This window comes from Crassostrea angulata, chromosome 1, assembly GCF_025612915.1.
Source record: "Crassostrea angulata isolate pt1a10 chromosome 1, ASM2561291v2, whole genome shotgun sequence".
In the NCBI taxonomy this organism is placed as follows: domain Eukaryota; kingdom Metazoa; phylum Mollusca; class Bivalvia; order Ostreida; family Ostreidae; genus Magallana; species Magallana angulata.
In genome coordinates, this window is record NC_069111.1 from 41,471,546 (window position 1) to 41,615,724 (window position 144,179).

Sequence of the window (144,179 nt, forward strand, 5' to 3'; positions counted from 1 at the left end):
TCATCTTAACAAGTATATTTACATGTATCTAATTATTACGAGCGACAACACATTAAAATTGTTTCGAGATACAAGACACTATACAACAAAATTCTGTTTATTGGCGATGAAAGAGTAGACTCGATATTGTCCTTGAACTTTACTTGCATTGACGATTTTCCCCTACTAAAAACTATTGTGTATGCAAGTGCATCAGCTTTAATGATGAAACCAAAATTATAATAAGTTTACTCCATTGTTACGCATTATAACCATGCTGAAGTTAGCAGCCTCTAACAGCAGCTATTAAGCAAATAGAAGCTAACGCCCAATAAGGAAAATCATCAAAGTACTGAGAGTACTCGAACAGAAAATATATTTTACTTTAGCATCGGTATGATTTAATTACTAATAAGATGATTAATGCATCGAGAACTTGAAGGAGCATTGACAACTTCGAAGGTAGTAATGATTGCCTGGACAAGAAATATAAATGCTTCTTGTGATCAATATCAAGGGAGATATATACCCCTCAGAACAACCGAGTGGTACCCGTACAGCCCAAATTGGAGACCTGAAAATAATAGCCCTATAGGTCTCCTGCACTGCCCTGTAATTCGTTTGATGTACACTTTAAAGGAAAGGGAGATAACTGCCCACCGTTCACCACAATATCGTTCTGAAAAGTTACAAAAAATTAGCTTTTTAAACAGAAAAAAAAGGAAGAATGATGATTGTAGATGTAGAAGAATTATTACTAGGCGTGCGAACACTTTCATCGTCCACCGTACATTCAACTGAACTCTTTTCCGTATTAACAGCTGCATACTTTGCAGATTTACCTGATGCCGGGATGACAAGGGAGGGGACGGATTTCGAACTCTAACTGACCCACTCCCATTTTTTCTAATCTATAAAAACCTTCCTCCTGCATTTTTGACATAAAATGTTACCAATGCACACATTCTTTGCAAAGAACGAACTGCATCTACTTTGCAGTACTTCTCTCACAGTTCTACCATTTCCTATAGATATTCTGGAAATGCAAACGCAACAGTTTTTGCTCGGCATGATTTTTTTACGTAGCTATTGTTTTGAGTAACAAAGAGTGAATGATTCTTGTCCTCGAACAAAGCATGCTTACATTAAGGTATAGTTCCTGCTGATTGCTTCTACTTGTAGTGAAATAATATACTTTTACCATCGATATCTTTAATTCAAAGAGCTAATGTGCACTTAGGGAAGAAGATCGAAATGAAATATACAAAATGCACAATTCTGCATAAAAAAATGTGTTTATAAATACCGTTAATTTAAAAAAAAAGAAGAAAAACTATAGATGGAAACGAACCATGGCACAAGTAAAATCATCTGTGATATAGCTAGGGGTTTACCCTACTGAGCTATCCAGAACTTACACTCTTCATTGTAAATATAAATCAATATGATAGAAATCAGCTCCCAAAATTTTTGTCGGTTTTTTGCAAAATTCGACCCACTGGCCAGGGTGTCCTTAAAATTATTTCTCAATTTATTCTTTTGAACAAAATAATCTAGATTTTTTAAGGGCAGGCCGGTCCTGAGTGATTTCTAGGTCATAAACCATACAAAAACATACCATTTTATTGAGAAAATGCTGTTTTCGCCAACTCTGAGGATTAATAATAAAATTGCAAGAGCAATATAATAGGTTCAAAATGCAAATTCGAAAAATTTAGAAATATGTAGGATAGAATAGCAAAAAACTTTGATTTTCGAAAGTGATTTTTTCTGGAAAATCCATCTCCCCTATAGGTCAATTCAATTGTTATTCGCCATAGATCTTTTGCATAGAAAGAACAGCTTACTCTGCATTTTTAGGTGGTTTTTTCAGAACACAACTCGGCCGATTCATATTTCATCTAACCATGCAAGCGACGGAATCAAATTTGAGTTTACTATTTGGTAGTCCTTGTAATTCTTGCAGTCCAAGCTCTATATGTAGCTAAAATATCTAGCCATACCGTAGTAAACATCTAATACATGACACTTTTTAAAATGTTGACATGACTATTCATTGATATTTTAATGAATATCGTCAAAGAAGTCTGATTTTCCGATTATAAAGCTCCGTAAGAAACCCGTTTCGTTCCAAAAAAATTTTCTGAGTAAAAATTAATAATGTATCAATAAGGAAATCTTGAATTTTTTCCCCCTTTCATCGACATCAATTTTATTTCTTTCACATGTACAGTGTGTGTAATTTTTAAAAATAAAGATTGCCTTAATGTGACTAAAACAATAACCTTGGACTCACATAGAAAATGTTGAATCATTGTATCATTTACATTTGTACACAATTAAACAAAAACATGAAGAAGAAAATCAAAAAATATTTTGATTTTTAACATTTTATTTCAACTCAATTTCCATCTTGAATCTTTCTATGGTCAAAATCCTGAACTTAAAAGTATAGAAATTACAATTTAATATGATTATCGAAACAGATAATTTAAATCAATATAAGTAAATACTCTATTAAATTTGAGAAAGAGAAACGAAACTTTAAAATTACCTGATGCCTCATACATGACTTGATATTTCAAGTCACATTCTACATCGTTCCAAAGTGTTTTTTGGTGCAGGCCAGCTGCACAGTGCTCTTTTCCTTGGTAATTATCGGGTTGTCCACTGATCCAACTCGTGTACTCACTTTTACCAGTTGAGAATGCTACCCATTTTCCCTCCGTGCCAATGTCAGTAAAATCAATCCAGTAATATACTGTTTGATAATATGCATTTATATGACTAATTTTAAAACTTGAATCTGCAAAATATTGTATTGTATCCTTTAATTAATGAAACACTATTTCTGTTTTATTACAAGTATAACGATATGCTTACGCATGTCTATTCAATAGTTAAAAATGTTTTGAATATTTCGTAGGGAAGTGAATAAACACTGAGCGATTATTGCAGGAAAAAATTACATAACCCGCTATTGCGGGTTATGTATTTTTTCTGCAATATTGATCCCTTCATACTGTATCCCGCATGAATCACCAAAGAAAGCATTTTATTGTTTAAATGATTAATTTAATAAACTTATTGTTACATAATCATCTATTGTCATTTTCATGATTACTTCAAACCAAATTTTGTTAAATAATAAAGTCACAAAAGTGGCAGAGTGCAACATATCTATTTGTTTTGTGATGTTTTACTTAATAAAGATGAAGGGCTCATGTGGTTCAATTTCGAGCAGGTGGAGGATATTATTTCATAGGAATATGTGTGGAATAATGCTATATGCAGGAATCGTCTTTTTTGAGCATTATCAATTATGGATAAACAGTATTATTAATTTTAAAAGGAGAAACCTTCGAACTTGTTTGAGAAAAATGTATTTACTGTTTGGAAAAGTCTTCGAAAGCCATTTATTTTCGTTTGCATTATTAATTTGAAGCAAATTGTCCCTTGGTTTCTGCAGAAAATCTAGTAAGAAATGCGTATGTATAGTTCAATCTGTGTTAAAACTTCGATTACGGATGCAAGTACACAATATTGTATTTCATACATCTCTTTAAATTTAATAACAAACCTCTTCTTTAGTTAATTTTCAGTAATTTAAAACCTTCCAAGTTTACATTTTCATTTTTAAGTGCACTTGTAAAACATTAAACATGCAAAAAGGAAAAAGTTGATAAAAACACTTGTGTATACTAATGACAATGCAAAAATGATATCAGTATAAGTTAAAATAACTCATAACGGAGATGGAATCCTGATTCTTGGTTTTTTTCGTGCATTATAAAACTAAGCCACAATTCAAAACTGAAAGCAATGGAAAGCTTACCTGTGCTTGAAACCAGTTAATTTTTGCACTGAATAAATGGTAACAGTGACCATTGTAACGTTTCCATCCTTCTTTACAACCTGTTTGATTATAAATGAATATATTATTATTATATTTTCATAATTTTATGAATTATTTGTGATCAAATAAAATTAGATTGGTTTAACACACAACACAGTGACAATGTATTACAGCGGTACAATACACACACAAAAAAATTTACTAATCGCTTTTGGCTTCCTTTTCCAAATGTTGTTGATATTTGATTGGATCGTATTCAACTTTGTGTACATCTGTCCATCACAGGTTTCGGATCCACTAGACTCGCAACCATTGAACGTACAGCCTGATCCACTGCACTGAGTCTCAAAGACAGCTGTCTGTCGAATCAAGGAATGAGATGTCATGAAAATAAATAATTTCATGTTTTAACTAATTAAAATACATCAAGTAGGTTTTGTCACAATCTGTTAACCTTTATCATTTTCGTTTTCTTTTGAATGGAATAAAATAGTTGGAAATGTAGATTCGTTATATTTTTCATCAGAATATCGTCTACGTTGGGTTGTGCTGCCTCAGATTCCATTAAACAGAAGACCAGCGCAAATATTGCACAAAAATTACAAAACTCCAAAAAAGCATGGTTAGATGCTATCGGGTAGAATATGTCTATATGTAAAGATGAGTTTGTATTTATACATTATGTAACGCATGAATCAGTAACAGATTGTTTTTGGGTTACGAATTTAAAACTCATTTATACGTATATAGAGATAGAGTTGCATTATAATAGCATTTCGATAGTATATTCTGTATTCCGGAATAGCCAAAGTTTATAAAAGGGTTGTTGTTATGATATGCAATTATATGCAGTTCTACGGCTGATTAGGAAATAATTTTTTTTCTTTTATTTTTTTAAAAAAAACCTATGAAATGGGAAACTTTAATTAGTCTACAGCCCCTAACTCGTTACTTGAAATCCTAATACGTTGAAAAAAATATTAAGTACATGTTAAAAAAAGTTCTATCAATCATGAAATCACCTTTCATCACGTTTGAACTTTAATATGAAAACGCATAACGAACAATATTACTTCTGATATGGTAAAAAGATTTTTTGTATAGAAATGGATAGATAGATAGTTAAAACATGTAATTAAAAGAACATCTCATGAATTGAGTATGATTTTATCCAATGGCTGCTCGGGGGAGGAAGAAAACTCAAGCTTGTTGGATAAAAATAACATTTGTATGTGGTTAATTTTTATAACATGTGACCCGTATAGTATACATAGTCATTTAATAGTCTTGAATATTTTTATTTGACGCTTTTAATAATTTTTTGGACAACAAAGATGATATAATGTTTTTCATTTTATGCCATAACAGTGAAGATAATTATGTGTGTGTGTTTTTCACTTAAATTCTCTCCCAATATATAAACCTATATCGTATACATGTATATATATATGTGTATTGAATACCATGTTCAAACCAAATTTTTGTACATTTGGTTAAGGTTGTTTTTTAATCTACACTCTTGACTTCATGACATTAAACCATTAGGGATCATTTACTTTTCATGAGTACAGATAAACTTGGTTTTATGTCAGCAAGGCGCAAGTTTTTCAAGATATGAATCTAAAATATCCACCACTTCGTGTACCAACTATCAAATAGGTGCAAAGGAGTGTCTTAGGCCTGGTTGTAATTCTAGCATTCTTTTGTTAAACGTAGAGTATAGTGATTAGGTGTCTATTTGAAATGCCAACTTGTTTAATTGGTCTCTTTTATATTGTATTACATGTAATCATTTTAAATTTGAACTATTTATCAAAAGTTGTATTATCGAGTCTGAAGGTAAAATGAAGGACCACCAATTTAACCACTTTATTCGGGTAATTCAACCGTTTTCGATGGTTTTCTTTTCCTGTGATTAAAATTCAGCACCTAATCGTAAAGAGGAAAATAAGGTTAAAACTAGACACGATCTCGTTGCGAGCAACGAATGGGTCTTCCGTCCGATTTTTGAATAGATTAGATTAAACTTATCACTTCAAAGATAAAATCGTAGATCTAAGCGAAAAAAAAGTAAAAAAAATAAATAAAATTGCGGCAATCGTGGTTTGAACCCGGGTCACCTGGGCCATGTCCACGACTCTATCGACTGACCTACTCAGACTCTCGGTTCAGAATTTTGACGCTTAATTTCTCGAGAATGACTGAATTACCTGAAAGCACCTTGTTGCGAGCAACAAGTGGGTCTTTCGTTTGATTTTGAATTGATAGGGTTCAATTAAACTGTTGACATTTGGTACGATTTACTATCATATTAAAGGGTACCTGCAGCCCAGCCGATGTGAAACATATGTTAAAGAGTTTATTTACCAAAATTTAATGCAAAAAACCGCATCGAAATCGGTGCAAAAATAACGGAGTTACGCTTCTTCAAAGTGGCTATTTTTACCTGCTTTGGGAAATTTAATCAAGAGAAAACAGAATTAGGCGATAACGAGGCTTCAGCGGAAGTGACGTCACGAGGTCAACGGGAGGGAAATTTCCTTACAAAGCTATACAAATTAAATTCGATTTTTCAGCCAAAATGATCGATAAAGGTCTAATGTTTTGACGTATCTTGTTATTTTAAGTATTGTAGATTTAGAAATTTGTATCCGTTATTATTTTATTACAATCAGATTTCTTTTTAAAGGATTTTAAAATTTGTTATTCTCGTTGCATTTTTACCAATGAATACGATATCTTGAAACGCTTACATGGGCTGATTTATGTTCATTATTCATTTTTTGATTACATAATATCTTTCACACACGAGTGATCCGAGACAATGACACAGGTAAACAGGTAAACTAACGAAGCCACACGTGTATCTGGGGTATGTATACACAAGGTACACGAGTCTGGTGAACAAAGAGAGTTTCACACCTCTAGACTGGTAAATAGATTTGTGTATAATTAGCTACTCAATTGTTAAAAGATAAAACAGAAAATAAATTAGACTGTGTAAAATCAAGCATTCGTCAGCTAAAACATGTGTATAGTCCGTCAATCAGTGATTAAAGAATCATGCATGATACTATTAAATAGTAGAATTAATGTTCGAAGTAAATGCCTTTATTGTTACTTATCTAATCACTTAAATAATGACCAAAGTTACAATTCAGCAATTGAAACCTTTTTATGTGATCAAGTAATTATTTCGGAAGTAATTACGGTGGTCTTTATAATTTCTTATTTTATAAAGTGCAACTTTCTTTCGAGCGCTATGGTCAGCAATTAAACGCTTTAAATACATGTAACTCCGTATAGCTTAAATTGTAACACTGACAACGAATCATTATGAAATTATCTGAATAAACTGTAACATTTTGACAAAGGATGAAATAAATGTAAAATTAAATTCCATTATCGTATTTTTAAAAGAATACGAGACAGACTTAATCATGCAGCAATCTTGGACTTTCGCCTTGATCCGTTAATAATCCCGTGTATGTTTGTTAAAGAATGCATACTATTTTGATTTTTATTGGTCCGATATTAATATTATTGAATAATCGGGCGACATCATTTGTAATTTTATGCCTTATACGAGGAATAGACCCCGAGTTACCTTTTACGAAATATCATTTTGTATTATCAATTAAAGTAGATCCAGTGTTCTGTGACGTCACACTTTTTTGTAAAACTTTGAATTCCTTAAAAATTGTGTAAGATAGTTTTATTTATTTTATGTGAATATAATCACATGGATGTAATTAGAATTATTGGTAGGTTAAAGATATTTTCGCACTTAATTTTATACTAAATTTCCAAATTTTTATATATTTTATCTATGCAAAGGGGAAATAACTCTTTTTCTGACTTTTCTCTCAGTTGTATGTCTAAATGCTATAGTTTTTCTTATTCCAACGATTAATTTTAAAATATTTTAGTAATTTTAGTTTTCTGATAAAGTTGACATTAAAATTAAACAAGAAAAACAAATTTCTGCCTACAAGATTTTACTTTTAACAGAAAAAAAAATACATTTTTCTATTGCTAAAATATGCTTTAGTTTATGTTTATCTGGCATTTCAAAAAGTGTGATGACATGTATATTTTTTCTAACAATTGATGACATTTAAGTCTCTTAAGTCGAAATCAGTTCGTTTTTTCAACTTTCCTCAGAGTATTTTACGAGTATGGAGCTACCTTAATCAGTTAATCATGTCACTGAGAAATCATTCGAAAGAATGGCAATATTAACAAAATATGTTTCTTATAACAATAATGCTTTGATTAATTGTCATTTTGCTTCATATGGTGTGCATTTATATGTAAAATGTGTTACACATTTGACGAAATTCATGAAGCAAACAATTATCCGAATTAGGCATTTTTGTTCGATAAAATACAAGTTAAACTCAAACAACAGTATAATTAGTTATCCAGGGTTGATAAGGAAATAAAACAACAGAAAAAAATGTTCATATATCGATAAAACAATGCAAGAAAACGAACAGTTTTCACACGATATTCCTGTTTCTCATACAGCGGCGTTGACCCCGTGACGTCACAGTTCATCTCGCGCCAAATCGGCTTGATTCAAAACTCGTTCAGGTGTGAAATCGGGTTTTCCCCAAATATCTCGAAAACTACTTACGCAATCGCTGTAGAATTTTCAGGATGATGTTTTTACACATAGATCTCCATTATATCAAAAATTGACCGGCACTGCAGGTACCCTTTAACTTCCTTTTAAACTAATTTTTCAACCTACACTGCGAAATGCAGATTTCCGGAAAACGTCATTTTTAAACGTCAATATCTCTGCAATGCGTTGTCCGATTTTAAAACGGTTTTTAGTTTTGTATTCAGTACAAAAATGTCAACAAAACGCATATGCTTTAAAATTCCAAAAATCGAAATATTATAATCACTTCCGGTGACGACCGGAAGTGACGGACGACCTGCTCATATTAAAATTTGATAAGTTTAAAACATATTCTGATGGAAAAAAATTGTAGATTATTTGATTTAAAAAAATTTTAAAACACAATTTTCCAAAAATTCTGTTTGAGCGGACCGGAAGTGACGGACGATCGTAGTTTTACCTGATCGGCCCAAGAAATTCAAAAATCTATCATTCCTGAAACTTTTAATTTTCTATCTTTAATCGTTTTTGCGAAAAAGGGAGGACAAGATCACTTTTTACAAAAAGAAAAACGAATATAACGGACGATCGGAAGTGATGTCATCAACAAAAATGTACATGATAAAAGACCTTGATATTTTGTATTATTAGTGAAATTTTCATAAAAATCCATTGTAGCATATTTGAGATATTAGAGTTTTAAGAAAAATGTTAAGAAAAAAAAGAATAATAATAGTGAAAAATAGAGAAAAAGAAACCTAACAAAAACAATAGGGCCTTCCGTTGGAAACGGAAGACCCTAATTAAACTTCTGAATACCATGCACTCATATTAATAATAGAAAACAGAACTTACTCTTACACTTCAATGCATTAAGTTATCGTGTTGCAGATGAGAGCAATCAAATATAGTGCTTACAGTGCTTGTTTAAGTTTATTTCAAATCATTATAATACCATGTTAATACAAAACATGAGTTATCGCAACAGCTATGATAAGAGATCAATAGCGAAGAATACTAAGGTTTAAACAAGTAATGTTATTCTTGTTTACGAACTTCTTTGACGCAAATCTTAAAACTCTCGACTGAAAAATATCACTCACATTACAACGTAGCTGATGCTTCACACAAGATTTGATATGCTTTCTTGCAGATATCGTCGTTCCAGAATCCTTTTACATAATTATTAATGGCACAGTTTTCTTTCCCACCGTAATTATCGGGATGTCCACTCACAGTCCCAACTTGTGTACTCACTTTTCCAAGTTGATAATGTCACACATTTTCCCTCCGTACCAATGTCAGTAAAATCAATCCAGTATACAACTGTTTGTAAATACTCATTAATGAAATTTGAGATTGTACATTTTTTTAGCTTCATTCACTCAATATGGGTAATTTGAGGTATGGAAACCGAAGGAAGCAGACTGATTGACAAACTTTAACAGTGGTGAAAGAGTATAGCCACCCCCTCCGGTTTCGTCGTTTTTTTAAGGTATCTCACTCCTCACGGAGCAGATGTTCATTATATTTTAATGTAATATGATTTTATTCATTTAAACCTCACAGAAAGATCATCATTTCATAATTACACAACATTCATAAAGAAAATTCATTTGATTTCAAAAAACAAACAAGTTTTGGGGGAACTATTTTCTTGCGCGGAAGGTTTTTTTTTTAGTGGAAAATGACAGAAACAAGCAATTTTCAATATACTTTTCTTTTTATCATTGTTTACTCAATATTCACATTTTTAACATTTGATATATTTATGACATGTTCTATAGGTCTTGTGTGACTTGTACAAAACTAAATGTTGAGATAGTGAAAGACGTTTAGCATTAAATCATGCAAATATATAGCAAATGTCTGAATTTTTAAAGCCAAATTTTGCGAGAAATTTACCTTTGAAGCTACATATATCTAAAATTTGACATCACTGCCCCCTATGTTGTTGGGTTTATTTTTCTAATGTCAAAATAATACTGAATACATATCTAGGCAAACTGGATTAATCTTATAAGATTCTTGATTTTTAAAATATTTTTATTTTTATTCAAATTGTAACTATTATAGAAATTATCTATATTAAGTGCAAAAACGTCACACAAAAATTTATGCAGCTTCATACAATTTTTTCCGTTATCCCTCTATTCAGTGTGACCATTGTGTATAATTCATAACAATATTTCAAGAAAAAAGTTTGCTCAATCAAAAATACTGACAACAAATCCTAATCAGGTTGAAATTACATTTCAAGTGCAAAAAGGTCAAAATAAATTGGCCATAACTCAGAGGGATGAACACTGACCTCCCATTATCTTTGTATTTTTAAAGTCTTTTTGTCTGCAAATTTCAATGATATACTTCTCAGGAAATTCTTGTTAAGAGTACATTGAGGAGTGGGTTAACTTAACATGTATTCCTTTTAAAGGAATGATCGGCAATAGTGATATATTGATAGCTAAAAGCAATCAACATGATCAGTTTCATGTAAAATAATTAAAAAAGTAAATACGTACTGTATTTTTACAAAAGATATAATATTTTGAATCTGTACACCTTTACATCATCATTATAAACCGTCAACAAATTTAATTTTGAAATAAATTTGGGGAAAGCCGTTTGTAAACTCCTTGTCTAGTTTTATCTTTTTAACGTAATTATTAAATGTTAATGTATCTTCTTTTTCTTCAGAATGCCGAGTAGGGCTCTTCAAAGAGCATTAACACGTATACAAAGAAAGAGTTGTATTAAAATAATTTAATGCGACTGAAAAACATTGAATGCCATCATAACTTGCTACTGAGGTCGCATTATAACGTAACCTTGTTTATAACTCAAGCCGTCTTCCTAGCTACTATTATGCAACATCAATAGATCGAGGTCAGTTCATGGAGCATCTTCTTATGATTGAGGTCTGTTCATCGAGGTCAACTGCATTACTGAATGAATCTTTCGATCGAAATTCATACGCGTGAGACAAAATGTGCATTCTTGAAATAACAGGTCGAACTGTATTTTATGTATGTTTGCCTCTCTTAAGGTAAATGAATTGAAATTAAACTGAGTAAAATATTATATAAATACTAAACCAAACTTCAAGTTTTTATAAGAACTACTCATGCAAGCGGAATGTGTGCGCAGATGGAAGCATTTGCCGGATGCCTCATATGTACACAACAGTGATCGGCCGAAGCCGATCACAAAAATTTTAAATATTTTAAGAGACCTTCTGAAACTGCTTCGTTCTAGTTACATAATACAATCTAATCAATAAATTAGATTCACAATTGTCGTTTCTTACAGTTTTGAGAGCAATGTAAAATTCAAAGGGAAATTGGAAGTATTTACGCAAGTTTTTGTGAGGAATAAACATACCAATTGGAAAATTCTTTGTGAGCCAGTTATGTTCATTGGCATCATTGATTTGAAGCAGTGTTGTCTTTTGGTTTCTGCAAAAAACCTTAAAAGAAAAAAAAAAAACTACGTGGTTGTTGAAATAATACAGATTTATAGAAATATATAGAAATATTTTTGAACCCGATATATTTGAAATGCAAGGAAATCTTAAAAGAATTTAACCCCCCCCCCCCTCCCCAGTATAATTCAATTCTTTAAGACCCAAAGTATTTCAAAATGTATTAATAATTTCAGAATTAATTTCGGGATTTTGTTATAAAAACATTACGCTGTGGAGATTACTAGTATTAAGCATCCAATACGAGAAGTTTATCAAATACTTTTACCGGTGCTTGAAACCAGTTCATTTTTTTGCTAATAAATGGTAGCAATGACCGTTGTAACTTTTCCATCCTTCTTTACAAACTGTGACAATGTTAAATAATCTAAGTGACCTGTTTTTTGTTATTTAGAGATAGTGACGACCATAGATAGCTTGTGTCAATATGATTCAGTTTATAGCAGCAAAACAAATATTCATAAAAAGTGACAAGTACCCTACCAATCGCTTCTGGTTTTCTTTTCCAAATATCGTTGATACTTAACTGGTTTTTGTTCAACTTTGTGACAATCTGTCCATCACAGGTTTCGGATCCAATAGACTCGCAACCATTGAACGTACAGCCTGTCCCACTGCACTGTATCTCAAAGACAGCAGTCTGTTAAAATTATTAGATATTGATGCACACCAAATTTTTACAACATTGCTTCTTTATATAGAGGATAAAATCTTGTAATATGTAGCAGGTGCTAGCTCACTTATATTTTAGGACATCTCGAGAGATACAATTTCATTTTAATTATGTTTAAAGTTGGACAGGTGTTTTATATCATTGTAAAGGCTATGTTCAATGAAACAATATCTCGATTCATTTCCCATGGGGGTGAGGGAGTGGGAGTGGCTGTAATTAAACTTGTGGGGAACTTAATTACCAACAGGAATTGTAATATTTCTTTAATGTGAGGGGTTTTCCATCCCAGGGTACCACACAGACTCGATTGATAAAGGTTCACAAGTTTTATTATATAGATGATTGATGTGAAAATGAAACGCTTGTACTAATTCACTCACGGTACAATATTAATGATATAATTTCAATTATCAAATCGATATGGAATTAACACTTATATTACAGTAGTATACAAAGATTCCGCAAGGTATTTCTTAGGAAAACTCGTCCGCTAGCCAAGGGTTTTCGGTCCACTTTGCTTTCCATAAACCCTTGGCGGATTTCATTACGAAAACTCGGTGACAAGCTCTGTTGCAGCTGATAGTAGCTGATCCAATCGCAGTGCTTGTGCATGTAAATATAAACTTTAAAAAGAAAACACGTGTGATCTTTGGTAAAACATTCGGTGCTTTTAACAAGTTGAGACACAAGCTCTCGAGTACAGTGTCTCCCCAACAATGGTCTAACCAGATCGCTTTAAACACATGTATATTTTTTTCTACAAACTTGTCAAGGCTCGCGTAATAGCATTGGAAATAAACATGGCGAATGTAGAAGTTGCATATCCCGTTAGTATATACGTTCCTGCTTATGGTTTTTGCTTTTAAAGGTTAAATGAGCTCTGTTTTATTTGATTTGTTTGGTCTGCAATATTCACGACAACGATACCTGGTTTTATAGCATGAAGGCTTTTTCACTCCGGTACAGGGGCCTGTTTCACTAAAAGGCGTAAGATACGACCAAACTTAAGTTAGGCCTTGGGGCGTACGCCAAAATTTAGTCCGGCGTAAGTTGCGTTTCACTAAGAGGCGTACGCTTGGTCGTAAATACTAGTATCGGACTAAGTTAAGGCCAGACTTGCGTCCTTGACAACGAGCTTATGCACATGCGCATACATATCATAAACGGAGAGAGAGAGAGAGAGAGAGGGGAGAGAGAGAGAGAAATTTGTTTGATATCCATTGAAAGGATATATCATAATGAAAATTATCACATATTCTTCTTTACTATTTATTGCAATATTTGTTTTGAGGTCTATAATTAAAACTTAAAAACGCTGAAACATATTTAGATTGAAAATAAATCGTAGATTGGATTATGTTGAAAGGAATACATTCGCAACTCTGTTTTGTAGTAAAATATAGGATTTTTAAAGATCTCTCTCTCTCTCTCTCTCTCACTCTCTGATCTGTCATCTCTCTCTCTCTCTCTCTCTCTCTGTCTCTCTCTGATCTGTCATGTTGATTTCCATAGCGTTTTTTTAAATAATGTGAATTTCGTAACAAACAAACATGTAAATATCAATATTGTCGTCTGCAATATTCGATATTGACTCTGCACAATCAAAATGTCTTCGGAGAGTAAAAAACGTAAGCCAAACTGGACTGATGATGAAATGAAAATTCTAACATCTTGTGTAATTGAAAACAAAGATGTATTATTTGCAAAACTGTCGGCATCAGTGACAAACGAGAAAAAGAAAGCTGTATGGGAAGACATCACAAAGCAGTAAGCATTTAGATTTTTAAAATAACGATCAACAAAAATATAATAACATCTCCTATTTGATAACATACAATTTGTTCATGTATACATGTTACATATAATCAATATTTATGGTCAAAAGCCTAATAATGATTTTTATGTTCTGTGTTTTTTTTATTTTTCTTTTTTAATTTTTAACAAAAAATATACAAATGAAGGTAGACTGGGGATTCAAAAATATATATAGTGTCAAAATTTTACTGCAGAATAAATTCTTCTTCTGCCTTGTGCAAGAGGGAAACAGAAGAAATTAAAAAGAAATGGAAAGATGCAAGATCCATAGTAAAGAAAGAAGCCAGTAGAAAATACCAGACGAAGAAAACGGGCGGAGGGCCTCCCCCGGAATCTGTATTCAAGGCCTGGGAACTTGACGTATGTGTTTGCAATATTTACCTAGAATTTATATAATTATATGTATTATGTATCTGAAAAAAAAGTTTCCTTGCTAAGATGAGTTTCCGATACTGACATAATTATTTTTTCATTAATGTTTCGCATCGTTTAGATTATTAAATTGAAAATGGCAACTACATTTTCGTTTTTATTGCTAGATATTGTCAACTATACCGGATGAACTTATCTCTGGGATTGACGGAGGGGTTGATACTGCCTTTGCCAGTAATTCTGAAACAAGTATGTATAAATACATGGTACATGCTTGTACATTGTAAACTATACGTTCACTGCATGTATTTTTATAACCTCATAATGTTGCCTTCTCGACTTTTGTTTCATATACTATTTGATTGTCCATGCTTTGCATATTTAGTATTATTGTAGTATACAGTAGTTATAGTATAATTGTTTTTGAAATATATGATATCTAATTACTAGTATTGCTTTGTAACAGATAACTTAGCCTCATCATGCACTGCGGTCCAATCAGAAACTTCCGTTGGAATTCCATCCTTCATTGGTTTGTATGATTATACATATTATATAATATAATTATTAAATTTTAAATCATAAAAATTATTATAATATATTGTCAAATTTGATATGCATGTTCTTCAAACACGGAACACATCAGTGTGTAGATTTGAAATATTGATTTTAAAAATGTATGTTTGTATATAGTAGAAGAAGTTGACGTTCCGGAAGAAGCTCCAAGTGTACATGTGTCCGGGCCTTCCACCGACACATTCTTAGCTTCAACTCTGTATGGATCTAAACGTAAAGGTAAATAAGAAACAATGCCAACACTATAAAAATGAATTAAAAATGTATTAAACATTCCTTCATTTTTAATTTTTATATTTTTCGAGTAATTTTACGTTTGTTACGAAAAAAAACCCCTAGTGAACTGTTTCAAATTCATTCATGTAATTTTAACTATCCATATTACACATATGATTTTCTTCTGTTTCAATTGACATTGTTCTGATCATTTAACTTTTCATTAAAAATCAAGACACGGCCAGCGACCCCGACGCTGAGTTTATTGCGAAACTGATAAAAGTAAAGGAGAGAAGAGCCATCGCGGAGGAGAGAAAGGCAGATGCCCTAGAGAGGATAGCGGCGGCATTTGAAAAAAAATTTGGAATTTAATAAATTTGAACACAAAATTATAAAGTTGTCATGTTCTTTATTACAATGTTAGTGTGTGATTTAATGAATAGATGAATTGTTAAAATAAGTTGGCAACTTGAATGCGCACATCCTGTGCTCTCCTTGGTGCGTTTGCGTTAAACACGGCATTGTCATTGATGTTCTGTACAACCACAACCTCAAGTAAGGGGACTTTCTCTGAAACAGCTGAATTATGAAGCCGAATACAGCATTGACTAATTTGAAAACATCTATTTGGTGAAAATGGGAGCACTCCTCCAGTTCGATGTAAACACCTGCAAAGAATTACTTGAATGTAAATCTACTGTGAAATCATTAGAATTCGTGGTAGCTCAATTTTCGTGGTATTCGTTGGTAGTGCCCCCCCCCCCCCCCCCCGAATTTACATCTTCAACGAAGCAAATTTAGAAAGAGATATCTTTGTTACTGAAACTGAAACCGACCCATCCACGAAACTACATCTCCGCGAATAATCAAAAAACCCACAATCCAAGAAAATTGCCCAACAGAATTCTAAACGAATTTACAATAAAATTGTAACAAGGTTTATTTATGGTTGCAATAGATATACATGTACATATTTTTCTCAAATAAAATAAAAACTTTAAGGTCGCGTTTATCGTAATGAACGTTTGAAATAAAACATTTACTTGCAAGTATGACGTACATGTATAAAGATATACAACGAAAAATTGCGTTTAATTTACCTAAATCTGGATTTTAATACCCCAAACGATTTTTCTATGACAACAGGAGTCTTTGCATGGGCCTCGTTGTATTTCACTTCGTGTTCATTGGCTGGGGATAAGAATGGCGTTAAGAGCCATTCCTTTAGAGGGTAGCCAGAATCCCCAAGTAACCACCCACCCCCTTCGAGATGTTCCATAAAACCTGACAATCCCGAGTTGCTCAAAACGAAGGAGTCGTGAGTTGCCCCGGGAAAACAGGTATTGATGTGAAGAAATCTGAAATAATATCAACCAATTTTTCATCCTTTATACATGAGTAAGCAAACAATAAGCATTCTTATATCTGTTATATTTGTTTGGTTGTATTTGGTGCAATAAAGTTACTTAAAAATTGACAACATTTACATTTTCAAAGGTTGTTGTTTCATAAAACCCTTTTGACGATATATTAAATATCTTAATTTTTTCCTGTTGAAGTTTGGGCGTATATAAGGGTATTTCTATTACAAAAAAATGATGTACTAGTATTTATGTTTTGATCAATACCGTTTATACCTCATACTGGAATCAGTTACGGCCTGAATATTTAAGGCATGAAAGTTTTTTCTGCATACAAAGGCAGGCTCCTGTGGTCCACTCATGCCCTTAATTGGTATTAGAGTACCATCGATTGCACCAACGCAATTTGGAAATTTGGCAATGTCATAGAACTCAGATTTTATATGGCGTAATTCATTGGCAGTAACTGGAAACTTTATGTTGTCTACTGTTGTATTTATTGCACTGCACACTGTATAACAATATAATGAATCTGTGTTAAAATCCTTAATGATATATAAAGAATATTAGAAAAGGAAATGTACAACTGATTAAATGTATTACAGGCATGTAAAAACATGAAGGATAGTGTATACAAACATGTACATATTATTATTATCAGTATACCCCAAGGTACTTGCAATTATCACTTTTCTGAAACTGCTAAAACTTTGCAGTTATTGAGAACAATGTGTAGGCGCATATTACAAAGAAATTCCGCTTCCTTTTTTCTGGGAATTTCAGTACTTTTTATTATATTCATTTTATCTGTACAAAATAGAGACTGAATAATTGTAGGGAGTTTTAATACATGTAATGATTACTTTGGAATTATGACTCATTTTGAATTATTATTGTGTATATATTGTGTAACATGTCATTTATATTGCATGACATTGTCAAATATTAAGGGGGAGGGGCGTGGGATGTGTTAACTTGCTCACTTTTTCTTTTAATATCATTTGTGAGTGCAGGGAACAAAATGTTAAAACATTCAAGGGGTCAAAACTCCCCATCAACGATGCTACGTGCCTGCAATAATTTTAAATAAAAATATAGTTTACATCATTTTAAAGTTAAAATAATGAAGTGTAACAACCTGTATGTACTACTCGGGATACGGATGATCTGGAAACGCCATGAAGGTCGCCTACTTCCGAAAAGAAGTCCGCCTTTGACAGATATCTTAAGGTGATGAGTACCTGTAAGATGTTTATGTGTATCTTTATATATACATGTATAAATGCAGTTAAATTGTAATAGGTACATTGTAAAACCCATTATAATTGTCATATCATGTGATTCCATGCGTCAGTATTTGTTTATTTATGTGTGGATATTTAAGAAGCATACAATGACTCTTCCCGGGAACCTATACCTACTTACGAGATCTATATCATCAAGATACTCGAGAGGGTTGGTTCGGTCCCGAAAAACGCGTTCTCTCCGATGTGTTTCCCTTCTTCTTCTGCGAAGCAGCCAGAAATTCGCCATTATTCAATGTTTACTTCTATAGTTACGCCTGCCTTAGACCAGCCTTAGAATTTGGTCTTAACTTAAGGCCGGCGCAAAGTTACGCCTTTTAGTGAAACGGACCTTAGTCCAAATATTTGACTTAAGTCCGGACTAACGACAGGCGTAGGGTTACGCCGGGCGTACGCCTTTTAGTGAAACGGGCCCTGGTCCTTACATGTACAAAACACTATGAATAAAACATCCCGTGCTTTCCCTAGGTTATAACTTAATTCGTATTTAATAACAACGTTAAATATGTTCCGATATTCAGTAGTCAACATGTTTTCACGTTGTATTAATGCCGTAGTGTTTATATAACCCGTTGTTTAATTCGATGAAAATGTAAATATGCAAGGGGCGCAACTCAAGTTACTCGCTAGATAGCGCCACCACATCACCGAGTTTTGGTAATGAAATCCGCCAAGGGTTTATGGGGAGCAAAGTGGACCGAAAACCCTTGGCTAGCGATGATGAGGAAAACTGCACTGTAGAATATATCTCGCAGGAGACCATGGGAAGTATCGTATTTGCTACTGTCATAAAATTATTAGAAAAACTAGCGCAGATGTATCTTTATCATATGTCACACGTGCGTACTCAGTAACCACACCCCACTACTCTCACAAGCAACATCTACAAGACAATCACGTGACACGAAAAAACTTAAACCACAATCACGTGACATCTGAAACAGTACTCAACCATTACAAATCAATACCTGTTTGAATGAAAAAGATGAATGAATTGAATTTTACTACAACAATACTACTAATATTACTACTGACTAAGTGTAATACATAATGGATGAAATAAAAACATGCGATTGTTACCCTGTGACATTACTATTGTGGTATCGCATAGCCCCCTAACTCCGTCACTTTCGGGTAACTCCTCGCCGTTTGAAATCAAGTGCGATTATGACGTCATTTCTTGCATGTCAAAAATCTTCAATCAAATGTCAACAATTTACAACGGTTTAATTTAAGAATGTGTTTAAACGTAACAAAATTAGACCATGTTCATTTTATGCAACAATAATTGCATGAAATCAGCTAACACTTTTTCACGAGTGCTCTAAAATAACGATATTTCTGACATGCAGGTCCATTCGATGATTTACGGTGGTTAGTCATTTTGAAAGAGGTCAAGATGAAGCATTTCACATGTAGTTTATATTATATTAAGGTTATTAATACATTTTTTTCAGTCCGCAATAGCGTTTATGCACTACGCTTGATGATAACGTCAAATCACTCATGCCATAATTTTTGCCTTATACAGGGTTATAGATATATACGGTATGTCGGTATTTAGAATATGGTACATTTATTAAAAATATGATAAATAAATAACATAATCATTTATATATTCAATATTGATATGATATATTCAAAATATGTAAGGACAGTAATCAAACGGCATCCATGCATTATAAAAAAGGTCATTGTGATTGTTATTACAAGGACACATTTTTTATTCTGGCGATCATTTCATTTCCATGAAATCAAATGCCATTGAAATTGTATATACCAATTTTCCTTATTATTACTTGGCCTAGATACAAGTTGAGTTAAACTAAATTGTTAATGTGTCTCTATTCCCTGGCCTATCACAGATCTTGTGGATGACGGACTTAATTTCATAAGTTTTGGTAGCACGTGTGATAAACGTCATATTCAGAGGGCTTATTTGAATAATAATAAAAATATTTTTGTTCATAATTTTATAAATTATAATGTTTCAGATTATATTTTGTGATTTCAAATGATAAAAACCGCAAAAAATAATTTACAGAGAAACGCGGAATGTTTTCTGCTTAAGGTGACGGGATATATCTATATGTATTTGTATATGTTTTATTCCGGAAATTTATACTCCGTTTATATTTTGTTTAAGACTATTGATGTCCTGTCTATTGTTATTTAAATTTTATTGTCTGTAAGTGTATAAATACGACCGTCATCAGGCATTCGGGAGACTCTCTTGTTGGTCTACGGAGCAAGCTCTCCCCCTCTCCTCTTTCTCGGCATTCATTAAGGTAAATTTTCATTTCTCCTTCTTAAGTTATAAACGGAATCAAACAATGTTATTTATGTTCAATATTTGATTTTGCTTAATAAATTTGTAAATCTTCGTTATCTTTGTTATTTTGTAATTCAGAGTCAAACTGAAAAGAATGAACCTGGGTTGATGTTGAAAGACGTTTCCGTCTTGTTTATTTATACTACACTATAATGAATACTAGACGTTTAAAAAACTTAATTACTTTCCTTTACATCTGCCCATAGAAGGAACCATAACACTTGAGTTCAGTTGATATCAAAATATTTTAAATTGATATGCTTATTATTAAGGTCTTCCGTTGAAATCAAAAGACTTTCTTGTTATTGCTTTGTTTCTTTTTCCCTATTTCTATTATTTTTTTTGGTGTCACATTTTCTCAAAAACGCTTCAACCGATTTTTATGAAACTTTCAAATCTTATTTATGACAAAATGTGTAAGAAAATTACACGAGAATTTTTTGGTCGTCACTTCCGGTACCGAGATATTAGATATTTTACGTTTTTGCTTGTTTACAATTTTTCTCCAAAAGTGTTTAAGATAGAACTTTCAAATTTTCAGAGATGGCAGAGAGTGAACAGCCGCAGTGTCCTTTGCATATTCAGACGTCCGCCGTTACTTCCGGTCGTCACTGGAAGGAAATGAAACACCTTAATTTTTTATTTTTTTAAACTTGAATTATTTTAATGTTTATATTCGACAGACACGCCCTCAAACCTTCTTAATATGAAATTTGTTTTAAAATCGACCAACGCATTCTCGAGATTTTTGGCTCTAAAGTCCTGAAGCGAGAGTCTGCGTAGCTCAGTCGTTAGAGTGTTGGACTTGTGCCCAGGCGACCCGGGTTCAGTTCCAAAGTGTCGATTATCTTTTCTTCCTTAATTTTGTTTTGTTTAACGATTTTATCTTTAAAATGATGGATTTTAATGTTTACCGTTTTATTTTCATTACAAATAAAAATAATATAAGAGCGGCCTTTTTAGTACAAATATAGAGCTTGTTTCTGTCAGCAGTTCGCTAAATTCAGACGCTCGTCGCATCGCCAGCATCAAAGAGTACGACCGCAGTAGAGTTCACTGGGTCGCTTTGCCGGCATCAAAGAAATTCCGCCATCTCAATGACTATACACACAACATTTAGCAATGCATCCATGTTTTAAGCATTCTACATGGCTTTAAAAGGAGGAGTGATTAGTATTTAATCCCATATATAGATACACGCATGCATGTATACATTTCCTGAACACTATAAGACACTATAAAAATATCTCTCTCTCTCTCTCTCTCTCTCTCTCTCTCTCATGGACTCTCTAGTGCTAAAATTTGAGGCCCCGAGTCAGAGAGGTAAAGCACGATAAACCCCCTTACAGCATCACAACCGCCAGTTCCTACGGTGGCAGGGGATAGTTTCGTACTAAAGACCTGGTCAAATTTCTTACAATTAGTGATAGGTGCTGTTTGATGAGATATTTTATGAATAAAAATGAATGAAGTAATTATCAGATACATTTCCTGTATAGCAGAGTGCTTGCTGAGAAAAATGATGTGCAATATGTAGGTGTCACTATGATGCTTAGGATAGACATAGATGCAAATGCGAAACTAATACATGCTGTGAGATGCTGAGGAAATTCCGCTGGTAAGCAGTAGGGTTTAGGAGAAGGTCTGTATCTCTGAACGAAGGTGATGTACCCCAGATCGATTGGTGTAATTTCATCAGGGCATACATTTATCTACCAAATGCTTTGTAATTTATCTCCCTCGCTCGGGACTGGGAGGGGCTGTAGGGGTGCGGATGAGGCCTAAACTTTGAAAAATCAAGCCAAAATCTTGCAGGGCCCCCAGTGTGTTTTAGTGCATCTGCACTGCAATATGTAGATTACATGCTCTTGGTGGGTCTATTATTTAAGCTAGGGGTATATGAAGTGTAATTAACCTCGTGAAACTTTAACCCTTTATTTATTTACATTGACCTCAAATATATGTCTACCCCCTCGGTACATGTTAGGCACTCAAAAAAAACTGTACCCTGCCACCTACACAGTTTTGATTGTAAAATTTCCTACGATATTTACGTACCTCAGAAATCTTCAACATGTCAATATAAGTGATATATTTTTTTGGAGTGTAAAGCTAGATAAACAATGAACGCGCATATCCGTATAAATTAACCTAGCGAAAATTTTCATCTGGGTATAATATTAGTTTATTAAAACGGAATAAATTCTTGTCCTCTGGGAATAAACCCCGTTTCAATATTGCCCCCACTTGATTTCAAACTTATGACGAGTCATCGGACAATGCTTTGCCATGCGTATAACATGTATAATCTCTCTCGAATTGGGATCTTCCCAGATTCTTGATGAAATATAATGTTTTTCTAATAAATTACATAGCAAGTTAGAAATGCTGAGGTGGATTGAAAAAACGCTTTTTATAAAAACGGTTTCAATCCAATGTTTTCTCAGACGTCTGCATCAATTTGTTCCCGCCCATTTCAATTGTTTTGACTGTAAAATGTGAAACTGACGTAAGCTTGTCAGTTAATGTTCCGCGTGCCTGACTTTTTGAGATTTTATATTTAAACATATTATTTTATATCTAAAAATAATTACAATAATAGCGACTTTTTACAGTATAATTTATGCATATGTCTATTGAAATTCTAATAGAGGGTTCAATGGAATTTGATGACGTGTTAAGAAATAATAGAATAGAACAACTATCCCTATTATCTACTTTATGGTGCACTCAAACGGAAGACATTTCGTTGCTTGCAACGAGCGTCTAATTTATTTTTCATATTCTAAACAATGTACATTATTAACATTATGTTAACTCTTCAAGAAGTAAAACTGGCATTACTTGTACTTAACAGAATTGACATCAAAATGCATCAAATAAAAATTATATTCTTTATATGTTTTGATGTATTTTTTAAATCTTTTGCATGGATATATTAGGGTTATTGTAGTGGAATATCATAATATTGAATTTGTCGTTTTGGGGAAAACTTATCGTATGAACTTTATCGGTGACTTGTCAATAAAATGCTGTCTTTGGTGATTCAAGCGGGATATTTATGAAAGTGGTGAAATTGCAGAAAAATACATAACCCAAGTTAGCGGGTTATATTTTTTCTGCAATGATTGTTAACTTCATAACACGCATAAAAGATCAACAAAAGCATATTATCATGATTATATTTACATCTTTTTTTAAACAAATTTATAAATTAATTGCAAAAAGTAAGTTAAATTAACTAAATTACTTTTAATGTACATCAGAACGTTAGTAAAAGACACAGTCAAATCGTCTCCTATAGGAATTTGAGTCTGACGTCATCATGACTATTTTTGTGCAGTCCTTGATTTTTCTTAAGTTGAGTCAAGAGGATTCGAAACCTGTTTCGACCAATCAATAGTTGTGACATGTAGATTTCAGTCCTGTCAGTTTCAACAGATCTATGAACTTCAATCACTTTCCGTAAAAATAGTGGGAATCATACTCGCTTGTTGTGAAAACTTGCATATACCTACGTACACGGGATATTTAAAATAGATAAGTATAAATTTCTTTGTTATTTAGTTTCATCCACATGTAGTGGATGTCGGGGTTTTGAATCGTTGTAATTTCAATAAAACATAATTAAGAATGGTAACTTGAACAGAGATGAAACTAATTTCGTAATTTACCTTTTCTCGGTTATTGGATACATATAATGTTTAGGCCAAAGAATCATAGGCCTTATTAATTATTTAACCTACCGTTTAATATCGGCGCAAAAAAGTCACAAGTTTCAGCTATACCATTATCTACTGAAGTGTTAGTAAATACATTGAGAAGATGAAGAAAAGAAATGCGTTATTCTGAATCATGTATATATGTTTTACTCAACATATCATGTAAATGATATATCAGAGAATTGCATTAGCCAAAATGTTTTTACATGATTAGATCCATAAACGGCACCTTCCATTTTAAGAACACTTCAATGGGAAAGCTACGTTTTACTGGTATTACACTTACTTTATTTTGTAGATCAAAGAAAGCGCAAGTTACTCGATCTAATGCATTTCAAAGTCATTTTTTATAACAAATATTATTTGTTAATAATACCCAGAGAACCATTTATTTTCACTGCATCGTTGAGTTGAACCAGACTTGTCCTTTGGTTTTTGCAGAAAGTCTGATAAGAAATTCATCATATTTGTACAAATCTTATATTAAATTAACTACTTGTTTTACTTTAAGCAGGTAAAATCCCGCGTCATTCATAATATATGTGGTTGTTTCTTTTATTATATGGAGATAGCTCATGAAAACAATTTTTTCCTCGTTTATACTACACATTTTAAATGACCTATTAAAATATAAGTCGTACTTTCTTCTACTTTTCTATCGAATAATAACAATGCTCTATAAAAACGCTAAATGAAAAAATGCAACTGCAGTGAATTGACACTTATTTACCTGTGGGGAAACAGTTCAAATTTACAAGTGCAGAATAAATTGTAGCAATAGGCGTTGTAACGTTTCCATCCGTGTTTACAAGCTTTTGGGTTAAGAAGAAATTTAAGTATATCAAGTCTCATAAACCAAGTGCTTTAGAAATTTGCAAACGCTTCTCAGCCGAGTTACTATGTACCCATCTTTGACACTGTTGCTCTTCCATCTACCGTGTCTCTTAAGACACCTTTTATCCACAATTACATTAGCAGCCACAGTCGCTCCACCCAACCTAAGAGAATACAACCCTATATTTAATTCACTGCTACAAACAAACTTTAACAGAGAAATAATATTTGACTTAGCAGCAGAGTAACTGAGCTTTTTGTTTTTGTATATAAGCTTGCATATGTGTTTTTTTTAATCTAAAAACGGGTCTAAATAAGAAAAAAACTACTAACTTCTTGATATATCTACTATACATTGTCACAGGACATTGCTTTGCCTGTATTGATCTGTCTTACTTTTTTATATATATAACACTAAATAATCTTCAAACATTTTGACATCCCCAAATGTTAGTGCGCTGATCTCATCAAATCGTAAAAAACCTGCAAACCCCAAAAGAATCAAAAGCATATTTCTAACAATTAAGATGTCATTTCATTCTTCAAATTTATTACAGAGTTCAATAATCATATCTTTTGAAATCGGCTCTTTTTTATGCAGCGGCCTGGATGAGTTTCTTCCCGCAAATTTCTGTAAAATTCATAGCAATATTTTGAAGCTACTGTTCTATTTTTAACATTGTCAACTGACTGCTCTAATACTCTTTTTATAGCCTCCAGCTCTCTCCAAGTAGAACTTTGCTTTATCTCCCAACCATTCCTGAATGCATAACAATCTAAAGCTTTTTCATCCACCGAGTTATTTGTCCAATTACATCCATAACCCGTATGAGATGCATCACAATATGTGAGAATCTGAACACTGCTTTCCTCTGTCAACTGACTCAATCAAATACCTCTTTTGTTCATTGAGTCTAAATTTTTTAACCAAAATTCTAACTCTTCTACTGCCTCTGAGCTGAGACTAGTAAATGAGTTGAGTTCTAACTGGATCTGTTTATAATACAAAAATACAAATAACTAGTTCTCAATCTGACCTCTTGACCAAACACTACCTGTGTTAAGATCAACTAACCAACAACAGACGCTGTACCCTTGACCTAAAACCAAACACAACCCGACTGTTGTGCTCTAATAATGTTTTTCAAACTCATCTCTAACTTTTCAATTCTACCCTAGGATACACGGACTTTATTTTCTTGTGTATTCCAGCTTAAACCAAACTTTTGTGTTGGTTCCTATTGACACTTTTCAATAGCAACTAAAAACCCCAATTTTTCTAAATCTCTCTGAATCTTAGAATTTATCCTTTCTGCTTCGCGCAAACTAGACCTCCGATACCGTCATCTAAATGCATTACAGTTCTTATTCCTTTACACCTCCAAAATTTAACTGCTTCTCTCATGACTTTTGTAAAAATGTATCCCCTGTGCTAAATGCCACATGGCAAAACATTAAAAACATAATATATATATCCTTCCATTTAAAACCTATAAATATTCTCTCGGACCTGCACTTTCCATTCAAACGAAAACCATAATGATAAAGGTTAAAAATGTGACGAAACCCAAATTTATTTTCATGACATCTTATTCCTTATTTCGACAAACAGCTGTCTTTGAGACCCAGTGCCGTGGATCGGGTAGTACGTTCAAAGGTTGCGCGTCTTGTGGATCCGAAACCAGTGATTGACAGATGCTCACAAAGTTAAATACGATCTAAATAAGAATCAACAATATGTTGAAAAGGAAGCAAAAAGTGACTAGTTAGTGTTGTATTTCGTACTGCTTTAATGCATTTGGTTGTGTTTTAAACCTTTCTCATTTAATTTGAGGACAAACAATTCATTGAATTATTAAGATATAATTATGATATATTCATTTTTTATCAAAAACTTTGTAAAGTACGATGGATACGTTCCGAGGTCCACTTTTACCATTTATTCAGTGCAAAAATGAAATGGTTTAAGCCTACGTAAGCATTGTCATCTAGATCTTTTAGTTTCTAATAGTGGCAGTGTTTCATAATGCACGAAAGAAAACCCAGACTTAGTATGATTTTATCTTCATTATAAATTATTTTAATAATACTAAGATCATTTTGCATTGTCATTAATGTACATATATGTGATTCTATTAACGTTTTCATTTTTGATTTTTTTTTAAAAATGAATATTAAATTGTATATAACACGGACGTTTACAACTTACTTAAAATTAACTAAAGAGATGATTGTTATAAAGTCTAAAGAAATGTATGAAAAACACAATACTATGGAATCATTTTTATACGTGTGGGTCAATGTCCGTGAGAAGCAAAAAGTTTCCTGGTTCGTGGAGACGTTTTTTCATTGGTAGATTAATCGGGATAATATTAAAAGATATTAAAAATTATTGTGTATAGGTTCGCGGGGATGTAAATTCGTGGGCAGGGTTACCCATGAACATTGGTCCCCCACGAACAATGATGATTCCACAGTATTGTGAACTTGTATCTATAATTGATATTTTCTTCAAAAACCAAGGGACAACTTTGCGTTAAATTGATTATGCAAACGAAAATAAACGGTTTATGAAGACTTTTCCAAACTGTAAATTTGTTTCCTCAAACAGGATTTGAAGGTTTAGCCTTTTTAAATTAATAACACTCTTTAGCAAGAGATGTTTATTTGTAGATTATATTATTCGCTTATCAAAGTCTGTACCATTGGGCAAAAGCTGACGTATAATAACGGACTGCTCTTATTTAGTGCATTGTTTTCATGCACGTGTTATAATTTAAAGAAGACAAACATTCTCTAGTGTTTATTCACTTCAATAAAAGATATTCAAATCATTCAAACTATCAATTATACTTGCGTAAGCATATCGTAATATTTGTAATAAAATAGAAACATTAGTTCATTAATCAAAGCATAAAATACAATGTTTTGCAGATTCAATTTTTAGAAATTATTAACATAAACACATATTATCAAACAGTTGAATAATGGATTGATTTTATTTATAACATGGAGGGGAAACGGGTTGCATTAACAACTGGTAAAAGTTAGTACAATAGTTATATAGTCAAACATTAAATCATGATTAAAATCACAGGATGAATGACCATCTTTAAGTCCTCCTTAAAGATAGCTTAAAGGTGTTTAAAGGTAGCTTAAAGACTATCTTTAAGCCACCTTTAAGCTACCTTTAAGCTATAAGTATTGCTTAAAGGTGGCTTAAAGAAAGCGTAAAGATGGCTTAAAGGCAGCTTAAAGACTATCTTTAAGCCACCTTTAAGCCACCTTTAAGGACAACTTATAGGTCCTTAATGTCCAAACTTCTTTAAGCCACCTTTAAGCCACCTTTAAGCTACCTTTAAGCCACCTTTAAGCCATTAAAAAAAATTTAATTCAATATTGTGCTTAATTTCCAACAAAATGTATTAACTTTATGAAAGAAAAGATATTAAAACGGTTTTTGTTCTAGAAAGAAAAAATGAAAAAAAAACACAAAAAAAAAAAACGGCCACGGCGAGAATTGAACCCGGGACCCTTAGTTTACTAGCATCACCACACATCCTCTGCGCCACGGCAACTTACATATAGATGAGCGTTTTTATATCCTATATATCAGTGGATATTGAATCACTGTATTGAATGTGTTTACTTGAAAAGATTTTGACAAACCATTCAGTTTGTAACAATCAATTATATCTAATTTATAAATTACATGCATGCATGTATTTAGAATGAAATACGGAACTTGGTCTTCAGTGAACAAAAATATATTATACCGAAATGGAAACCGTTAGGTTCACTATAGTAGGCTTTCTTAGTTAATAAATTTAAACCGAGTAGATATACGTTCATCTAATTTATAGCTATAAAAATGTAAGAAAGAAAATGAAATCATTTCTTTTATTAAATGCATTGATACTATTAGGGTATTTGTTCAATTTCCCGGTTTTCATGATCGCGGCGCCGTTCCAATATGTTTAAATATTTACATGTAATTGTATGTACATGTACATGATTTTTAAACTATCAATTCTATAACAAACAAAATTACCAATTACCGGTGACGTATTTACTGCATGTGGCAATTGCAAATGACTTGTACATACAATTGTATGATGTGCCAGGCCGGGTATATTTGACATATTTACCCTTATACATATATTTAAATAATCAACCCCTATTTATGATCACCGGTACATTAATTAATTAGCCTCAATATTTTACTCTTACATACATGTATCGTTAATTTGTAGACGTAACATCTTTGAAACCCAGAGCTAGGAAATAATACTTTGAAAATGAATTACAAATGTAAATTAACTTTTATTCACTAGACTTATCGTATACTCGTACATACTAAGATTCAACGCCTTTAGAAACCCTGACGTGCACCTGGGCACACGACACACCTGTTGTGTATATCTTGTATATTCTGTGTTAGTTCCAGGGGTTTTCTTAAGTTGGACAAACAATAGACTTTAATTAGATATACACAAACATGCACCTGGGCACACGACACAACTGCTGTGTATATCTTGTATATTCTGTGTTAGTTCCAGGGGTTTTCTTAAGTTGGACAAACAATAGACTCTAATTAGATATACACAAACGAACAAAACTATGTCTAGACAAACAAAGCAGTAATATCCTGCCCGATATAACAAAGGCAGTTGAGAGTCTTTTCATCTTTAACATGTATCTAGCAGATCTAGAGTTAGAAATAATGAAAATTGAAAAAAAAAATACAAACCTTAAACCGATTAACAAATTAAATCATGCATTTTTGGTTCATTATCTTTATTTTGTTTAATAACCGGATGAACTGAGAGAGAGAGAGAGAGAGAGTTTTTTTCACCGATTAATTTATAATAGGAAACAAACATACTTTAATTAATTTTATGCACATATCAAGATACATAGACTGCGCTCATACCTACAATAAATTTGAAACCCCCCAAAAATTATGAAGAATTTTAAAACGGCAATCTGTGTCCATCAGAGCGGTGCTGATGATAGCGATCTGTGTTTAATGGAGCGACGATTAAAACCGCCTGGAACACAACACCCCCCCCCCCTTCCTTGGAAATTATATTATCACTCGGATGACCCCCTCCCATCTCTATAAAAGAGCTTTTGCATTTAATATATGTTTTTATTGTTCAGCTTGATCAATATTGACTTAAAGGCCACTTAAAGACAGTGTAAAGGCAGTGTAAAGAGAGCGTAAATGCCACTTAAAGATGCTTAAAGGTGGCTTAAAGGTAGCTTAAAGAAGTTTGGACATTAAGGACCTATAAGCACTTGCTTAAAGGTGACTTAAAGGCGGCTTAAAGGTTGTATAGCCTTTAAGCTCCTTTAAGTCACCTTTAAGCCACCTTTAAGGACTTGCTTAAAGATGGTTTTTCGCCCTGTGAATAATGCATTATTTTTGAACATCTGTTAAAAAGATTATATATAAATGTAATTTTCTTAACTTTTAGAGTCAGGATTTTGACCATTAAAATTTAAAGATGACAAATCAATTGAGTTGAAATAAAATGTTTAAAATCAAAACATTTATTGATTTTCTTCTATTTGTCTTCATGTAGATTGCGTACAAATGTATACAATCAATGATTCAACATTTTCTATAGTCTGTGCAAAGTTATTGTTTTAGTCACGTTTAGACGACATTTTGATAAAAATACACATACAGGTGAAAGAAACAAAATTGAAATCGATGAAAGGGGAAAAATTCAAGATTTTTCTATCGATACATTATTAATTTTTACTCTAAAAATGCTCTTGAACGAAAACGGATTTCTTACGGAGATTTATAATCGGAGAATCTGAACTCTGTTCACTTGAATTGCTTTACAAGTGAATTTTCAAAGGAAGAAATCTTTCATTTAATTAGTGTAATCACATTTTCATCTTCTGTAATAAGGCTAAAAATAATTTTCCTCGATTAATGATATTTAGAGTTTAGTTTGTTCTGGATATGGCTAATACTGGTGAATGATTTCTCAAAAGTAGACTACTCACTTCATGATTTGTTATTTGTTTGATCTGACATTTTAGGTGGAATTTATGGAAAAGTGTTGAGCATAGTTATCCATCCTTTCAATAAAACAAACTACACCTATATTTCAACTCTCATTAAAAATATACCTGCAATCTATCTTTGCTTGTATTAAAACAAAATTGACCCCAAGTTGTAGCCGATATACCGGTAACTATCTAATAATTATTCCAATCGATTGAATTAGCATTTTTTATAACATACAGCTTTTTCTTCAAGATAAGATTAATCTTAACATAATCCCAATTCAGTTAGTTTTTTTTTAATAGCTTGAGATTGATTTCCGTAGAAGCCATTGATTTCGTATAAGCCTTAAACATATGTAATATCATTTCGGACAACATAATATAAACTCAAAATTCGTACATAGCTGATTTAATATACACGAAAGCAAGATCAAAACATAATTATACTGCAATTCTACCTCTAAATACCTATATTGTGTCGTTATTTACAAACACCTGCTACGTTTTGCGTGATTCAAAAATGTATATAAGCATAGATACATGTAGGTATATATTGTAGGTATACATTACTATCTGTTATCTTATCATGCAGTTTTTTGAGGTTAGCTCTTTTTGTGCATTCCTTGCACTAGTCGTCTGTTTTGAGGGATCTGATGCAGAACCACACACTGAAGACGATGATTTGATGAAAAATATCTCGGACCTACATTTCCAACTGTTTTCTTCCATTCAAAAGAAAACCAAAATGATAAAGGTTAAAAAATTGTGACGATACCCTACTTAGTGTCTTTTTTTAACATAAAATTAATTTCTGTTCATAACATCTTACTTTGTATTACTTATTTTGACAGACAACTGTTTTTGAAACTCAGTGCAGTGGATCAGGCTGTACCTTCAATGGTTGCGAGTCTAGTGGATCCGAAACCTGTGATGGACAGATGTTCACAAAGTTAAATAAGATCCAATCAAGTATTAACAACATTTGGAAAAGGAAACCAGCACCTAATGGTTACTGCATGATTATTTTCATGTTTTATTTTCACAATTGTTTTATCCGTCTATTACACTGCATTTTTTCTTTAATTCACAGTTATGGCAAAGATTACATTTGAAATATAAGATTATATGCAGTTTGTTTACATTTAAACAGTTTGTAAACAAGGATGGAAACGTTACGATGGCCACTGTTATCATTTATTTAATACAAAAATGAACTGGTTTCAAGCACAGGTAACACATACCTTCTTTTGTTGTATTTATTTTGCAGTAAACAAGAAAAAAAATCAAAATTAAAAATGTATTCCTGAAAAACTTTTTCATAAGCGCTGCCTGGATTGGCTTCAAGAGGCACATGCTCTTGAATATTATATTAAGACAAAAAAAGATAGTGAAAGTACTATTCAATGGGGTAAAAAAAAGTAATCAGTATATAGAAAATAGCTTATTTAAGTACATGAGAAACAAATATAAGTCGTTTATTTTTAATGTTAACAATTTCTGTTTATTAACATACATAAACTTACTATAATATTATTGTTAATTGCTAAGTGATCTTAAACGTAGTTATATTTATCGGAGTATTACAATATACATGTGTAGAAAATAATGATATTTAATGATATACAATTTATTATGTAATTGATATGTAAAACAGTAAAGCGGGAACCATTTACACACACAAAATTGTGTTTAATAGAAAATATTGTTTAAAACTTTATTGCAAACATTGCAATTACAAATTGAGATGCTCGATTATATAATTTTTTCGTCAACAGCGTCCTTCAATTGAATTATTCTTATTCACATTTGTATCTTAATAATGAATAATAATTTATTTTCTTGTAAGATTTTCTGCAGAAAACAAGGAACAACGCTGCTACAAATCAATAATGCAAGTGAAAATAATTGGCTTACAAAGAATTTCCCAAATGGTAAGTGTATTCCGTAAACATATTTAATTTTCTCTTTTTTTCCAACCATGTTGATATGGACGGATGCTGATTAATGATATAATGTAGTGTCGCTTAATCGAGTGTTAGATCCATATATATCTGTAGGATAATGAAATTATTTAATTATACATGTATGATAAACTTTGCCCCCTTCGTAAATTTTCTTTTTCTAAGCCCACTTGAAGGATTCTCTTGGAAAAGTGAATATATAAAATTTCAATTGACTTTTAAATAATAAATACATTAACTTCTAAAACCCATCTGCTAAAAGCAAACGTCTAGGGATGCTGCCTTTGAAGGTACTTTCTGTTTATATTCCAATATATTACTGAGGAATACGAATTAAAGGATGTCAAAAAGCGTTCCAGAATACACATTATTTATAATGAAACATGGCTCTAATAAATATCAAAGCAAATAAATGGTTTAAACCTGATAAATGGTCACTGATACTTTGCTGATGTTATTGTATAATACATTATCTTTATAATGAGAGAGAGAGAGAGAGAGAGAGAGAGAGAGTAATATTTACTTTAACCGTTTAATAACAAAATGCCGAGACATTGATTTGATTTGGTTAAAATACTTTAATAAATTTAGTGACACTTTCTATTTTTAATATTCACGTATTTTAAAATACATGCAAAACTTCAAACAGTGTATTATTGGATTGATTTCACTGACATTGGCACGGAGGGAAAATGGGTGACATTTTCAACAGGGAAAAGTGAGTACACGAGTTGGGACCGTGCACAACCTGATAATGGCGGCGGTCATCAACACTGTGCACTAAACAATTTCTCAAATCGCGCTGGACGTTGGGACGATGAAGGATGTAAAAAATCATTTCAAGTCTTCTGTGAAGCACCAGGTATATTTACTAGTAATTTACAAAGTCCTTTCAAGACTCATTATTACGAAGTCACGTTTTCAACGGCTTTAAAATAAGACAGATCTCTTTACCTTTACACATCAAGGTAAGTTTTGCTGCCAACACTTGTTTTGATGCAGACTCTTAAGTTATGGTGTAATACAATATTAATGTATGAAACTGTACCCGGAACTATATGTTCATGTATATAAGCATGTACAGCATTATTTACGTGTATTGATTTTTCTTCCTGTTTGGAGTTTACAAATGCAAGTGCATGAAATGTTTGATTAAGTGAAGAGAAATACTTTTTAGAATATCTAAACAAATAAAACCAATTTGCGAATACTTTCTTTTTCCATTCAGGTTCTGAATTCTGATCACGGGAAGATGGAATATGTGCAGAAAGTTTATGTGATTGGAGTCATATGAATTTATTACATAAAAAAATCCTTGAGTATTTTTATTGGTTTTTTGTAGACGTGTAAAAGATGCAATGTCTTTTCTTCTTTATATTAATGCGTTAATGTAGATGCATAGTACACACAAACAAATCAAAATAATATTCTAGTACACACATTTTGTATAATTGAACTGTTTAATATAGAATTAGAATGTCAGTAATAAGTATTATCATAAAATTGCAACTTTATGATTAACATGGGTTAAAGACATAGGCTACAATGTTATAAGTAATTTTGTTTAAACAATAAAATGCTTTCTTGGTGATTTATGTGGATATGAAGATAGCGACATCGCAGAAAAAATACACAACAAATCATGTAAATTTTAGCCCTGTCAGTTTCCATAGAGCTATAAATCACTATCAATTTTCCTAAGAAATGGAGGAGAAAATACTCGATAAATGTAATTATAATCAGTTGTATAAATATAATCAGTTGTATACCAAAGTGGTAAGTGTATGGTAATTAATTTAAACGGAATTCATGAGAATTTGATGCAAGCCGTTATGACATTAATTGTATTTCTTTTGTAACGTCCGTAGCATATAGTACAGGGTGCCCATGAAGGCGGTCCGTTATTTGATATACATTTACATAGGGTAACTGCGTTTCTGCGCGATGGTTTTTTTTATATATAGAATTAGTATTATGCTTATTTTTATGAATCAAAAGTAAATTTGCATGTAGAAATATGTTTTATGTCGTTAAGAAATATTACATATTTTTTTATTTTACTCGTAAATGTAAAGTGGGTCAAGACTGTTGTGTTAGGTGCGATTTTACCGAGACTATAATCTTTTCGGAAAATTTCGGAGTTTTTCATGGTATCGGGATCGGTATACGGGACATTCTAAAGAACTGAAATACTGAAGACCTGTCTGACATGAAATTTTATATAAATTATATATTTGAATTTCTTTGTTCTGCGTTAAATGAAATGACTATGTGTGTGTATTTATAATATTTCTATGTGAAATGTAGCAGAAAAATATCATAAAATGACGTCCATATCAATAATTTACGCAAAAATATGTAAGACCTGAAAATTTAAACTGACCTGGTTAATTTTGAATACTTTTGAGAACTTCATGAAATTAAATAAGCATGATTATCTTCATAAACTGAAGTGTAGATAAGATTTATTATTCCATTTCGGAAAAAATGATCCGGCTTATTTTTTACCTTTAAAATTGTGCAGTTTCTACCGGATAAGCATATGATCTTACATGATTCAATACAATGCAACAAAAAATAAAAATGGTTTGAAACACATAATCTCCAAGAGAATAATGATGAGTTGAATTTTGTCTTAGAATAATGTTCAAATCAATGCGTTCTCCATTACTTCGTACTATGGCAATGGTAATACAATTACCGATAGAAATGCTAACAGTAACGAACTCCATTCTTAATAATAATAGTAAAATGTTACACTTCAAAACCTGTTGCTGAAAATATCTTAAAATTTACAATAAAGATTAAAAGTACAACCAACTCGTTATTTTCTTCTTTGTGGTGCGTTTTTATGTAAACAGCTAATGATGATTTATACAACAATTATATTTTTTGCGGCCCATTTGACGCTTGCGTCAATATTTTTTTCTTGTATATATATGATGTAAATTTTTACTCCACAAATTTAACAAACATTTATAAGTTTTTGACAAATTAAGCATTGTTTATAAAAACACAACAAATTTAAAGAGAGTGCTTCAAATGACGGCCTTTATAATCAATCACGACATCTTGAAAATCTGTCGATGACTAAAATTCCTCAAAACAGCCCCTGTACAAATCCCATTTTCTTAAATCTTATCACTATTTTAAGAATATGTTGCTTGTTGAGTTGTTTATCCTTATGGTATTCTTTATAACAATTCGTCCAACTCTATCATATCTGGAGTCTGTGTTTGATAATGCAGTTTTAAAACGGAAGATGCATGTTGTCTTATTCGATTAATCTTGATTAATGTTTAATTTAACAAAAGAAATATGATGCAAATTTGTGACATCATAATTAAAAGAAAAGCAAGTTTTTGATCCTAAACCTTTTCATGGAAAAAATTAAACAAATTTACTTTCCATGCGAGTCATAATTTTCAAATGTTGGCAAAATATTATCTAATTCATACGAATTTCAAATGTACACCCTGTATTACCAGAATAAACTCTTACAGAAAATCAAAAACCTATTTATAATATATATGCTTAAAAACACATATTACATGTTATACATGCTAGTGACACCTATTTACTGTATGAATAATCACCCAATGTGGTCTGATAGAATATTGTTATTACACTGTCCAATTTTGAGGATAATCTGTCGGGTGCACGAATTCAAATAGAAGTTATGATAAACAATCATAGCTTTCTCTAAAAAAGTCTAAAGAGAAATTGTTTTATATTTATCTTTAAAAATAAAATAATTTTTTTTAATTCATACATTTAACAATATTACAATGCAATAGAAAAAGGCATTCCATATTGAATTTATAAGTTAACTAATGAAGTGCAATTTTGTTTTTACTTCAGCCTTTTTTAAGGTAATATTTAACAGCAATGTTAATTGAATAGTATAATGCATTCTTTGGGGATTCATGCGGAATATAACGGTAGCGACTTTGCAGAAAATAAAATTAACTCGCGTTAGCAGGTAATATTAAATTTTCCTGCAAAATAATTATTGGATTAATCATAAAAGGTAGGTAAAAGGATCTAAATTATTGTTAATGAATATCAGAACGTTAGATTACCCCCCCCCCCCCCCCCCCAGCAAAGTCGTCTTATTTGGGAATATGAGTCTGACATTATCATAATTATTTCGTGCAGTTCGTGATTTTTTGTTTTGGTTGCTGAAGATTCGACCGATAGATAAACTGGTAAAAACTGGATTGTGTAGATTTCAGAACAGTCATTTTCTTTAAAACTATTACTCAAAATCGGGTTTCCTAACTACTACTACGTATTTACTGAAAAAATAAAATACATGATTATTCTCTCTTTATTTTTGTTTTGTGACGGTCAGACCGGTTCGAATACCGATACTAGTTGTAACAATTTTTTACAATGAAAGATAAGTTTATAAAGAATGTTTGAAGACATTCTTCTTATGAAATATTATCCTCGTATGAAATAAATTTCAAGTAATACATGCACTTTCTATGGGATATTTTGTTTGTTTTTTTTCTCAACAATATACAGTGTTAAGTCTATTTGAAAAATATATTTTTTTTAAAAAGAATATTTTATTCGTCATAGGTTTGGTTTGTTCGGGCTTGGTCAATTTTTTATAGCGCATTAAATGTGACTGAGTGATAGCCTGATTAAGGCTTATAGCTTGTTTGTTCTATTTAGTATTTTTTTTTCTGTAGAAGCACAGTGCTTGAAAAGTACAGAAGACTGCTATTTTTCATTATGTAATATAAGTTTTTAAATTTTGAAATGTGTCCCGAAAAAAGTTGTCATAAGCGCTCGATGGTCTTCAAGAGGCATGTGCACTTGAATATGTCAGTACGGCAGTAGTGAGGTAGTAAAAGTACCTTTAATGGTGGTTACAAAATCATTTACCTAGAATACAGAAAATAGCTATATAAAGTACATGTATTCTGGATGGTGTAAATCTTACAACTTTAACATATGAGACAATATACAAAGCGTTTACTTTGAATATGAACAATTTCTGCATGTTCATTATTATGCAATAACTTAATATTCTCTTTTAATTGCTTAAAGCGAAAATAAAAATATCTGTACTTACTGGAGTATGACAAAATACATGTGTAGAAAATATCTATACTACTATATTAAAATAATAGACTCGAATTTTTGGGCTTTAATACCGAGAAATCGGAAGAGTACTGTCATTTCATTTATATATTTTAAACATTATCGGCACTTGAAGATTACCAATTTGTTTTTATTTTTTTCTCAATCAAGCTTCGCTTATTAATAATCAACGAAAACTCCTTTAAAAAATCCAGAAATCATATGGATTTTTTGGATTTTACAATCTTGCGCATGCGAATTACATTCACGCTAAATAACGGGCAATCGGCAATCCTCGGCTGATTCCGCTACGCTCCATACAAACGATATTTTATTGTCGAGTGCGCTAGACATCTGAGTAGTTCCGAGTGAAATCACGGGAGGCTCTTTAGTTTTTGTTTCCACAATATCACATTTGCATGGATAAACTCAGAAACGATATTACAAATACGTGTAAATTTTTATTGAAAATTTGTCTAATATATATTCTGTTCTTCAAAGGAAATACGGGAGATAACTTTAACTCAGTGCATTTAATATGAAAATCCCGATGGTTCCGAATGTCAACTCGAAGTGAGTGAAAATCGTTGCTTGAGAAGTCATTAAATTTTTAGATGAAAGGTATTTTCAGTCTCAAAATGGTTTATTATGAATAATTTGACTGTTATTTTCAATGAAGCTTCGTTAATTTTCTCCAAAATTGTTTCGGAGCGATACTGCACTTTTTTGCTACATTACAAGTATATGAGAGCAGAGACATGTCTCCAGAGACATAAATAATATTTAGCATAGTTGAATGCAAACTTCAGCTGGTCCTTTAATCTGTCCTATCGCTCAGAATGTTCCCCTATATAAATTTTCTCTCTGCCTCTTTCTCTTTCCGACTTCCTTTTACGCTCTTTTCTTTCAGATAAGATTGAGTACCAAATGGTTTACCTCGCTTTCTTGACGCCATATTTGTTTACTAGCCTAAATTTGGCTATCAGTATAACGTGATAGATTAATATTCAAAAAGAGGCATTACATTCCTGGTAGGAAAATAAATAATCGAAAATATATTTCTTTTTTCTGCGATCGATTTCAGCGTTGTAATTTACAGCATTTGTGTACCTTTTATTACTAAACAAAAATATATTTTTTCACCATAGTTTATAATTGATCCAAATTATCGCATGTATAGCATTAATTCAAATATATAATAAAAACAACAATACATGTCAAAATCTGTATCACATCCCATATCAGCCCTCTGGCCTCCGGCCCTCAGGCTGATATTGGATTATCGATTATTATGAGTGTTATGTATCATTCTCTCTATATCATCAATGATTAATGTATGTGCAGGTAATGATAAATGTTATTTTTGTTGTTTTTTTGTTTTTGTATCGATGTCCCTGAAGACAAAGTGCCAATCGATTATCTTTTAATTTTATTTTTTTCTTTCTTTGAAGAAATATAACGAATTCTGCATAGTTGTTCGTATTTACATCCAGGCCATCGTATTTTTTAGTTTCCAAATATCTTTTTTCGTTTACTCAAAATTTCCATCTTTCCGTGGTCAAAACTCTGAATCTAAATGTAAAGAATATACACTTTTTACATCATGTTTTCAGTAGATATAAATGATTAATAAATTACTTTAATCATAAATAATGAATATTTCATATCATGTTATTAATAGATGTCAATATTTACTTTAATGATGAGCAATGAATATTTTATCTAAAATCGGTTAAAATATCCAGGAAGAGACGTTAGAACAGGTCTTACCTGATGCTTCACACATAACTTGAAAATTTCCGTTGCATGTTGCATCGTCCCAACGTCCAGGTCGTTTTGAGTGATTATTGATGGCACAGTCCTGTTTACCTCCGGCATTATCTGGCTGTCCACTATTCCAACTCGTGTACTCACTTTTACCAGTTGAAAATGTCACCCATTTCCCTTCCGTGCCAATATCAGTAAAATCAATCCAGTATTCAACTGTTCATAGATAGATTTATTTGAACAATTTTAAAGAATGATTTTGCAGAAAATCGTTTTGTATTGCATCCTTTAATTAATGAATAAATATTTCTATTTTAAAAGAACGATTACATAATGATTTCTCATGATTTTGCTATTTTTGAGTATTTTGAATTTAAGTAAATGATACCAGAGAATGTTTGTCCTTCTAAAACTCTTACACAAGCATAAACATCATGTCCTTAATAGAAGCAACTCGTCATGTGGTGTATGCATTTGTTCAAAGAAGTTGAGGACTACTTTAATAAGGTTATTTACGCAGGTGGATAAGTACGCGTTCTCTATAGTTGAACAATACGCGTGGGAGTTAAATACGCGGATACTTTTACGATTTTTAAAGACACTAAAAAATTGATTTTTTTACCATACGCGCGGGGTATTTTCCGCGATTTTAAGCTTATCGCCTAACTATTGTTTTCCCACATGCGCAAATTACCACTTTTACAGTATTTACTTAAATATTGTAAGGTTGATTATTTACGCTGGTGTTTAACCACGCGTTTTCTATGATAAAAATTACGCGTGGGTTTTTTAAAACACGAGGATAGTTGATCAACCACATTAAAGTTTTGAGGGTTTTTTAACCATGCGCGTGGGTATTTTAGGCGGTTTAAAGATCACCGTTTACCTAGTGTAAATTTCACCTCCGCGTAAATAATTACTGTAACACAGGTATATGTACATGCTTTTGAAAGATGTGGTTAGGTCCTCATCTTTTGTATGCCATAACATCCTATATGTTAAAATTTTGGTACACTATCGCATTTTCTTAAGAAAACTAAAGGCATGAACTGTGATGAAACATCTTTTAAGTGGATATTGTGATATACAAAAAACATCTGTCGTTTGAGGATAATGACTATAAAAGACACTGTCTTTTGACGTCTTTGAAAAATATATTTACCGTTTGGAAACGTCTTAGTGAGCCATTTATTCTCATTTGCATTATTTATTTGAGGAAAAGTTGACCCTTGATTTCTGCAGAAAATCTAAAAAAAAAAATGATTCATACAAAATAAATGCATATTTTAATGTATGATAAAACACCGATTATGTATACAAGTAGACGTTCTAATTTTTAAGTGCACAAAACAAAAAAATGATATTCAGTATTCTTTTAATAAATCATAAAAAGATAAAAATTCTAATGATTTTACTGATGCCTTTTCAGGGCATTATAAAACTATGCCTTTATAGAAAACCCAAATATGTCGATGGCAAGTTTACCTGTCCTTGAAACCAGTTCATTTTTGCGCTGAATAAATAGTAGCAGTGTCCATCGAAACGTTTCCATCCTCCTTTACAAACTGTTGAGGTGTGAAATAAATATAACATAATTATGAAAGTGTGACCGCGTGGTTTTACGGTGCTAGAGAATTCTTCTGGATCTGCATCGGTCGTGTGCAGTACGAACCGGGTGAGGGAAAGTTGGCGTAAAGGATATAGGGTATAAGGTTGTAGCGCGTTGTAGGCCGTTAGGTAAAAACGAAGGGTAGATTTGCCGTATTCCCGAAGGTCCACCAGTATACAGTTCCAGAGAAATAAACAGGCAATTGATGCAGGATTCCGTATTTATTGGACGAGACTCAACAATGGCAACATTATAACAATTTAACAGACAGACATGTTACAAACAAGTCGGATATGGCCAGTGGTGGCCTCCGGACTCAAGACTCTGGGTGAGTCGGACGTGGCCGAGGCTGGCCGCCGTATTCCAGACTGCCGATTGACAATTGTACATAATTATTTATAAGAAACTGAACAATGAGTATAAATTGACAGGTGATGACATAAGTAAGCTGAGTGAAAGGTTCACAGATATAAAATAATTAAATAAACTCAATGAGTCTTTGATGTCCAAGACATGAAAAACTGATAATTGCACAATGTTGTTTTAAGAGATTAACAGTCCTTGAGACATGACACTCTGTCTCTTTGAAATCACATATAGAGTCCGAAAAGTGTCAATCACAAAATAAACTTGTAACTTAGTAAGAAATAAATTGTGAGAAAATATTACGAAACAGATGTTGAATTTTAAAAGTAAAGTCCAAAATAAAGTTATAATTAAACAGTGAATTTTGCACGGTGATAGTTTCCCACCGCTTCGGGGAAAACACGTCCTCGTGTTTTGAATGAAATATCACAATCTTGTCTTTTTGTTGAGTTCTTTAGTTTATTGAGACAGTTGTAATTGGGCGTTGAAAGGGTGTTGAAACGTTGGTTGGAACTTCACGGTGTTCAGATCTGCGCTGTTCATGATGACTGTGGCTGTTGTTGCCCATCGTTGTTACGTTGAGTTGATGTTCAATGGGGGAAACTCGCTGGCTGAAGAGGTCTAGGATCTGACTACTGCAAAATATATGCAGCAGCCCCGGGCGTTGTTATTACCCTTAGGATTCATCCACCAATTGTGACCGCGTAGATTTTACGGTGCTAGAGAATTCTTCTGGATCTGCATCGGTCGTGTGCAGTACGAACCGGGTGAGGGAAAGTTGGCGTAAGGGGTATAGGGTATAAGGTTGTAGCGCGTTGTAGGCCGTTAGGTAAAAACGAAGGGTAGGTTTGCCGTATTCCCGAAGGTCCACCAGTATACAGTTCCAGAGAAATAAACAGGCAATTGATGCAGGATTCCGTATTTATTGGACGAGACTCAACGATGGCAACATTATAACAATTTAACAGACAGACATGTTACAAACAAGTCGGATATGGCCAGTGGTGGCCTCCGGACTCAAGACTCTGGACGAGTCGGACGTGGCCGAGGCTGGCCGCCGTATTCCAGACTGCCGATTGACAATTGTACATAATTATATATAAGAAACTGAACAATGAGTATAAATTGACAGGTGATGACATAAGTAAGCTGAGTGAAAGGTTCACAGATATAAAATAATTAAATAAACTCAATGAGTCTTTGATGTCCAAGACATGAAAAACTGATAATTGCACAATGTTGTTTTAAGAGATTAACAGTCCTTGAGACATGACACTCTGTCTCTTTGAAATCACATATAGAGTCCGAAAAGTGTCAATCACAAAATAAACTTGTAACTTAGTAAGAAATAAATTGTGAGAAAATATTACGAAACAGATGTTGAATTTTAAAAGTAAAGTCCAAAATAAAGTTATAATTAAACAGTGAATTTTGCACGGTGATAAAAGTATCCTTATTCATTTAATGGAAAATGTACCTTAAGAATAAATGATTGGTTTTAAAACACAGCAATATCCATAGCAGCAGTATAAAACCCAAAAGTTCAACACAAACCGATCACTTTTGGCTTCCTTTTCCAAATGTTGCTGATACTGGATTCTATTTTATTCAACTTTGTGAACATCTGTCCATCACAGGTTTCGGACCCACTAGACTCGCAACCATTGAACGTACAGCCTGTCCCACTGCACTGAGTCTCAAAGACAGCTGTCTGTCGAAATTAGAAATTACATTTAATGTATGAAAAAACTCCGTCTAATGGTTTAGTCTAATGTCTTTTTCTTTTTTCTTACCTTTATCATTTTTGTTTTCTTTTGAATGGTTGAAAACAATCGGAAATGTAGGTCCGAGATGTTTTTCATCAACATTTCGTCTTGAGTTTGTGGTGCTGCATCAAATGCCTCAAAACAGACAACAAGTGCAAGGATTGCGCAAAAGGAGCTAACTTCAAAAAACTGCATGGCAAGATGATAAATGGTAATATCATATATGTTTACATGTATTCAGAAATGCTTATATATATTATTTGGAACACGAAAAACGTAACAGGTGTTTGTTGATTACAATACAATATAGATATTTAGATAGAATTGCATTATAATTATCTTTTGACCAAAGCTTTCGTGTATTCCAAAATAGCTATCTACGAAATCTGAGATATTATTATAAAGTTCACCGAAATAAAATATTTATGCCTATGGCTTAAACTGAAATCAATAAAATATAGGGAAATCAAACTCAATCTTACAACTTGTAACAGGTAACTGAAGGAGGATATGTATTTATTGATTTTATGTCAGTTATATTTTAAAGAAAGCTTCCTATAACTTTATATCGTTCATATAAAATATGGTGAAAATGCACATTTAAGGTAAATCTACGTTTGCTTAAAAATAAGGAAATCAAATATAAGGAATATATATATATATATATATATATATATATATATATATATATATATATATATATATATAAAAGAAGCACTAGCAAACCAACAACACTCGTTATTTAAAGTGTCGGATCAAAAGATACAAGGTTATAAGATGAGATATAAAAAAGCACTAAAAACACGAACAATAAAGTAAAATATTGTCAAATTTTCGGGACAACCCGTCCCTTCTTCAAGACAACAAAATTAAAACTACATAAGAAAGAAGAAAAACATCTACAAAACTAGCACTAAACTAAACTAAATAATATATAAAAACTAGATAATGTTTAAACACCGGATCAAAACGTGGCAGCTACATCTTTATATTTAAGAATTCGAGCCCGAGAAAGATTTTTCTTTCTCGGGCTCGAATTCTTAAATATAAAGATATATAATAATATATATATTATTTAGTTTAGTTTAGTGCTAGTTTTGTAGATGTTTTTCTTCTTTCTTATGTAGTTTTTATTTTGTTGTCCTGAAGAAGGGACGGGTTGTCCCGAAAATTTGACAATATATTACTTTATTGTTCGTGTCGTTGGTTATTTTTAGTGCTTTTATATATATATATATATATATATATATATATATATATATATATATATATATATATATATATATATATATATATATATATATATATATATATATATATATATATATATATATATATATATTAGATGGTTTAGTAACGGATGTTTCTACAAAATAACAGATACTAAGCAGTATCTTATATTTGACCCATGCCACCCTAGACACACCTGGAATAATATTCCCATACAATTTAGCAAGGCGTTTATGTACAATAATCTCCTATACAGAAATATTAGAACTTCGTTTCACAGAATTACAAGATTTATCACCTCAAAGAAATATTCCCATACAATTGATTAAAAACGGAATCAACAAAGCAAAATCTTATGAAAGAAAGCGTCTACCTTTAGTAAAAAAATAAACCCGTCAAACATGCCGTACCATACGTTTCTACGCACAACGCTAGAAATCCAGGAGTGTTCAACATTATTAGAAACAAGCTTATCTTTTAAAAAGATTGGTGAGCTAGCGCTGTAGCCAACATAAAACACAGAAGCAGATTTCTAAAACATTGCTTTATATTTCTGAATCGATTAATTAAATAGGAAGGCACAGTGGTGTACTGGAATTGTGCTGGAGTGGGGTCTCAATTTAGAACTGTGAATCTACAGGCATGGCATAGCTCATTGACTGTGCCTTAACGACTGTAATTTCAATTTCGAGGTGAAAATTTTCAAGAAACATTGGTACTGTTTTGTAGCAATCGTATCTTCTCGGGCCTTTCCGACAAGCTCAGAAAACATATCCGAAGTTGTTTTCCGAGCTTAAAGAAATTTAAGATAAAGCTAGCTATTTATCATTTTATTGAAAATAACTTTGCATTATAAGACCTTCCGTTACTTTTTGACATTTCATTTCAAAACTTCATATGAAAATGATAAAACGAAATTCAAATGGTACAGTTTATCTGCAGTAGTACAGTATTCCCAGAACCCCCTACTATGGAGTCGAGCATGCGTATTCCAGTGAAAAAGACTAACGTAGTCGCTAGCGCTCAAGAGCGCTAGCAATAACCTACCTGTCCTATAGGAAGATCCAAACATAAAAAAATTTGATACTTCTCTGATCATTAAAAGTAAGCAACAAAGCCCTTCATCACACATATGACAGGATTGTAATAATCTTAAGTGATCAAATGAAATATTAGGGAAAATTAAATATTTGGACAATTAACGTTGAAATAAAAGGCTTAGAAAACAATTTAATATAATATTGAATATATTCAAAATGTTATATTACATTATGTGTAGTATTATTGAAAAAAAAAAGTTGATGAATTATTCTATCGGAAACACATGGCGCACATTTTCATTGGTCAAATGCAGCATCCAGTTTATTTAAAGCTAGAAATTGCATATAATGACGACTAACTTTGATTTTGTATCGGCGATTTTCAATGCTATATCTGAGGTTAAAACTGATATAGTTTCAAAATTTTAAACTAAAAATACAGTCATTAGAGGCAGTTTTTAGTGTTAGACTATCTGAAACCCATGACGCCAGGATATAATAAATAAGGTATCATTTGTGGATATACATGTATGGTCACGTGATCAAATCCCATAAAGCCCGAAGGGTTTTCATTACGATATTAGGTATGTTTTAGCAAAAGTCGGTTATTTTGAGCACCTTAAAAAATAGTGACCTAGATTATTCATGCGCTTCTTTGACCTCTTGACCAATGATTGTGTTATGCAGGAATAACAGCAGATTGCGCAAACAGTGTTATGTAAGGGAAAACATTAGCAAGTGCAAAAATATACATATAATGTTTGTTATTATGGTAAAATATCAAGATAATCTTAGGAAATATTTCAGAATAAATTTTATTAATGTGATATGTGAAACTAAAGCCTTGTTAAAAATATTCAATAGCCTATATTCATTTAAAGTAAAGCAGGCAAACGAATAAAACTGCCTATTAAACTGCCTGTGATTCTGCTTTGTCAGTCGCTATGGAAACATTATAATGGTGATGGAAAAATTAAGATTTATTCCCCCTAGAGAATGTATATTTTACGAGGGCATCGCCTGATGGAAAATTTGATTTTGCCTGTGGAATAAATCTACATGTTTTCCAAACTATTATACTACAGCATATTATTATAAAATAATGTTTTGATTTTTCAAAAGCAATAACGTGAGGAATGTTTGATTTTCTATCTCAGTGTTCTCTCTTTTCTTTCATAAATTCGAATCACAGTTAGATTTTTTTAAAGGGATTAAAAATTTTAGATTAAGTAATATTTGTGAACATCGTATGCTCATATCTGCCTTTTTATCCGTTGGAATAAACAATCCTGGGATTTCCGAAGATGTGGAATATAATATTTATTCCACGGTAGACAAAAAGTTTTTGTGATCGGCTTCGGCCGATCACAGTTGTGTTCATATGAAGCATCCGGCAAATTTAACTATTTGTGCACACGCATTGTGCCTTGCACTATTTTATTTACTATGCAATGACAAACTTATTTAATTCTTTTCTATTCTATCTAATCCTAATTCTAATCCTATTCTTTAATTAGACGTAGATTACTAAAACGGTAATCCTATCCGTTTACCCTGAAAATAAAACATTTATAGAGTTACATACATAATGATTCAAATCACGTTTTTTTTCACATATGCGTAGGAATATTAGTCGGAAGTATAATTCGCCTACTAAAAGTAAAGCTCATTCATGCCTTGCCATTTCGGAAATCAATAAAACGGTGCTGTATATAGTTCACTGCATGTTCCGTATATTATATAAACAGAGCTGACCAATGATATTTCATGCCGATCATTCCTTTAAAAGGAATACTTGATTCGCCCTGTCAGGTGACTTTCTCGAACAGACCACGCGTTATATAGAATAATTATACTCATACTGAGGTAAAATAAAATCCGATGTCTTACGAAATGAGGGAGAAATTACATAATACAGATAGATATGTCACAATATATTATTTAATTTTAATTCAACGCAAGGAATGCAGATTTACAGAACTAATATCAAAAATAGGTTGCGAGGCTTGATAAATGGTGGTAAGTTTTTCTTTCATGTTCTTTTAAGCTGATCAGCATCAAAATCTCAAGTAAATATTTATTCAGTTAAAAAAAACATATTGACTTTTCCACACGGCATTTTATTTTGTTTTTCATAGTAATAAATTAATAAATTAATTTTATTCCATTTACTTAAAATCCGTGCACATTTTTCATCTTCCATGGTCAGAATTCAGAACCTGAAAAGATAAGAAAGTAATCTTAAAGTAATTTTTAATGTTAAGATTTTCTAATAAGCATTCTTCCTCACTAAATCTTATAAATATTTCATATAACTAACTTTTGTATACTCCAAACAAGAATACAAATCAATACTGTAACACGCTAATTATGCTGCAAAGTACTTGCTTATATAGGTTAACTTTCTGGTGTAGACAATTATTTTTTCAAATATAAAACCCAAGATTCTAAGCTGAAGCAAATGTTGGCAAGGAAAACTCCCTTACTGAGTATATATATCTTAAAGCCCTTAAAAGAACGACTTCTTATTATGAGCAAAACAGTTTTGAAAAAACATTTAGAATTGAATATACCTGATGCTTCACACATGGCTTGAAATTTAGCTTTACATCCCCCATCGTCCCAACGTCCAGCGCGTTTTCTGAAATTGTTGTATGCACAGTTTTGATTCCCACGCCAATTATCGGGTTGTCCACGATCCCAACTTGTGTACTCACTTCTTCCGGTAGACAATGTCACCCATTTCCCCTCCGTACCATTGTCAGTGAAATCAATCCAGTATGGAACTGTTTGAAGTTATACGTGTATTTCAATTGTTTTGAAAGTTGAAAGTTGCACATAATTAACTTACCAAGGTAATTTACATAAACAAATAAATGCGTGAACATTTACAAATGAAAAGGCGATAGTAAATATAGAGTATAGAGCTCGCATTACTCGTTTTCTTTATCACTGCTCTCTCTCTCTCTCTCTCTCTCTCTCTCTCTCTCTATATATATATATATCTAATAAAGTACTTAACGTAGTCTAAAAGATTATATATAAGGTATTTACCAGTATATTTGTTTACAAGCATTAATTTGAATAATGTTGCCCGGTCCAGAAAGTGTATTCTGAAATACCCTTTTCTATAATTCGTTATTTCCTCAGTAATATTCAGCATATATATATATATATATATATATATATATATATATATATATATATATATATATATATATATATATATATATAAGAAGCACTAGCAAACCAACAACACTCGTTATCTAAAGTGTCGGATCAAAAGATACAAGGTTATAAGATGAGATATAAAAAAGCACTAAAAATAACCAACGACACGAACAATAAAGTAAAATATTGTCAAATTTTCGGGACAACCCGTCCCTTCTTCAGGACAACAAAATGAAAACTACATAAGAAAGAAGAAAAACATCTACAAAACTAGCACTAATCTAAGTTGTACTAGTAAGATAATTCGTAGTGAAAGTTTGTAGGGAAGATTGGCCCTGTAAAAGACCACATAAATAATCATGAATGTAAAAACTAATGGAAGTAAAATAAAGAAAAAGAACAAAACCGATTAAGGAAATAGCTAATAATTTGAATAAATAACATGATTAATAGTTTGTACATGGACCGAAAAAGATGAAGATGGTGATATTGCTACGAAAACAAATCAGTACTTAGTTGATGTTCATTTTGGTGAAGTCACTTAATTTTTGAATGCCGTCAGGGCGGAATGACTTCAGTCTATGCATCCAAAATTTTTCTTTATTTTTTCTCTCCGCATCTGTCCAGTTAGGGTTGTGATCAATGACCAAAACCATCATGTCTTCCCATTTGTGACCATCTAAATTAAAATGTTCCCCGACGGGTTCTTTAATTTTCTTAGTTTTGATGGTGGAACGATGATTATTGATGCGCCTGCGGAGGTCTCCTGTTTCCCCTACGTATTGTTTCTGACAAAATTTACAATTGATGAGATATACACAATTGTCCGTACGACAAGAAGTATTTGCGAAAATTTTGTAAGTACGGCCAGTAATGGGGCTAGAGAAGTCGTCTGCATCAGAGCTGTGTTTGCACAACAGACATCTGGTGTCAGAACAAGTTCTAAAGCCACCATTAGGCAGAGGGTTCTTTAGTTTGGTTCTTACCACCATGTCCTTAAGGTTTCTAGGGCGCTTCAAAGCTGCCATCGGGGGATTTTTGAAAACCTCAACCATTTTATCATTGCTGTAAAGGATTGGCAGGTTCTTCTTTAGGACTGCATTTAGACCCCTTAGGACAGGGTGGTAAGTAGTGACAAATGGGACCTTGTTGTCTTCGTTTTTGGGTTTATATTTCAGAAGGGATAAACGATCTTCTTTAGCTAAATCATCAATTGCATTCTGTACAGAGTGCGAGCTGTGGCCCCTGGCACGTAAGTGGGATTTTAGGAGTTGACTTTGCTCAGAGTATAGTTCTTGAGTCGAACAAATACGTCTGACTCTGGTGAATAGGCCTTTTGGTATGCCTCTAAACGTATGAGGTGGGTGGCAGCTAGACGTCATTAAATAGAGTTGGGAATCTGTAGGTTTAGTATGAAGATTGAAATCGAGTTTACCATCGACTAAAGTTGAAGTAGTGTCAAGAAACGTGTTGTTGAATGAGGAAATTTCAGTCGTAAATTTGATAGAATGATGGAAAGAATTGACAAAGGTAATAAAATCATCGAGGTTGTTTCTGTTGTCAACCCACTTCATTTCGATGTCGTCTATGAAGCGCAACCAACTAAGAGGTTTGAAGGGTGACTGTGTTAGTAGGTTGCGCTCTAGATTACCAATGAATATATTGGCATAAGATGGTGCCATTTCGGTGCCCATAGCAGTGCCACTGACTTGAAGGTAGTGTTCTCCATTGAACATAAAATTATTGAATTTTAGAACAAGCTCTAGGAGCTTCGTGAGAGATTCAGTTGAAGGGATCTGAACCTCTCTAGCGTCCAATAACTCTTTACAGGCTGCAATACCTTCGTCATGTGGAATGTTTGTGTAAAGGGATGTGACATCCATCGTCACGAGAATAGTATTATCTGGAAGATTTGAAGATGGCGTTTTGTTAAGATAATCCGTTGTATCTTTAAGATATGACGGTAAATTTTCAACATGTGGACGGAGATGAAGGTCGATAAATTCTGAAATTTTTTCAGTGGGATGTCCAATGGCACTTACTATGGGACGTCCTGGCATTCCAGGTTTGTGAATTTTTGGAAGAACATAAAATTGGCCGGGCTTACAGTTGATAGGAAGAAGGGTAGAATAAATATTGTAACCAATTTCATTATTTTCAAACATAGTATCTAATGTTTTGGTAATAGTATTTGAGAAGTCATCTGTAGGATCAGTGTCAAGCTTTTGGTAAAAACGTTCATCTGACAATTGTCTGTATGCTTCTGCAAGATATTTGTCTTGGTCCATCACAACAATTGTTGACCCTTTATCTGCTTTTTTAATGACGATGTCTTCCAGGTTCTTTAGGGTTTGTAACGCTGATCTTTCTTCTTTATTTAGATTATCCGGGTGTCTGTGTTGTTTGGAAAGGAGTTTCTTGATGTCTGACTCGACAGCTTCTATATATGATTCTAAGGCTCCGCATTTACCAGGGGCTGGTTCCCAGTTGCTCTTAGGTCTATATGGTTTATGGTTTTCAAGGTCTTGTAAAGAAGTTTTGGACTTGTCACCTACATCAGAACTGGAGTCTTTTCTAGGGAAATGTTCTTTCAGTCTAAGTCTACGGAAAAAAGCCCTAGTGTCCTCTCTTACAGCTCTTTCGTTTACTTCCCGGGGTGCAGGGCAAAAGTTGAGGCCTTTGGAAAGTAGTGATGTTTCGGATTCGGTAAGAGATACACTAGAAACGTTAAGTACAGGACAAACCTTAGCGTTAGAATTATCCCCGTCTGTTGTTGGAACTGTTTTCCGTACAAAGCGTCTACAACGGGGTGCTTTGGTTTTCTTTTGAGACACGTTAGTAATGTTGTTTGTCCTGCTGTTAAATTTTAAACTGATATTATCACGGACGAATTTCTTTTCCTGTGTTTTTAGTAAGTTTTTGGTGAGGGCCTCATTGTAAGTACGAATGATATTGTTGGCTTCCCTCAAGTCCGCGTCAGAGTTAGTTTTGGTACGAGATAAATTCAGAGCTGTGATGTTGTTCTCGTATTGTTGTAACTTGTGATGGTCCCAAGAAAGGCAGAGTGACATAAGTTCTTTTGAGCATCTCTTGAAAATGCTTTCCCAACGTGTCATGAAATTTTTGGAAACCGGTCCAACATTTGGTTCAGAATTGATTTTGAAACCTTTTGGTATCATGTCACATTGTAAATATGCTTGAATATTGGAGATCCTGTGTTGAGATTTTATAGATTTTTTATGCTGATTGTTAAGGAGTTTAAATGTTTGGCTACTTTGAATTGACATTATTAAAGCGTAATAAAGAGAAACGAAAAGCCGGAATGAAAAGATGGGGTCACGATCAAATTGAATAAAAGTTACGAAAATAACGTCAGGCCGAATTGTTGTAGGAACATTATGAAATGTATGGAAGAATAACGAAATTTGAATGAACACGAAGGATTCAAGTACGTTTGTAGTAAAGAAACATGGCAGGGTACAAATGAAACAAATGAAACAATAATAAATAAATAAACACTAAAATACACATAAATAACACTACCTTCAAGTCAGTGGCACTGCTATGGGCACCAAAATGGCACCATCTTATGCCAATATATTCATGGGTAATCTAGAGCGCAACCTACTAACACAGTCACCCTTCAAACCTCTTAGTTGGTTGCGCTTCATAGACGACATCGAAATGAAGTGGGTTGACAACAGAAACAACCTCGATGATTTTATTACCTTTGTCAATTCTTTCCATCATTCTATCAAATTTACGACTGAAATTTCCTCATTCAACAACACGTTTCTTGACACTACTTCAATTTCGTAACTTTTATTCAATTTGATCGTGACCCCATCTTTTCATTCCGGCTTTTCGGCTTTGAAGCGCCCTAGAAACCTTAAGGACATGGTGGTAAGAACCAAACTAAAGAACCCTCTGCGTAATGGTGGCTTTAGAACTTGTTCTGACACCAGATGTCTGTTGTGCAAACAAAGCTCTGATGCAGACGACTTCTCTAGCCCCATTACTGGCCGTACTTACAAAATTTTCGCAAATACTTCTTGTCGTACGGACAATTGTGTATATCTCATCAATTGTAAATTTTGTCAGAAACAATACGTAGGGGAAACAGGAGACCTCCGCAGGCGCATCAATAATCATCGTTCCACCATCAAAACTAAGAAAATTAAAGAACCCGTCGGGGAACATTTTAATTTAGATGGTCACAAATGGGAGGACATGATGGTTTTGGTCACTGATCACAACCCTAACTGGACAGATGCGGAGAGAAAAAATAAAGAAAAATTTTGGATGCATAGACTGAAGTCATTCCGCCCTGACGGCATTCAAAAATTAAGTGACTTCACCAAAATGAACATCAACTAAGTACTGATTTGTTTTCGTAGCAATATCACCATCTTCATCTTTTTCGGTCCATGTACAAACTATTAATCATGTTATTTATTCAAATTATTAGCTATTTCCTTAATCGGTTTTGTTCTTTTTCTTTATTTTACTTCCATTAGTTTTTACATTCATGATTATTTATGTGGTCTTTTACAGGGCCAATCTTCTCTACAAACTTTCACTACGAATTATCTTACTAGTACAACTTAATTAACAGCAACCCCCAATTAGCAAGTTAATTCGTTTGCGTTATCTTAAAGCACTTCTTCACAGACCGTTCGCTGCGTCGGACGGTATTTTCTTTCTCGGGCTCGAATTCTTAAATATAAAGATGTAGCTGCCACGTTTTGATTCGGTGTTTAAACATTATCTAGTTTTTATATATTATTTAGTTTAGATAAGTGCTAGTTTTGTAGATGTTTTTCTTCTTTCTTATGTAGTTTTTATTCTGTTGTCCTGAAGAAGGGACGGGTTGTCCCGAAAATTTGACAATATTTTACTTTATTGTTCCTGTCGTTGGTTATTTTTAGTGCTTTATATATATATATATATATATATATATATATATATATATATATATATATATATATATATATATGTATATGTATATATATATAATGAGAGAGAGAGAGAAGAAACGGTATATATAAAGGAATGGCGGAATTATCACTGCAAGTTAAGTTTAAGTACATCTCTTATGGTTTCTATACGTTTGTTTGCTTCAAAAGTTTTAAACTTTTAACTAAGCCATAAAAATCCCGATCTCACTGATGTGATCTCCCCGAAAAACACTTTAGAAAGGGGGCAAAGCTTAACATATAATAAAATATTATACTACAGATGTATATCAATCTTAAAATTGATTTATCGTTACTTTATTAAAAATATTGTTCACCATCCATCCATATCCATACGTTTGGAGAAAATTAGATTTGCTTACGGATTTCACTTACCATTTGGAAAATTCTTAGTTAGCCATCTATTTTCACCTGCATTATTTATTTGTATCAATGATGCTCCTTGTTTTCTGCAGAAAATCTTTCAACAAAATGGATCATATCTCAATATAAAGATAAAAAGTTTGAAGCAAAAAACATGTTATTCTAATAAAGGAGGCTGCTGACAAAAAAAATCTTTAACTGGGCTTCACAAAACGATATTGCAATGTTTACAAAACTTTTGACACAACTTTTATCAGTTAAACATTTTTGTAGACTGCTTTCCACTACTTTTTGTGTTATAGTTTAATTACATATTAACTAATATATCTTAAATATTATATATCAATATCAATATTTTCTTCATGGATATGATTTATATTGTTCCAGTAAGTTGGGATGCTTAAATCTTATTTTTACTCTCATCGATTCAAAATAATATGATACGACTTATATATTTTCTTATATGGTAAAGTTGTAGGATTTACATCTTCCAGATTATATGTATTTTAGAAAATACATTACCTTTCTAACATATTCAAATGCACGTGTCCCTTGGAGCCCGTCGTGCGCTTATGAAAACATTTTTCGGGAAAATATTTTTAATACATTCTAAGCTAAGTGTTTACCTGTGCTTCAAACCAATTCATTTTTGCCCTGAATAAATGGTAGCAGTGGTCGCCATACCGTTTCCAACCGTGTTTACAAGCTGTTTGAATTCAAACAAATGCATTTAAAAATGAATTTGTAACATAATTTTTCACATTATAGAAATGAAATATAAGATGCAATGTACACAACGGATATCAAAAAAGTAAAAAAAAAAACAGATGTTCATGCACCAACCAATAGGTTTCTTTTTCCAAATGTTGTTAATACTTGATTGGATCTCATTCAGTTGTGTTAACAGTTGTCCATTGCAGACTCTGGGTACACCAGCTTTGTAACTATTAAACGTACAACCTGATGCACAGCACTGGGTCTCGAAGACAGCAGCCTGTCGAAATAGGGATAACATGGTATGAAATAAATAACGTTTCAAGTTTAACAAAATGACAGTAAAATTTTATCACATTTTCAAACCTTCATCGTTTTTGTTTTCTTTTTCATGGAAGAAAACAGTTTAAAATGGAGATCCGAGATACGTTTCATCAAAACATCGTCTTCACTGTGTGCTGCATCAGATGCCATTGAATGCAAGACCAGTGCAAGTAATGCACTAAAAATACAGAACTCCAAAAAACGCATGGTTAGATGCTATCGGGTAGAATGTCAACAGATAAAGGGGGTATGTATTTATACATTGTGTAGATCATGTAAGTAGTAACAGGTTGTTTGTGGGTGAAGAATTAACAAGAGAAAAAATGTCAATGTGACAACAAACCAGGTTTTCTTTGTGTAAACAGTATCCATAATCCATTTGTCGACCCTTAATTCATTAACACTACCTATCCGCTACAAAACGGGTATCCTATATACAATCTTTTGCAAACAAAACTTAATAATTTGCATTATAATGAACAAGAGGCCCATAAGCAACATTGCTCATCTGAGCAGCAACATTTATTTAAAAAAGACCATTAGCTTTAATGAGTCATATGATACAGAATATCAGGACAATGTAGTAGAGTAGATTCTGTATAAAGAGATTTTTTGTCTCCAGATATTCTCATATTAAACATTGACCATAATGATTTTATAGCCATGTCATATATTAAGCATTGCAGTTCTCGAGATCTTAAACAATTGCTGATATATAAAAATCTGTATCAAACTTTAAAATCTTGTGGGGCGCAAGAATTTTCAAGGGGCCACAGTCTATACAACAGTTATTGAGAATCAGCAATATGAAAAGATGCATGCATATAAGTAAACTAGGGATGTCAACGAGACTTATGGGTGTCACGGGTCACAAAAATAACCGAAAACCGCGGAACAATTTGTTCGGTTCGGTTACCATTTGTGAGATAGAATTCTTATACTATGAAAAATGGCGTCGAAACTGAAAGGTTAATTATTGTGGAAATACTAAAACACCTCTTGTATGTAGTAAACATTGAGTTGTATAAACCCGGTCATATGTAAAGCGATGATTGATCCCACATTCTAAATAAAAGTATCATTTAACTTACTTGTGTATGAAGGAGAAGCACCATTTTACTAAACAAAATGGTGGCTCACGATGCGGACATCGAACATGTTCTTAATATTTGTTAATAGAAAAGTTTAGGGTCAAAATTTTCTGGATTTATTAGTAGTGAGATTAATGCGGAAAGCCAGACGTCAAATCCATGCAGAAAAATATGGGGAAGATTTGCGTGGTTACAGAAAAAAGAACACACGGTATGCATTTCCTGCAACTCAAAAATACACGAACATGCCATAAAATTTAACTTGTTTTAAACCATACTTATTTTGATAATTAATTATATAAATTATCAAATATCCTGTAACTATTTATGAAAATTATTTATTGAAAGAAGCATTAAAATAAATCTAAAATCGAAATACATGCATCAACTGAAAAATTGGCCGCAGATACACTTTATAAACTATCAAAAACGAACTTCATAATCAAAATTTTTACAATATTATTCAATAACCCTTTGTAGTAAATATGACTTTTAATATGTTTAATAAATTATTTTTGTTTAAATTATTTTATATGTCATATATTTTTAATGTTTAAGAATTATTAAATGTAATTTGTATATCTGGTAAAGAAAATCGTCATTATGTTAATGTTTGATTTTAAAAAATTAAGAAATAGAGGGGAAAACGTATGAAGTTTAGATAATTATTTCTTATCTTAAAGTAGACCCGAAGCGATCAACCCAAAATCGTACCAAAATAATTATCGACCCGATATTTTACAACCGTGACAACCCTACAACGAGTATTTGAGTACTCGATTATTGCCAGGTCAAAACGATCGTTGACTTAAACTTAATTAGTCGATTATTCTTTATAAATTTAAAAAAAATAAGCTTTTTATTTTTCTTTATGTATCAGTGTATGGGCTACAAATAAAATCAACAGCTTTCTTTTCTTTGCATTTTTATCAATATGTTATAGCCCGTGTCATGATTCTTGTTGTGTCTTATATCGCCTTGTATATTGGTCTGATCAATCAATTGTTTTAAATAAAAGTATTTAGGTAATACGTGTAAATGAGAAGACCAAATTTATGTTATTTTAATGTTAGATTGGAGATTTGTTTAAATAAAAAAATGATTATATTAATAATCATCCTAAAACGTTTGGCTTTATAATTATTAACTATTTATGCACAATTATGTGTTAGTAAAAAAAAAAAAAAGGAAAATCAGACATTTTCTACAGGAGATTAAAATAAAATCTTTTTCGATTTTGATGTACATAAGGTACGTTAATGTTTAAATACTGTGTTTGTGATAGGGGTATAACTTTTTAAAGGACACATATTGTTTTTAAAGAATAAATGAGTACTCGACTATCGCTAAACTAAAGCCAACATGGCCCAACCCTACCCCTCAAGGTTATAATTTAGCAAACTTAAATTTTCCTTTCCCGGGGATTCTTCCACACCACATGTTTCAGCCTTTCTGGTCAAACATATTCTGAGAAGATTTTTAAAAGATATTTATATATTTCAATGTAACAATTCGACCCCCCCCTCTCATTGTGGCCCCAGCATGCCTTCGGAGATCATGATTTTTACACTGTCCGAGCTAGTATGCCTCTACACCAGTTACAGCTTTTCCGGTCAATTTGTTTCCGAGAAGATTTTTTAAAGATTTCTCTCCAATTTATATTCCTAAGTAAATATAGGATCCCCCAATGTAGCCCCAACCTATCCCCAGGGATCATGATTTGTACAAACTTGAATCTACCCCAATTGGAGTTGCTTACTACCAAGTTTCCGCTTTTCGGATGATCGGATTTTGAGAGATATATTGTGAATTTTTAGTAATTCTTAAATATCTTCACTTACATGTGGGCGTGGTCCTTTCTATGTTAATAAAACAAACAATCCCTTCAAAAAATGTTGCGTTGTGCCAAGTTTAAAATTTGTAGTTATGGAGAAGAAGTCCAAAACGTAAAATGTTTACAGACAGACGGACGCCGAACAAAGAGTGATAAAAAAGGTCACGAGTTTTCATCTCGTGAGGTAAAAAATGGAAAAAGATTACAGACAGACGAACAAACAGACGGACGCCGGATAAAAAAAGATCAGAAAAGCTTATTTAAGCTAAAAGTCGAAATCCACGTTATAACTATGCATACCTCTAATATGTATACAATTGATCTGCAAAGTAAAAATTCGATCTTATCCTAATACAAATGTATGTAAAAAATTTTAAAACCTTTTCAAAAATTAGTATGCTGTAATTGGTGAGATCACTATGCAAGCATACTTAGATAGTGTAGATTCTACATTGTTAAGATCGTGACCCCTGGACTAATACTGGGGCCCAAGAAATAATCATTATAAAGTCAGTTTCAAGTTTCCATTGAAGATGATTTGGCTGTTTCTTTTAACTAATATACTGATTTATATTAACACTAATTTTGTTAATTTTACATAGTTATGAAGGTAGCTATCACTACAGAGAAAATTTACAAAACCAGCTAACGCGTGTATTTTTTCGGCAATATCGCTACATTCATCTGATCAAATCCCGCATTTGACATGAATTACCTAAGAAAATATTTTATTGTTTGAATAGACCATATATCATACAAAAATGTCACAATTATATGTAATACATTGAAACATAAAAATAAAAAAGTATGCTTGCTGGTCAATAGAAAAGCCACACAAACATGTACATGTATGTGTATATATAGAATTGACAGAGGGTGTGTGTGTTTATGAAAAAACATTGAAAACAAAACGTGTATAGAATGTGCTTTACAAATAATCAAAATATAACCAAATTGATTCAAGGCCTGCACAAATAAATGAATGAAATTGAATTACATATTTTACTCTCGTTATAATACTTAATTTCTTCCAAAAAAAAAACTCAGCTGACAGGATGTATAAAGTGACTTTGTGAAACCATACAGCTACCTTTTCCTAAAATATGATCATTTTAAATATTGACTAACGGGTATATACTGACGCAGAGCTACCACTTTGTTATTTAATACATGTGTAACACATGTCAAATAAAAAAACTTGAGAATCATATTTTACCTCTTTATACCCTGAACAAAAGTCTTTTCAACTAAATATGGATCACGTTAAACGTAACAGGTGTTTGTAGATACAATTTTGAGGTAGAATTGCATTGTAATTATGTTTCATCAGTGCTTTTTTAAATTTTAAATTAAATATCTACGAAGTTTTAGTCGATTTCAGGTTGTCCGAAATGATGTAATCCATCAGACCGATCTATAAGACCAATTCACACTTTACAAAAGTTATGTCTCCCGATCGCCATCTTTGGGGAAAAAACAATTAGATTTCTCAAAGTGGCCTTTGTAGTGTAGTTAAGAGGTTTGTAACTTTGTCATTTGATTAAAAATTCAATTTCTTTGTGTATTTTGAAAGCCACAGGTTGGGACAATCCACACATTGAAGGAAAAAAACAAAATAAAAGTGATTTCATCACAGGACGCCCAAATGTTCAGTAGCTTAGAGAAGGGGAAAATTGAATGTTCCCTTGGTGACTTATTGGTTGACCCCTCAAAGGAAACAACTTTTGCAAAGTGTGGATGGGACTGAAAAATCAATCTCAAGCTAAAATATATTAGGAACTTAACAATTTGGGAAATTGCCTTAACTGTCAGGATAATCTTACATTGAATTTGGCTAATATCAAATGCTTTGTTTTTAATTTTGGGAACACCTTTTTCTATTGCATTTCAATATTGTTAAAAGTATAAATTAAACATATATCTTATCGACCCCCTTTATCTTTTTAAATAATAATTAAACAATGCCTCTTGAAGGTTTATAAAAAAATAGTTTTGTAGATCAAAACTTTGATTTTGAACCAGTTTGATTTGCAGGAAAACACAGTTATTTCTCAGATATGGAAGGTTTTTTCACGACAACGTTCGACCAACTGGTGCCTCATCTAACTATGTAAGCGAAGGAATCAGCTTAGGTTGGGTTTACCATTTTGTGTCTGACGTCCGGTGTACAGTAGAATAATGACCCCCGTAGAATAATGACCGGGGTCATTTTTCGACGTAGAAAATTTCCAGCATGACATTTTCTTTTTCTAATTTTTAATTCTTTGTTAATTGAAAACATTTACTTCAAATTCCTCAAGGGCCAGGGACAGAGCTAAAGAGTATAAGTGTTGTTTGTTTCGCTTAAGATTAGTGTCATTCCTCCATCAAAGAGTGTGAGGGTGTTATAATTCCTTAATTGTCTGAATTGAATATAAAAGGTGGAATAACACACCTGGTAAAGGTCACTAAAATTAACAGTACATTATTTGATAATGAAAGATATAATGATAAATAAACTGTACATAATTATGTCAAATAAGCGAAAAATTTGCAGCTTGGGGATAAAAAATGAACATCTAAAATAATGATTTACGGATCACAAGACAGACACTTTATCCACTCGTCTATGGAGTAAGATACATGTTGCAGTCGATAAAACGAAATTTCGTTTCCATTAGCGGTCAGCCATTTTGTGATGTGTTTTTCCACTTGAAGTTAAAGAGTCAGTTTGAGTTCCGCCGTGGAGATTATCGGGCGTGATTTAGATGTACTGGACTTTCCGTCATCAAAAAAACAATGCAGTCTTTTAACTCAGGAGAGTTCTGAGTTACAAAACTAGTATGAACAGTACGAGTGCTTATTGTAAGAAAGAGAGGAAATATTCACTACTTCTGTATTTGATTAGGCGATTCATCGAAATACAACACTTTAACTTTATTTTTGTGTTCGTTTTAATATTACGCTAAAGTCAGGTTGTGATATATTTATTGCGTAGAAGAAAACAAAACTAACGTAAAATGATATTTGAAAAAATCACTTTCCCCTAGAAATGTAAACATAGGTAATCATAGATTACTAAGCTCACCGAGACGGAGCATCACCCTTATGAGACATCACCTTCATAAGACCACCTTTATCATTTTATACGAAAATCATACTTTATGATCTTGGATATTCATGGATTCTGTTTTGACAAAATATCGTATATCATCGGATAAATTTTTTTATGATAATCATATGTTAATCAATACAATGATATAAAATGAAATATTGCATCATGTCATATTTATAATATATATCATATAATACAATAAAATACCGTAATAAAAAATAATGAGATATGATATTGTAACGTATGATATGACATTGTATTGTGTTATACCTTATTGTATTTGATCACATAATACAATATCATGAAATATAATACAATATAGTATTATATTACAATATCATATTTACATAATACAACATAACATTGAAACATGATATTATATTGTATAATATAGTATGATATTGTATTGAATGACACTGAAACATATTTGATACATTATATGATATTATATCATATAATACAATATAATTTGATTCCAACATTGTATCTTATCAAATGATACAATATTATGTGATAAAGTAAAATATTATACAAATATTGACTGGGGTTGAGGGCAACATTGGTTATATTAGCCCCCGAGGGACGAAATATTGCCCGACGCGAAGCGGAGGGCAATATTTTCGTCCCAAGGGGGCTAATATAATCAATGTTGCCCGAAAACACAGTCAACATTTGTTTTGTTATATGAAGAAACAAACCAAAATTAAGAAAGTAATTGAAAACAGATCGCCGTAATTTCCCGGCTCAACAAAGAATTCACGAATTCAATTCTGTATAAAGTTCATTTCCAAAATATCCTCAGCATCAAACGGTCACTGGTGATATTCCGCCGATCGAAAGAATTAATATACAGATGTTCTACCTGATTTTACTTCATAGTAATTCGCAAATCCTTTAATCCGTTATGATAGCAAACCGTCGCATTGCGCGTCCGTTGTTTACTTGCCTTGACCGACTGTCTATTATGATGTCAACTTGTTTTGGAGTCGCGAAGAGTAATTTACGTCATCGTTTACGAATCAACTAATCAGAGGCGTTTATTTGAAATGGAGGGAATATTCTCTAGATATTATTCCTAGCCGGTCAATATCAAAAAAATATTGACCGGTCAATATTTTTCAGACGAGCTAATATTACAATTATTGACTATTCGTCTATATAGAGTTATATAGTGAGAATATACTACTGAATATAACAATATAAAATACATTATTATATTATACATATTGTATCATATGACACAATAATATATATTACAATACCATATAATACAATTTCATGTGATATGATAATATATCATATAAACCAATTTCATATCATACAATATCGTATGATACAATATTATTATAATATAATATTACAATATCATATTATACAATTTCATGTGATATAATTCTATATTACTGAAACCAATATCATATTATACAATATTGTATGATACAATATTATAGAATATACAATATTGTATCATAGGATACAATATAATATTTTGCAATATCTTATGTAATTGTATCATGTGATAAAATAATAAATTAAAAATACAATATAATATTATACAATATTGTATTATAATATACAATACTATACATAACAATATCATGATACAATATCATATAAAATATCAAAAAAATTGATACAATATCATATCTTATCGTATAACTTTTTATAATATAACATAAGATATCATATTGTATCATATCAAACAATATTGTTTCATATCATACAATACTATATCATAGGAATCATGTTATATCATTTTTCAACAAACACATCTATCTATCGAGCTAGTTTGAGTGAGGTAGGAGATTTCTTTAGCATCCTTGATAATGGAGATCAGGCTCTGCATCTGAAGCAACCTCTGCATTTAATTTATAATAAATTTAAATCAACTATGCAAGCTATCATCTATAAAACATGTGACCTGTTCCAAAAAACTAAACCTCATCCAGCATCCGAAACCTATGGCTCAGATTCAGCATTCAAGCCCATCAGGTGCATTGGTATCATAAGACGCATCATCCATGCAAGTTTGGTGAAGTTTGGACCAGTAATAACTAAGATATCATCATCAGAGGGCACTAGCAATTAAAACCTTAACTTCCTCCAGCATCCGCAACCTATGGCTCAGATTCAGCATCCATGCCTGTCAGGTGCATCTGTATCATAAGACACACCATCCATTAAAGTTTGGTGAAGTTAGGACCTGTAATAACTAAGATTTATTTTTTAGCATCCTTGATAATGGAGATCAAGCTCTGCATCTGAAGCTACCTCTGAGATTCATTCATATTACAGTTAAATCAACTATGCAAGTTTGGAATAGTACTATCATCTATTAAACATGTGACCTGTTCCTAAAAACTTAACTTTATCCAGCATCCGAAACCAGACTCAGCATTCAAGCCTGTCAGGTGCATCAGTATCATAAGACACACCATCCATGGAAGTCTGGTGAAGTAAGGAAAGTAATAACTAAGATATCATCATCAGAGGGCACCTGTTTCAAAAACTTTATTTAACCAGCTCTTAAAACCTTAACCTCCTCCAGCATCCGAAACCTATTGCTCAGATTCAGCATTCAAGCTTGTCAGGTGCATCAGTATCATAAGACGCACCATCCACACAAGTTTGGTGAAGTTAGGACCAGTAGTAACTAAGATATAATCATCAGAGGGCACCTGCAACAAAAACTTTAACCAGCTCTAAAAACCTTAACCTCTTCCAGCATCCGAAACCTATTGCTCAGATTCAGCATTCAAGCTTGTCAGGTGCATCAGTATCATAAGACGCATCATCCATACAAGTTTGGTGAAGTTAGGACCAGTAGTAACTTAGATATTGCTATCAATGGGCACCCGCAACAAAAACTTTAACCTGCTCCAAAAACCTTAACCTCCTCCAGCATCCGAAACCTATAGCTCAGATTCAGCACTCAAGCCTGTCTGGTGCATCAGTATCATCAGGCACACCATCCATGCAAGTTTGGTGAAGTACGGACCAGCAGTAACTAAGATATTGCTATCAAAGGGCACCTGCAACAAAAACTTTAACCTGGTCCAACAACCTTAACCTCCTCCAGCATCTGAAATTTAAGACTCAGATTCAGCATCCAAGTCTTTCAAGTCCATAAGTAGGTCCAGATGCATCATCCATGCAAGTTTGGTGAAGATAGGACAAATAATAGCTTAGATACAGGACCTGCAACAAAAACTTTAACCAGGTCCGGACGCCGACGCCGACGCCGAGGGTATAGCATAAGCTCTCCTTGACTTCGTCTCGGTGAGCTAAAAAAAGTATTCATATTCCTACGTTACCTGCCTCCTGCCTCATTAGTTCTTCACGAATATATATATATATATATATATATATATATATATATATATATATATATATATATATATATATATATATATATATATATATATATATATATAACACAGAATGCGACAGTCCAAATTAAATAAATTGTTTACTGTTAGCGCTTTCAGCCTGGTCGGCTCTTCAGACAGTTATACAAAATTAAAAACGTTGCTTGTAACGTTGTCAATGTTACGCAACCATCTCAACCATCTCAACTCTAAATTCTAAACATTATAAACACAATTATAAGGATAATTTGTTATAGCATCATTACAGAAAATGAAAATATGATTACACAATTTCTTAGTAAATGAATGGTAATTTCCATTTGAAATTAAAATTTTTAAAAAAGTGTATCAAGAATTCAAATTGATACCCTATTTCATCATGATATGAAAGACTTGCATTTATGTCACTGTCTTCTGCTATCATACATATTGTGGGGGTTATTTAACAACCACATTTGTAAATGCATTTACTAGTATTTATATCACATTATTGTTTTTGTGAACATTACCTATCAACGACGCTGTACATGTATGTATCCTTTGCATGGTTTTAATGTCGTTCGAATTACTAGTATTAATGGACTAGAAAAGCTACTTTGTAGTTTATATTGAATGTTTTCTGTTTAATTTTGACAAGACCTTTTTCTATTTGATTTAAATATTGTCAAATGTATGAATAGAACAAGAATTGTATCTATAAAAAATGCCTTATAGATCCTTTAAGAAAATGTTTTTGTGATTTTGTATAAAAATTGTCCATCAGAAAGGATATATTGCAAATAACAATTGAATTGACCTATATGACCGTTACTGGTTTCTGCCTTTACGAAAAGAATATCGATTTCCATTCCACCTTTTGATTTTAGGCCACACACAGTGAATTCTTAGGTTCTAGTTCTCACAATGTATAATGATTGGAATAGAAAAAGTTTCATAGTCGTTGTTCGAGCAGTATGAGTTATAGTCGCATTTCTAACTTAATTATATTTAAATCCTATTTTGATTTTACTTTCTATGATACGTAACATGTTCTTTATACATGTATGCGTTTATTTACAACCAGGGACATATTAGCAACTATCGAAAGTCTTGCGTGACGCCATTTCAAAGGTTGCAAACTCTTTGTGACAAATAATGCACGTCGCCTTAGTTTTTAAAACAGAAATAAAAGGAAGAGTGATGTTTGTAGATGTAGAAGGATTATCACTAGGCGTTCGAACCCTATCATCGTCCACCGTACATTCAACTGTACTCTTTTCCGTATTAACAGCTGCATACTTTGCAGATTTACCTGTTGCCGGGATGACAAGGGAGGGGACGGATTTCGAACTCTAACTGACCCACCCCCAATTTTCTAATCTATAAAAACCTGCATTTTTGGCATAAATGTCTTTAATGCACACATTCTTTGCAAAAAACGAACTGCAACTACTTTGCAGTACTTCTCTTACAATTCTAACATTTCCTATAGGTGTTCTGGAAATGCAAACGCAACAGTTTTTGCTTGGCATGATTTTTTTACGTAGCTATTGTTTTGAGTAACAAAGAGTGAATGATTCTTGTCCTCGAACAAAGCATGCCTACATTAACGAGGCCGAGTACAGAACGAGTACGCACGCTTTCGCGCAGCGTTTCATTTGTATTGTGACGTCATCTTTTTGCTTTGTTGACGCCATGGCGTGATAGTTTCAACTGCAGATATTCAGCGAAATTTGTTGAAAATAGCTCGTTTGATGTGTAAAATTGATATTATATTGTGGAATAAACATAAATGTCTCGAAGTATTAGCTATATTTGGGCTCGGGTCGAAACGTGAAGAGGGTTCAGCAAGCCTAACCCTCTGTCACGTTTTCTTAACCCGCCTAAATATCGCTTAATTCATTTATTTCAAGACATTAACAATGTATTTTATATTAATTACCCTTAATATGTGATGTTATATATTTATTTATTACTTAAATATGTCGTAATGTTTTAATAAAGATCACAATTTCCGTCTTTGTCAAATAAAAAATAGCCATTATCTGACAAACTTGAAAATTGGGCGTACAAAAAATAACTTTGATAAGACCCCTGGAACGAACCAGGAGGTAAAAGGGTTTTTTTATTTGACAAATTGATGCCTTTTAGCAATAACTTTAATATGTAGAACAAAAAAAGAAATCCCTAGGGCAGAAGTTTAAAAAATGTGCAATTTTGGTACATTTCAAGCAAAATCCCATAGGGACCTATGTTAAAATTAACAAACTTTGAGATGACCCCTTAAACAAACGGTGTGGTAAATGTCTTATTTTTTAATCTTAAAATAATAATTATATCACTAGAAATTCTTGTAAAAAATTTCATTCAAAAATCTAGGGCAGAAAAAATTAGACCCGGCCTCGTTAAGGTATAGTTCCGGCTGATTGCTTCTACTTGTAGTGAAATAATATACTTTTACCATCGATATCTTTAATTCAAAGAGCTAATGTACACTTAGGGAAGAAGATCGAAGTGAAATATGAAAAATGATAGAAATTATAAGGGCAGGCCGGTCCTGAGTGATATCTTGGTCATAAACCATGCAAAAATATACCATATTATTGAGAAAATGCTGTTTTCACCAACTTTGAAGATTAATTATAAAATTGCAAGAGCAATATAATAGGTTCAAAATGCAAATTCGAAAAATTTAGAAATATGTTGGAAAGAAAATAGCAATAAAACTTTGATTTTCAAAAGTGATTTTTTAGGGGAAATCCATCTCCCCTATAGGTCAATTCAATTGTTATTCGCAATAGAGATCTTTAGCATAGAAAGAACAGCTTACTCTGCATTTTTAGGTGGTTTTTTCACAACACAACTCGGCCGATTCATATTTCATCTAACCATGCAAGCGACGGAATCAAATTTGAGTTTACTATTTGGTATTCCTTGTAATTTGTGCAGTCCACGCTCTATATGTAGCTGAAATGTCTATCCATACCGTAGTAAACATCTAATATATGACAACACTTTTTAAAATGTTGACATGATTATTCATTGATATTTTAATGAATATGGTCAAAGAAGTCTGATTTTCCGATTATAAAGCTCCGTAAGAAACCCGTTTCGTTCCTAAAAAAATTTCTGAGTAAAAATTTATAATGTATCAATAAGGAAATCTTGAATTTTTCCCCCCTTTCATCGACATCAATTTTATTTCTTGTTCACATGTACAGTATGTGTATTTTTTAAAAATAAAAATTGCCTTAATGTGACTAAAACAATAACCTGGGACTGACTATAGAAAATGTTGAATCATTTACATTTGTACACAATTAAACAAAAACATGAAGAAGAAAATCAAAAAATATTTTGATTTTTAACATTTTATTTCAACTCAATTTCCATCTTGAATCTTTCTATGGTCAAAATCCTGAACCTAAAAGTATAGAAATTACAATTTAATATGATTATCAAAACAGATAATTTAAATTAACATAAGTAAATATTCTAATAAATTTGAGAAAGAGAAACGAAACTTTAAAATTACCTGATGCCTCACACATGACTTGATATTTCAAGTCACATTTTTCATCGTTCCAAAGTTTTTTTTGGTACATGCCGACTGCACAGTTCTCTTTTCCTTTGTAGTTATCCGGCTGTCCACTGATCCAACTCGTGTACTCACTTTTTCCGGTAGACAATGTTACCCATTTCCCCTCCGTGCCAATGTCAGTAAAATCAATCCAGTAATACACTGTTTGATAATATGCATTTATATGAATAATTTTAAAACTTGAATCTGCAAAATATTGTATTGTGTCCTTTAATTAATGAAATAATATTTCTGTTTTATTCAAATATAACGATATGCTTACGCATGTCTATTTAATAGTAAAAATGTTTTGAATATTTCGTAGGGAAGTGAATAAACACTGAGCGATTATTGCAGGAAAAAATTACATAACCCGCTAATGCGGGTTATGTATTTTTTCTGCAATATTGATCCCTTCATACTGTATCCCGCATGAATCACCAAAGAAAGCATTTTATTGTTTAAATGATTAATTTAATTAACTTATTGTTACATAATCATCTATTGTCATTTTCATGATTATTTCAAAACAATAAAGTGGCAGAGTGCAACATATCTATTTGTTTTGTGATGTTTTACTTAATAATAAAAAAGGGCTCATGTGGTTCAATTTCGAGCAGGTGGAGGATATTATTTCATAGGAATATGCGTGGAATGATGCTATATGCAGGAATCGTCTATTTTGAGCATTATCAATTATGGATACACAGTATTATTAATTTTAAAAGGCGAAACCTTCGAACTTGTTTGAGAAAAATATATTTACCGTTTGGAAAGGTCTTCGAAAGCCATTTATTTTCGTTTGCATTATTAATTTGAAGCAAAGTTGTCCCTTGGTTTCTGCAGAATATCTAGTAAGAAATGCGTATTTATAGTTCAATCTATGTTAAAACTTCGATTACGGATGCGAGTACACAATATTGTATTTCATACATCTCTTCAAATTCAATAACAAACCTCTCTTTTATTTAAATTTACAGTAATTTAAAAACTTCGAAGTTTACATTTTTATTTTTAAGTGCACTTGTAAAACATTAAACATGCAATAAAACTATGCCACAAATGAAAACTGAAAGATGACACAGCAATGGAAAGCTTACCTGTGCTTGAAACCAGCTCATTTTTGCACTGAATAAATGGTAACAGTGTCCATTGTAACGTTTCCATCCTTCTTTACAAGCTGTTTGATTATAAAATGAATATATTATTATTATATCTTAATAATTTTATGAATTATTGTCATCAAATAAAATTAGATTGGTTTAACAGGCAACACAGTGACAATGTATTACAGCGGTACAATACACAGAAACAACATTTACTAATCGCTTTTGGCTTCCTTTTCCAAAAGTTGTTGATACTTGATTGGATCGTGTTCAACTTTGTGAACATCTGTCCATCACAGGTTTCGGATCCACTAGACTCGCAACCATTGAACGTACAGCCTGATCCACTGCACTGAGTCTCAAAGACAGCTGTCTGTCGAAACAAGGGGTAAAATGTCATGAAAATAAATAATTTCATGTATTCACTAATTAAAAGACACTAAGTAGAATTCTGTCACAATATGTTAACCTTTATCATTTTCGTTTTCCTTTGAATGGAAGAAAACAGTTGGAAATGTAGGTTCGTTATATTTTTCATCAGAATATCGTCTACGTTGGGTTGTGCTGCCTCAGATTCCATTGAATAGAAGACCAGCGCAAATATTGCACAAAAATTACAAAACTCCAAAATACGCATGGTTAGATGCTATCGGGTAGAATATGTCTATATGTAAAGATGAGTTTGTATTTATAAATTACCTAACGCATGAAAGTAGTAACAGATTGTTTGTGGGTAACGAATTTAAAACTCATTTATACGTATTAAGAGATAGAGTTGCATTATAATAGCATTTCGATAGTATATTGTGTATTCTGGAATAGCCGAAGTTTATAAAAGGGTTGTCGTTATGATATGCAGTTCTACGGCTTATTAGGAAATAATTTTTTTTCTTTTATTTTTTGGAAAAAAAAAAACCCTTTGAAATGGGAAACTTTAATTAGTCTACAGTCCCTAACTCGTTACTTGAAATCCTAATACGTTGAAAAAAAATATTAAGAACATGTTAAAAAAATTTTTATCTCAGGAATTAATTCAATCATTAAATCACCTTTCATCACATTTGAATTAATATGCTATGGATATCATCCAAGTAAGAAATTTCAATATTAAAACACATAACGAAGAGCAATACTTCTGATATGGCAAAAAGATTTTTTGCAGAGAAATGGATAGATAGATAGTTAAAACATGTAATAAAAAAACATCTAATGATTTGAGTATGATTTTATCCAACGGATGCTCGGGGGCAGAAAATTCAAGCTTGTTGGGATAAAAATAACATTTGTATGTGGTTAATTTTTATTGAATGTGACCCGTATAGTAATTCAGACATTCAATCATTTAAAGGAAGTCAATTAATTTCTATTGTTACTTTCAAGGAACACAAAATTTTGTTTTCATTAATCATTTTTATATACAATTATGTGATACAAAAATGCCGTTATTTATATGAAATACCAAATAACATAAAAAAGGTATGCTTGCATATCAATGGAAAACACAAAAAAAACATGTACACGGAAAACCACAAAACATGTACATGTATTTACTAAGTTTACAGAAGGTGTCTGTGTGTTTGTGAAACAAATTTTAAAATAACATACACAATGTACTTTATTTATAATCAAATTATAACCACATTGATACAATACTTGTATAAATAACGAATAACATATTTTCCTTCTTTGATTTTGAAAACCAATTTAAAAAAATGATAGTAGTTAATAAATGAGTCTGTGTGTAACCATATATCTAAAATTCATTAAATTTTAGCCACTTTAAATCTTCAATAACAAGCATGTATATAGTGAAACATAGCTTCCACTGTATTATTAGACAATACATTTGTTATTTTAAAAAGGATAAAACTATTTTACCTCTCTTTATATCCTGCATAAGTCTTTTTAATTTCTTTTGATAGAGAATAAAGATTTGTTGTAAAAACCAATCTACAGTGTTTAGATTAACCAATTCAGTAAAGATTATCCGTGCATTACGTGTTCTATTGTCTAATAATGGTTTAACAAATACTGTGTTTCATATACATTCAATCTTTTGATAGTTTTATTAACTTTTATATACATGTATGTGGTTATTTGTGAATGGAGAGAGACTGTTGAATGCTTGTAAAATGAGATCTGATTTGTTTTTCTAGCTTTTTATTTCTGTTTCTCTAAATCAATATGAAATAAATATATCAAATTTGTACTGATTTTTCGTACAAAAATATTAATATTACAACAGGAGTTCTTGTATAAGAAGTATAAAAATATATTTGAGACATGACTTGGTGATGGTATGTTTAGGACTTGATTTGTTTTCGATGAGACATCACTGGAATGACAAATCATGAAAAAACAGAACAAAACTTTACCAACAACATGACTAATTCGCTGAAATTGCATACCACATTGCATACTTGTATCAAAACTTCTAAAGTGGTATAAATCTAAAAATTACATATGAAAAATTGTAACTTCACAAAAGTAACTATGATTTAAAAAAACAAGAGGCCCATGGGGCCACATCGCTCACCTGAGCAACAATGGGCGTTCAAAAGATATTGTGCCATATGGCCCACGGTAGAATAACAAAAAAAAAATATTGTAAAGTATTCGAATTTTACACTTATTTTTGCATACACGTAATCTTTGACATTGTACATTCATGAAATACTGTTTTTACACAGAATAAGAAAATCCTACGCAAGATATAGAACTAAATATTTGGTAGGGGTACACTGTTATATAACTTCTAATTCCCTCAATGCGCTCAATTTCTCAAATTAAAAATATTCAACAATTTAATTTGTCTTCTCCATTATAATAAAATGACAGTTGTTTACCTCGCGTAAACTCGTGACTTTTATAACTTTACTCACACTTGATTGATGAATACACTGGAATGAAAAATGTTGTCACCTGACATGTTAAAGAGCTATAAAAAGCAATGTTACCGTATTGACAGGCACATCACTCTAATTTACTATGGCCTATGCACCCATTATTTTCATTTTTATTCAAAAATAACAAAAGGCTACAAACCAGGATAATTTTCCGCTGTAATATTTTCTTTTATCCCCGCAACAAAAATGTGTCAGAACTATGGAAACTGTTTTAACGATGTCGTTTTTATTTACTCACATTTCACATCATTCATTGTATAAAGAGGGGGTCCCAGAGAGTAGTTATATGCAGCATATCATTCTTTAAATTTTTTGTGTACAAGTATTTAACATACTCTAATTCATATAGAATTTCTAATGATCAACCAAAATTTCAGCGTCAATCTTAGAATTATAAGCAAGATGAGCTCAAAATTTTGCTAGGTTTGAGTCATATTTTTTTCACATGAGTTTATTACATTCAGCTGAAGATTTTTAACTTTGTATTTCCTATTCGGCATTTAAAATGAGAAAAAATGAATGGCCTCAGATATGCGTACAAACATAGAATTGTGAACAAATCTCTGTATCGTGCTCATAATTCGAAGCTTAACTACTTAATTACCGATAGCCTGAATGAATTGCATTTTAGTTCTTTCTTAATGCATCAGATGTTGCTTAATTTGCGCAGGTAAACAGTAAACTGTTTGATTTACCGAAGTCTCTGTTTGATTTGATACGTAAAAATCAGGAAATACAAGCGACAGTTCTTAGGTTAACGCAAAGTATAAATGAAAACGAAACGAAAATCACAACAAGCTAACACCACCGTCATATGTGAAAACTGTCAACGCATTGAAATATTTAGCCTCAATTTACTTCACGAAATAGGCACCAATGTATTTTGCGTGTTTCAAAGATTCCCTTCGTACACGAACTGTTGCACAACACACAAATTCATCATTGTCAGATCGACCCGTTTATCATATAGTGTCATGGCTGCTTTAAACAAAGAACCTCGTTTTAGAATTATGGAATACGAGTCTTGGTAAAATGGGTAAACAAACCCGGGCCGGGGCAAAATAAAAGCCGCGGCAGATCGGCAATCGTCAAATCCAATTACGCATTATTTTGCAGCAATATTTACAGCGAATACAAATATATTGGTCAGTAAATATCTTGAAATTTTAGTGAGATTGGCAGATTAATAACTGTCAATCTTTTGTTTTGCCCTGGCCCGGTCATGCCAACCCATTTTACCAAGACTCATGGATGCTATTAATTGCTTGAAACAGGGCTTTTCTTTCTTATTATTTTCGTAATAACTCAGATTTGAAACAGAATTAGCCCATAATTTTTGCAATTTATATTTTCCTTCCCATAAGGATTATTCATGCTGAATTACGTTGAATTTGCCTCAGTAGATCTTGAGAAGAAGATTTTTAAAAATGCACCCCCCTCTTTTTTGAGGTTTTCTCCGCTTTCAATGAAAATGTTTCTTTGATTTCTGTAATTTATATTCATCTTTCCATAAGGATGCTTTGTGCCAAATTTGGTTGAATTTGGTTAAGTGGTTTTAGAGAAGAAGTTCAAAATGTGAAAAGTTTACAGACGGACGGACAGACAGACAGACAGACAGACATACAGACAGACGGACAGAAGGACGGACAGACGGACGACGGACAAAATGAGATCAGAATAGCTCACTTGAGCTTTCAGCTCAGGTGAGCTAAAAACTACAACATTAAAACTTACGTTATTCATAATGAAATGCACTTTTGCAAATAATTCTATTTATTTAGTTCAGAATATTTTATGAATGAAATCTTACATTTCTCTGTGAAAGATATTATCGAGACTTAACCTTACCAAAAATATTTGTTTCCTGTAAAAAGATTTCAACACTACGAATCACTTTACCAATAGATTAGCATCAGTTTAAATATTCCAAATTACCCATAATAATTGTAAGAAAAAGCATCCAGACATTAAGGTCCTAGAAATACTTATAAAACCTAGAAAAAGTTATTACCTTTAAACTTGAATGCCATATAGTCTTGCACTTACTTACTGCATATACGAATTGCATGAGTTAGCTGCATGCAATTAAGCAATTTGTTTTTTTTAAGGAACAATACTAAAGTTTTTTGTTTACCTGATAAAATTAAAAACATAGAGACCAATTTATTCAAGACATTACATTATCCAAGAATTTACATGTATATCTACTTAAAGTTAGAGCATGTGAAATTGTACAAGTTCCTATTTTTGAGATTCCGTTGTAAGTAATTGATTTTCTTTTGAGATCATTAAATATGAATACTCTTGTTGTTATTTGATATTGACAGAATATTCTTCTTTAATGAAAGTCTCAAAAGTTGGAGTTACCAAATTTTGATGTTTTAAAATCTGAAAATTACCAATGAAAAGTGAAAAAGGCTTGGCAAGAACACATACAATTTACAAAACTTGAATTGATTTTAGACTGAGACCATAGTCTGTACATACATCTAAAATAATATAGAAAAAAATGAAAAATTCAAAGTAGAATTACACTAAAGCATAAGTTTATATGATTACAAAAAGTGATAACTGCTTAATCATGCATATCGCCATTATAAAAGTAAAACATAAAATCATATTGGCAAGTCATTCCATGATCTTACAACCTATATACATGTATCTACATACCCATCAGAAAGTTCATATATTCCAACAAGAAAAAAATTGCTGCATCATTATTTTCTTTTTAAAATATGTTTCATAAAGAACAACTTACAATCAGACAGAAAATTTTGAAAACTGCATCGTAACTATCGTTACTAAATTTGTTAAGTCGTATACATAAAGTGTATGTATACGACTTTAAGAACAATGAATACTTAGTACTGACATGTCTTAGAGGGTGCCCAATTCCCCCTGATTAAAGAGATCAAGTGAGTATGAGTAAACCACAATCTAAGAAAGATTCATAACTGTACAACCCATGTCTGCTCATTTTTTCTCAAACAAAAGTATGTCAGCTACATTACAGATCATTTTGCTATAATTGGAACTGCAAACAAACCACAATAATCATAAAATACATAATTATATGAAATTCATTTTCAAGATCTGCAAAGAAAGCAGTGATTTCTGACACCTTTTTAACAAATATACAAAACAATGACTTCCTGATAGTGCAAAAGCACTGGTCCAATTTCAGATAGAACCAACTGGAATCTGTAAGCTGATTAAATACAAACACTGGGCTACCAGAGAACCAGTTTAAAGCATCACTTGCTGACAGGCGTATCCGAGCAACATTCCAACATTTCTAATGATTCGCACTTGACGTTCGGATACTTTCTAATTCGTCTTTGAAATATGATTCGCACTTGACGTTCGGATACTTTCTAATTCGTCTTTGAAATATGAGTGCTGCAAGGAATCATGGGCAGTAATGCGATTGTATGGGTTAAATATTAATAATTTCTAAGAAAAATTATTTCAATGGGGAAAATTCAGCTTGCGCATGGGCTAGTCTGGTTCCTGTGCAATAACATGTTTATCTGACAATCTCTCACCAGATGGTGCGTTTTGCAAACTTCGCTGACACTGTGTGGGAGCAAAGAGTAAAACGTCTGAATCGGGATCGGTATTCCATGCCATTTGTACATGCACATAAGTTGAATGGCGCGGTAATTAAAAATTTGTCGGTAACCGGTACAGCAACAAAGTTTTTCTATTGAAGAAATTATCAGAACTGTCAGTATCTTGGAATAGTTTAATGGTATGCCGAAAATTCAACATGTATCAAAAAGCGTAAATCGCGAAAGTTTTGTTGTTTTCCCGAAATGCACATGTAGCTATAAAAATAAAGTACTTTCCGAATATTTTTTCTCATTTAAGAATGATTGAATAATTATGTGGCTCTATATAATAGATGAATGAATAGTTATGTCACTGTATAAAATGCATCAAAATGTGAAATTAATTTGTAAGAAGCTGTCATTATACATAGTTAACAAAGAAGTGCGAGGCGTGATGTCTGCGCAAATAGTGGAATTCGCCGGATGCCTAGTAATGTACATGTAATTTTCATCAAAATAATTCATAATTATTTTAAAGTATTAACCCTTTCAAACACAGATACAAATTAACGTGTTTTGAGTTTATTTACTTTTGTGAGATTAAATGAAACTTTCAATCTTTCAATAATGTAGTTTTAAAAAACAATCATTAATATATTTCTACTCCTTAATAAAATAAATTTTTCTACACAAAGTTTCTGGCACTATTTTTTTTGTCGTGTAAGCTAACTAAATAACATGTTAATATGACTGTAATGTGTTTGTTTCATATCCCTGACTAAGAGCGCAAATAATGGGTTTAAAGGGGCGATACACAATATTTCATACAGTCAAATAGACATCAGTGTGAACATATAAATATAAGCATTGAATGTACTGCACCGCTTGGTGTGTCATAGGACCGACGACATCCAAAAATAAGCATTCAATGCTTAAATAGAAATCTTTTGTCATTTACAAAATTTGCTGGGGAGCGCCTATGATTAAGAGGTGTTAATTTATGTCAAAGCGTGGTCAAATCTTTCTTTAAGCTCCGAACAAAATAATCACTCATTATAGTCAAAGAATGTTTCCTTATTCCTTAAATATTGACTTTCAATCGTAATATATTATCATCTAAACCTCTACAAAAAAGAAAGAAAAAACAATAAAAAAAAATATGCTCATTTTTTTTTCATTTTTAATAAATGAATTTGATTCCTTTCATTTATAATGCGTGCATAGGTTTTATCTTCCATGGTCAGAATCCAGAACCTGAATGGAAAATGAAAGTAGTATGTTTATGTAAAATGTTCTAATAAGTTATTGTCTTAACAAATTTTATACACATTTCATAAAACTAACTCCAGACAGGAATACATGCTGCACAGGCACCTGTCGTTATTAGGTTGAGGGTATGTATTTTTATTATGAAAAAATATGCAACGTCAGTTATGTGCCTGCCGCTACACAATTATCGTTATATATACATTAACTTCCATGTATACTTTCAGACATCAAGTACTGTTCTATGCAAGATTCAGGCAGAGGGTGGCACATGTGGATGATGAAAAAATATTTGATCTTTTTTATGCAATGTATGTTCACAGACGAGAGATTTGAACATAATTTTTTTTTCATTGTTAATTGTTGTAATTTTTTTAAACTATAAAACCCGAAGTTCTGTGTCGAAGCAAATTCGGGCAAGGAAAACTCTCTTACTGTGTACAATAGTAAATAGATCGGTTTAATCTTGAAACCCATAATAGGCTCGACTTCATTTATGAGTAAAACGATCTTGAAAAGGACAATCTTTCATTTTTCAGTGTCATTGTATACGATTTTGTAATGCATAGTCCAATAAATTCAAATACTAGTAATGTATTGTTGGTGCGCTCGCGGGGTTTGCATGATTAAAATTGAAATGAAAAGCATATAAATACGCTTATATCCTAATATTTAATTGTGCAATTGCGGAAAAGTATATAAAAATAAGTAATAAGGAATCATTCCTTGAGCATAATGAGGTGACTTTTTCAGTCACGACATGATCGAATTTATCATAAAGTCCTCTTGGCTTTATTGGATTAGACCAAGTCCCGATCGAAATTATCACTTTATCATACTCAAAGAATGATTCCTTAATTTAAGAATTGAATTTACCTGATGCTTCACACATTACTTGAAATGAATATGTACAGCGAATATCATCCCAATGTCCAATGCGTCTTGAAAAATTGTTGTAGGCACAGTGTTGTTTTCCAGCGGCATTATCGGGTTGTCCACGATCCCAACTTGTAAACTCGCTTTTTCCGGTAGACAATGTCACCCATTTTCCCTCCATACCATTGTCAGTGAAATCAATCCAGTATTGAACTGTTTGAAGTTATGCATTGATATTTCAATGGTACGTTATGCATTAACATTTCAATTATAATGAAAATGAAAAGTGTCACAGAACTAAATTAACTATATAAGTATTTTAACATCAAATCAACGAACAATTCTTAATAAACAAGATAAAGTATAATTATAGCTCGCCTCGGTCATATTTCTCAATAAATGCTCTCTCTCTCTCTCTCTCTCTCTCTCTCTCTCTCTCCATATATAAAGGTAATGTCTTTTTTAATTAAATCAGCGCCGTTTTAATGATCATTTACCAGCTTTTGACCAATACTTTTTTTTAAAATACAAATAAACAGAAAATTGATTATATCTTCAAAAGTATCTTTCCTGCAAGTTTCCTTTAGATATTGCCCTTACACTTTTAGAGGATACTTCCTCTTTTTACTCTTTACAGAAACTCCTGACTTCATAGAGGTAAGTTTACAAAAAGGCCATTCAAGAAGAGGACAAAGATAAACATATAACACTAACCATGTAAATAGATCCAGAAGTTTATTTAGCGACACTCTGTAATATTGTTCAGCATCCATCCATATCAAAGAAGAAAACATTAAATATGTTTACGGAAGACATGTGCTTACCATCTGGAAAATTCTTTGTTAGCCATTTATTTTCGTTTGCATTATTTATTTGCAGTAATGTAGTTCCTTGTTTTCTGCAGAAAATCTTGTAAAAAAGTAGATAATCAATTAGTCGTTTGAAAGATACAAACATATGCATTCTATTGAAGAGTGCTGCAAGTACGAGTTTTTTCTTGTATATTTGAGCGTCACAATTTGTAATTGCAATAAAATTCAATAAAACTTTTATCATTTAAAGGAGCATGGTCACGATTTTTATCAAAATTAATTTTTATGCTTCAATAAGGAATTTCTAAAAGTCAATTGATTGCAATTTCTAATAGTCAATTGATTGCAATCGTCGAGTTATAAGGACATACAGAGCTCACAATTCTTTGCTATGTAAAGAAACCTCAAGACATGTTTTTGTTTACATTATGAATGTTGGAATAAAAACCCAGGTTTAAACCTAAAATGAATGTGACAAGCTAGAGACTGTTAATTTACGAATGAGCAGCTAGAAAAAAAAATCTTTTACCAGTATACTGAATTTATTTAAACAAAATTATGGCACGACCCTTGCTTACAAAACAAAGAATTAGTAACGTTGTATGCTTTATTCCTTTCAGAATAGTTAATTTCGCTATTACATATATACTGGGTAAATCTTTTGTAAACACAATTTAAAGGGTTTACATGGACGTGTACTTTTGCCAGCTTACAGCTGCGTCGGAATATTCAATCGTATGTGCCTCTTGAAACCCATCCAGCGTTTATGAAAACTTTTTTTTTATTAGGAATGCGATTTTTAACATTGAAATTTGTCTTTTAAAACAAAATATAATTGTAGTCTCCTATAGTTTTCAAACAAATTTGGTACTATGCTTCCATAGAGCAGTATATTGCTAAATACAACGAAGAAGCTATGTGTTTACCTGTGCTTCAAACCAGTTCATTTTTCCACTGAACAGATGGTAACAGTGGCCGTTGTAACGTTTCCATCCTTGTTTACAAACTGTTTGATTTCAAACAAATGCATTTTAATCTTAAACTTGGAATAAAATTTTTGCCAAAACAGTAAATATAATAATTTTATGCAGTGTACACAGGTATTAATTTTTTTTTAAATAATTGAAATTCTTCATATACTTACCAATAGCTGTCGACTTCCTTTTCCAAATGTTGTTGATACTTGATTGGATCTTGTTCAACTTTGTGAACATCTGTCCATCACAGGTTTCGGATCCACTAGACTCGCAACCATTGAACGTACAGCCTGATCCACTGCATTGAGTCTCAAAGACAGCTGTCTGTAGAAATAAGGGATAAGATGTTAAGAAAATAAATATGTGTTCTAACAATTATACTTGGTAGAGTTTCGGTACTCTTTTTTTTTTTAACCTTTATCATTTTCGTTTTCTTTTGAATGGAAGAAAACAATTGGAAATGTAAGTTCGAGATATTTTTCATCAAAAAATCGTCTTCATTCGGTGCTGCATCAGATGCCATTGAATAGAACACGAGTGCGAATAATGCACAAAAAATACAAAACTCCAAAACACGCATAGTTGAATGCTATCGGATAGAATGTCAACATGTAAAGAGAAGTATGTATTTATACATTTTGTAGAGCATGTAAGTAGTAACAGATTGTTTGTGGGTAAAGAATTTCTAAATCATTTATACGTATTAGAGATACAGTTGCATTATAATAGGATTTCGATAGTTTATTGTGTATTCCAGAATAGCCGAAGTTTATAAAAGGGTTGTCGTTATGATACGCAATTATATGCAGTTCTACGGCTTATTAGGAAATAATTTTCATTTCCTTTATTTTTTAAGAAGAAACCTATGAAATTGGAAACTTTAATTACTCTAACGCCTCTTACTCATTACTGGAAATCCTAATACGTTGAAAAAATATAAGTGCATGTTCAAAATAATTCTATCTCAGGAATTAAATCAATCATGAAATCACCTTTCATCACGTTTGAACTTGTATGCTATGGATATAATCCAAGTAAGAAATTTCAATATAAAACGCATCAGGAAGAGCATTACTTCTGATATGGCATTATGATTTTGGATAAAAACGAACTGAAAAATAAAACAAGTGTCAGATAAAAAGAATCTGATGACTTGTGTATGATTTTATCCAACGGATGCTCGATCGTTGGCAGAAGAAAACTCAAGCTTGTTGGATAAAAGACTTTATATTATCGTCTATTCATATATGGTTAATTTTTATTTGAATATAACCTGTATTATAAATCTGACATTCCATCATTTAAGGAAGTCAATTAATTTCTGTTGTTATTTCGAAGAACACAGAATTTCGTTTTTACTCATCATTTTTATATACAAGTATGTGATACAAAAATGCCGCAATTAATAAGAAATACCTTATAACATGAAAATAAAGGTATGCTTGCATTATAATGGAAAAAACAAAAAGGTGTACATGGAAAAACACAAAAAAATGTACTCATATTTACAAAGTTTACAGATGTCTTTTGTTTGTGAAACAAATTTAAAATAACATATACAAGGTGCTTTACTTATAATCAAAATTATAACCACATTAATACAAGCCTTGCACAAATAATGAAATACATATTTTCCTTCTTTCATCTGGAAAAACGATTTCTTAAGAAAAAAAAAGGAACTGAACGCATGTAATACATGAGTTTGTGTTACCATATTTCTAAAATTCTTTAAATTTTAGCCATTTTAAACCTTTAATGACAAAGAGTATATAGTGAAACATGGCTACCCCTGTATTATTTAATAATACATTTATCTTTAAAAAAGGATGAACATATTTTACCTCTTTACATCCAGCAAAAGTCTATGTACAAGTAAATTTATTTTGATAGAGAATAAAGATTCGTTGTGAAAATTAACCTACAATGTTTAGATTAACCAATTCAGTAGAGATTTTCCGTGCAATACTTGTTCTCTGCTCTAAGAATGGTTTAACAAATACGGCATTTCATATATATTCAATCTTATGATAGTTTTATTAACTTTTATATACATGTATACGTTTATTTGTGAGTGGAGAGAGACTGCTGAATGCTTGTGATGGCGAACTTGTAAAACGAATAATGATTTGTCTTGCTGGCTTTTTATCTATTTCTCTAAATCAAATATAAAATAAATATATAAAATTGTATTGATTTTTCGTACAAAAATACTAATATTACAACGGAAGTTCTTGTATAAAAATATATTTGAGACATAACTTGGTGACGGTATGTTTAGGACTTGATTTGTTTTCGATGAGACATCACTGGAATGACCAATCATGAAAAAGCTTACAGAATAAAACTTTATCAACCACATGACTAAATCGCTGAAATTGCATACTTGTATCAAAACTACCAAAGTAGTACGGTATAAATCTAAAAATTACATAAGAAAAATTGTAACTTAACAAAAAGTAACTACGATCTAAAAAACACCCCACAACATTAAAACTTACGTTATTCATAATGAAATGCAGTTTTGCAAATAAATATATTTATTTAGTTCAGAATATTTCAGGAATGAAATCTTATATTTCTCCGTTAAAGATATTATAAAGAATTTACCTGACCAAAACTATTTGTTTCCTAAATAACGAATTCAAAAGTACGAATCGCTTTATCAATAGAGTAACATCTGTTTAAATATTTTAACTAATTAAAAACGATTCATCCATAATAATTGTCAGAAAAAAAACCCCATCCACACATCAAGGTCCAAGAAATACTTTAAAAACTTATTAACATCTACTACCTTTGAACCAGTGATCGAGTGAGATTTGAATGTCATATAGTCTTGCACCTCATGTACTAACTGTATATACTAATTGCATAATTAACTGCATGCAATTAAGCAATTTGTTTTAGAAAAAAAGGAACAAGACTGGAGTTATTTTGTTCACCTGAGAAAATTTAAAAAACATAAAGACCAATTTATTTAAGACATTACATGTATATTTACTAGCAGTCAGTGCATGAGAAATTATAATATTTACAGAAGTTCCTATTTTTGAGATTCTTTTGTAAGTAATTGATATTCTTTTGAGATCGTTAAATATGAATATTCTTGTTGTTATTTAAAATCAACAGAATACGGTTCTTTTATGATAAAATGTATTACAAAAAATGTGCTTGGAGTTACCAATCTTGAATGTTTTTAAATCTGAAAATCACAAATGAAAAGTGAAAAAAGGCTTGGCAAGAACACATACAATTTTACAAAATTTGAATTGATTTGAGACTGAGACCATCGTCTGTACATATATCTAAAATAATATAGAAAAAAATGAAAAATTTAAAGAAGAATTACACTAAAGCATATGCAAAAAAGTTAATATGACTACAAAAAGTGATAATTGCCTAATCATGCATATCGCCATTATAAAAGTTAAACATAAAATTATAGTGGCAGGCCATTCCATGATCTTACAACCTGTATATCTTGATATCTACATGCCCATCAGAAATTTCATACATTCCAACAAGAAAAATAAGATGCTGCATCATTATTTTTCTTTTAAAATATGTTACATAAAGAACAACTTATAATCAAATAAATACTTTTTTGAAAACTGCATCATAACCATTGTAACTCAATTTGTTAACATAATTGATTAAATCAAATACTTTCATATCATCAAAAACATATTATTATCTCCATTAACAATAATTTCGGTGTAAGTTTAATTACCTCACTTTAAACAATTCATGAAAAAAAACTGTGTAAATACATGTAGAGTGTATGTATACGACTTTAAGAACAATGAATATTTAGTACTGACATGTCTAAGAGGATCCCCAATTACCTCTGATTAAAGAGATCAAGTGAATGTGAGTTAACCACAATCTAAGGAAGATTCATAACTGTACAACCCCTGCCTGCTCATTTTTGCTCAAACAAAAGTATGTCAACTATATCACAGATCATATTGCTATTGGAACTGCAAACAAACCACAATAATCATAAAAAACATAATTATATGAAATTCATTTTCAAGATCTGCAAAGAAAGCAGTGATTTCGGACACCTTTTTAACAATTATACAAAACAATGACTTCCTGATAGTGCAGAAGCACTGGTCTAATTCCAGGTAGAAACATTTACCGGATTCTGTAAGCTGATAAAAATACAAAAACTGGGCTAACAGAGAACCAGTTTAAAGCATCACTTGCTGACAGGCGTATCCGAGCGACAGTCTGAAGTATCTAATGACTCGCTCTCAGAGAGAGAACTTGATGTTCGGATACTTTCTAATTCGTCTTTGAAGTATGGGTGCTGCAAGGAATCGTGGGCAGTGATGCGATTGTGAGGGTTGAATATCAATAATTTCTGGAAAAAAAATTATTTCAATATTGATATTTTAAATTTCAAGAATAAAAATGCAACAATATTAATGAGCATAGTCACAATATAAGCTTTTCTCTATCTTTTTTTTAAAATATATTTTTTCCACTTTAAATGTTTACAATATTTCACTAAATTTCTAATGGGAATTACCATAATCTGAATGCCAGTTGTCAAGTAATTAGTTAGATACAGAGCTCATACCGTAATACTTTGTTATGCATTTGAACAAGCCTACCTCCAGTAGATCTCTGGCATCGGAGTCGATCTCTGGAATGAGGTGATTGATTGGCTGTGGAGGTTTCGCCTTAAATGAATGGTAGGGCAGTGTCACGTTCTCTGGCCAGTCTTGTTCTCGAGGAAGACCCAAAGCACTAAAACAAAAAATTATTTTTAATACTACAGAAATAATTAATATAAAATGCTAAACTGATACAGGTACATGTATATGTATGATCAAGTCTTTTTATGCCAGTGTTAGCATACTTACTCAAATATCTTTGTTAACTGATCAATTTCTGACTGTCCACAAAACAGAGGCCTATGATGAAGAATATTAATCATTAACATAAATAGTAAAATATTTTCTACACATTTCTAAACAATTAAATGTCCAAATATTCTGACGTTCATGATGCTAGTCCATTGTATACTTTCCTGACCTAATGACCCAAATTGCCCAAGACTCAAAATCAAAATCAATGCTGAATTGTCAAATGATGACTTAGCAACTGTGATGTGTGAATCCATCAATGCTTCTAATAATTGACAACAATAATTATTGACAACAATAATAATTGACAACAATTTAAATTATAACTTAGTTTCAAGGAGAAAAAAAATTATATTTGCTCCTAGATTAAAATCAAAACACTTCCATAAAAAAATTTCATTTCTTTTAATTTTTAATCCTTTGCATGCATTGTGAACTGGTAATTTGTATATTTGCCATATTAGGCTTGAAGTGTTTGCTTTTATAATGCTTCATTATAAATTTAACTGTTTTCACAAATAACATCTTGTATCATTTAGCTCAAAATGACCCTTCCATTAGTCAGCTAAAAATGACTGGTTATCAAGCTACTACTGTCTGATTCAGTTTTTTGCGGTGAACACCTATTCCATTAAATCAGTCAGTCCCACCTTCTGTTAAAGAGCTCAGCGAAGATACATCCACAGCTCCACATATCCACAGGCGTGGCATAGGTGTCCTGTAGAATCACTTCAGGGGCCCGGTACCACAGAGTAACGACCTGTAACCACAGTACAAAGCAAAGAGTCAATAACTCGGCCAAGAAAAGTTATCATTCACATACAAACTGTACTTCACGAAACATTTCCCTTTTTCTTTTTGGAAAACTTGACAGAAAAATACAAGATAACCAACATGCAAACACACAAAAAATTTGGCTCTCATTTTTCACTTTCTTTTATTAAAATTACCCAAAACAATACTTTTTACCCTATAAAATTCTTGACCATTGAATATGTGCAACTTAAACTAACAGAAAAGTGCAAGACTTACAACAGATGTCAATGCCATTTGAAACGCATAGACTCTAGCAAGCCCAAAGTCTGCAAGTTTGAGCTGTCCTTGGCTGGTTACAAGAATATTCTGCGGTTTCAAATCTCGATGTACAATTCGGTGAGCATGCAGAAAATCCACTCCATTAAGCAGCTGTAGCATAAGGTCCTACAAAATTAAGAAATTACATGTATATTGTATTTTTGAAAATGAACATAAACCTTTTTCAAGATAACTGTAAACCATCTCTCGTTTGTAACAACATTATTTCACAATTTACCAGTGCTAAACTTTCATGAGTGAGCTTATTTTGATTAACATACATTGTATATCTACAAAAAGCATGAAAAGAATGGTACTATTTGTCTGCCACAAGACGATTGTCAAGAACTTAACAAAATTGTCTCATATGCAGTTAAAGATGGGTTACAGTATTGCTTTGCATCACACAAAAAAGAATGCCTCTTTCACAGATTTGCTTTTATACTGCATTGTTCACAAATTACACCCATGTATCGTAATTTCCAAATACAGTTGACAAGTGCATTTACATTATTGCTAACAAATATTGAAAAGTTTTTAATAGCATAACACAAACTCAAAAGGGCCTTTATGTCATGAATATGCATGTCTTCAAAGTACATGTTAAAATAATCTTGGAGTATGGTACATTTCACATTTTCAGTGAATGATCAAAAACAGGTACTTGCTAAGAGGCTTCTAAATTTACATCTAAGCATTTTCTTTTTTCATAAAGATTGGTTGACTGGATACTGATTCCATTAGTTAAGAAAGGTTAACACATATCCTAAGGATATATTTTCACCACAAAGCTATACTGGCTATAGCAATATGTAAAATGGGAATAAATATCACACATTGGGAGCGCCTGATTAACAGATCAACACATTACACCTAGGTATGAATGGAATTTGCCTTGCTATGCACCTATGGGGAATACCCAATCCTCCTACTTTAAGATTATGGCAGAGTTTTATATACAGCTGCATGTTAATGGCATTTAAATATTCATGTTGGACTGCTTGTCTTCTTCTGAGAACTATCAGACATTCATTGTCCATTGAGGTGTGATTTGTTTAGAAATCCACACCTCCGCAATATATTGGAATTTCATTCTGTATGAATGAAATCAAGCTTGATTTAATGCTGATTTACAAGTAGTGTGTAATTATGCAACTGACTTCCTGATTTTGTTCATCAATGTCATCCATCTTAATTAATCAGAATTCCTTCTTTGATCAATGAACTCTTTTTGATTACATTGTATACTTGTAGACAGAAGTCTTTTGAATTAAGATTCAACTGCATGTTCTTTTTTTTCGTTTTATTTTGGGGGGGGGGGGGGGGGGTGTGGGGTGGGGGGTGGCAATTTGCGAGTAAATCAATTAATGTAAATAATAAAGGCACTACATATTAAGAACAAATTTTCAACTGTAAAAACATGAGAAAGTTTGAAAGAGAAATTAATGATGAAAAGAAATGAGAAAATACTAGTAAGATGAAAGCAGTTTATATGATAAATAGATATAAACATGGAACTAAGGTGTTAAGGAAATGAAATTGATAGCTGTTAAGAGCAAATGGGTGGCAATGGTTTCATGTATACAATTTCCTGTAGTTGGATGAATGACTTCCCAACCTGTTTAACAGAGTAACATACCCTGATCCTCTCTGGTCCGAGGCCGGGGCTCGGACATCGCTGGAGGTACGTGGACAGATCCTGATCAATGTATTCAAATACCAACATCAGCCGAATCTCCGTCGGACTTTGCTGGGCATGACGAACATCCAGTAATCTGTAACAATCAATGGCATTGGTGAAAACATTTCACTCCATCTGTCATATTGCTAAGTCTACCAGAAATTTTTATAAAAAGAAATGTAATACTGCATGTAGATGTATAAATTAGTACATGTACTATATTTTTACATGTTGGCAAAATCATTGTGACACAGCAAATTTGATTACGTCAGTGTTACTGGCTAGGGATCCAAATGCAATAAATGTGTATATATTGCAGTTAATAAGTCTTTTTAAAATTGATACTTTTGGGTGATTTTGTAATTAAAGATTTTTAGATTTATATTTATGTATACATGTATTCCAGCTCTTTCTGATAATTATTTTTACACATGGACATAACCAGATGTTTACAGAATTATAGAAGTATTCATAATGAGTTTAATTATTTTAATACTTTAAGCTGTCTGTGCAAGTGAATTTTAATCTTGGAATAGGGAGTTCAGCTGTGCAGCAGCTAAATCCTTTTATAAAATATCCTACATATTTAATAAGATCAAGAATTACACACAGTCAACAGTTTGTGTATGTGTGTTGGTTTTTTATTTGACACTAGCAGAATCAGACACATTCATATCTGACATTTACATGGAATGGTAACAGAGTAAGGTGACATTGAAAGATATACCTACATATATTACCTACAAGTCAATCAGTATATCACATCAACTGTAGTGGACTGTGCTAGATAGTGCTGGTATTCAGGTCACTGATAGCTGTACATGATCACATATATACACAAAGTACAAGCATACATGTACATGTAGATATAATACAACCCTGACATGAATTTTGAGTAGATTGATTTTATATAATTCAACAATTTGATTATTATTCTGCTGTATTCATTTAAAACAATGGTACAACAAAATGTCAAAAAAGACATTAAGGGTTGATGCTAATATACTCAGTATTGCAAATTTGGCATTTGGCACCCCCCCCCCCCCCCTTTTTTCCCATTCCTAAAAAATATCGAGTGAAATCTTGGATCAATGCTTAACTGCTGTCTGTTGAAGAGCATTATTCATACAGTTTGTGTGAATGCATATAAATGGTCCCATGAACATTACAGTATATCCAGGCAGAAATGTCAACATATCTACCCTACTTATATAGGTATAAAGCCAGGCATATCTCACATATTTGTTGCATAGATTATCGGGGCTCTGAATAGCTTACAATCGATCAGGTTTTTAAATGTCTACCACAACGTATTGAACACAGTCTTATTAAAGCACGATTTGGATAGCCCCATTTTGCAAAAACATTCTTGTATGAATTGGTTTACGTTATGTATGATTTTGCTCTGTAAATTGCCAGTACGTTTAATGTTTGAATGAAAATACACCTACACTTGAAAATTCTTGAAATTCACTATGTTGAGAGATCAATACATAAAAGTTTACTTTCCAAACTGATCCTCCTATAACTGACAACATTCAGTTTGAATATTCTACTCAGTGCAAAACAAAATGCATTAAAATTAATAGAAATCCCTAGTAAAGAACATTAGGACAACTTATACACTATCAGATGTAATTTGATGTATGAATTTGATTGTGAGGTAATATGATGGGGATTACCTTTACTCTTCAGACTGTGATTACATGGTAGATGATATTAGTTAAAAACTTTTACATATGGTTGTACTCAACATGAAACTGGATGAGATAGTGGCAAACTAACGAGACATTTTACTAAAGATGTTGAAGGTTACCGTATCTGCTTGCTTATTACTGGTTATGGTGAAGCAGCAACACAAGACAAATTAATAAGAGCTTGCCATTAAATCAAGAAGCAATGAATGGATGGCACACAATTTAGAGGGCAATATGGCACCCAATAAAATTGTTGCCATTTGCATTTACAAAAATATTAGTAGGAAACATAGATTAGCCAATACCAAAATACAAATCATCATCATGGCAAAAATTTTTCAAAAAATTCCCATTCTAAAAATGACAGTCAGAGTAGGGGTCACCATTGTAAGAAGTTAGTTCCCTTGCCATAGCGGATTGGCAAACAGCAATGAGGATCTCTTCACAGTACTTTTGAAGAGTGGACCCTATAAGGGTAACGCAAGTGTTAAATACACACATGATGACAATTACTTAGCTTTCCATGAGTGTAAGGAAACTTAATTTAATCTGAATCCACTTTTTATCATGTCACATGAATTAACTAATCTGGAGGAGAGACAACGTATAGATTGAATTTTTCATTTTTTTTACAAACTGGATGAGGTTATGGATGCTGTTTCAAGCCGTATCAAACTTGTATAATACATGAAATGGACTCCTTTAAGCTCTGCATCAAATTTGTTTACTATGTGAATTTAATTAACCTTAATCTTTAAATTTAGTGCATTTTAACTCACACTATTAAAAAATCTCTGTGTGAGTAGTGAGCATGGTGAGTAGGTATATGGGTAGTTTAAAATTTCAAATCGTATGTCAATGCAGCCAACATTTACAGAGATTTTCATGTCTAAAATTATTAAAACAAAGTTGCTTTACTGCACTGTGTTAGATAAAAACTATTAGTATTTTAATAATCCTCTAATCTTACAAAAGCAACATTTTTATCATCTTGCAATGTTTCAGCAAGATATATAAAAGCTCTTGTCCCTAATTTGGTTATGGCGATAGAGTTATAAACATAATTGTGTTAATTATAGAATGTCAAGTTCTCTCTTTAAGCTTTGACGCACTTGCCCTCTTTGATCAAAAGATCTTTAAAAGATGACATTGAAGAAAATAATTTGCTATATAGTACAGTGAAAGGGTCACACTTAAGAGGCATGCAATTTGTTGGTACATAGTAATCTAAAGGACTTGTCACCTCTGTAACCTTACAATATAGTGATTTTAAACTCAACTTTTCCATCACATGCAACCCTCTTATTGAATCAATGATATCAAAATAAGATTTAAAAGCATTCTAAAATCAACATTTCATTTAAATGTTCTTTCTATAAATTCAAATACAAATCGAATACATAAGTCAATGAGTTTAGGTATCAGGGCTATTCATCACTGTAGCTAACATCAAGATCTCAATTACATTAGACTTCTTTATATTTAAAAGAATTAACAGTTAATTGACATGAAATACAAGTTGACCTAAATATTATTTCTTTAAATATGGAAATGAGAACTTTGTTTAACATCCTCAACAGTAAGTCTCCAAAGTCTTGATGCTCAGCAAAGCTGGATAAGATTCAGGCCACAACTACTCAAGACCTTGACCTCTGACATTGACTCAAGGTTGTTTCAGGAGAAGGTCATATTAATGAAAAACTTTACAAATAGGCATGACAAAGAGATTACCTTGACACTGCACGTACTTAGATTCATATCAGCAGAACAATTCCGATCTCTTTTAATGAGTTCTGATTATCATTTATTGGTAAATAACCCATTTTAATTGTTTCATTAAAGGTCCTTAGATTGACATTAGAATTTGATGACTGATGCAGGATATCTGCCCCCTTGGGTAAATGGACAAACCAATCAATGAGAAGTGTTGTCTGTATGATCCACCCACACTATCCACCTCTGACTTAAGTTTTCTCAAGTAGCAGCCCCCAGCTGAATTCCTGACAGATGATGGAGCATCCTTATCTGTGAGCAACAGACTAATTCAAGTGCGATCAACAACACTAATACACGTATTCATACAAAGATTTCCTCCGTACTTATCCCGCAACATGCACACATTTACTCTATAACAATGACTATTACAAATGAACAAGACCCTCCTCTATACAATGTTCTTTGTGTGTGACTTCTCTTTATCTCAAACTTGCTTATCGAATACCCTCATATGTAATTATATGCCTAAGCTTTGTAAAATTGCCTGAATTAAGTGCATGTACAAACTATTTTTTATTATTATTATGTATGCCCTTGTACAATATTTTGGAATATTTCACCAATTCAGCCTAAATTTCTATTCTTCATCCTAGTTCATGGTACGAAATTCAGAGTTCCATGAGTTCATTGCTTATTAAGAAACAAACCATACTTTATGTAATATAATACATCGAGATTGACATGATTAACATTTTAACACACCAATACATGCATAAGAACTTTACATAGGCATCAGCTCACATGGTCTGATTTGCATGTATAGCAATGCATATGTATATGCATGTATATACCTTCCCTACACATAGATTAACTGTTTGAGTCTGAGAAGCAGAGATAGCAGCTCACCAATTTAATATAGCAGTTAACTGGATATTTTTTTTTAATCACAAATAATTCTCTCTGTTAATCATGCACCAAAATTCATACTACGATGAACTAAACCAAACAAGACTGATAAAGCAAGTTTCAGTCTAGCTACGATAACGATATGTGCATATTATAAATATATATGGAGGCTGTCACATTTGAACTATTCTGTATCATTTCGTATACTGGTCTGACAAATTTATGTCGCTGTTACAGTGAAACATGAGAACAATTTAAAGACTCCATGATCCCACGTACTTCGATACATATAATAATAAAAACTTGTAAAGTCTGCTTACTAGTCCTTTTTACACAACTGTCAATATCTAGGGCATTATGAGTGTGAATATATGAACTATTGATAAATGCAGTGTGACGGGTGCAGTCTTTTGTTTTTCATACAGAAAAATAAAGGGGAAGGGGGAATAATGAGGGAAGTCAATCATAAAGACTATGTACCGGTAAAATATCTGTAGTGTGATGATTAATATTTTAAGTGCAGTTTACAGATTGAGTCAACGAGATGTGCCAAAAATGAAGATACATTTTTTAAAGCAAAGATAGATGAGAATACCTGACGATATTAGGGTGCTCATAGTTCTCCAGCTGCTTGAGGAGGGCTATTTCACGAATGGCACTCATTGGCATGCCCTCCTCCGTATTCTGTATCTTAATGCGTTTGATGGCCACCCAGCTTCCTTCGTTACGAGGGTCCTTGGCCTTAAACACAGTTCCATAAGCCCCGTTCCCGATGACGTCAATTTCTTCATAGTTGTGGTCATACTTTTCTTTGTGTGATGTCATGATCGATGTCTGCACATAACGGCTCGCTCCACTTGTTGTGGGTGGAAGGATAGCGTTTACTCCCCTCACATGTTGATAAGTCTGTAAACTTCAAAAGAAAAAATATATGCTGTGTTACGTAATGTAATGACAATCTATTTTTTTTGCTTTTCAGTAAATGTTTTCCTAATGGATGTATATGCTGAAAAAAAATTATTATGAAGTCATTTAACAAAAAGAGAAGGAAAGAGACTATTTTTACCATTAGATATATGCCATTTATAAGACCTGAGTACATTGGTAGGCTTTCTAAACGTGTATGTCAGAAAAGAGTCTAATGATATAATTCTGTTCTAATTAATGAGTAACCATGACTAATTTGAATAATTAAACAAATCTTATAAAAAAAAAAACAAGTTTATGGTTGTCTGTGAATCATGGGTATTCCTGTCTGATATCAGAGTTAATCAACCTCACTTTACTAATTTGATCATGTTGATATTGTGCCAATACACCAATACAACCAAATTTTATATGCATCAGTTTATAGGTAACTGCAATGCATTTGTGTTTGTCAACTCTTCCCTTCATCATTAAATGTAATCAGACATATAATACAAGTTAATTTAAACATACGGATGTCAAGGCATAAAAAAAATTCTTGGTATTAAAAAATTTTCCACAGTTAGAGATGCATCACACACAAAAAAATTAAGTTGGGAAATTACAAAACTCAGGTATTTAGGCAACAAGTGCAGAATATTTTTAATTAATAAATTATACCTCAGTGTATGTGCAATGTGGGATTTCCCCATTATCCCTCCCACGGATTAAGGTCACTGGCCCACACAGACTGCACAGTATAGCTTTATGTACACTTTTCATTAGCTGGCACGTTGTTGATTAAAACAATTCTTAGCCAATATCTTAAAAATCAATTCGCCAGTATCCAGACATAAAACTACCACCCACTAAAATACATTGTTGACATATTAGTTTTCATGTGTGAATTTCAGTCTGTTTCTTGTTTTAAATAGATTACGTACTGCAAGGGGCTCAATTTGAATATTCAATGACTCAGTCCAACAAATGAAAATTTTGAATACATTTTCACATTATATTTAATCATATTTACAGACAAGGCTTCCTATGTAGAACATACTGTATAAATGGTGATAGAAATCTTTATTTAGACAATGAAAACTGAATATACTGTATCATATATGTGCTTCATGATTTGAAAAATCATTCATCATTTTGCATGCAAAAAAATTAAATAACTGTCATTAAAAACAAAACAAATTAAACAAGTGAAAACAAAGCCAACTGAGCTCAACAAGAATCTCTTGAATTTTATTATAATATTTTTGGACTATTATATATATCTTTTTAAATTGGTGATATAAGATATACCAATAACAAATTATACATATATTCATTTCTACTAAATGAACTAAATAATTAAACATAACACATTCCTATAATGATTCCTTTTGTCTTGGAATAGTGTAATTTTTCCACTTTCAGTTTTAAGGTAATTTCAGTTGATTGTTTTCATTTTTATCATGTTTATTATATAACATTTTTGCCAATCAAACATTCAATAAAAATCAAACAGTGGCAAAAGTTTTTGATAAGCATAATAAAATACTTTTTAATAAATTTTCTGCATTATTTCATATTATTTTCTTTTTTAAATTATAACTTCTACATCGGTGGCACGTGCTACGCATACTTTGTTTCGTCTATTAATGGTTCACCTTGCAAATATAACTTGACGTTTCTTTGAAATTTATTTTGACTTTGAGTGAATACTTACTTATACCATAATCTTACCTTATCGTCCGAAAAATGTCTTTTTTGATACTCTAGTGAAAAACACGCTAACTTTAGACACAAAGAGATGACATTACATTCTATTTGTACATGCGATCCTATGAATGAATGGAGTTTCATTCGGATGGCATCAGTATTTGCCCTTTGTTTGTTCAACGTGTTCATTGACAACTAAAATCACACGCATTTTACTGCAAGAAATTGATATCAAAAACGTATGGTCACACTGCAAACGTTTTCCTCAAAGTAAAAAATTCTTAAAACCTGCATTACTTACTGTAACAATCCTTCAGCTGATTTTTCCTGATTTTTTCTTTCTTTCACACTGTTACTCCAGGGAAAAACTATGAAATATTCCGCGTATCGAACAGCTGAAAGCCGTAGAAATGGCGAGATTTGATTGGCCAGCGAAGAATAAATACATTCCTTTGTTAGTTTAAAGGTCAACCTTGAATCTTGGACAAAGTAGGGTGTCAGCAATGTTTGAAAGCAACTACAATTTCAATGTATCAAACATCCCCATAAATCATACATGTCATGCTAAAAATTATTTTGCAAAAAAAAATTAAAGCTATCATTATATAAACATACAAGTTATTGAGTTATTATACAAATACAAATACAAATATTTTATTGGCACAGACACAATTACAATAATTGGCAAAGGCCCAATGAATATATAAGAAAATCATTGTATGTTTACAATAGTTGCATGTACAGTATATATATTTTTACTGATCTATATAGATCAGTTTAACATTTCCTTAGACTAATTGACATCTGTGTTCAAAGCAGTCATTAATGAATTTAACAGTAATATTTAAAATAGTATGTATTTCACTATTTAAACATACATGTAAAATGTATCTTTCTTTGTCCAAGTTATTGGCAATATTTATTTTACTTATCTTATAAAAATTACTAAAATAATTGTTCCTTAGATGAGAATAGGCTTTACATTGAAAAAGAAAATGAGTTTCATCTTCAATTGCACCAGTTTTACAAGCATTACAATATCTTTCATTCCTAATTGTGGCATTATATCTACCACTTTCTATTGCAAGTTTATGTGCACTTAATCTTATTCTACTAATAGAGGATCTCTCAGATCTTTTCCTGAGTATATCAACATAAGGACTTCTTTTTCTCATATATAATTTTTGAAAAAATGAAAGTTTTTCTGAACTAAAAATTTTTGATGATTGCTCTTGGATACATTGGTCAATGATTCTTTGCTTTATGTTTGGTAAAAAGTGTTGGATTGTGCTTTTATAATTACTAATGTTTGAGAATCCCAAATTGTCTAGGATGCCATAAATTTTCTTAGTCCAGGAATTGGAATTGATCGTTCCCTGATATAATTTAAATGCCAAAGAATTAGATGTTATCAAGTGATTCCAATATTTAATGCTTGAGAATGAGATTTTAGACCAAAGTGGTAACCTGTTTAATTCTGCCAAACAACCAGCATTAGATGTTTTGCAATGTAATCCAAGTATATCTTTAAGAAATTTTACATGAAATTTTTCGATAACTGAAATATCTTTCAATGAGAGATCCACTCCCCATATTTCACAACAATAAAGAAGTACAGGAAGTACAATAGAATCAAAAAGTTTTTCTAAGAGCTTACATGGATTATCAATACCAATTATTTTTTTCATTTTAAAATATGCTTTTCTGGCCTTTTCAACAAGCACAGATGTTGCTAAATTAAACTTCCCATTACTTTTCAATACAATACCCAAATAACAGTATTTTGATACAACTTGCATAGTATTTCCATTGAAAGTGAAATTGATGCTTTGATGTTTACTATTTGAGTTAAAAACCATGATTTTAGATTTATCAACATTGACTTGTAATTTCCAATTTGAACAATAGTTGTAAAGAATATCTAAACTAGTTTGTAAACCACTTTTGCTCTCTGATAAAATAACAATATCATCAGCATAAAGCAGACAGTTTACATTGAGATTATTTACATGTACAGGTTCACATTTTACATTTTGTTTCAAGTCACTGACAATACCATCAATAAATATATTGAAAAGTGTAGGGCTAAGAACATCCCCTTGTTTGACACCACATTCAGAGTTAAATATTTTACCTAACCCATCAGAAAATTTTATCCTACTGGTTGTGTTGCTGTACATGGAAAAAAGAATATTAAATAATTTTTTAGAAATATTAGAGTTAAGGAGCTTATAAAATAAACCTTCTCTCCATACAGTGTCAAATGCTTTTCTAAGGTCAATGAAAGCAGCATATACTTTTTTACTTTTATAATGGTCAATGATAGTTTTTATAGAGAACAAGTGGTCTGATGTTCTACAGTTTTCTTTGAAGCCAATTTGATTTTCACTTATAAGTGACATGGACTTTACAAATTCAAGTAACCTAGTATGTATTATTCTATTGAAAAGTTTTCCAAGATTTGAGGTAATTGATATACCTCTATAATTGCTAGGGTCAAGCCTATTTCCAGATTTATATAACAAAACTAAATAACTCTCATTCCAGCTTTGAGGAAATGTACCAGAATTTAGTATAAAATTAAACAATTTTCCCAAAGAATTTAACATTAAATAACCTCCATGTTTTAACATCTCATTTGCTATCATATCTGTAGATGAGCTTTTCCCATTTTTCAGAGATTTTAAGGCAGTTTTAATTTCATTTATGGTGATTTCTGGTTCAAGGAAATTGCTATGGTGTAGTTTATTTTTCATAGCATGAAATTTTTTTAATATATCTTTATGAAACTCATTAAGATTGTTGTCAGCTTTATTGAGGTTTGTAAAAAATTGGTAAAATTCTTCAGAATTAACTTCATGAGACGAAACCTGTCTTGTGGTAGATTTATCCAGTTTGTTCAATAATTCCCAAAATGATTTAGGATTATTGTTAATATTTTTGTAAATATCATTACAAATTGTGTTTCTATAATTTTGTTCCTCAAATTTACATAGTCTTCTGTATTTTGCTTTATATGTATAAAACATTTTCCTGTATTCACCATTGAATGGGTGTTTGTTTACAAGTTTCTCATAATTTTTAACTGTATTCCTAAGATCAGAGCATGACTGTGAGAACCATGGTTTTTTCCTTGTTTTATGTTTGCCTCTTGATGTTTTCATAATAAATTTGGTTGATATTCCTGCACATTCAACAAGTATTGAGCTAAAGGCTTTTGAGATTGATTCACAATCAAGAAATTCATTATTCATAAATTCAGAAAATTTAATTTGAAATAAACTGCTTTGAATATTATTAGTGTATGATTCTATTGCATCATTGTTCCACAGAAATTTTCCGGGAATAGGTTGTAAATTATTTAATCTATCAGAGCAAGGTTCTGAGCAAAAACTGTCAAATATTGCACAACATATAGGCCGATGGTCTGAGAAGGATGTAAAATCTAAAACTTCAAAGTAACCTACTGAATTCAGAATATCCTTAGATACAAGACAATAATCAACAAGACTACAGCCGTTATATGTTATACAAGTTGGCTGACCAGTTAGGTCACCTGTTGTTCTACCATTTAAAATTCGTAAACCAGATTCCTTACAAAGGTTCAAAAGGCATTTGCCACTATTGTTAATATGTTTGTGGTCAAGATTATTTCTTGACATAATTCTATCTGGTTGATATAGAACATCATCAGAACTTGTGTGTTCAAAATCAAACATAACAAAATCAGGTTGGGTATTGGTGTACGCATTGAAGTCACCTTGTATGATTACATCACCATACTTACTATATTTCACAATATCACTTAGCAGAATTGAATATATGTCTTCAATGTCGTTTACATTGCCGTTAGAGTATTTAGGAGAAATATAAACAACTCCAAGATAAATATCCCTTTGTAATCTAAAAAAACTTTTATCAAGTTTGATCCATAAAATATCTGGATGATTATTACTTACTGGTTTTATACCATTTATAATTGTTGTTTTAGCATAGATATGTATTCCGCCTGAATAACGCCTAGCTTTTTTATGTTTTTTCCTAAAACTTGAATGAATTAATTGGTGATTAGGAAATCCATTGAATTGGTTTGTTTCACCTGTCCAGGTTTCGACTAGACTAGCTATGTTAAATTGGGACAATTGCTTTTGAAAATGAGGATCTTGGATTTTTTCATTTGATAGACCTTCAACATTCCACATACCCAACTTCAGAAAATCTGCATTACACTGTTTGGAGTGTTTTGAATATTTTTTCATACTAAATTGAAATGAAAAGGGATACTGGAAAAATACACTTTTTGTAATAAGTATATGCATATCTTTGAGCAAATATTCTTTGCTAACACTAAAATAGAATAAAAAAGAAAAAGAAAAAATTACTTGTTCCTGAAAACCCACAATTCATAGTGGATAGAGACATTAGTTAAAGCATCATATACGATGTATTCAATAAGTCATCAACAGAGTGATGAAATGTCGTAATTATATGGGACAATTCAGTACATTATATGTAGTACAACAATTTGGATAACAAAAATTCTTCAGCAATACCTTACAATGCTGACATTATACAGTAATCAGACTAGCTATCTGATAATAAACATATATCTTAATGGACATATATGTCTATTTTGTAAATTTGAACAGTGCTTTTTTAGGTTTTCAAAAGTAGCTTACATCTAAAACAAGAACAAGTAACATATTATCATAATACACTGTATTACAAAGTTGTTCAGTGCTAAATGAGTAATTGAGTTGTAGAATGTTTTATGTAATTTAACCGTTATTTATAATGTTGACATTATATAGTATTCAGACTAGTAATATCTGATAATATAAAAAAAAGAAATAAAGAAAAAAAGAAAACTTATTATATGTCTATTTGTAAATTGGTACAGTGTTTTTTTTAGGTTTTAGAAAGTAGCTAATATTAAAAACAAAAGCAAGTAAATTATCATAATATTCCCTTTAAATTGGTACAGTGTTTTTTTAGGCTTTAGAAAGTAGCTAATATTAAAAACAAAAGCAAGTAAAATATCATAATATTCCAAAGTTATTCAGTACTAAATGAGCCACAGAACATGTTTCAAGCAGTTGAACAGTTATTCAATTTTAACGTTGGAACTGGGGAATGGCCCAGGGCGCCCTCCACGGATCCGCAGGCGGAAAAAACCACGGTGCACTGCCTGGGTGTCCATGGAAGTGGAACATAGGAGGGTTCTCGTATTTGGTGTTACTCACAGGCCGAGATCCGCTGTGCCGCATGGTGGCTCCCGCCGAGCCCAGGGTAGATTGACGACGACCATTTCCATTGTCACGAGCAATGTTGAGAGCGAATTTTAAATGTTTTACAATGGCTGGTAGGCCTTTTCTAAAGTTCAGGTGGACATCATCATGGTACATGTCTTCTGTTGGTTGGAATGGGTCTGCAACAGTGACTTTTGAGTATTGACGACAAGCTGCATAGATTGCAGCATTTGCCTGATCCACTTTGCTAGCATTAATATCTTTTCGGTATATGATTGGTAATAAGTATATTTTGGAGTGTGTCCAAACTGTTGTACATAACTTTAGAAGATCTGAGAATTCCTCACTTTTTACGTTGTTGTTGTATACATATATACATAAAGTTATAAATTTACATGTTTAATGACATTTGATATAAAATGTCATCATATATAGTACTTATTTTAATATCTTAATATTCTTGTTTAAGTTATAGAATATTTTGGAAATGAGAAAAATGAAAATTTTTAAAACTCCTTTATTAAAAAATGTACTTTCGAATCGAAATAAATGTTATACATACGTGTATACTGATAACAAATGCTCTTTCTATCTCTCTTTCTCTCTCTCTCTCAATGGTTTAGGTAATCCATAAGACATACATGCATAAGCCAATAGAATTTTTTTAAAATTAAGAGTAAATAAATTATTCTTTTTTTTTTGTTTTACACATAATTAATTATGATTTGAATATGTACTCAATTAATAAATAGGATTTGGAAAAGGTTCTGTCAACCTACTATTAAAACTTATTCAACCAGTAGTTTAATCCAAAAGAAACACCGATTATTAATTTATCATTTATGACTGAAAGCAAAAATGTTATTGTTGCCAAGAGCCTGATATATTTCCATTGTCCAGGCCGAAAGTGAATGTTAAACATACGTAATATCTAAGTCTATTCTGATATTAAAAAAAGATTTATATGTATTGACGTATTTATTTTTAAAGAAAAAAAGAAATTGTTGTCATATCCAGTGACAAATAGAATTTTCTTCAATCGTTGTTAAATTTTTTTTTTTTATAATTATGATATATATGAAGCATATGTGTGCAAACATTGTTTAACAGTTGTTTAAAGGGCGACAAACTCCGAACAAACCTGGTTATTATTCAGGCAAACTCTGGAATGGTGTACGTGGATGAAATAATCACTTTTTAACACAACACGCACTGTGTAAACCTTTTTTTTTTTTTTAAATATATTACTTTGTACAATCAGTTCGCGAACACAACAGATTAATAAACGCGGGAACTTGAACGTACTGTTACCGCGGGAAATTAGATGAAAAAAAATCCCTCACTATGAAGGCCTATGCCAATCAGAACTTAAAATACATAATTTTTTGTCTGCTCAATTCAATAAAATCAATGAATTCAATCAAATTCAAGTCTTATATATAGCATAAATTGACGCTGAGTTCGTCAATAAAAATGTTTCTACGAAAAATGTAAATCAAGACTTTTGAATTGTTGATTGGGTTGCTAAAAAATGATGTTTATCCATTAAAGTTTGTTTCTTTCCTTTGTTTAAATGGCCTCTACTAGCTACTTTTCGTAAGGTCCCAATATGCCTGTTAGATCCACCCCTTATGAGTAAAAACCGGGAGAATCTGACTCAGTTTGTGACGTCATTAAAATATCTATTTTTAAATGCGGAACCATGTGACCAAACATACTATTTACCAAGATGGCGACGTTCCTTGCAGTTCCCCTGAAACAAACTCAGGAAGTTGAATTGATAAAACCTTTAAGAAGTTTCATCCAAAACACTTTTAGTCAAGTAGAACCAGACGACTACAACCATGCCCTCAACGAGTTTAGCAAATTAAGGAATTTAATGATCGCTAAATCTGTTGACAAGCACGAATCAGCACTGGAAGTCCTATACCGGTTTGTATTACAAACTTTACTATTGATTTATTCATTGAATGGGACCTAATGTGTTTGTGGTTCATTTACTTCAATAGTAAATTTACTAACGGCTTCTTTTAATTCAAAAAATCTTTCAATGTAAACATCAGTAATGAGTATTTTGCAATATTGATGAGTCATGAGCCCCTGATTCTGATCCTCTGTCCCGTGTTTTCATCAAATGCTAGAAATCATCATACTCAATTATACATGTTTTTATCAAATGCTAAGCAGAGTGAAAAATTCCTTTCATTAGATTAAATTACATCCCTAAAGTTACATTTCTTTGGACAGTTCAGAATAGAATATTATGATGTCAGACCAGACTATAAATGCTGGCATCTGATACATATACATGTAGCTCCGTTGGTAGAGCACCTGACTAAAGAATTGGTTCAAATACTGATTTGTTTCATCCCCATCATTTCTCATATCCCATGACATGTGTTGCCGAAACTTTTTGATCCGACAGATTAATTCCTGTGAGGGTAGAAAATGGGATCATTACGGGGGCGGGCGGGGGAATGTGTTGCTCCGACCAGCTTGAAGGTTGGCACCAGATAGCTCAGTCATAGTCTGACTAGATGGGGCCCAGTTTCATATTCTGGTTCAGTCATTTCTCACCAAGGACTATTTCTTGCCTGTGTATTGTTACATAATTTTTCCAACACATAAAATTATACTAGCATACAAAAATTGACTAAACGATGATCAGGTGAGAAATGGTACTCGGTGAGAATAAGTCGCACACTAGTATAACTACAAATAAGCTGGCAAAAAGATCTGAAGACCATAGCAGTTCCCATACAAATAGGCCCCAGAATTGTGCTCCTTTCTCTACAGTCATTATTATCTTATGAACTATAGACTTAGTAAGACAGAACAGTGGTTTTCAACATTTTTCACCTCATCATTAGTTTCAATCTTAAAACAGCGAAAATAGGTAGCTGTTCAAAAGTGATAAATTGACTGCTTGAATATCCAAGTCTCGATAATCCCCTATTGTTTGATTTTTTGCAAATATTCAGGGTTTATTAGAATACACAGAAAACTCATAATAAATGAAATATTATTGAATGTCAAAATTCAAGGTGTTGAAATCTGATTGCATGAGCTTAAAATCAACACAATGACTGAAACACAGTGAGTTTAGTTGCATTGTGAAATAGGTGGACTAATTCTGTAATTCAACATGGAACACAAATTGGCACCAGAAAATTGAAAATATTGCTGAAATGAAACATTCAAGTTTTAATTATTGACTAGCTTTTACACTAATAATTTGTACATGTGTATCAGCTTATTTCTACAATTTCACCTTTATTTCTTATCATTTTTTAAATCTTTGAACTATTTGGAATGGGAATTTTAACATTAAATTCCCATGAATAACAGTAAAACAACATAGTTAATTAGTATAGCTCTAAAACATTCAATTCCATCAATATAGCTAATCATAAGCCTGTCTAGAAAGCAAAGAGGAGGTTACTAGCTGTTACAGAAGAATTAGGTGATATATGTCTTCTGTCGGTGTGTAATGTCATCATGTAGGTGTTTAAAATGGTGATTGTCAAAAGATTGTCAAACTTCACTCACCATGCATAGGGAGATATTAATGAAGATGTCAAAGGAATTTCATGTTCAGAAAGCTGTTTTAACTTAATTTCAAAATTGTCAGAATGTTTCATTTCATTCAAGGAAAAGAAGTGTATATTCTACACCTATTTTTAATTTGAGGCAGTGTAATTGTACAGGATGTGTACTAGTCATAAGATCAACCTATGTACAAATAGGAGCAACTCAGCTCAAAGGATGTTAACTGTGACAAGTATCGTAAAATGAAAATTGAAAATATTTACTGTTATAAAATTTTTTAAAAAGTTTGTACAGAAAAGAACTTATATAGTCCATGAGAACAAAAATCCACTTGCATTAATAATTTTAAAGCACTAGATATCTTCTTTAAGTACACTTGTACCGGTATATGAAATGGTACAGAATGACATATAAAAAATATAATGGAAAAGTCTGCAAACATATAATATTGTAATCTGTTATATATACCAGTAATTGAAACAATTATGTCATTGACAAAAATATTGATATATACTTTTGACTTGTTCATGTTTCAATATTAATCTTTATTTCAATTTCCATTATAAACATTTATGGTACATTTTGTAACTATTTACCAAGGAGTTTTGCTTTTAAATATGTTAAACAAACAATAACCTCTATATTTCCTTCATTTTTTTATCTTTAAGGTCTGAGTGATGTAGTTATTGATAATTAAGCCCATGCATTCTTATGTACCGTAAACTTGTAACATGAGATAACCAATACACATGCACTGAACGTGTCCAATGTCACATGAATTCATTCATGCATTGTTCATATTTAAGGTCTTCCGTTTCCAACGGAAGACCTTATAGTGATTGTAAGGTTTTTTATTATTATTATTTTTTTTTTCCCCTTTTTTTGTCCACAAGATTTCTCAGAGATGGCTGGATAGATTTTCTTGAAATTTTCAGGACTAATAGAATGTGTTAATATCTCGAGGCGTTTTTTTCATTTTGTCAAAAATCATTTCCGGTCGTCAGTTTCCTGTCCCGCGTTGAAAAAGCTTGTACATTCGAGATCTCAAAAATGGTAAAGACTTAAACATCCAAACTTTGTGGGATGATAGACCTATAGTTGTAGATGTGTTTAAACTATTTTGTTTTGTTCGTCGTAACTTCCGGTCGTCACCGGAAGTACTTCAAAATAAACAACTTTTACGCATTAAATTCTTTTTCAATAGAATGAATATCTAAGCATAAATATACACAAAAGTAATCTTTGCGATGTTATATCAACAACAAAATTCCACTTCCGGTGAGATATCTCAAATATCTCAGGTAGCTTTTTTGAAACACATTTTGTACACGCGAGATCTCAAAAACTATTAGTGATCAAAGCACAAGACTTTTATGGATGATAGACATTTGATTGAGGATGTGTTTAATCGGTTTCATTTTGTCTTCCGTCACTTCCGGTCCACACAGGAAGAGTTCAAACAAATCGAGCTGTTTATGAATTTAACTTTTTGTCTTTGATATCTGTAATGTGCTCGATGAACAATAAAATGCAAAGGGCAAGTATACAAAAAATTATTAATAAAATTTACATTAAGCACTTCCGTTTGTCCGTTTCCTGTCCCGAGACAAAAAGCCTTATTTCAATGAGATCTCATAAACGGTGACAACTTGAACAATAAAACTTTGTAGGATGATAGACCTATGTATGTACATGTGTTTAGACTATTCTGTTTTGTTCGGCGTAACTTCCGGTCGTCACCGGAAGCTCTTCAAAAGTAACTATGTTTACGCATTTAATTCTTTTGCCATAGAATAGATATATAAGTATAAATCTATACATAAGTTATCAATGCAATGTTATATCAACAAAACAATTCTACTTCCGTTGAGATATCTCAAATATCTCAGGTAGCTTTTTTGAAACACATTTTGTACAAACGAGTTCTCAGAAACTATAAGTGATCATGCGCAAAACGTTCATGGATGATAGACATTTTATTGAAGATATGTTTAACCGGTTTCATTTTGTCTTCCGTCACTTCCGGTCCACACAAGAGGAGTTCAAACAAATCGAACTTTTTATCAGTTTAACTGTTTTTCTTTGATATTTGTAGTGAGCTCGATGATCAATAATGTACAAAAGACAACTATACAAGAAATATTTAATACAATTTACATTTAACACTTCCGTTTGTCCGTTTCCTGTCCCGAGACAAAAAACCTTATTTCGACGAGATCTCATAAACGATGTCGACTTGAACAATCAAACTTTGTGGGATGATAGACCTATATATGTACATTTTTTTAAACTATTTTATTTTGTTCGGCGTAACTTCCGGCTGTCACCGGAAGCACTACAAATAATATGTTTTTCCTTTATTTATTTCTTTTACATGGAATGAATATATCAGTATACAATTTTAGATGTGTCATCTTTATAATGTTAAATTTTCAAAAACCTGTCCCTTCCGGTGAGATATCTCAAATATCTCTATGTAGCTTTCCCTTTTACAAATTTGATGCCCGCAAGATTTTTGTCACTGGAGGTGAATGAGACACAAAGCTTTCATGAATGATAGACATTTGATTGATGATATGTTTAGTGGGTTTTATTTTCTCAACTGCCACTTCCAGTTTTCACTGGAAGGATTCAAATTAATCATGTTTTTAACAACCAAACTTTGTAACCTGTGTTGTTTAGTTCGGCATTACTTCCGGTCGTCACAGAGAGTACTTCAAAAATTGATTTCTTTTTCAATCTCGTTGTTTTACATGGAAGTACCGTCTGGATGTATCGTTTACCATACTTATCATATTAACTATTTTCTCTATGTAAGAGAAGCAATGTCTACGGTTAAATTGATTGATGTATATCAAAACGGAAGACCTTTTTGTTGCTTTTGCAACAAGAGTCTAGTTATTGATTATTATTGATATGTATGTACTGTGGTAAATAAATACACTGGTATGTTATTATGTACATTATTATTTTTACAGGTATTATGACCAGCTTTGTGCAATAGAAAACAAACTCCCAATAGCCGAAAACCAGGTAACTTTCCTCATGAAAGACATTGAAGCTTCAATTTAGGTTTGATAACCGGTACATGTAATACATGATGTCATCTTTTTTATAGGCCAATGAGGGGACAATTAGGAAGGGACGATGACACAATCTTAAATTCTGTTAACATCAGATCAGTATTTGTTTGCACTCAATGAAATCATTAACTTGTCATATATCCTCTTTTTTCAGATTCGAGTTAATTTTAAGTGGAGAAATGCTTTTGACAAAGAATCCCTATTTGGTGGAAAGCAGATTCTGGGTGAGTGTCGACCTGTCTATAAGTCTCTGAGGAGTGAACAATAGATAGGAGTGAACAGTAAATATAGTGAATAGAAAAAACAATGGAGTTGAGTTTAACATGTTGACATTGTATAAATTTATTTAATACAGTACTAATAGTCTCTAGAAATATCAACAAGTGAATGAGAATAGGATTCTTTCTAAACTTTTTATATAGACAACTTCATTAATCTTATTAATTACAAAAATAGTAAACTGATGTGTAAAAAGTTAGATTTGGTATTAGCAATAATAGACATGACTTTTGATATGATGAATATAGAAGGTAGACAATTTACCTGTCCGTCAGTGATTTTATCTGTGATGTAATGGTTTCCTGTAGGTATTGCCTCTGGTGCTTATGAGAAGGTGTGTATTCTGTTTAACATTGCTGCCCTCCAGAGTCAGATAGCAGAGGTTCAGAACCATGACAGTGATGAAGGACTTAAAACCTCGGCCAAGTATTTCCAGGTAAACAGTCATTGAGATCTACTAATCCTATGGATTGAAAAGTGAAATCAAAAATATATGTACAAAATGTGATGTCATGTGTGTCAGTCTCAGGTCCACTGTAAACATGGAATCGTATCTTTACTTCTGTTACATTTCGTAAACAATAGTCATTGACAAGATCATCACCCTAGGTTAAGACCAAGGCTCTATTAATCATGTAGTGTTAATTCATTAATTAAATCAAAATCTACTGTACCCATTGACATGTAACAGACATACTGCTTACTCGGTATATGATTTTCTTAGAAAATACTGCAGTGAACAGTTGCAATACAGTTGTGAACAGTTTTACCATTTCAACATTTTTCTAAAAAAAAAAAAAAAAACATCGAATAACTTTCAGGAATTTTTTGTGTGTGATTTTGATAAGAGTTTTCATATTTTTCCAGATGGCTGCAGGTATATTTGGACATCTCAAAGACATTGTCCTCTCACATGTTCAGCAGGAGCCCACCCCTGACTTGAGTCCAGACACACTCAATGCTCTGAGTGCACTCATGGTGGCTCAGGCTCAGGAGGCTATCTACAGAAAAGCTGCTGCAGGTAAAGGCATCAGACAGTGCCACAAGTGTTAGATCTTGGTTTGTGTATTATACAACCCAGGATCAATCTTGCTTACTTGCAATATGAACTGCAATTTTCAGTTCTGATTTTTTCATTGTAAAGGTACTACTTCATTGACAGAAAAAAATCTATATGGTTCATCTACAAACTTCTCTTTGGATATTTTTTTTTATAAGAAACACTATTGAAAAGCTCTCATGTAAGCAAAATTACATATCAGTTATCCTGTAAAAAAAAATCTGTTTGCTTAATATATTCCATAGTAAGAATTTTTTTTTTTGTCGAATTAAACTCTTTGTTTAATCTTGTCATAAGGGTTTAGGTTACATGAAAAATAAATAATTATGGGACATTTTTGCAGCAAAATAAAAAGATTCTTTAGAGTGTATGTCCAAATTAAGGTAACAATATTGAGGTAAAAAAAATGAGGTAAAAAATTGGTACATCTATGACTTTATTATTTACCAAATATATATTTGTATTGTAAAGTCTATGCATTAAAAGGAAATTAAATGAACTGCTTAGGTATGCAACATGTCGTATGCAAATTCACAGGCAATCAGTTTGCTTTTTCTCCTGAGGAAGGAAAGAAAATGAATGTTGCTTTAAACATTTTCAAGGAATGCGTTTTAAAAAAAATATTTTATTAAAGATTGACTTGATTACAGATAAGATGAAGGAGGCCATGGTAGCTAAGATTGCCCACCAGTGCTCCGAGCTCTTCAGTGATGCCATGAAGCTGATGCAGCTGGCTTCCCTCAAAGATCTGTGGCCAAAGGTCAGTTCCATTGGTGAAATGAACAAGGATTGATATTTCCCCTTTGACCCTTAATGTTATTATAGACAAAGGTTATTAAACGAAGGTTATTGCAAATATGTAAAACCTAATTCATACAAGTTAAAATCAATTCAGTTTGATGTATTTTATATTCTTTACTTTGAGAAAAGACTCATAGTGGAAACCCCACCTCGCGTTTAACTTTTACTAGGTTTTTTGATGAAAGTAAATATGTACATTGCTTATGAGAACATACTTTGTATCACATTTCAAGCAAATGTACTAGGTTTATACTTCAAGTACAGATATCTTTGAGATATGTTCATACTGTAAATCTATTCTGTGGTGACTTATTTACAGGACTGGCTGCCACTGGTTGCCTGTAAACAAGCAGCGTACCACGGCATGGCAGAGTTCTATCAGGGCTCCGTTGCCCAACAACACAAGACATATGGAGAACAAATTGCTCACTTACAGGTACATGTCTTTAACACACATGTACTTATATGAACTTATTGAATATAAAACATTTTATAATGCTGTATTGTATTAAGTGTGAAAAGCACATTTTTTGAAGTGTTACAAGTGATGTGTAAAACCATCTTCTGAAATTTTGAAAAAAAAACAGTTTAATGTGATATGGCGAACACTAATCAACATGAGCCAGTTGTTACCTTGTTATGGATCTTGTTAATTCATTGCCAAAAAGACAAATATAATTATGATCTTTCCTTCAAAAGCATATCTCTAAAACAAATGTAAATAAATTATTCCTGAAGTTACAGTCTGACTGAACTTTTTATGTAATTCAGAAAGCCAACGAGCTTCTGACAGCTGCACAGACCAGGGGAGGAGCAGCATTTGCCTTCAAAAATGAGCAAGGAAGAATCCAGAGAGAGCTGCAGGCAGCCAGAAAAGACAATGACTTTATTTATCACGACAAGATTCCTGACCTGAAGACCTTACCAGCCATCGGCAAGGCTGCTATTGCTAAACCGACAGCATTCCCCACCAAACCTATGAGTGAAAAGTTTACAGGTCTGCTTATGTTTGTGTCACTGTTTGGTACTGTAAAAGTATTATATTTAGAAAGTATGATATTTAGCAAAAATTTAATTTTTCAACAGGTTAGTGTGGATTTGATTTAGTGCATTCCTGAATGTACCTATTTATATCAATATACATCATATGTTTGACATTTGGTGATGTACTTTATTTAGTGGAAGTTACATTTTGCCAAAAATGCTAATTAAAATACACAGCCAAATGTAAAAAGTAAACAGTTATTTTTTTAAGTAAAAATGTAGTGTACATGTAAAACAAAGTAAAAGGAAGGTGTTTTTGTTACTCTCTGAAATGTCATGACATTTACTGTCCCAGTTTGAAAGCTTATTACAGATGTTAACACAATGATTTAAAATAACACAATTGGTTTTATCTAAAAATGTATATTTGACATTGTAGATCTGTTTGAGAAGCTTGTTCCAATCCCCGTGTATGAAGCCTTGAGTGCTTTTGAAAACAGGAAAACACAAATTGTTAACACTGAGATTGGTCGGCTACGAGAACAGACACAGCTCATGAACAGGTGAGAATTTTTGGTAGAATGCTTATGAACAGGTAAGAATGTCTTGTAGAAAACTCATGGACAGGTGGGCATGTTTTGTAGAATGCTCTTGAACAGGTGGGAATGTTTTGTTCACAGCTGAACCTTCACGATTATTAAAGTAATCCTTTTTTTTTTTTTTCATTTCAATGGTTTCAATTTTTTGCAGTATTTTAGCTTCCCTAAACCTGCCTGCAGCTTTGGAGGATTTGTCTGGTCAGAAAGTTCCCCAGTCAGTGATAGAGAAAGCCCAGCAGATTAAAGATATAGGGGGAATTCAGTTCCTTAATAAACTAATGAATGATTTACCAGAGTTATTGCAGAGGAATAGAGAAATCCTTAATGAGGTACAAGAAATCAGTTTTTGTACATTTGAAATGTTGTTAGAGAAATTTCCTTCATTTAATTATTTGGGCATGGAAATCTTAGTTATAGAATTTACAAAGATATCAGACACCAGTAATAAAGAAGTATTTTTTAAATGTAATGTCAAGAACTTAGGTGTTATCAAATTTTATACATTGTGTTGAAGTTGATCTGACCTTGTATACATATGTATCTTCATGTTCCCAGGCTAGTTTGTATAGTTTATAGTTTTCATAGATATTTTTCAATGATAGGTTAATTATCTTTAAACTCATGGTAAATTCAGTATAATTGATAATGGTACGTAGTAGTTGCTCATTTAGAAATAATGTCCATATGGTTATGAATATCAATGAGATTTTCAATGTATTCATCTGGTCCCACCGTCACCAAAATTTTCAAATCATTCAACTCAGTCCTCAACTCAAATCCTTATTTAAGGAAAGTGCATTAATTTGAGGTCAAACTCAGATTTGAGGCTAAGTATTAACTTGAGGAAAGTTGGTGACGGCATGGCCTGAACAGCTGACATCTTGCACTCATTAAAATGCATTAAAACAAATTTTGAAATTGATTTTCTTAGTGCATTAAAATGGTTGATGATGAGGCAGCATCAGACAAACAGCTCCGAGAACAGTTCAAAGAGAGGTGGTCACGTACTCCGTCCGACAAGCTGACGCAGCCAATGAGAGATGAGAGTATGAAGTACAAACAGATCCTGGACACAGCAATCAACGCCGATCGCATCGTACAGGAAAAATTCCAGAAGCACAAACAAGCTATAGACTTACTGTCAAAATCACCTGTAAGTGTCATTGAAGTATAGTATAGTATAGTACCTTCTTGCTATTAAAGAGGTTCCATACAGATGTTCCAACCTTACATCTGTCTTGATAATGGTTGTACTGACATGAAAGTTACTTCCCATGTATATTGCCAATAAGGATATTTACGCTTATCAGGGAATCTTTGTTGTTGTTTAATACAAGCTAATGTGGCATTTACTTATACTGGAAATAATTTCTTTAGTGTTTTTTCCCTCAAAAGAAAGATATTCTGATACACCATGAATTTTTCTTGTGCATGCGTGTGTGAATGTCTTTGTGTATATGCAAATGTAGGTAGTAAGTCCCACAAAGATTTATTGTCCTTTTGATTTGTAGAACACTTAATATCTATTTGTTGTTTTCAGGGAGAAATAGAAAAGGCCCTCCCTTCCGGTGGTGGAGCACATGCCTCAGAGAGCAGTGGGGTGGTGCAGAAACTTCGCAAGTTGATGGAGGAAGTAGAGACTATTAAGGCAGAGAGAGAAGTCATAGAAAATGAATTCAAAGAGGCCAAGTTTGATATGAGTAAGTAAAAATATCATGTAGAGTGTTGTAAATGTCTGTTACTACGGTAATTGTTTTAAACATCAAAGGTTTTCTAACTACACTGGAATATTCTGAGCTATTGAGTAATGCACACCTTTATATTTTCCATGCAGTTTGATCAACATGGTGTCATCAATTTTTATTTTTAAAAAAATGGTGAAATCATATTTATGCAGTTTTCACTCTTTAAATTCTAATGTATAGAATCAAGAAACTTTTTAGATGCATCAAACTCATATTCATTTTCAAAACATAACAAAAAAATTTAGGTCACTTTTTAAAAAATTCTATATTGTCAAAACTAAATAATTTGTACAGATGCTTTTATGCTAATTGCTTAATTTAATCTGCATGTCATTTTCTTTTGAAGCAAGCAAGTTTTTCTCTGCATTAGCATCAGATGGTGCAATAAATGAAGAAATGTTATCAGCAAGTGAATTAGACCGAATTTATGGACCATTACGACAACAAGTGAATGAAAGTCTACAAAAGCAGGACTCTGTGATGTCACAAGTTCAGGTAAACATTAGACAAAAACTGTATATCAGAGTATGAAGAATCCAAACTCATGAATGTTCAGTTTCTGAAATTCTCACTATAAAATGCTGCTGCAGGAATTGATTTAAGTACCATATTGAAAAGGGGAATAGCTCTTTTTTTCAATTTAAAGAAAAAAAATAAATCTGAGTTATTCCCCTTTTCAAATCAAAATAAAATACATGTTTCCAAGTTATATAATATTCTAAAATTTTTGTTAAAAGGTCAATTGTTGTTCACTCAAAATGATAGAGAACAGACAGGTTAATGATATTTAAAAAAAACTGTAAGCAATATCTGGATACATTTCAATTGTCCGACTTGAAAAAAAAAACCTATGATAATTCTTTTTGACAGTACATGTATATGCATGTACAAAGTGTATTTTATTAAGTATTATCAGTATTTTTCAAACTTATATTTTGAACAATTATTATTTTTCAGAAACTTTATTTTGTACATAGCTGTGTATTTTTTTTTTTTTTGAAAGAGAAAAGCATTTGAGCGTTTGTAATTATTTTGCACTCTGATGTGGTTGAAATGCTGGAGTTATTTCTCTTTACAGACAACTAATATGGAGTTCTGTCAAGCCAAAGCTTCCGATCAAAGTGGAGCACAGCGTGAGGCCATGTTGAAGGATCTGGCTGCAGGCTTCGATATGTTTATGGAACTGAAGAATAACTTAGAGGAGGGGACCAAGGTAAACCATTGTAATATACCAGTTACAAATGTAAAAATGCCAGTAACACTTGAAAAAAAAAATACCAGTTAAATTTGTAAAATATTAGTAGCAATAGTTAAGGTACCAGTAAGATACATTGTACTAGTAATACATGTACTAGTCATGTTATATGTCCTTAAAAACACACCAGTAGAGAAAAAGCAAATCCTGAAATTATGAATTAATTCTTATGGTTCCTCAATTTCAAGATGCTATATTTAATTTTTAACCATTTCACATACATATACCTATAAATCTTATTCTTGCATATTTTCTAACGGACATGTGGTTAAAAACTTTTTTAATTGCCTACCATATGATATGTTAGAACTATCAGATGGCATCTGGGATAAAAGTAGGCTTGTATTAGAAGCATTATTGATTTAGAAGCTACAAGTATATCTCTCTATAATTTCAAAGACAAAGGCAAAAATGATATTATATCAGATCTATATAATAGTATGACTCCTAAACATAAACTTATTTTCAGTTCTACAATGATTTGACACCACTACTAGTTCGTCTACAGAACAAGATATCTGACTTCTGTTTCGCACGAAAGACGGAGAAGGATGAGTTGATGGCTGACCTACAGAAGTCTATTGCCAACCAGCCCACAGGCCCTGCCCCTCCCCCTCCCAGCTACCAAAACCCTACAGGTGAGGTCTCCTCCATTTTGTAGACTTTTTTCAATTTGCTACTTTTTTGTTGGTTTTAGACATTGTAGATTTTTTTATTGTATCTGTTGTTTGGTAAATGAGTAGCATGTGTTTGCAGAATATTGGCCAGAAAATATTATTATTGCTGATTTTACAGTTTTGTATCAAAAAGACTGAAGAACAAAATAATTTGTGAAATAATAATACTTGAATAGTCCCTGAATAATATCCTTGCAAACATGCTCCTCATTTTACAACACCTCATTTATTTCCATCCTTTCATTTTGCACTGTGATGTTATATATTACAGTAAAACACTGGTTATACCAAAATGCTTTCAGTAAATTCACACTTACAGCTAAATCATTTTTATTCCCCAAAGTCCTTAGATCTATAAAATACATATTGCATATAACAAATTATATTTAAAACAAATCAAATTTTGTATGCCCTTTGCACTTCGCTACAGGAGTGTTTTATTGTATTGAGTTTGTATTTTTTTTTTACTATTCATACTGTGGGTTGTTTTAGCTACCACTCAAAATCGAGCCCCACCAGCTCGACCACCACCACCTCAGTTCTCGACTGCTTCCTCGGGCCCACCACCCACGGCCAGTACACCAAGTGGTGCTCCAAGCTCCCAGGCGGGGCCACCGCCATACTCCAGTGCCCCCTCAGGGGCCCCTCCTGCAGGGGCTTACTCCTACACAGGGGGCCCTGCTCCTCCACAGTATATGTCGGGTAAATAACTTCATGTCCTTGTCAAATAATGGTATTGCATTTTCTGGCAAACAGAATGTTTGATATGCAGCCTAATTTCTTAACATCTTTAGTAATTAATGTCATAAACAAGGAAGAGGATTCATTGGCCTTTTAATAAATTCATACCGGAATTTCCAGATCTTTATCTTGGTCCTCTTCAACACAAAATTATTTGTAATTCATTGTAACGGTATATTACCATCAAATACATGTGGAAGATTAAATGCTGCAAATCAAAATGGATTTGGAATGGTAGCTTTTAAAGACTGCTGCATGATGATTAATTACCCCAGAGCTAGCATGTATAGATAGGCAGTTTTGATATACAAAATATTAAAAAGTAACAATGAAATGATTCACCCTATTGCGCCTTATGTTACAATTATGTAACCCAGGTTTTTAGGTCAAGGATTAAATGTCATGATGGTTGTGGTGATGTGTCTAACCCTTGACTCAAAGTCTTGGAAAAAGTTTCCTTGTTAAATGTAGCTTTATCCTAATTAAAGAACAAGAACTATGTTAATAGATGGTAAACATATGTACATTAGTATGTATGTATGAAAGCCCCAAACTTTTTCAGCCTTGACTCTTTAGAGAACAGATTCTAATTATTAGATTTTTCATCAAAAATTTAGGAGACAGTTCTGTGGGATACCTTATACTGGTAGTTTACTCTTTAATCTTTTGAAATTCACTTTTAAGGTTTTTTTTTAATACATTTTCTAGCTTAATTGATATTGTGTACATAATGTACATATTATATACCGGTACTCATTTCAGTGAAAATCATTAACATTCATAGAATATGTTTTTTGTCATCTTCCCAAGTCAAGGGTTTCTGATGTAGAGCGGAGCGGATCAGAAACTCTTGAGTTGGGAAGATGTTTTTTTGTTTGCTGTTTTTTGGGGGTATTTTTTGTGTGTGATTTTTTTCATTGTTCTTTTTAATGCTTATTTTCTATATTAATTCAAATTATGTTATTAGGACCAAAAACCAGTTCCCCAACTAGTACTACTAACACAAGTAGCACAACAGGTACCAGTTTAATTTAATGCATCCACTGTCAGATCCTATCCTATCCAAACCCTTAATTAACCTATATAATGACATCTATGGCACTTGCCATATGTGTTCCTTTTCCTTCTTGTCTAAGCACTTGCTATATTTTTCCATTCACCCTTGTCTAAGCAAAAAGTTCTTCGCACTTACACATTTCACTACTAATATCCTTGACAACTGAGTCGTGTATTATTGACTGAACCATTGATATTTACACAGAGTTTTCTAATCTCAAGACAATTGACAGTTTTGTAGAATGCAAAGTTGATCATTATGTTTTCATTGGAAAAAAAACAAATTCATCATGAAAATATGATTAATGAAATAATTGCTGTATTGTACAGGTTACAGACTTAATGGCTTATAACTGATCATGATTGATACGCATGTGATGGAGTCTAAATTACCTTAATTAGCTTCATAACAAATGTAATATTAATGTACACATATATACAGAAATTTTCCTGGAAGTAATTTATAAAGTGTATCACATTGTGTATTACTTAGTATATACCATCTGTCAAAACACATGTTGTCACTGAGCTACCAAGGATGGCTTGCTATCGTGCATGCATTCTGGGAAACTTATACATTGTAGCTTATGTACCGGTAATTCAAGTTTGTACAAATCTTTTGCTTTTATTTGAAGGAAGTTAATTTATAGTCTTAACTAACCGCTAGGAGGAAGTTAAAATTCACTATCAAAAAATAAAAGTACCAGGTACTTGTACATGTATATGCCAGTGTTAAAACATGGATATTTTTGAATAGCTTCAATTTTAATCAGTTCCAATGGTTTCATTAATATTTGTGAGCATCAGTTTTTTGTGGATTTGGTAAAATTTGCAATTTCAAGGATATGTGAATTTGTCTTCAGAGATCATATCAATATACCATACATAATATGTTAAAAGAAATTACACTTCAATGAACATTTAATTCTTCTGTGAATCAACTGAACATTTTGAGGTCCACAGAAATTGGTATATAACAAATATTGATTAAACCACAATGACTGGTATTCAAATTCATTTGAAATACAGGTCAAGTAGACATACAGTCTTTGTAAATTTCGTATTATAATTAATGATTCCTTGATCAGTTAATTATGTGTAAGGTACATAAACATTCTTTATGTCCTTCATTTTAATAAAATGTTTAACTTTATATTAAAGCAAAAAGTTTTATCTGAATTGTACTGTGTAAACATTGGCCGTTGTTTACATTTGACTGACAGACTGATTCTTTTTTTTTTACATGAATAGGCAGCCATCCTTCTGCTCCTCCCTCCCAACCCACCTCCCAAAACTACGCAGGATCAGGTAAAAACATGACACACATCTGTAGAATCCAAGTCCCACAAAATGACAGCACAGTTATACCTCAATGAGTCACATTGTGACAAGGAAGAGGAAGATTGCATTGTATACGTGACTAGTTCATCTGAAATAGAAAGATTTTATTGTATACTGGTATTTTATACCATCAAAACATACATTTATGTAGATAATTTGTTATATTTAAAGCAATAGCTATCCTTTTCAGTATTTTATTAAAAATTATACTACTGTAATTGTTTACAAATGCCTTTAATTTGTTTTTAATTAAATGAATAGGTCAGCCATCATGGGGTAATGCCCCATACCCCCAGGCTGGAGGAGGTTACCAGGGGATGCCAATGCCATCTATGCCATCTGGGTTCAATCCTTACAATCCCTATATGCAGTATCCTCAGCAACCACAACAGGGATTCCCCAACCAAGGCTATCCACAACAGGGATATCCCCAACAGTATCCAGGTCAAGGATATCCACAACAACAGCAACAGTATCCACAACAAGGATATCCACAACAACAGTATCCCCAACAAAACCAGTGGAGATAAACAATGTGCTCTAGTTGATAGATGTACCAGTACATCAACTTCTGACTAACAGTATATCAAGTGATAGAGTAGACCAGGAAAGGATTTTCCTTGATAAAATGGTGTTACTGTGCTATTTGCTGTTATCTTAAACATGTGATAATTTCTGATTTATTTATAGATACTTTGACTTGGGTTTATTTTAAGAAATGATTGCTAAGTAATTTCAGTCCATTGAAAGGTGTTTATTTTAGTACTGATGCATGTACGATCTGATAAATACATGTACATGTAATCTGCAAATTTTGAGTTCCGTTGTACAAACAGCATAATTTTAGGAATATTGACAACACTGTATCATTAAATAAGATTAACTATTTAAAGAATCTGCACATGCAATTATACATGCATATACATTTTGTATAAAACAGCTTTGTCATATCAGTATCGGAGAAGTAAGAGTGATACAAGTTTTATTGTATGCAGTATGGGACACAAGTATGAATGGAATGTGTGGGGAGAAAACTGCGTGGTCTCCTTGATGATTTCTGATATGTGGATTAGGCTGGTGTCCCAATCCTGCCTTCCTTGTCTATATATACATGTAGATTTCCTGTGTTAAAGTATACTTACATGTAGCAATGTGAAGGTGATGTATTAAGTACTCATTAGTACTGATGACATACATAGGTAGATTCCAAAAGAATTCCACTATACCAAGAGATGTAGATCCATAGAATGGGAAAATCATTCTTAAGATATTTAAATACATGTATATTCCTTTTAACTATTGTTCTAATTTCAGAATGTTAGGTACAAGAAGAGAACATATACATGCTCAGAAGCTGTATATAATGCTTAATATTTCCCTGATAATTTGTCCATTCATGCAGATGTACCTGCACAAGATCACTATTGAAATGTTTCCTTTCTCCACTCATTTTGATTACAATCATAGCATTTCTCAATTTTAATTTTGTTTATTGATGTTAAAATCTTATCTAAGAAGACTTTCAATTTTGAGAATTTTTATTATAGGTACCATAATTGTTTATCCTAAATAACTTTCGGTAAAGTTGAATGCGATATGATTTATTGCAACTGATTTGGGTTAATTTTGTGTGTATCATGATGAATTAATGCTTGTTGTGTCTTTTATACATTACATGTGTATTTTGGCAAGATGGCATATGATTTAATATGCTTTTCTTTAAGTTTTAAAATGCTATACTTTATTCAATTATGATGCACCACTAAAAGTTTTTTATTGCTGAACCCACTTGAGATACAAATTTTCTGGTATTGATTCAACAAATACAATAATCATAACAGTTTACATAACAACTTGTTTATTTTTATTGAGCAGTTGATGCAGGAGAAGAAAGCAAATAAGAAGTAATCTATAAATAGTTTTACTTCTAGTCTACCTGTATTTGTCTCGCATGCTTATAGTGAACAAATATTGCAAGTGCAGAGTGTTGAAAAATAAGAATTGAATGTGGAGAATTATGGTAATGGTATGTTTTAATTAATTGTTACATCACAGTTTGCTGGTATAAGACAGCTGCTGGTGTCAAAGTATGGCTTGTATTGTTTAGTTATTTTTTTTTCGGTAATGAGCTAAGATTGATTTGTTACAACATTGCATTGCTGGGTTAAAGAATTGAATAGATGTGGGTAAATTCAAGGGTCTTCCAAATATGGAAACCAGCCAAGAGTTTCATTTCATTTAAATTGTGTACTTGCGAAGTTTTTTGTTGTTGTAAAAATACAAATGAAGTAACTGTAATATTCAGAATTTACAGACAAGTATGGGAAGAGCTTAGATCTTTGTAACATATTCCCAAGGCAAAAGAGAAGCCATACATGGACCTTTATGTTACAAATGTCAAGAGATGCTTTTATAAAAGGTCAAGTGTTTGAGATGCATGTTTGAGAATATGATTATTGAAAGATAAAAATTACTGACCATTTAGCAAGCATCCAGAAACTTTTCCCATGGGGTTACAAGGGATGTTTTTGATAGCCAGGAATAGTGGATAAAAGTTCATTATATTCATAAAACTTCCTCTGCTTAAAATTGTCAAATACATGTATTACAATTTTTTACATAAGAAATTGTTTAAAATTTTATGGAAAAGTAAAAGTCATAAAAGCCCCAGCTGGATTCGAATTATTCATAGTTAACACTGCTCTATCTCGTTAGGTAACAGAAGAAAAGAAAAGGAAAAAAATAATGAAATTATACTTCATTTTATTGTTTAGTTTTATGGGAAGTATGTTACATTATGGAAGTGCCCTGTACTAAGTTTGAATTTTCCGCTAGGTCTGGGTATTGAATGGATAGCAATGTCTCTAAGTATCATAGAGAAATCAGAAACCATGCAGCTGTCCTTTCGATATCAACATCTGCATGAGTGTTATAAGGTAACCATACATACAACTAGAAATTCTACTTATCTGAATTTTATAAGGAAATGTCTGTCATTTAGATATGAGCATCTGAATTTCATAAGGAAACCATACATTACTTTGTACCCTAATAATGTAAAAGAAAATGTGAAAAGTTACAGTCATGAACAATATTATATCTTTAGACCAACAGATTTTCTATGCATAAACCCAAAGTATGAAATATCATCACATGTACTTTTTAAGGTCAGACGGCAGGTTCCTCAATTTTAGACCTTTTAAGGTCAGACGACAGGTTCCTCAATTTTAGATAACTTTTTCCAGGAATTTGTTAATGGTTTACTACTACTTTGGCAAGCTTTCTTGCCAAAAATTAGTGTACCTTAAGCCTAAAAAAATAAGTTGTGTGTTTCGGGTAACCCGACCTAACCTACAAAAATGGCCGATCCTACCATTTTTAGATGTCTGTTTTTATCTGATTGTGCATTTTATCTATTTCCAATAAAAAATACGTTTTTAAATATGAAACAAACAAACATTCTTAGCATGCAAAAAAAATATGATAAAATAAAAAAAATCCCTACCTACCTAACCTATTTTTTTCATCAGTGTTACCCTAAACACACAATTTTTTTTTTTTAGGCCCTACCAGGCATTTCTGCAAAATACTAGAGTACGCAATTTCCTATAAAATACACTTGAATTGCTGATATAAAAATAAATGCATCTACAGCACAGCGAAATTCACTATATAAGAACTATATCTCCGCCGGGGCGTGGCTTTGAACTCACAACCTCTAGAACCTATACTCTTCTGGCAGTGAGCGGCCATGGTTCTAACCACTCGGCCATATAGACATATAACCAAGTCAATTAAATTTTGATCATTTTTAAAGTAATTAAAAAATTAATATTTTTTATTGCAACTCTTTATTACGAGGAGATACAAAATAGATTCTCGAGGAACGTCTCGTCAGACCTTAAAGTGGATAAACCAAAATATTTTTGCCAAATAATTGGTGAAATTTGCATGGGTTGGGGGGCGTCATAAAGTCAGAGAATACGTAGCCAACCTTGGGCAATATATTATAATGACTACTTTTGTAAGAACTTTTAAAAAGTAGGTCATCTCAGAAACAATGTACTACTCCAACTTCAATGTCATGTAATTATTGCATAAAGCCTATAACGCACTGCATGCATGGTTAATAGTTTACCTTGATCTTCATGTTCAAATATTGGCTGATGCTCAAATATCCATCACATGAATGTCAATAATCCTTAGCATTTGGCTTTTCATGACATCCAGAATTTTCTTAAAATCTGTTTTAATTGGTTTTCATTTGTCAGCAAGAACCACTAAAGGTAACATTTAATAAGCTGCCAAAAACACACCATTTCAACATTTTACTGACATACTACTTTGGTGCAGCAACTGTTAATAATGGCATTTTATTTTTTATGTCCCCTGGGCACATGGCATCATTGTACTTGATCAAATTCAATTCACTTATTTCTAAATCAATTTTCTCAAAGGTAAATCAATGCATTTTCACCTCCATTAAACTCAAGTGGCGATTCTGATAAAGTTTAAATTGAAGTGAAAAGAACAAGAAATGATGTTGTATCCTTTTTTAATGAAACATAAACATCATCTTGAAATACATTATTTAAATGCCCTGTAGAAGTAAACAGTCAAGTGCAATTTCCTTTCAAATAAACTTGGATGAAAAATGGTTTTCGAACAAAGGAAAACGGTCTCTTCAACATGCATGCTATAAGAACCAGATGGTTTGAAGCACTGAACATAATGGGAATTCTACAGAGAACTATCTCGGCACTAGTAGTTTGGTTTTCAGACATTGATTGGATTTCAGTCCACTGCACAAAATAGTTGCAACAGCACCAAGAAATCTGTTTAATATGACAATATGCACTATACATGAGTAAGTTTTCCTTGCATAAGAAAGTTGAAAACATCAAAATTTTACAATGTCTTAAATGCTTGCTTTAAAAGTTAAACCCAAATGAATTTCTGTTAATTTCTTGCATATAACAACCCACCTTCGCAAATGGAGAATCATCAATATAAAAAAAAAAAAGCATGATTAATGACAAGTGTCAAACACATTTAAGTCATTGAAAAAGGAAAGACAATGTGGCATCTATGTTTTTTCACAAATATCGCGCTTCAAAATAAATGAACAAATAAAATGTATAGTATAACAAAAATATCAAAAATCATTAAAACACCAATGAGATCAACTTGATATTTTTTTTTTTTTTTTACTCTATATTTTAAATAAAAAACAATAAAAAATATATAAAATACTAATGCCATAATTTTAAGAACACAAATGGCACATATTTGCTGCTAACAAAACCACTCTTTCCCTTTTCAAATCTGTTTACCATATTGACAGGTTAAATAATCCAACACAATTAACCCTTTACAAAAATTCCACATCCTTCAAAATGCATTTTTCCATTTCAATCATTTTGAATGTACAAAAAAAGGTACAAAGTGAGGTACCAACATCATGCCTGGAAAAATTGTTAAAATTTAATTATCAGCTGGATTTCATCTTAACCAGTTCCCTTTTTAATTGTTCATTTTCTAATTTCAGTTTATCTTGTTCCGCCTCAAGTTTTCTAACAACATCCATATCCACGAACTCCTCGCCGCCGCTACTCAGTGAACCGGAGCTATCGTCAGCTGTATCATTATTCCGCCGAGCGCGCCGTTCCAACCGCTTCTGAAGTCTGTCCAGCTTGGTTTCCATTTCTATGTAATCTTTAATCAGTTCGTCCTTGCTCATTTTCTGCAGTCTCTCGGCATGCATATTATCATACGTCTCGGCAAATTCTTTTTCCAGGAATTCCTCCTCTTCGGAATACATTTCTTCCGAACTGTCACTCGTGGATCCGCTCCCGTCCGTCGATTCCCGTGAATTGTTTCGGTTGAGCTGTCCTTCGCCAATATTTGGATCCGCCTTTCCATGATCCTCCATAAGAAACTGTGTCGTGTTATAAGGTGCCACAGGGTGGCCATGTGCAAACGCCTCCTCGCGCTTCTGGTTCGCCCGTACAGTTTCCCTCTCTTCGAGCTCCCGACGTTCGTTCCAGCTAAGTTTTTCGTATGGTTTCCATTTCCTGTGGTGTTTACCGCCCTTTAGACGCCTCCTCCTTTTCTTCTTCTCCGCCGAATCGCACTGGTTTTCTGATTCACACCCTTCTTGTACCTCATTGTTGTTTTCTATTCCAAGGGGTTCTGCACGAGTGTCCTTTCTTTGTTGACATTCACGGGGGCTGCCATTTTCCCTTAATACGGAGGCCGAGTCCGATGTGGAATGAAAAATTATCTCTTCAGAGTTAATGGATAAAGTGTCACCCCGCGCTGGGCCCACTATCATATTTGCAAAATTTTTCATTGACATAATTTGCAGTCCAATCAATGTTACTTCTAAAAATAACACAAAAAATAATCATATTATATACGTGTAATCAGCGTGTCTCGTTGTCCGTATGACAACTAAAGGCAGAATGGAAACTTGATGTTATATAGTAGAACTGGACTGTATACCTACGCATCACAATATAGGACGAATGTCAAATATTTCAAGGAATTGCTTGAGACCTGAAGTAAATCGTCAATCAAAACAACCTGTGTTATGTTTATTACATATATTCTTTCAGTATACACAACAGAGAACAGTAAAGTAACATCATAAAACAAAATGTTCTCTAACGATTTAGTGTTTATCATCGAACGAAAATAGTCCCCTCTTTACTGCGTAGTAATATTGAAAGGGTCGTCACTCTAATATTTCTATCACGCAAGAGTGTTGAATGTATTTTTTAATAGCAGCTTGCAAACGGACAATAAGTTATTTCTTATTTTTATGTTGGTAAAGTTTGATATTTAGAATTTGAAAATATTTATTTTTAAATTGTGAATCCTGTAATTTGTTAACCTTGTTCGAATGTATTTATTTTGATGCAAAATAAAATATTGTTTTATAGATAAATATTCTTAATTAATTGATTAAGTTGTCATTTTGCAAAATCTTTATACATATAGCGGAAGCTTAATTTTGCCTAGAATTTTTTTTTCGAAATCTTTTATGCAGTATCATAAATAACTGACATTATATTTATAACTTGATTTAGTGATCATGGTGGCATTGACATCAAAATACACGTAAATACTTGGTAGTGAACGGTTTCTTTTTACTAAAGTTGCAATTTTGCACAAAAATCATGATTGAGTATATTAAACAGACGCAGTTTTAAATTGGTTCGTAAAGTGACTTATAAAAATTGGTGTACTAAGAAACCCTAGTCTTTGAACGCTCGAAAGCTAAGCAATAACCAAATCATGTATATGCGTTTATTTGACAATCTACTGTATTTGAGATCCACCTTTTCATGAGCCCGTGCTAAAAGTAATGTGATTTCTACTATAACGTTTGCTGCATTCATTAAAGAATAAATATATATATATATATATATATATATATATATATATATATATATATATATATATATATATATATATATATATATATATATATATATATATATATATATATATATATATATATATATATATATAAGTATGCGTATGCATGTCTATTGAAATTTTCTAACATGAATAAACAATATCTGAGGTGAAAAAAATGCAACAACACCCCCCCCCCCCCAAAAAAAAAATAATAACTCCAACCCACAAGATAATATAATACATTAAAAATATAATGCAATTTTCTCTGCTCGGGTCACTATATTTTTGCTTTTATTTAATGTTAATAACTGCATGAGCAGTATCATTTCTTTTCAATATAAGAATTTTTGTAATAAAAGTTTAAGTCATGCACGAATCTAGAGGGGATAATGGTGGCCGGGGGGGGGGGGTAAAATTTTTAAATAATTCAATTTATTTATATAAAAGTTACCGAAATAGGCTTCTGACCACCCATTTCCTCTTCACTCCCTCGGGAAAAGAAAAGAAAATATTCAAAGACCTCCAACCCCCAGTGCATGAATCAGGCACGTAACATCGGAGGAGGGGGGGGGGGTACTTTTTCTCGCAACAGACATTTCTTTTAAATGTACACATAGAATATTAAATTTTAAAAGTGCTGCCCCCTTTAAATCAAAACAAAAATAAAACAACGTAAACAATACCGTTGGAAGAATTTAATTTATGCGTCACATACATAAAAATGATTATAATAATGCCACATACATATAATATTGTGGTTTGATTAACAAATATTTTATTCATTATTTAATGTGGTAACCGTATTATATTGATATATGTATATAAATGTACAAGTGTATTAACGTAGTGGAGCGGTTTTACTAATCTTTTATAATTTTAATAAAGCATATGAATTCACATCTCCGCTAGCCAAGGGTTTTCAATATATATATGTAAATACATGTATGTTTGGTCTTCTTATGTACCTCTTGTACCATTATATGGTGTTGAGTGAAAAATAAACTGAACTGAACTGAACCGATCCACTGTGCTATTCTACAACCCTTGTTGTAGAGGAACAGAGTGGATTGTATACGTAAACACTTGGCTTGCGATGATGAATAATTGAGTGAAAACAAAAGCCAAAAAATACAAATTAAGCACATGCATGGGTACATGAAGTTTGGTTTGCAATTAATGTGATTACATATGTGTCATAATAAAAATCTTGGATAACTTTTTTCTCGTAAATTAACTCGTAAAACGTTAAAAATTACAAAATTGGAATTTTTTTTTTGGGGGGGGGATCCCTTTTTAGATCCGCGCATGGACCGCCATCTCTCTCTCTCTCTCTCTCATAATAGTTCAAAATATGTACATGTATATTACCCAATATATAGGACGGACGGTTGGATGCATAAGCATATATATCGATGAATGCTCATTATAAAAAAGAATATCACTTGAGCGTGACGACTCTAGGCTTTTATAAAGGTAAACTTGTGTATATTTCGGCCTAGGTGTTTTAATCACATGGTATTTTGCGTCAGAATACGCCGGATTAGGACAGTAAACAAGCTGGTGTCGGGCGATTCGTTGCTCTGACCTACTTTTCACATGTTTGATTCTAAAAATAGATTTTGTTAGAGTTGAGAGGTTGGGTTGGAGATCGATGAGAGAGAGGACCGGCGTAAGGCAATGCAGTCGTACGCAAGATACTTGATCACATCTACTATGTAATTGGCACATGTGGAAATCAATTTGATCAACGTCCACAGCTTTTCTTTTACATGGTGTATACCAAAACATCAGCAAAATATAATATACACTGCAAAGATCGAAGTTTTATGATAATAAATAAAACAAATGGAGGTGCAGCTAGAAAGTCATGGAACTCACTTATATCTGTAAGTTAATAAAAACAAATCACTTATAATGACATAGATATACATCATGTATATACATGTATATACACATAAAATATAGGATTTGGGATTTTATGCTGTCAGTCCAATTCCGTTTTAAATATCGTACGTAACTATAGTTTGATCGGTTTTAAAAGTTTCCATATCTCTCATAGGTAGATCATCGATCAATTGCAAAATAATGAAATCATTCTATATAATATAAAACCAGTTGGAAAATAGTATTTTGCATATTGCAGCGGTAATGTAAGATGCACGCATTTACAAATACACGGATGTCGACATTACAGAGAAAAAAAATACTGAGCTGGAGACATGGAAACACTATATATAGCTTAATTCTGCATGCAAGGTAACAGATCGTTATGTGGTGTGGGCATACGTACAGATTGCGCCAATCGAATTTGTTTAACTATTTTGATTCATTAATTGATATTATAATATAGATATGCTGTACGTACGTACGCCTACCTTTCCGTACATGACTGTAGCTTTCCATGGAGTAATAAATTTTACAATGAAGGTAGCTTATTCAATTATCAGTTCTAAAAGTATATATTTATACCAGTTAACAATGCACGATGTATTCTAAACACACAATTTACCATGACACTCGTCGTGAAAATAATCAACAGCTCATATGGCTTTTTGTTATTTTGAGTCTTTTATATATCAAAACATCCATGTAATTACCTGTATGTATATATCACAGACATAATATATATACAACTTCAATTTAAGTTAAGTATAGTATACATGTAATATACGCTATAGCTGTCCATAAAATCCTGTACACTCGTGAGCCCCTTGCTCCATGTACTATACATGTGTATGCATGTGGGAGGGTTGAATCGTCTTGCCACACCACTACGACATGTTTATAACGTTCATCCAACTCAATCCTCAGCCCCCTTGGCTCGGAAGAAAACGTTCCTGTCAAGAGCTAGTTATGATAATTATGAGGATGTTTTTCTCTCTCCCAGCAAACTCGACAAATAAGCCCACTGCACGAATTGCATTTCTGTTATAATTTACACAAATTATGTTAAAAATGACACGTGAAATTGCACATAACAGATAGTCTGTGCAACAGCTCTGATGAACAGGTCTCTATATATCTATGTATAATAATCGTATTGAACAGTTGAAGTATTATGACATGTATGCAATGCCACTGGTGTAATAGTGTTAGAGATTGTGTTTGCCGACTCGCTATCAATGGGTGCCCAGTGTAGAAATAATACAAACTTTGTTTACGCTGCCAGTACATAATAAATAGGGGGCTACGAAAACAAGGGGCTCATTTGGGGTTTCGCTAAAAAAAAATGTTTAGTCTTTCTTTTAAATGCCGTTAAAAAGAGACAAATGTTATCAAGAGAACTTTATATCTATTGTAGTTAGTGAAATGTTCTTATTTTAAAAAACGATATACATGTATATGAATTTAAAAAACGATATGATGAATAAACAGGATATCTTTACCCCTTGACGCTCTCTCAGCGTAAAGCATATGTCGGCCAAACTGTTATAGCCTATTTCAAACTTCTCGTTTTAGCAGTTATTTATTTTAAATTTTAATTATGAATTCATTATTTGTATGGGAGATAGAGAAAAAAGAGAGAAAACAGGAAATAAAGAAAACAGAAAAAAATAAGATATCGCAATTGAATTAAACAAGAATTCGCACAAGAAAATGACAAAGGTATATATTATAAATCAAACTTATTTCATACTTATATAATGAGAGAGAGAGAGAGAGAGAGAGAGAGAGAGAGAGAGAGAGAGAGAGAGAGAGAGAGAGAGAGAAGTAAAACTGATTCTTGATTACAAAGGTGATGTAGCTACAAATTAATGTTCCGCTACATCGGGAAATATTCCAACACAAACTTGTTGACGTTTCGAGTAGTCATATAGCTCTTTTTTTCATGCATCATTATGTATAAATATCACAGTACACAAACCACCTAGCTGGACTTATTGTCTGCACTTTGAAAAAGTATAAGGAGATGTACAAAAGTTTCAATAACATTTCATTTTTCGTACAAGTTAAGATCATAATCTATAGATTGGACCGTAAATAGTAGAGAAGCACAGTTGACATGCAATCATTTAGAATCCATCCTCAAGGCTATGGATGAATTCAAAGCCATACATGCACAATATACAATGTATGCATGCGCTAATCTGTAGAAATGTATATAGACCGACAGATAATTTTGTTTGCCAGGGGGAGGAGTCGGCGGCCTAGTTTTGCATTTTGCCGGGTATACATTGATCGATTTTTAAAAAATAAACATAAATGGAAGGGGGGGGGGGTCCGCCGGACGCGCATACCTATGCCTCTAAACTTTTAAACTTTCAATTCCACTATTCCTGACAAATAGCAACAATTTGGGTGTGTTTGTGTTGTTGGGGGGGGGGGGGGGGGTAGGGGCTAACTTTTCGGCAAATGACGATTGTCTTAAGTGGTCAAATCGCCACATTGCAATTTCGGCCCCCAATATCCAACAAAAAACCTAAATGGCCCATTAGCTCTATACCACACTTGTTCCCAAATCTTGTTAATTCGTTTGTTTTTCAGTAGATATCATCATCTTGGTGCACGTATCTTGCCAGAAATTGCAATAAATTGGTGAAAAGATAAGGTGAAGAGTTGTCTGAAATTTGCTAGACACGAAACAAAAAATGATGACGTTTAAAACAAAAACCGATGACGTTAACACTCGATTAAACAGATCAATATGAATTTGAAAGTTTTAGTAGTAATTTTAATAGTTAATTTAAGTAACTTGTCTGTACTGAGCTCTTCCAGTAATATTGAATTTCCAGGATATGGAGAAAGAGGAAAAGAATTCACAAATCGATGTTGTGGGGGAAAAGGTGAGCAGAATATGTAAAGAATTCATAATGTAAGAGCTAGAGACGGATAACTGTATTGTCTATATAGTCAGAGTCTGCAGTAAACGAAACAACGACAGTTACGTTATCTTGGATCAAGGTTAAACATGAAGAAAGCGAGATAACTCATTTTGTATTTTATTATTTTTTATTGTATTACAGTGGCGGATCATGAAAATATTGGTAAACGTTCTACAACGGACAACAGAAAACCAATTCTACCTGTAAATGGTAAGCAGAGAGAGAGAAAGAGAGAGATGTGCATCATAAAAAATTATGAATGAGGGTTTGATAGGCTACATATTTGAAATAAATGTTGTGCACTGGCTAATAGATTGAATTACGTGTACATATAAAGTTTAAAAATATATTTATTAATCTATTATATAACATTGCTTGAATTTTTTTCTTTGACAGATAAACTTGGTAAGTATTGCTTGGTGAACATATGTAAATCATTATATTGTGTCATTACTATCAATTATTTATATTACTAATATTATATGCCATTTTCTATGGAATTTATTCCTTTGATTTTTTGTTATTAATAATTTAATACTATTTTGGGGGGTAAAACTTGTCCTCAACCCTTTTGTTATAAAATTTATGTGTACAAATAAAAAAATCTTCAACTTAAAAATAATCGGGGGAGGGGGATATACAATGTAAATATTGTATACCAGGGAACTTTTGCCCCTGTTTAAGTTCGCCCCTAGAGGGCGAATTTAAAACTAGGCGAATTCCAATGCTTTAAATAATCTAGCTTTTAACACAACTCTGTGTTGGCGAATTCAAGACGGGGCAAACCCGTTTCTTAGTGTAGAATGGTGAAAATAACATGGGGGAAAATTTACCCTGTATACAGAAGTCTATTCAAACTTGTGTCCACCATTTTCTGCAGATTATACTGACCCCTGTGGACAGCGGCCCTGCCTCCACAGTGGGATCTGTGAGTGGACACCCAGGAGCCACCCACCCTTCATCTGTCACTGTCCTGTGGGCTACAAGGGAAACATCTGTGAAATGAGTAAAACTTCCATTTTTACTTCAACAAATAAAAAAAAAAACATGTTCAAATTCTCTTTATACCGGTACTTTAATTTTTGTCTGACATCATTTCCACTGTAATACATTTCAAAAAGATTTAAAATACTAGTACATATGTACTGAAATGCATGCAATCATGCATTCAAAACTCAGGATCACAAAATTATTAAATTTTTAATTTCTTTTTTCAGAATCAGATGGTATTAAACCGGAGGGTGGAGGTAGATTGATTGTTAATACCTTGAATGTACCTACATGTACATAATATGAAATTCTGGTTGTTTTTGGTAAAGTCAAACCTTTGTTACCAGAATATACCATTCTGCAACTTCTTATGGTATTAAAGCATTGTCTTTTGCTAAATGAGATGTCTCTAAAAATCTAATTTGCTCAGAGGTTAAATGATGGGAAAATTCAATTGATTATTTACCATATTGCATTATAATGATAAGTATTTTCATTTTAAGACATCATTCCAAAAAAGACACATTTGGCGTTTGATGATGTCATCAAGCTAGTCGATGGTCCATCGGCAAGCCGGATGCTGGTTGTGTTTGGTGCTACCGTACTTGGAATCGTTCTGATCATCATCATCCATTGCTGCAGAGTGCTGAGTAGAAAGCAAGTACATGCTCTTTTTTCTCTCTATCTTTCTTTTTGCCATTGACATCTAAATATATAGTTCCAGATGAATTCAAAAATGTAAGACAATTTCCTTGTTTTTCAATGCATAAATATTATTCTAAAATATAATGCTAAGATATTGTTTATTTTAAAGATGTTCATGTGATGTAGGAATCTGTCAAATGTTTTCTTGATTAATTAAGTTTTAAAAAAAAAAAACCAACATTATCATTACTTGATGAACAGGAAGAAGGAGGATGCAGATTACCTGAAGCGACTACAGACAAAGGACAACCTGCCAAAATCCCTGCCCCCAGGATGTTGTGAACTCAGCAACAGTGTCTTCTTTGAGACCCTGTGCTGCCTGGGCATTATCAAAGACAACATAAAGAAAGAGCGCAATGAAATCGACGTCGACCAGTGTAAGTCTTATTACTTCATCTTTTTTCACTGTTATTTAAGATCAAGATGTAGTAATTGATTTCAGAGCACATGTCTTTGGTGCTAGATCTAGATCCATTTTATTGTCCTAATTGATTTTATGTATTGCTTACCTGTACTTTATGACTCTATTCTGGGCATTATGTAGAAAAGGAAAATTTTTATTCAACATTTCATTTGAAGTCATGTGAAAAATAATTGGGATACTTACCAAAATATTCTATTTGATATTTCTTTCAAGTTTAGAAGAGGTCAAAACTATATCAAATACTGGTCGTTTTTTAATAGAGAGACTTAGGCAATCTTGATTTATTTCAATCTTCAGATACGAGTGGGAAAACCTTTATGATTTAATTTTGCTACAGATTTTCTTCATATTTCATGGAATATGATATCATATATGTAGTTAAAAGCACAATTTTTCATTCTGTTTGCATAAAAAATCAACCTTACAAAAAAAATCTACCTTTTGAAATAAAAAAAGATATGGTCATCAAGCAAACCATTAGAGAATAATTTATATCTTAGCAAATCATTACAGAATAATTTATATCTTAACAAATCTTTAGAGAATAATTTATATCTGAAAGGGACTTGGACACGATTTAAGATCAAAAATTTTATTTTCATTTTTTTATGTATAAAATGGTTTACTGGTGCATTTTAAATGATTGACCAAAATAATGAATGTTAAAATCAAGTTACAATCGAGATACAGAGGTAAGAATTGATTATAATGTAAACAAAGCTCGAGTCTTATGTACATGTGTAGTTGTTTACAAAAAATGTAATGTAGAGAATTGCCATTTCAAAATGACATGTATTAAACGACAATTTAACTAATTCAATATCTTCATAAATACTATTATCAACATTTAAATAAAACTTACACCAATACAAAAGTTACACATATGTAAAAATGACAATATTTGAGCTTTGTTAACAAAACAAAGAATTATGAACTCTGTATCTTGCTTATGTAACTTGATATTTGACTTTAAAATTTTGACATAGCATTATAAACTTCTATATTTATCATTATAAACATTGAAAATGGAAAAATAAAATTTGAAAATTTTAAGTCAAATCGTGTCTAAGTTCCTTTAAATTTAATCAATCTTTAGGTTCCTTTCTTTTACTTGATCTTAAACTTCAGGTGAATGTAGAACAGTGGAAGAAGTGTAAATTAAGGTAGATGTTATTTCACTTATGTATCAGTAAACTTGTACTAATGTAAGAAGTGTGACTTCTTGATGTGATCATTTAAAAGTATAAGTAAAGAAGTGTTACTTTGGATAGTATACGCGAGGACCAGTGTCAGTATATATTTTAGGTTTATAGGTAAATTAAGATTATTGTAAGGTTAATAAAAACTTAATACGAAGTGTTGATATATATAAACAGTGTTAAAAGTTTTGATTTATGTAGATAAAACCAGTGTGTTTAGTAGTGTATCTTAATTTACGCAAATGTAAACTAGATTTTGAAAATAGATATAAACCAGGAATGTTACTTTACCTAAATATGTGTAAAAATGGCTACAGCCTTATGTTATTATATTCTTTTGTCTGTCTTTTGATTTCATTTTGACTGTATGCCAACATGGTGAAGTAAATAAACCATATTTAAATTGAATTGAATTGAATATGTGTAAAAAAAAAAATAAAAATAAATAAATAGCTAAATTGATTTTTTTTAATGAAATTATTCGAAATAGTGTGTCGAGTAAAATGTAATTAGTCCGATTCGTTTAAAATTTATTAGCAATGTTCGAAAACAATTTCACTGATGAAAGTATGTGGAGTGCTTTATACTGTGTGACATTGCGATGGTGTCACTTGCGTCGATATTGATGCCTTTGAGACACGATGCACTGTAATATCATAACCAGATGAATCTAAAAAAAATATTTCAGAAATAAACCTTGGAAACCAGTGGATTTTACTGGCACTATTTAGAGGGTAGTTTATTTGACTGGCAGCAAAAACCGCATCTTCGCTAACCAAGGGTTTCCGATACACTACGCTTCGAGAAACCCTTGGTTAGCGAAGATGCAAAAACCGCAAACTACCCTAACTGCCCTTAATTCATGTTACTTAAGATAAACGGATTGTAATCATAGGCAAAAAAGTTAGTTCATGTATCTTCTGAATGAAAAATTGCGCCTTTTTTCATTATAATAAATTTATGATAACCATTTAATGAAATAGCAATAATGGAATTTAGTGAAACAAATCTGCACGTCTTTTGGACTTAAACAATTTAATATATAAATTTATATTAAAAGATAAAATCGGTATAAGAAGTGTATATGTTAGCTAATTAATGTAAACAAAGCCCGATTAGAAGCATTGCAAACATATATGTAAGCCAGTGTAAACAGTGCTACTTAGGAAACTGTAAACCAGAAGCAAACCTCGCTATCTCAATATCTTTGCTATTCCAGATTCCTTCTTTTCCCCTTTGAGTTCAAGATGATAGGGTTAATATGTAAAATTTGCAATTTTATAAAAATTTCTCCTTTCAGTGGTGTCTGAATTGAAACTGGCAAAAAGTCTCTCCATGACCATGTCAAAGAATGCCTCCAAGCTCGTGTCTGATGGGAAGAGAAGTAAACACTCACTGAGGCCCAGTCGCAGCAGACGACCATCGGAACAGAGAATTTCGATGCAACAAAGATCACAGCTTGATTTTAAACCGTCTACGAATGGAGGAAAAAAAGACGATTCATATGTCATCAACGTGGAAGAAAACGAGACATTTGCTGACAAGACAAAATTAGATGGTGACCAAGCAGAGTCGCCGAAGGATTCTTTAAGGTCCCTACCGTTGTTAAAAGAGGCCATTAGGCAGTCTAATAATCACGTGAAATGCAGTTGTGGCAAAATCATAGCATCAGAATCGAAAAACAAAAGACCAAGTTCCGAAGGCTTTAAAGCCCAGCAGCAATTGCACCCATCCGCTTCTAGTCGCATCAGTTTTACTGACGGAAGTGTACGTAATGGACCTGTAACACAGAAACAAAGATCTCTTCAATCTGTGAGCTCACAACAGCGGTCGGATTATAGAGAATTCCAACATCCCAGTCCATCAAGGCAAACATTAACATCGTTATCTCGACATGAAGTTGAAAGACAAAGTAGACACGGCTCTGAACAACAAAATGGCAGTGAATTGCGATTGGAAACACCTTTGCAACGTGTTCCGCAAATGGCTACCAGGAACGAGTCAGATCATCGTAGTGTTTGCGAGCCCATATATGGATACAGTACACCGATACCTACCTCTCGGAGAAGAAGCTACCATTCAATCATTTCAAAAAGTAGAAAGATTTCTGCTGAAACGCAGACCACCCCGACATTTCTATCGCACATTGAGCAGATACCGTCTCCTGGGCAACCGCCATTACCACAGGAACCGCCAACTTCACAATCCAGACTGATCCGAGTCGATAAGGCTCAGAACGTTCCGTCCTTTGCTTCCAACACTGGCGTGCCTCCACAGTCCGAGTTTGTTAGAGTTGACAAAGCTCAGAACTTTCCGTCCTTTGCTTCCAACACTGGCCCACCTTCACAGTCCGAGTTTGTTAGAGTTAAGAAAGCTCAGAACTTTCCGTCCTTTGCTTCCAACACTGGCCCACCTTCACAGTCCGAATTTGTTAGAGTTGAGAAAGCTCAGAACTTTCGGTCCTTTGCTTCCAACACTGGCCCACCTTCACAGTCCGAATTTGTTAGAGTTGAGAAAGCTCAGAATTTTCCGTCCTTTGCTTCCAACACTGGTCCACCTACACAGTCCGAATTTGTTAGAGTTGAGAAAGCTCAGAACTTGCCGTCCTTTGCTTCCAACACTGGCCCACCTTCACAGTCCGACTTTGTAAGAGTTAAAAATGCTCAGAACTTTCCATCCTTGGCCTCTGACATCAGCCCTGTGTACGGTGTACATCCGTCCAGAAGTACAGATTACAAAGCCAAAATATTTACTTTTGATGACTATGCAATGGATGGTCTGAGGGAGATGCAGGATAATAATTCTCACACTTCAAGTCACAATATAGCTAGGAGTGGAGTAACTCTCTCGCAGCAAAGAAGCGGTACCCGCCAATCTCGTGCAGCCTCTAAGCCTTCAACCACAGCTCTCCGCCAGCGTGATCTAAGAAGCTATTCAGACAGAGACGAACAACTGAAAGAGAGCTATATTATTCGACCAGAGAAATCCTCTCATTATCTGCAAGACCGGTTGCTAGAAAACCAATACAAGCCCTCTTTTCATTCCGAAATAAACATTAGACCAGACAGGGAAAATTCACAGCCAAAACAGGAATTTTCATATTATGAAGAATATGTTCCAACAAAGCGTATATCAGAAATGAATGACAATGAATGGCCCGTTGAAAATTTCCCTTCCATCGGTTCTCGGATTGATGCACGACGCAGTTATTCACAACCAGCAGTGTTTCGTAAATCAGAGGTCATTTTAGACCCCGGTGAAACCTATTACAACAACAATTATCCCGACAAATACTTCGAGCATCAAGATAACAGAGAGCACATTGTGATGCCTATTTACAAGGTCCCAAACACCCCACCTTTACCGAATCCATATCAAACCACGTACCGAGAACACTTTGGGATGGTAAACAACAGAACCCGCGTAAGACCCAATCGTCAGCTGGTTGATTCCGGAATAGAAGTGAATGGAAGTAGAGACTCTGGTGAGAGAAATCATAACGTACCAAGCAGGTCTCCACATTCTCAATATCAGCAAGCTTTAGCCAACCACAGAGCGTCTACTTACGGTTCCGGTAGACGAAAGGAAAGAGAATTCGATTTCGAGTCCCGGTCTTCGAGTCGTAATGGAAGACACAGCCGAGGGCCGTCCACTTCCAACGAACCAAATCTGGAAAACGACCAGGAGGTTCTAAAATTTCTAAAGGAGCGGAGAAGCGTTAGCGGTTTTATGGAGGCTAAACGGGAGAGTCCACAGGAGGCACGGCGATCTCGGTTTAATCGATGCGTACAGGAGCGCCGCTCGGCCCCATCAAGTTCGGTGGTGCCTTCTGACAACGAGGAGCAGTACATAGATGATCCACAGAACGATGACCGTGTTCTGGAGTACCTCCGTCAGAAGAAAACGGTGAGCGCGCTCATAGACGATAGCCGTCAGACGATGCCCATTAAGTTTGTACGTGACTTTGAAGAGCGCCGTCAACCCAACGTTCCGGTCAGTGAGCGCGATAGAGAAAATGATGAAGAAGTCCTGTATTATCTCAGACACCGGAGAAGTATCAGTGGGGGCAGGTCGGACGAAAACGAGGGAGCACGAGAAAGAGTAATGCAAAACGTCAGAGAAGACTTTGAATATGTGGGTCCTCGATCTCTAGAGACGATGGCAGACATTAATCAGGAACTGAAGTATACAAAAATGTTCGCAAAGAACACGACTCAGTATCCACCAGCGGCGGCAAAGATTGGAGAAAGGAAGGATATCAAAGTACCCATCACGTCTAGAAATGTATTTTCTCCCCCGCCATCGAACAGAGGAAGTCCACAACAGAGGCGCGAGGCTCAAGATGAAGGTCCGAGTACGCCATACCAGGAATACCTCAGAAGAAGCATGATTCGTTGGCCAGTGAAAGATATAGATATAAGACGTTCTAGAGATGCTTTGAAAGGAAACCGCTTGCAGGAATTGTTGAATAAAGACGGAGATCAACACGCCAATCAAAGAGAGTCCAGGCATTCGGGAAACAATAACAATATTGAGTCCAGTGCTTACATTTATAATTCAGGCGAAGAATTCCTCGATGATTCAGAGCAAATTAATCAAAGAGAGCAAATCGAGTACAACGATAAACCTTTTTCAGGTAGAAATAAAGCTGAGGAGAATGAATTTCTACAGCAAGTCAAAAAAAGGGGTAATGATGAACGAGTGATGCGCGAAGAAAGAACACAACAGCGTGGAAGGCGACCGAGAACCAGCACAGGGGACACTAGAGACCGAACGTTAAACGAAACGCGCGATTATTCTTCCTTTACAATGGGTGGCAGCGATAGTGGTCTGTATGAGAGAGGAGCCGGGCCAAAACACAGCACACCCAAACCGTCCCCAGAACAACGAAGCACTTGGGAAAGACGAAACAGTTCGGGGTCACTTCTAGAAGTCATGCGAAATAGTCCAACGATTCAGAACAAGTTTTTCTCCAGATCTGAAAACATGGCACAGGAAGACTTCACTAACGTTAATATTTGGAAAACTGATATAGATTCAAGAGCTGGCAGAAGACGGAGTAGAGAGCAGATACTCCATAACCAACAGCGTGATTACCAAAACGAGGCGGATCACGCGATATCGAGGCCCGACGCGAGAGTTCTCCCTAACTCACAGACCCTTAGCTCGCTCCAAGGGATGTCCTCGGAACGACTCCACAGCCGGGTATCGGAGGCTTTCCTGGGACCCCAGAGCTTGCTGGGAGATCGGCGTCAAACACGGAAGGCTTCGTTCATTGGTTACCATAAGTCCAATGAGAGAGCTCGTAATGGACATAGATACCATGACAACATGGACACAACATTTGACTCAAATGAATCTATTCCAAGGACGCCACCTCCTCCCCCAAATGTTTAAGACATCACTGCTGAACCCCAACCTTTTCTTCGTGTTCAAAAAATGCACAATACATATACTAGTAATTAACGTCTTTAATTTGAGAAATAGTGTTTGAATAATCGTGCTGATACACAGGGGTCATATGAGAAATAAACAACAGAAACAATTAAACTGTATGTGTTTGAATTGAAATTAATACATCAGTATCTGAAGCCAAATTTTCTGCTGCCTATTTATAGCAGGAAGTTGTATGTGTGTATTACTTTTAAAAATATTTGAAAATTTGGTTTCTTAATATTCAACCACAAAAATAATAATCATGATTTTCATGTACTGGTTGTGCACTAAAAAAAATTAGAACAACTGAAAACCATTAATTTGGAAACGAGATAGAAAACTGGGAAAAGATACTTCGAATATTTTTTTAAGAGGGAGAACAAACATGCCCTTCAAAAGGTATTTAAAAGAATGTGTGGTGATTTTCTATGACACAAATTTTTTATATAACACTTTCGTGTTGTTGCCAATAAATGCTTCTATTTGTTGAATTTAAATGCTTAGCCTGCAGCATTTTTTTCAGAGATGGCAAATAAAAATGTTACTGAATTGTGTTAAAACAAGAATGAATAATCTTTCAAAATAACATCGATTTTTTTAAATTTTCCCTTATTTTTTGTACCATTCATACCATAGCAACAGGTTTTAAGTTATCTATTTGTCTTGTACAGTCTTTAAAACAAAATTTTTTTTTCGACCAATCAGAAGCGCCAATATCAAACGAAATATTAAATGATAATGATTTTACGCTATTTTAGTATAGACAATATTACAAATGCTAATTTTACTTTTGGATTTAGTTGATACATTGTATATGCGAACATATCTTTCTTATGGGGTTTCAAAATTGACAATAATAGGAATGGTAGCGGATACCCATTTCACTTAATTTATATTGACTTACTGCTATATTTATAAAACGCCATTTATCCATGTTTGCAAAAAAAAAAAAAAAATCAATTGACTCGATGTTAATACTGTATTATAAGACATTTGCATGGCTGATATCTATACACGATCCAACTCACGAAAAATCACGGACGGCACGATGTCAGACTCAAATTATCAAAGTCAGACTTGGTAGACACCTTCCTCCACTTTTTGTCGCAGCAGACATTTTTTCTTAAATTAAAATATGAAAAAGTGAATTATCATGGAGTTACCCCCATCCCCCCATTTTTTTGGGACCATGTAAAAAATTGAAGTAAAAATAAGGATATATATGAACAGTTAACTTGAAGTTATGGGTATACTATACTATATGCACCCTCTTTATTCCATTTTTTAACAGGTTATGTATTTTTTTCTGCAATGTCGCTACCTACATGTCCCGCATAGTTTACCAAATGGAAGCATTCTATTAAACATATAAAAAAAAAAGGATTTTGAACGAATTGTCCACCCCCGCCCTACACTTTAAGGAAGTGGTAAAAATATATATGAAAATGTCAATTATTTGGCAAAATAATTGGATTCGAGATTATACCCCCCCCCCCTCCCCAAAGTTTTAACCGATCCTACATGTATGTGTCAGGTCCCTGAAGGAGGCTAGCTGGTCAAAAAATTAACCATCATATTTGCCTAAAATTTTAAGACATGATATGTTTATCTATGCACTATTATTTAGTAAAGAAACAATCCATATATTTCACCTTTTGAATTTAAGTAATTTCCTACATTTGAATATAGAGCTCTCCTTCTAAAGGAGATCAATAAATTCTAAAAATGGTCACGACCATCGAGCCCTCTTAAATGTACAAGTATATTTTTGTAAACCTCTGTTCTATTTGCAAAAAATGTCTCGCTCGCGACGCCTTCGTGAAACAACGAGTTCATTGGCTTTTTTTTTATCATCTTTTCTTTTCTTCTTATTTTTTCAATTTTTTTTTTTTTGTTTTTGTTTTTTGCTTTATTTGAGTTTAAATCTATATCTAAGATGTGTTATAGCTCCAAGAGTTATCTTTCTTAATCGGTAGGAAGTAAGAAATATAACTCTGCTGTCATCCCAGAAACTTCAAAGAGGGAACTAGAGTTATCGCTCGTACAATATGTTTCAAAAATGAATGACAGACGCACACTCTTCAAGTTAAAGGTATGTAATTTGGTGTTTTTATCCGTCAATATATCACGGTATACAATATATGTATATTATTTATATCCTCTAAAAAGCAACAGAGCTTTGACAAACCTTATTTAGTACCTGATGTGCATGTATATCGCTAAAAATAATGAGTGTTACTGGAATGATTTAATCAAACGTGAAAAAGATTTGGAAGATGACACTTTTTGGATGTTTCTTTTATTTAAACTTGATGTATAAAAAACGAACTATACTATTCCTAATTTTAAAACTTTAATCATTTTAAATATCATAATGTCTAAAAATTATATTTGTTTCCTTTTATGTCCCAAATGGGTCCGTGTTTGGAAATAATTTAACTATGTTCTGTTCTATTCATAATAAAAATTTACATTTTACAAGTTTATTGAATGGTGCAAGTTATCGACTGTTTTATTACACTGACGAAAAAATAGCTGACCCGAAGGATTTTTATTTTATTAATTTTTTTTAATTTATTTTTTTGGGGGGAGGGTATTTTTTTTTACGCATCATTGAATATGTTTGCATATTGTAGTTGTGTGGTTCTTAAAGCAAAGATAGGTGGTACATTTTCATGATTGTCTTCTCGGTGTGTGTTCTCGCTGTCTTCAGATCAGTAATTATGCCATGTTAACAGAAAAACGCTGATCGCTAATTTTTTTTTGGAAACAATCCTGTTTTTGGACATAAAATAAAAATGTCAGTTTGCATAATGTATGTCAAGCATCAATATCATCCAAACTTGCTGTCATGGTTTTGAATGCAATGAACAATTGGAATGCATATACATGTACATTACGTTGAATACCCCCACTTAATCGCTATATATCGACTGCTTTATCTCCATAAACAGAAAATGTAAGAGGACTCTGTTTGATTTGAGGAACCGAAGTTTGCCAAATTTCTGTGAAGCACCGCTTTTTCATCCAAACATGCACCATTATCTGAAAACAATAGCGAATTCGCACCTGCGAGTTTCTCATTTAGAACGTGTTTGTGTGACATATGTAACCCCCGAACACCCAAAGTGCAAACTGGGAAAATAAATGACCACTCAAATTAGCAGACGTGAGATTTCTCGATTCGTGTATACACCATTATGCCTTGTTTGAACATTTGTTTATCCGCCGTGAAAACAATACAAAAGATTAAGGGAACATTCCATTTTATTGGTATTAAATTCTCTCATCACATCAAAAGATTATTCCCCCTAAACAAGGTACTTCTCGCGCGGATGGGGATCTATGTTTACCCCCTCCTTCCGTGGTGAGTGTAAAATTCAGATCTACGCCTCGATCCGGCACTGTGTGGTTTTTTGTCTTTAATTAGACAAATATTTGAACATTTTCTTTGGCTAAGACAGTTGCAGGGTAATCATAGACATTATAGTTTGTTGCCTTCTTACGGCGAGCTATCATTATGACAAAACACCCCCTTGGATTAACCTTGTGAAACACAGGTGTGAAAATCTTATCTCAGGCTGGAGAGTTTATACATCACGGTGAGGCCCAGTACCTGCGAACGAATTCTATAAATCGTTATACAAAATTATTTTTTGGTCATGTTTAGAACAAATGTAATAAAGTTGCTGATGATCTTGGTCATTTTGCTGTAAATATAGAAACACAAGGAAATTAAATGTTTCTTGCTAAATAATGGTCTATGGCTTGAAAGCTCATCTCTAAGATTTTAAAGTGCATCTGTTGAGTAATCCGTTGGCCACCAGCCTCCTGAATCAAATGGTTAGAAAATTATTACATTAATGTTTCAATTTTTTAAAAAAAATCTACATGTATTTTGTTTTGACGGATTCAACTCTTTTTTTTCTCGAAAGGACCAACGCATACATTTAAAATTTGATGGTAAAGTTAACGAAATTGTCCAAAAAATAAACTCGCTTGGTGTCTTATTTTCAATATTGGGGTCTTTTGAAAGGCCAAGAAATATATATGTGATCAAGCGCCAAAAAATATACTGTTCGGTATTATTAGAAAAAAAATTCGATTGCATAATTTACCTTTGGACTTTCAAATTGATTTATTTGACAAAGTGATTACAAGAAAGTTACTCGTGTTTTGTTATATGGTTAGGAAGGACGAGGTTTAAGAAAATAATTGATGTATTTGAATGTTTACAGTTTATTTAGTTGAAATATGTCTTAAACCTCGAATTTGATTCTTCAAATTCCATGGTGTGTGAAGAAACTTTGTTTACAAGAATGGTATGATTTCTTTTATTGGGTGGGGGGTTGATACACTGAAATGTTAACAATTTATGTAGAATTTTTTATACGCATCTTCATAATAGGTATAAAAAAATAAACAAAAACAAAAAACGAGACCACCAATCCATTGATATTATGTACTGGTAGTCCATGATCAAAAACAAAGACTGTAGTTGAATAATATTGAAATATATTACATAGCAAAAATTTGAAATATATTTGTGAAATTCAGAACAAGCGTCTCCCAACAGAGGTTTGTTATTGGAACAGTTTACAACGACATAAAAGAGCCTGTGATTTTTGTAATTATGAAAATAATGGTATCTTGAAAAGCTGAATAATTCATAAATCGTTGTAACTTAAAAATGGTTCTTTGACATGAATAATCCATTTTTCTTGAATTGATCACATGAACATATTTTATTATATACATCTTATACAAAAGGATTAGAAACATGTTCGAACAACGAGTTCTTTTCCTCAAATTGTAAATAAATGTAACAATTACAAAATCGTCATTGAAAATTGTACAAATCAAATATACATGCAGATTATGCACAATTAAAAGTAATATAAAGTTAATTAATGAAATATAATTTCAACAACTTCAATTCTTTATTCACTCAAGACCACTTCACTGGTATTTGAGGTTCAAAATCAGTATATACAAATGTACACAAACACAGTCAAGGATCACATGTACAGTAGGAGTAATAATGATGAAAAAGGGTTAAGTTAACAATACAATGGGTCGTTAAAGTTGGTTTCTGGAAGAACAGACTTTGAAGATTTTCTTAATAAATATTGACAAGTTTTTTTTTAGTTTTTCTACATTAAAAGTATTCATGAGCTCGTTGAATTTTTTTAATATTTGGGTTTTCATAATATCTCTTGGACAAAACCATTTTTCTATCGCGTTTACAAAATGTGTACATTCTAAAATATAATGGAATTCATCCCCAATGCTATTAGAGTCACACATTGTACATTTTCTTAATTCTTTTTCAATATTATGCCATCTACCTGTTTCAATGGGGAATCGATGATTACATGTTCGTAATTTTGTAAACGTGATCCGTAGATCTGTAGGTAAATCAACAAGTACTTTTCTAAGTTGGGATTTGTTTTAAAAATTAATCTATAATTAATACATTTTGGTGAGTTGTCTACTATACTTCTCCAATCTTGTATAAATTGATTTTGTAATATTTCTTTAACTGTTGACTTAAGCCAGTTATAACTACACATTGTTTGATTTTCCCATATATAAGACAACCCGCACGAGTTGAGTATATCATGAACACATTTTATCCATGGATGTATAAAAGATCCATTTTTGTAACATCTATAAAAATAACAATAGATTACATTAGTGAGTTTACAATCGTGGGCTGTCAAAACTTTTGCCCAGTACATTATCATTTTAATTTTAACAAAGAGTGGCAATGGGTACCTAAACCTTGAGTCTTGAATTTTTCTTGATACTTGAAGAAATACAATTCAAAGCAGCCTTTTTTCGTGTAATGAATGGGTGAAATTAATTACAGTTCATCAAATCAATTAGTACATAGAAAGTACTCGTCATGAGACACAATGATTGAGGACTGACTGCTGTATGTACACGTACTACTATAGAATACTAACAGGACACGCGCATGCTACTAGTTACACGACAACTCATTAGCAGCACGTGTAAAAGAGATGTGACGTTTTCTCTGTTGACAAACAACATCGTGTACATGCAGCTCTCGTGCTGACATTTGACAAAACAACATCAGCCAACTTGTCTGTTGACCTAATTATCCGTGTTTTCTGTCCGGTGTCATCTTCTGTAGCTAATGAGGACATAGAATAACCCGTTGTATTT

At 32.5% G+C, this 144,179-nt stretch overlaps 10 protein-coding genes, 1 long non-coding RNA gene and 1 pseudogene across 17 annotated transcripts; 4 read left to right on the plus strand and 8 right to left on the minus strand.

Moving 5' to 3' along the window:
* Window positions 1–817: 817 nt before the first annotated feature.
* LOC128192472 (macrophage mannose receptor 1-like) lies at window positions 818–14,893 on the minus strand (annotated as a pseudogene).
* A 38-nt stretch (window positions 14,894–14,931) lies between these two features.
* Window positions 14,932–15,601, plus strand: LOC128169143 (uncharacterized). Its single transcript, XR_008241503.1, has 3 exons — window positions 14,932–15,055; window positions 15,273–15,338; window positions 15,500–15,601. It is a non-coding gene; the product is annotated as an uncharacterized LOC128169143 (long non-coding RNA).
* Window positions 15,602–16,049: 448 nt separating this feature from the next.
* Window positions 16,050–18,492, minus strand: LOC128192479 (putative nuclease HARBI1). Its single transcript, XM_052865191.1, has 5 exons — window positions 18,352–18,492; window positions 18,098–18,221; window positions 17,236–17,470; window positions 16,699–16,956; window positions 16,050–16,266 (listed from the first exon to the last, which is right to left on the minus strand). Exons 1-5 carry the CDS (start codon window positions 18,490–18,492, stop codon window positions 16,050–16,052), a joined length of 975 nt encoding a protein of 324 aa, XP_052721151.1.
* A 13,252-nt stretch (window positions 18,493–31,744) lies between these two features.
* Window positions 31,745–34,483, plus strand: LOC128169053 (lectin BRA-3-like). Its single transcript, XM_052835219.1, has 6 exons — window positions 31,745–31,932; window positions 32,030–32,186; window positions 32,329–32,408; window positions 33,025–33,109; window positions 33,789–34,001; window positions 34,368–34,483. Exons 1-6 carry the CDS (start codon window positions 31,765–31,767, stop codon window positions 34,379–34,381), a joined length of 717 nt encoding a protein of 238 aa, XP_052691179.1. The 5' UTR covers window positions 31,745–31,764; the 3' UTR covers window positions 34,382–34,483.
* A 5,095-nt stretch (window positions 34,484–39,578) lies between these two features.
* LOC128169063 (lectin BRA-3-like) lies at window positions 39,579–44,358 on the minus strand. The gene is made up of 6 exons (XM_052835231.1): window positions 43,769–44,358; window positions 43,530–43,686; window positions 41,486–41,565; window positions 41,163–41,247; window positions 40,004–40,216; window positions 39,579–39,805 (listed from the first exon to the last, which is right to left on the minus strand). Exons 1-6 carry the CDS (start codon window positions 43,934–43,936, stop codon window positions 39,792–39,794), a joined length of 717 nt encoding a protein of 238 aa, XP_052691191.1. The 5' UTR covers window positions 43,937–44,358; the 3' UTR covers window positions 39,579–39,791.
* A 3,752-nt stretch (window positions 44,359–48,110) lies between these two features.
* On the minus strand, window positions 48,111–55,788 carry LOC128169099 (galactose-specific lectin nattectin-like). Its single transcript, XM_052835274.1, has 6 exons — window positions 55,602–55,788; window positions 55,365–55,515; window positions 55,148–55,227; window positions 54,534–54,618; window positions 48,585–48,797; window positions 48,111–48,230 (listed from the first exon to the last, which is right to left on the minus strand). The coding sequence occupies exons 1-6, from the start codon at window positions 55,764–55,766 to the stop codon at window positions 48,217–48,219; spliced, it is 708 nt and encodes a 235-aa protein (XP_052691234.1). The 5' UTR covers window positions 55,767–55,788; the 3' UTR covers window positions 48,111–48,216.
* Window positions 55,789–68,299: 12,511 nt separating this feature from the next.
* LOC128169089 (C-type lectin domain family 4 member K-like) lies at window positions 68,300–70,248 on the minus strand. Its single transcript, XM_052835267.1, has 6 exons — window positions 70,081–70,248; window positions 69,828–69,984; window positions 69,606–69,685; window positions 69,272–69,356; window positions 68,461–68,667; window positions 68,300–68,349 (listed from the first exon to the last, which is right to left on the minus strand). The coding sequence occupies exons 1-6, from the start codon at window positions 70,246–70,248 to the stop codon at window positions 68,336–68,338; spliced, it is 711 nt and encodes a 236-aa protein (XP_052691227.1). The 3' UTR covers window positions 68,300–68,335.
* A 6,982-nt stretch (window positions 70,249–77,230) lies between these two features.
* Window positions 77,231–80,582, minus strand: LOC128169081 (C-type lectin-like). Its single transcript, XM_052835255.1, has 6 exons — window positions 80,415–80,582; window positions 80,167–80,323; window positions 79,949–80,028; window positions 79,035–79,119; window positions 78,211–78,423; window positions 77,231–77,322 (listed from the first exon to the last, which is right to left on the minus strand). The coding sequence occupies exons 1-6, from the start codon at window positions 80,577–80,579 to the stop codon at window positions 77,309–77,311; spliced, it is 714 nt and encodes a 237-aa protein (XP_052691215.1). The 5' UTR covers window positions 80,580–80,582; the 3' UTR covers window positions 77,231–77,308.
* Window positions 80,583–82,146: 1,564 nt separating this feature from the next.
* On the minus strand, window positions 82,147–94,990 carry LOC128169026 (cyclin-dependent kinase 6-like). 2 transcript variants are annotated; one of them, XM_052835202.1, is made up of 8 exons: window positions 94,868–94,990; window positions 92,546–92,863; window positions 87,590–87,725; window positions 85,909–86,076; window positions 85,527–85,636; window positions 84,874–84,924; window positions 84,622–84,757; window positions 82,147–84,368 (listed from the first exon to the last, which is right to left on the minus strand). In XM_052835202.1, exons 2-8 carry the CDS (start codon window positions 92,773–92,775, stop codon window positions 84,204–84,206), a joined length of 996 nt encoding a protein of 331 aa, XP_052691162.1. In that variant the 5' UTR covers window positions 92,776–92,863; window positions 94,868–94,990; the 3' UTR covers window positions 82,147–84,203. The 2 variants fall into 2 exon arrangements, with proteins under 2 accessions (XP_052691162.1, XP_052691155.1); XM_052835195.1 differs by lacking the exon at window positions 94,868–94,990 and adding an exon at window positions 94,591–94,727.
* Window positions 94,991–101,528: 6,538 nt separating this feature from the next.
* Window positions 101,529–119,077, plus strand: LOC128182021 (programmed cell death 6-interacting protein-like). Of its 6 annotated transcripts, XM_052850620.1 has the most exons (19): window positions 101,529–101,747; window positions 106,343–106,397; window positions 106,602–106,671; window positions 107,035–107,162; window positions 107,594–107,747; window positions 108,437–108,546; window positions 108,907–109,023; window positions 109,359–109,584; window positions 110,011–110,134; window positions 110,322–110,499; window positions 111,102–111,323; window positions 111,711–111,870; window positions 112,262–112,410; window positions 112,994–113,128; window positions 113,640–113,808; window positions 114,340–114,549; window positions 115,556–115,606; window positions 116,896–116,952; window positions 117,247–119,077. In XM_052850620.1, the coding sequence occupies exons 1-19, from the start codon at window positions 101,545–101,547 to the stop codon at window positions 117,513–117,515; spliced, it is 2,787 nt and encodes a 928-aa protein (XP_052706580.1). In that variant the 5' UTR covers window positions 101,529–101,544; the 3' UTR covers window positions 117,516–119,077. The 6 variants fall into 6 exon arrangements, with proteins under 6 accessions (XP_052706580.1, XP_052706597.1, XP_052706589.1 ...); XM_052850637.1 differs by lacking the exon at window positions 116,896–116,952; XM_052850629.1 differs by lacking the exon at window positions 115,556–115,606.
* Window positions 119,078–121,523: 2,446 nt separating this feature from the next.
* LOC128161461 (protein HEXIM1-like) lies at window positions 121,524–123,453 on the minus strand. The gene has a single exon (XM_052824741.1). The coding sequence runs from the start codon at window positions 123,341–123,343 to the stop codon at window positions 122,477–122,479; it is 867 nt and encodes a 288-aa protein (XP_052680701.1). The 5' UTR covers window positions 123,344–123,453; the 3' UTR covers window positions 121,524–122,476.
* Window positions 123,454–130,073: 6,620 nt separating this feature from the next.
* LOC128168369 (uncharacterized) lies at window positions 130,074–138,714 on the plus strand. Its single transcript, XM_052834630.1, has 5 exons — window positions 130,074–130,239; window positions 130,451–130,480; window positions 130,727–130,884; window positions 131,134–131,305; window positions 133,852–138,714. Exons 1-5 carry the CDS (start codon window positions 130,236–130,238, stop codon window positions 137,946–137,948), a joined length of 4,461 nt encoding a protein of 1,486 aa, XP_052690590.1. The 5' UTR covers window positions 130,074–130,235; the 3' UTR covers window positions 137,949–138,714.
* The last annotated feature ends 5,465 nt before the right edge of the window (window positions 138,715–144,179 follow it).

Coding starts and splice junctions, on each gene's coding strand:
- LOC128192479 (XM_052865191.1), bottom strand. CDS start 18,492: ATGGCGAATTTCTGGCTGCTTCGCAGAAGAAGAAGGGAAACACATCGG. Junction 17,471..18,097: donor ATCCCGAGTAGTACATACAG/GTTGTTACACTT, acceptor ATTGTTATACAG/TGTGCAGTGCAATAAATACA. Junction 16,267..16,698: donor GTATTAAAATCCAGATTTAG/GTAAATTAAACG, acceptor AATTCTTTGCAG/GTGTTTACATCGAACTGGAG.
- LOC128169053 (XM_052835219.1), top strand. CDS start 31,765: ATGCAGTTTTTTGAGGTTAGCTCTTTTTGTGCATTCCTTGCACTAGTC. Junction 31,933..32,029: donor AGAAAACCAAAATGATAAAG/GTTAAAAAATTG, acceptor TTATTTTGACAG/ACAACTGTTTTTGAAACTCA. Junction 33,110..33,788: donor TACAAAGAATTTCCCAAATG/GTAAGTGTATTC, acceptor AACTTCAAACAG/TGTATTATTGGATTGATTTC.
- LOC128169063 (XM_052835231.1), bottom strand. CDS start 43,936: ATGCAGTTTTTTGAAGTTAGCTCCTTTTGCGCAATCCTTGCACTTGTT. Junction 41,566..43,529: donor AAGGAAGCCAAAAGTGATCG/GTTTGTGTTGAA, acceptor ACACCTCAACAG/TTTGTAAAGGAGGATGGAAA. Junction 40,217..41,162: donor CACTAAGACGTTTCCAAACG/GTAAATATATTT, acceptor ATCTATGAACAG/TTGAATACTGGATTGATTTT.
- LOC128169099 (XM_052835274.1), bottom strand. CDS start 55,766: ATGCGTTTTTTGGAGTTCTGTATTTTTAGTGCATTACTTGCACTGGTC. Junction 54,619..55,147: donor TGAATTGGTTTGAAGCACAG/GTAAACACTTAG, acceptor TTTTGTTGAAAG/ATTTTCTGCAGAAAACAAGG. Junction 48,798..54,533: donor AACTAAGAATTTTCCAAATG/GTAAGTGAAATC, acceptor AACTTCAAACAG/TTCCATACTGGATTGATTTC.
- LOC128169089 (XM_052835267.1), bottom strand. CDS start 70,248: ATGCGTATTTTGGAGTTTTGTAATTTTTGTGCAATATTTGCGCTGGTC. Junction 69,985..70,080: donor GGAAAACGAAAATGATAAAG/GTTAACATATTG, acceptor TTGTTTCGACAG/ACAGCTGTCTTTGAGACTCA. Junction 69,357..69,605: donor TGAGCTGGTTTCAAGCACAG/GTAAGCTTTCCA, acceptor ATTTCTTACTAG/ATATTCTGCAGAAACCAAGG.
- LOC128169081 (XM_052835255.1), bottom strand. CDS start 80,579: ATGCGTGTTTTGGAGTTTTGTATTTTTTGTGCATTATTCGCACTCGTG. Junction 80,324..80,414: donor AGAAAACGAAAATGATAAAG/GTTAAAAAAAAA, acceptor TTATTTCTACAG/ACAGCTGTCTTTGAGACTCA. Junction 79,120..79,948: donor TGAACTGGTTTGAAGCACAG/GTAAACACATAG, acceptor CTTTTTTACAAG/ATTTTCTGCAGAAAACAAGG.
- LOC128169026 (XM_052835202.1), bottom strand. CDS start 92,775: ATGACATCACACAAAGAAAAGTATGACCACAACTATGAAGAAATTGAC. Junction 87,726..92,545: donor GAGCACCCTAATATCGTCAG/GTATTCTCATCT, acceptor TGATTGTTACAG/ATTACTGGATGTTCGTCATG. Junction 84,925..85,526: donor GCTGAGCTCTTTAACAGAAG/GTGGGACTGACT, acceptor TCTTCATCATAG/GCCTCTGTTTTGTGGACAGT.
- LOC128182021 (XM_052850620.1), top strand. CDS start 101,545: ATGGCGACGTTCCTTGCAGTTCCCCTGAAACAAACTCAGGAAGTTGAA. Junction 110,135..110,321: donor CAGACACAGCTCATGAACAG/GTGAGAATTTTT, acceptor AATTTTTTGCAG/TATTTTAGCTTCCCTAAACC. Junction 112,411..112,993: donor CTGTGATGTCACAAGTTCAG/GTAAACATTAGA, acceptor TTCTCTTTACAG/ACAACTAATATGGAGTTCTG.
- LOC128161461 (XM_052824741.1), bottom strand. CDS start 123,343: ATGTCAATGAAAAATTTTGCAAATATGATAGTGGGCCCAGCGCGGGGT.
- LOC128168369 (XM_052834630.1), top strand. Junction 130,885..131,133: donor GAGTGCTGAGTAGAAAGCAA/GTACATGCTCTT, acceptor ATGAACAGGAAG/AAGGAGGATGCAGATTACCT. Junction 131,306..133,851: donor TGAAATCGACGTCGACCAGT/GTAAGTCTTATT, acceptor TTCTCCTTTCAG/TGGTGTCTGAATTGAAACTG.